This window comes from Malaclemys terrapin, chromosome 8 (genome assembly GCF_027887155.1).
Source record: "Malaclemys terrapin pileata isolate rMalTer1 chromosome 8, rMalTer1.hap1, whole genome shotgun sequence".
In the NCBI taxonomy this organism is placed as follows: domain Eukaryota; kingdom Metazoa; phylum Chordata; order Testudines; family Emydidae; genus Malaclemys; species Malaclemys terrapin.
In genome coordinates, this window is record NC_071512.1 from 40,289,092 (window position 1) to 40,433,270 (window position 144,179).

General features: G+C 47.1%; 2 long non-coding RNA genes across 2 annotated transcripts; both read right to left on the reverse strand.

Annotated features, from left to right (window-relative positions):
- Positions 1–25,580: 25,580 nt before the first annotated feature.
- LOC128842449 (uncharacterized) lies at positions 25,581–76,696 on the reverse strand. The gene is made up of 3 exons (XR_008446006.1): positions 76,559–76,696; positions 28,058–28,181; positions 25,581–25,803 (listed from the first exon to the last, which is right to left on the reverse strand). It is a non-coding gene; the product is annotated as an uncharacterized LOC128842449 (long non-coding RNA).
- A 17,698-nt stretch (positions 76,697–94,394) lies between these two features.
- On the reverse strand, positions 94,395–101,834 carry LOC128842448 (uncharacterized). The gene is made up of 2 exons (XR_008446005.1): positions 101,531–101,834; positions 94,395–98,409 (listed from the first exon to the last, which is right to left on the reverse strand). It is a non-coding gene; the product is annotated as an uncharacterized LOC128842448 (long non-coding RNA).
- Positions 101,835–144,179: the final 42,345 nt, after the last annotated feature.

Below are 144,179 nucleotides of genomic sequence, written 5' to 3' on the forward strand. Positions count from 1 at the left end.
GTGGATAATCAGCTGAACTTGTGTGACACTGTGGCCAAAACAGCTAATGTGATCACAGGATGCATTAAGAGTTAGCTTAAGTAGGAGTAGAAAGGTTATTTTACCTCTATATTTGGCACTGGTGCAACCACTGCTAGACTTCTGTGTCTAGTTCTGGTGTCCACAATTCAAGAAGGATGTAGATAAATTGGAGAGGGTTTATAGAAAAGCAACGAGCATGATTAAAGGATTAGAAAATATGCCTTATAGTGATATACTCAAAGAGCTCAATCTATTTAGTTTAACAAAGAGAAGGTTCAGGGGTGACTTGATTAAAGTCTGTAAGTACCTACATGGGGAACAAATATTTAATAATGGGCTCTTCAGTCAATCAGAGGAAGGTATAACATGATCCAATGGCTTGTAGTTGAAGCTAGAGAAATTCAGACTGGAAATAAGACATACATTTTTATCAGCATAATCAACCACTGGAACAATTTACCAAGGGTTGTAGTGGATTCTCCATCACTGACAATTTTAAAATCCAGATCAGATGTTTTTCTAAAATATATGCTCTAGGAATTAGTTTGGGGACATTCTCTGGCCTGTGTTATATAGGCGATCACACAACTCACCAGATGATCACAATGGTCCCTTCTGGACTTGGAATCCATGAATTTATGCTGAAATTTCCCATACTCACCTGCCTCATGTTGGAGATTTCTCAAAATTTCAGTGAAAATAGTTCTGCTATTTCTGAGAATGTGGCTAGGAAAAATAGGTAATTTTGCCAACATTAACACCTAAAAATTAAGCTCTCTAGTGCTTCCATGCTTTGAAGAAGGGACCTGACGTTTGGCAAGAGGGATAGCACTGGAATCCATGTGAAAATCCACCCAGATTTGCCTGCATCATAAACCTCTGGAAATTGCCATTGTCACATGCTTAGCAGAGTTTTTTAGAGGCTGGTTGGTCAAATGTTCAAACATTCCATTTAAACTCTGAACATACTTGAACCCCACAGAGATCTCTAAATGGCAACTACACTGAACATATACCTAGTCTCCAGTGGGTCTCCTACAGGGAAGGCGCACAGCTATGCTCCAGACAATGGAATGTTGCAACTACCACCCTCCTTGGTCTTAGGAAGATGTGCTGGGCTGGGAGCCTGGAATATAGGAATTGCCAGACTGGATCAGATCCTGTGTCCATTTAGTCAAGGAGGCTGATCCGTGAGTCATCAGACAGCAGAACTGAAAGGCTACAAAAGAGCAGGAGCTGATCTGCTGTATGGGTCAGCAGCCATTTTCAGCAGCTTAAGCAGAGGGAAGCTGCTACAGGAGCCTGGGAGTGGGTGGGGGACCTTGCCTACCTGAACATAGACAGCCAAGGACTGGGGAGTCCAGTAAGGCATTTCATACAGTTCCACATGGGAAATTATTAGTGGAATTGGAAAGGATGGAGATTAATCCAAGAATTGAAAGATGGGTAAGGAACTGGTTAAAGGGGAGACTATAACAGGTCAGGCTGAAAGGTGAACTGTCAGGCATCAGAGAGGTTATTAGTGGAGTTCCTCAGGAATTGATCTTTGGACCAATCTTAATTAACATTTTCATTAATGTTAATGAAACAAAAAGTAGGAATGCTAATAAAAATTTTCAGATGACACAAAGTTGGGAGGTATTGCCAATACAGAGGAGGACCAGAATATTATATAAGAAGATTTGGATGACCTTAAAAACTGGAACAATAGAAATGGGATGAAAATTAATAGTGCAAAGTGCAAGGTCATGCATTTAGAGACAAAAATAATTTTTGCTATATGATGAGGACATATCAGAAGCAACAGAAGAGGAGAAAGACCTGGATGTATTGGTCGATCACAGGGTGACTATAAGCCACCAATGTGGTGTGGCCGTGAAAAAGGCTAATGCAATCCTAGGATGCATCAAGAAAGATATTTCCAATAGAGAAAGGGAAATGTTAATACCATTATACAAGGCACTGGTGAGACCTCATCTGGAATATTGTGTGCTGTTCTGGTCTCCCATGTTTAAGAAAGATGAGTTCAAACTGGGACAGGTGCAGAGAAGGGCTACTAGGATGATAAGAGGAATGGAAAACCTACCTTATGAGAGAAGACACAAAGAGCTTTGCTTGTTTAACCTATCCAAATGAAGGCTGAGGGGAGATATGACTGTTCTCTATAAATACATCAGAGGGATAAACACCAGGATGGGAGAGGAGTTATTTAAGTTAAGCTCCAATGTTGGCACAAGAACAAATGGATATAAACTGGCCCCTAACAAGTTTAGGCTTGAAATTAAACAAAGATTTCAAACCATCAGAGGACTGAAATTCTGGAACAGTCTTCCAAGCGGGGGCAAAATCCTAACTGGTTTCCAGACTGACTTCACTAAGTTTATGGAGGGGTTGGTATGATGAGGTTGCCTACAATAGCATGTGGCCACCCACCATTGCTATTAGCAAATATCTCCAATGGCCAGAGATGGGACACTAGATAGGGAGGGCTCTGAGTTACTACAAACAATTCGTTCCCTGGTGTCTGGCTGGTGGGTCTCGCCCATATGGTCAGGGTCTTACTTATAACCATATTTGGGGTCAGGAAGGAATTTTCCCCCAGGTCAGATTGGCAGAGACCCCGTTTTGGGGGGAGGAGGGTTGCCTTCCTCTTCATCATGGGGCACGGATCACTTGCTCATTTAAACTAGTGTAAATGGTGGATTCTCTGTAACCTGAAATCTTTAAAACGTGATTTGAGGACTCAGCAACTCAGGCAGATGTTAGGGATCTATTACAGGAGTGGGGTTGGTGAGGTTTGTGGTCTGTGACGTGCAGGAGGTCAGATTAGCTGATCAAGATGCTCCTTTATGGCCTTAAAGTCCATGAGTATATGACCACAGGGAAGGATGAGCTAGAGTGAGGGGCATTGTGTTCAGGCATTTGTTGTTTTCTATATGTTCTGTACTCTGTGTATTTCTCATTGCTATTAAGTAAAGAGCAACGGCATTAGAATTCTGTGCAAAGTGTTTTTACACCTACCACATGGGCCCTCAAAGAGGTGTACTGAATCCCAGCAGATTCACACCTTAAGTGGGATTCTTGGAGGGTTTTTTTAAACTACAGGTGAGTCTAAGGGGTCAATACTAATTCCAGAGCCTGGGAAGTGTTGCTACTTTCAAGAGGGGGTGCTAAACAGAGGGTCTACACCTGAGATTGTGCCTAGGGACCCTAAGACAGGGCAGTGTCTGGGTTCTGTTCAGACTCTGAAGGCTGAAAGCACCCAGGGATTGAGCAGCTGGATCCCCTCACAGCAGTGTGGTGAGTGGCCACGAGGGGATGCTAAGCTGGATTTCCTCCCCCAACGCCTCCTACTGCAGCCCAGTCAGCTGGCCAGGTAAGACAGCAAGCATATGCATAGCTCAGTGAGTATATGGATGGGCGAATCATTGAGCAAGCATTCTGAAGAGGTCAATAGGCACATGTATGGGTGAGTGTGCTCAAATCGCGACACACACACAAAGGCCATGTCTACACTACAAAGTTAAGTCAACTTTATGTAAGTTGACATCGAGCTTCTGATTTAAGCAAGTTGATCTTGCATGTCCACACTATGCTCATTGTGTCAGCAGAGTGCATCCTCACTAGCAGGGTTTGCATCAACGCACGGAGCACGGATAGCTACCCACAGTAGCTATCCCACAGTGCATGTAGCCGAGTGGAATTTTGGGTTGGGCTTGCAATGCCTTATGGAACCAAAACATTTGCATGGGTGATTATGGGAACATGGCATTAACCTCCCATGATGCACTTACCTCCCTTCCTGAAATCAACAGCAAAGAAACCTTGCCTTTTTCGCACCTTTTTTTGTAAGCCTGGGTTACCCGTGCACACACCATAGCATGATAAGCATGGACCCCACTCAGCTGTACACTGTTGTGAGCATTACAAACACCTCGTGCCTTATCCTGCAGTATTTACACAGCCGATACAGGAGCTGCTGTGTGGAACAATGTGATGCCACACAAACAGCCCTGCTGGAAGACATAGAGTGGAGCAATTCGCAGTTGCTGGCGACAGTCGCGCATCACCTTGACACAGTTGAGCGCCGCTTCTGGATCCGAGAAACAAGCATTGACTGATGGGACCACATCATTATGCAGCTATGGGATGATGAGCAGTGGCTGCAGAACTTTCGAATGTGTAAGTCCACTTTCCAGGAACTGTGTGAAGAGCTTTCCCTAGCCTTGAAGTGCAGCAATATTAAAATGAGGGCTATTCTGACAGCGGAGAAGCAAGTGGCGATAGCTCTACGGAAGCTTGCAATACCAGACTGCTTCCAGTCAGTGGAGAATCAATTCAGAGTAAGTAAATCTACCGTGGGATCTGTTGTGATCCAAGTTTGCAGGGCCATTAAAGACTTTTGCTAAGAAGGGTAGTGACTCTGTGCAACATGCAGGACATAGTGGATGGTTTTGCCGCGATGGTGTTTCCTGACTGCTGTGGAGCTATAGATGGAATGCATATCCCTATCTTGGCACCAGGCCACCTTGCCAAAGAGTAACATAAACCCAAAGGGGTACTCCTCAATGGTGTTGCAAGCGCTGGTGGATCACAGGGGCCATTTCACCAATATCAACGTGGGAGGGTCGGGAAATATGCATGACGTGCGCATCTTTAGGAACTGCAAGCGGGGACTTTCTTTCCAGACTGCAAAATAACCATTGGTGATGTTGAAATGCCAATAATGATTCTGGGAGACCCAGCCTACCCCTAGCTCCCGTGTCTCATGAAGCAGTACACAGGCAGCTTGGACAGCGGTAAGGAGCAATTCAAACACAGACTGAGCAAGTGAAGAATGGTGGTGGAATGTGCCTTTGCATATTTAAAAAGTCACTGGCATTGTTTGCTTACTAGGTTGGACCTCAGTGAAAGCAATATACCCATTGTTATTGCTGCCTGCTGTGTGCGCCATAATATCTGTAAAATGAAGGGAGAAAAGTTTACGGTGGGTTGGGGGGTTGAGGGGAGATCACCTGGCAGCCAATTTTCAGCAGCCAGACACCAAGGAAATGAGAAGAGCATCTCTGTGAGGCTTTGAAAACCAGTTTCAGCAATGATCCAGAGTAATGTGACACTTATCTGTGTTGTTCCTTAACAAACTATCCCCTTCATTGCATTTTCTTCCCTGCAAACTCCACCCCCCAACCGCTGTGTGTTGAATGAATAGAGCCTTTTCTCCTCAATCCATTCAGTTTTATTATGCACACAAACACACAGAGACAGCAAAGAAAAGTAAAACCGGGAGCAAAAGGGCTGATAAGACTGTGGGGGGAGAAACAAGGACAGCTTGCTTACAGATGCACTGCAACAATAACAATCAATAACAATCAAAGGTGGGCAAGGGTGCAAGGGATACCGAACTTCCTCCCCTGCCCCCACTGCTTCATAGGATGTTTGGGGGAGGAGGATGTGGAACTTGGAGATGATAGCAGCAGGTTCAGCATAGGCTGCAGAGGGACTCTAGCATCCAACTGCCTTTCTTGAACCTCAACCAGACGCCTCAACATGTCTGATTGCTCTTTCATAATCTGCAGTATCTCTTCCTGCATGGCACGCGCTTGTTCCCTGCATGCAGTCTTTGTTTAATCCTGAGCTGATGGTGTCACATTTGCAAATGAACTGAAGCTCAGCAGTTTCTCTTTGAAGTCTGGTCCTGAAGTTTTTTAGCTGCAGGATGGCTACCTTTAAATGTGTGAATGGCTAGCCAACTACAAAAGCAGTTTCTCCTCCCTTGGTGTTCACACCTCAACTGCTAGAAGAGGGCCTCATCCTCCCTGATTGAACTAACCTCATTATCTCTAGACTGATTCTTGCCTGCATATTTATACCTGCTTCTGGAAATTTCTACTACATGCATCTGATGAAGTGGGTATTCACCCAATGCGTCTGTTAGTCTATAAGGTGCCACAGAACTCTTTGTTGTTTTTTGGAGGTGTGCATTAACTCATTAAACATGTCCTCCCGAGTATTCTTTTTCTACCTTCTAATCTGGGAAAGTCTCTGTACCAGTGTGGAGGATGCGCCAACAGACAAGGTTTCAGATGCAAGGAATACAAAGCACAAGGGTAGCATTGACAGTGCATATGTTGTTTCTGGTGCAAGGTTAATTCTTTTTATAAAAAAAACACCCTTCAATACACTTTCCTACAAGCCACAATGTAATCACAGCCGCTGGCTACTGCAAAAGTCAGTTTGCTGCTCCAGCCATGATGAGTAAGGCCATGAGGCGTGGGCGAGAGGTCTTGTGCTGCAGCTTTTGTGAAGACATCCTTGGGATCACTGGCTGGAACTTCAGAAAAGCCCCCTTTACCATAGAAACCTGGATGGTGCTTGAGGACAGGCAACAGTGTAAAGCCCCCCAGATAGTTTGTTTTTTACAAAAGTAGCACCAGGTTGGGGGGGAAGGGAGACAAACAGGAAGCCGCCCCCATTTTTAAAAATTCTGGTTGCAATACACAGTGATCCCTTCCAACCACAACCACGGCACGTTTGGGAAAGTATGGTTGTCTGACCCATATTTTACCAGACAAGGGCGGATTACTTGTTGAATTATTTGCAATTTAAGGACTAGCATTGAAAACTTCCTGTGTTCCCTAGGTGACCATATGCGATATCACTCTTCTGAGGGTAAAAGAGGTGGCAAGGGAGCAGATGCTTCAAGCATCTAGGTACAGACCTGGGCCTTATGCTACAGTGTTGTGTGCTGCAATGATGCCAGCATAGTTAATACTGGAGTGGCACAGAAAAGTGTCCTACCACGGTGGATGAAATAAGGCAGCCCTTCCCAGAAATCTTCTGCAAAGGATTGCAGAGTACCTCCATGAAAGCTTACTAGAGCTCTCCAGGGAGGATTCCCGTGCCATTCCCGTGCACATAAACAGTCTTTTTCAGAGAGCACTCTCTGCATAGCTGGAGTGGCCACCGGTACACACCACACCTACTTTTTTGTTTAGATTAAACATAAAAAAATAATAGCATGTAACCCCTACAGTTTGACTGGAAATCTGTACTCACCAGAGGTGCCTTCCCCAGCATCATGGTGCACCGCTAACTGGTCCTGTAAAGGGATGGGCTCTAGGATTAAAAACAGTTCTTGACTGTCAGGGAGAATGGATCCTCCACCCGCCTGCCTCACATTCTTCTCCTCTTCCTCCTCTTCCTTGCCAACAATGTCCTCCTCGTTGTTGCTGGAGGTTGCCCAAGGCTCCTGGGAGGTATCCATGGAGCGTTTTGGGGTAGTGGTGGGGTCGCTGCCCAGAATCACATGCAGCTCCTCATAAAAGTGACATGTCTGTGGGGCAGAACCAAAATGATTGTTCACCTCCCTTGTCTTTTGGTACGTTTGCCAAAGCTCATATTTTCATATGCTGCATGTCCCTGGTGTAGCCCTTCTTCCCCATGCCCCAACAATCTTGACATAGATGTCAGCGTTTCTTTTGCTCAGTCAGAGCTCTGCCTGCACAGACTCTTCTCTCCACACAGCAATAAGATCCACCATCTCCTGTGTACTCCATGCTGGAGCACGTTTGCAGCCTTGAGCTGTGCTGGCAAGCTCTCCACGCTAATCAAACAGGAAATGAAAATTCAAAAGTTCCCAAGGCTTTAACAGGGGAGCAGCTGTTTTCTGTATTCCTGGCTGACGTGCAGTGGAGTTGAAAGTGCTCTGCAGAACAGTTACAGCAGAGCACTGTGGGAAACCTCCTGGAGGCCAATTAATTCGAATTACAGAATGCAGCATCTACACTATACCCATGTTGATCCGTGAATGTAGAACAAGAGCTACATCTTTCACGGAGATGGAGTACAGAAGTCAACTTTACAAGCCACTGAGGTCGGCGGAAGGGACTCAGTAGTGTCGACCCATGCATTATTAAATCGACCTAACACGGCTTATGTTGACCTAGCTTTGTAGTGTAGACCAGAGGTAAGACGAGTGGACACGGTGCTCAGGTCCACAGCCTGTGTGCAGGGGGTGGCATCTAGAAGCCTGATTGGGTGCTGACTTGCATTATGAGTACAGCACCATGTGCAATGATTAATATGCCTTACTGCCTAGTTAGATCACATTGGGAGTAATGTCCTGTTTTTGTCAATTAATTTGAAGAAAGATGTTTTTGCATTGGAGAGAGCACAGAGTCGGGCCATGCAGAAGATAAAGGAATGAGAGGATTTCCATGTGAGGAGAGATTAATCAAACTGGGATTATTTTGTTCTGAGAGTGGGTGATTAAGAGGCAACATGACTGAAGTATTTAAACTAGCTCAGGGTTATTATCAAATTAAACTCTGTTGGAGATTGCTGGGCAGCCATTACTCAGAGCAGAGCTGAGGGCTTCTCTCTGGGAGGGCTATGCATCAGCTTCTCCCAGAGCACAAATCAGGATCCCGATGCTCTGCCAAGGGCACAGCATCATTGCTGGAGAAGGCAAATGTGCCTTGATGCACTCAGCTTTAGTAAGTAAGATTCTGGATGGGCTGGAGAGATGCAGGCAATGTGACCCTCTTCCATGCCCCTGATGGCTGCTGAAAGTCAGGGGAAGGACTGAGCCCATATATGCCTGACTAACCTAATTACCTTCTATGATGAGATAACTGGCTCTGTGGATGAGGGGAAAGCAGTGGCTGTGTTATTCCTTGACTTTAGCAAAGCTTTTGATACGGTCTCCCACAGTATTCTTGCCAGCAAGTTAAAGAAGTATGGGCTGAATGGACTATAAGGTGGTGTGATGGGGGCAAGGCCAGATGGCTACAGTAAAGTAGTGAGGAATAGGTATGTTAGCCCCAAGATAAACAAATCCCTGGTACCATGGTAACCAAATGGCAGTTGCTTCAGATTAATCAAGACACCTGGGGCCAATTAAGATCTTTCTAGAAGGCAGTAGAGATAGCTAGATTGATTGTGACACCTGAAGTCAATCAAGGACTGGCTGGAAATAGTTAAAAGCCTCCCAGTTAGTCAGTGACGTGTGGGTGTCAGGAACTATAGGAGGGATGAAGCAGTACAAATCTATATCAGGTGCAAGGAAGGAGCCCTGAGGTAATTGTGAAGGAGATATTGAGTGGGAGCTGCTGGGGGGAAGTGCCCCAGGGAACTGTACGTGTCCTATTTCCAAAAAGTCAGTTTCCATAGCTGCTATTTTAGGGTCCCTGGGCTGGAGCCCAGAATAGAGGGCGGGTCCGGGCTCCCCCTTCCCCTCCCTGATTAATCACTGATCCTGGGAAACAACAGAGACTGTGTGAGGGAGGGTTGCTTCTCCTCACCTCCCTTGCTGGCTTATGATGAAAATGGCTCAGTAGACTGCAACCCTTACCTCCAGAGAGAGAAGGGCTACGTGGAGGGTCACAGTGAGCCTCTGAGGCTAGGAAAATCCATCAGGAAACACTGGACCCAGGAGTCAAGGACAGAACTTTGTCACAGTGGATAGAAAACTGGCTAGATCATTGGGTAGTGATCAATGGCTCCATGTCTAGTTGGCAGCTGGTATAAAGCGGAGTGCCCAAAGGGTCGGTTCTGGGGCTGGTTTTGTTCAATATCTTCATTAATGATCTGGAGAATGGCGTGGATTGCACCCTCAGCAAGTTTGCAGATGACACTAAACTGGGAGGAGTGGTAGATATGCTGGAGGGTAGGGATAGGATACAGAGGGACCTAGACAAATTAGAGAATTGGGCCAAAAGATATTTGATGATGTTCAACAAGGACAAGTGCAGACTCCTGCACTTAGGATGGAAGAATCACATACACTGCTACAGACTAGGGACTGAATGGCTAGGCAGCAGTTCTGCAGAAAAGGACCTAGGGGTTACAGTGGATGAGAAGCTGGATATGAGTCAACAGTGTGCTCTTGTTGCCAAGAAGGCTAATGGCATTTTGGGCTGTATAAGTAGGGGCATTGCCAGCAGATTGAGGGACATGATCGTTCCCCTCTATTCGGCATTGTTGAGGCCTCATCTGGAGTACTGTGTCCAGTTTTGGGCTCCACACTACAAGAAGGAAGTGGAAAAATTGGAAAGAGTCCAGCGGAGGGCAACAAAAATGATTAGGGGTCTGGAGCACATGACTTATGAGGAGAGGCTGAGGGAACTGGGATTATTTAGTCTGCAGAAGAGAAGAATAAGGGGGGATTTGATAGCTGCTTTCAACTACCTTAAAGAGGGTTCCAAAGAGGATGGATCTAGACTGTTCTCAGTGGTACCAGATGACAGAACAAGGAGTAATGGTCTCAAGTTGCAGTAGGGGAGGTTTAGGTTGGATATTAGGAAAAACCTTTTCACTCGGAGGGTGATGAAGCCCTGGAATGGGTTACCTAGGGAGGTGGTGGAATCTCCTTCCTTATAGGTTTTTAAGGTCAGGCTTGACAAAGCTCTGGCTGGGATGATTTAGTTGGTGATTGGTCCTGCTTTGAGCAGGGGGTTGGACTAGATGATCTACTGAGGTCCCTCCAACCCTGATATTCTACGATTCTATGACTAGTGCCCCACTGGTGGATGGCACCAGCCACCCTTAAGTGAGGGGTGATAAGGTCCATGCTGAAGGAGACATCACTTCGCATTGAGAGCCTTGCTAGTGACTGTCTGCATTAGTTCTGGACTCCCTGGGCTTCCTGAATACTGGATGTGGGTTCTAGCCTTGGACACAGTGTGTCATGGATGGTGATCTCCTCTAGTGATAAGCCAGCAGGAGAGTTAAGAACAAGGGCCAAGTGGGCATGAGAACTAGATGTGTCCACATGGTAGGGCCCAGGCAGACACTGGGGGGAATGCTATGGCTGCCCAGAAAATGATGGGCCAATTTCCCCTGGGTGCAATTCTCACGGAACTCCTGCAGTTCTGACTGGGATGACTTTGTTCCATTATTTGTACATAAAATCAAACTCATTTATTTGTTTCTATTAGAACAACATATTAAAGTGCATTAAACTGCATCAAATGGTCTTTGAAATCACCCACACCATGCTCCCCGCACTCTGCTCTTCTGCCCTCCTCCATCTCCCTCCCCCCTGCCACAATATCTCCTGCCCACTGCTCTCCCCCGTGCTACAAGTTTGGAGAATATTGCCCCTCCATTTTTAGTGTTTGTTTCCTTTTGCTTTAGTTTCTCCTCCTCAGGCTTCTCTCCCAAAGCTGCCTTCTCCCCCAGAGTTCTCCCCCCACCATGTATTCCCCCACTATGCTGTTTTCTCCCCTCTCAATTCTACTATTCAGATTCTGATCCCACCCTCATCACCATACTATATGAGGTCATTCCAATGACTGTCACCTGCCCTGTGTCGTTCATTCTCTCTCTCCTCCTGTCCCGTGGGGGAGAATTGGGTGGGCAATGGAATGATTTGTTTTGTTTTTAAATGTCCATGGTGCTCTGTGTTTATATTGGAAAAGGCCAGTTGGAGAAGTGCACCTGGCACTGAGAGTGGAAGGTGCTGAGGTGTGGGATGGTCTTTTACTCCTGGGGAAGTTCATTCCATTGTCTAGGATGGCCCCCGGGAAAACTTTGTGTCCTGCACAGTTGAGCTTTTGCCTTGCAGTGGACAGCTCTTTGTGCCCAAGGGGCAGAGCTGTCGAAGGGGTCCTCATCCTGGAGCTTGAGGCTCTTTTTGATATCCTGGGCCCAGGCCATTGAGAGTCTTGAAGATAAGGACCGAGACTCTGACTGTAAGTCACTGTTCTAGGGGAAGCCACAGAAGCCAGTGGCCAGGTTTGATATGCTCGCAGGAGATGGGTTGCAGTGTTCTGTACCAGCTGGAGTTTCCTAAGCACTTATGGTTTCATGCCCCAGTCTATCACATTGAGCAGTGATGGAGACAGGGATAACTGAGGCCACATCTTTGTCCACCATGAGTCTCCTCACCGGCCAAAGGTGGTAGAGAGTGTTACTCGCAAAAGCTGCTGTGTGAGTGTCAAGGCTGCTTCCCCACTTTGAACTTTAGGGTACAAATGTGGGGGCCTGCATGAAGACTTCTAAGCTTAACTACCAGCTTAGATCTGGTCCGCTGCCACCATTCCCAAATGGATTCCCTTCCCTGGGAAGCCTTGAGAAACCTTTCACCAATTCCCTGGTGAATACAGATCCAAACCTCTTGGATCTAAAAACAAGGAGAAATTAACCATCCCCCCTTCTTCCTTTCACCAACTCCTGGTGAATATAGATCCACCCCCCTTGGATCTAAAAACAAGGAAAAATCAATCAGGTTCTTAAAAAGAAGGCTTTTAATTAAAGAAAAAGGTAAAAATCATCTCTGTAAAATCAGTATGGAAAATAACTTTACAGGGTAATCAAACTTAAAGAGCTCAGAGGACCTCCCTCTAGCCTCAGGTTCAAAGTATAGCAAACAAAGATAAACACTCTAATAAAAGGTACATTTACAAGTTGAGAAAACAAAGGAAAACTAACACGCCTTGCCTGGCTATTTACTTACAAGTTTGAAATAGGAGAGACTTGTTTAGAAAGATGTGGAGAACCTGGACTGATGTCTGATCCCTCTCAGTCCCAAGAGCAAACGAATTTCCAAACAAAGAGCACAAATAAAAGGCTTTCCCCCACCAAGATTTGAAAGTATTTTGTCCCCTTATTGGTCCTTTGGGTCAGATGCCAGCCAGGTTACCTGAGCTTCTTAACCCTTTACAGGGAAAAGGATTTTGGAGTCTCTGGCCAGGAGAGATTTTATAGCACTGTACACAGGACAGCTGTTACCCTTCCCTTTATAGTTATGACAGTGAGAGTTCAGCATCAGTGAGGAATCCAGGAGCCTCTGAAGCTACAGACTGAACTGACCAATTGTGGTGTGAATCTTTGACCAAATGAGACAGTGCAGATGATGAAAACTCCTCCAAGGGCTTTCCTTTGCCCACCAACATCACTTCTGTATGGCCTGGGTTCACCTGCAGCCAGCCATTCTTCATCCAGGAGCTGATCGTGTCCAGGCACCGGGCCACCTTGGTGGTGGGGTGTGGTTGTATGTGGTGAAGGATAAATAGAGCTGTGTGCAACTTTCCCTCTAATTTTTTATATCCATGTTTGGAATAAATGTTATTATGTGCACCAATATGGAGGTGATGAGTGGCAGAAGTGGGGCTGAGGGGTTTGGAGTGTAGGAAGGGGCTCAGGGCTGGGGCAGAGGGTTGGGGTGTGGGCTCTGGCTGGGGGTGCAAACTCTGTGGTTGGCTGGGATGAGGGGTTTGGGGTACTGGAGGGGGCTCAGGGCTGGGGCAGAGGGTTGGGGTGCAGGGGTGAAGACTCCGGGGTGGGGCTGGGGATGAGTGGTTCAGGGGGAGGGATAGCTCAGTGGTTTGAGCATTGGCCTGCTAAACCCAGGGTTGTGAGTTCAATCCTTGAGGGGGCCATTTAGGGATCTGGGGCAAAAATCTGTCTGGGGATTGGTCCTGCTTTGAGCAGGGGGTTGGACTAGATGACCTCCTGAGGTCCCTTCCAACCCTGATAGTCTACGATTCTATGTGGGAGGGGGCTCAAGACCTGGGGAAGAGCGTTGGAGAGCGGGGGGCGAGGGCTCCAGCTGGGGGTGCGGTCTCTGGGGTAGGACCGAGGATGAGGAGTTTGGAGTGCAGGCAGGCTGCCCCGGGGCTAGGGCCAAAGGACTCTCCCCAGCCCTGTCCCTGGCAGCATCAGCAAGCTCTGGGGGAGAGGCTCGCAGCAGCCCTGCACGCCCCAACTTGCTCCCTTCCCCAATCCATGCCCACTCTCTACCTCTCTCCTTTCCAGGTCCCAGTGGCTGCATGGCCCTTTATAGCCTGTTGTGCGACCACGCAGCTTAGAGGGTACTTAGTCTGTGTGTCATCTTCATATTGTTGGCAAAGTGTCCTCCCCCTGTAGTGTGCTGGCCCCCTTCCTTCCCACACCCCCTTGTCCCCCCACCCATGCCATCTTCTTTCCCTCCCCCAGCACCACCCCACACTATTCCACTCAGTGCCATCACAACACACACCCATACGCTCACTACAACACAGCTAGTGCCTCCCAAAAAGACATGTTCCTTCCCCACACAAAGCACCCTTCCACCCAACATGTGTGCACTGGGCCCAGCCACACACCCTGCTACAGCCTTGCACTGGCCTTTCTGGACTGCCCATACCTAGAGACCACCACATTCACTGCCCCATCCCCAAACACAGACATCATGCACCCACCATGCCATGCCCACCAGCACACTCATAGCCCCACACATGACAACTCACATCCTCCTCATGTACCACTGGACAGGAAAATATTTCTTCATCCTCATGTGAGACGAGTATGTCATATTTTTCTTTGCAGATACGGAACACTTCTGCCTTATCTCAGCATTATTAACAATTTTGTAATTGGACCTATAACTGTCCTCTGTTTGCCCAGATTGAATGTCCTGAGGCCATTGTCCCCAGGCAACCACCAGCATCCTGGGCTGGGCTGGGCTCCTTTGCTGGGAGCTACAAGGACCAGTGGCTCCCTTTGTCTCCAGAGCAGGCCAGTGTTCCCTCTAATTTTTTACATCCATGTACGGAATGAATTTTGTTACGTGCACCAATATGAAGGTGATGTGTCACACATCACCTTCATATTGGTGCACGTAACAAAATTCATGTGGTAGGGGTGGGGTCGAGGGGTTCGAAGTGTGGGAGAGGACTCAGGGCTGGGGCAGAGGGTTCAGGTGTGGGGGGATGAAGGCTCTGGCTGGGGGTGTGGGCTCTGGGGTGGGTCTGCGGATGAGGGGTTCGTGAGGGGGTTCAGGGCTGAGGTAGAGTGTTGGGGTGTGGGGGATGAGGGCTCCGGCTGGGAGTGTGGGCTCTGGAAAGGGGCCAGAGATGAGGGGTTCAGGAGGGGGCTCAGGGCTGGGAACGAGGGCTGGGGTACGGGAGTGTGTGGGCTGTAGGTTGGGGCTGGGGTTGAGGGGCTTGGGGTGCAGGTTGCTCCCAGGCTGCGGTGGGGATAGAGGACTCCCCCCAGCCCTCTCTAGCCACAGCAGCTCGGGGTCGGGGCAGAGGCGCCTCTCCTTGGCTGTGGCAGCTCCAGTGGGGATGGGCTTGGCCGAGGGAGGGGCTCCTCTCTCCCTGCCGTGGCAAGTCTGGGACAGGTCGGCGCTGGGGCTGGCTGGGAGGGGTGCCTCTCCCCATCACGGCAGGTCTGTGCTTGGGCCAGCGGTGAGGAGTGCCTCTTCCTGCCACTGCAGGTCTGTGCTTTGGCCGGCGGGAGGGGCGCCTCTCCTCGCCACAGCCCTGAACACCTGCCCAGGGCTTAATAGGCATCTGTGCCGCTGTGCGACCGTGCAGCTTAGCAGGAACTTACCAGCAGGTAGGGGGCTTGGCTGTGCTGCTGAATTTCCCCTGCAGCACCTAATGCAGATCTCTACTGGCCCAGGATGCTGTTGTGTGGCCTCTAGGCCACTCCCAGCAGGGGCAGGTTAGCTTGGCCCTCAGCAGTCTGGCCCCTTCCATTCAGGGGTATCTCACAGGGAAGGTTATCTCTGCTTAGACGGATAGCACAGGATTCCACCTTCCCAGCCTTCCTGGTCAGTGTATGTGGTGGCTCAGACACTGATGTGTCACAGTGCTGTGGGGCTGGGGTGTGTGGGGCTGTCGTGCTGGTACTCTGCTGAGAACACTGCTCTCTGTGACTCCTTTCCATGTTGCCAAGCACTCTCTGTCCTACCAAACTTTCCCTAACTGTGAGGTCAGCTGTGAAAAGTGAGTGTTATCATAACCTAGAACAACAGGTGGTGATCAGAAAAGTTCCAAAAGTGAGACTGCAGGGGGTCAGACCAGATTGCAGGGGGTCAGACCAGATGATCATAATGGTCCCTTCTGACCTTAATGTCTATGAGTCTATGAGACAGAGAGACACGACAGACAGACTGAATTAGTCCAAACAGAACAGAGGCCTGAAATAACGCAAGGACTGTGCTAGGATCATGCTGGGTGAACAAGCAAAGTATGGAACGAGAAATCAGTGAACCAAAATTGGTGTGTTGGAAAGTAGGCCTAATTGGTGAACAAAATAATGAGGGAACGCACTGTGCCAGCCGCCATTCCCTTTGCAGGTCTCTCCCTTTGGTGAGAAAAGCTGGCTTCTGGAGTGAGCTTCACCACCATATGAGTGTTTTCCCCAGGAATTGAAATTAGGGGGGTGTTCGAATTTATGGGGGGGGTGGTGTTGATGAGGGGTGAGACCATGAGGGCAAAGGTGGGGGGCTGTATGGCATCACAGTAAAAACTGAAAAATGTTTTACAACCATTTTATTAGATTTCACTCATGTTTTAAAATCATCACACATTAAAGTTGACTACACAACCCTTCTATGAAGCACTACATCTACATCCCTCTTGGTTTCTTGTAATTTTGCACAACTCTGTTAATTAACTTCTCGAATACAGGGCGTTCATCTTTGGTGGCTTCTCATGTATTCTGTACTTCCAGTCCTTCATGTATATACTCATGATCAGGCAGATGGTGACTTCTCAGAACACAAAATTCTATTCAATGAAGAAAAAGAATACTCAACTGTAGCTGTTGTGACTGGGAGTAGCAAGAGAGGAATTCCTACTTCGTTCATCCCAGGAAACATAGCACAAAAATTGTGTTGAACCACTAGTGAAGATAAAGAAGAAGTTGAAGTCAAATCTTCGTTCATTCACCATATGACTTTCCACTCTGTGTTCAAATTCTCCAGTCTGTCCTGATCACATGTCAGCCCCATTGCTAGTAGTGCCTCATTCCACTCAATGGTCAGTGTTTTATAAGACAGGCATCTGTTAAAGTTACATAGAGGTTGAATAGAATTCAGAAGTTGCTATTGTAGATTTGTAAGAATCAAGTCTTTGTATTTTTTCAGATGGCTGAACACTTCTTGTACTCTTCACTTAAGGATTCAATGTAAGTGTCTTCATTTGTCAACTTTTGGATGGAAGTCTTTGCTTCTTCCAGTATGTTTTCAATGGATATCTCTCTAACTGATTCAAGTGTAGCTTCTATTGCTGGACAAAGATCTACTACTGTTGTAGCAGATGCCTTGATGCATTGTTTAATGATCCAAGTGGTTTTATCAGTAGACTTACAAGAGAGAATGGCAATAGTCTTCTTTGAACTTAGTAGCAAAAGTAGTCAACCAGCCTCACTAAGATCCATCTCATCTCAGTTATTTTCCAAAGCCAGTAATAACAATTGCAGTAATTTTAAGACAACTGTAATTTAAGGATTGCTTATGAGAAAGCCAGTGGGTTTTCCCAGGTTGGACTTCAGTCTCAATGTATCTTCTGTTTTTTCCCAAGACATTCAGTCCTTTTGGACTCTTGCTGAAAAAAAGAGTATAATGAAGACATTAAATGTATGTTTTTTAAATGTCTTTTGAAGATTTTGCAACTCACACTAGTGCTAGTTGGAGTAGATGGCCTCTGCAGTGTGTATAGGAGAGATTAGCATTACACTTTTCTCTGAGCAAAGCTTGTACTCCACTGTCTTCCAGAGAAGATTGCAGCTCCATCAAATGCACAAGCAGCCATCTGTTCAATTTACAAGCATTTAACTCTTCTAAGATGTGGCCAATGTGTCTTCTAGAAATGCATCTATTGGCCTACCACTGAAATGAAGATAACAGCAATGATCTAACACTTGATGCCCATTTGCATCAATGCATTCATCAGTCATATATGCACATTTTTTGAATGTGGTGAGAGAGTTCTTCACTTTTTTAACTTCTGAGTCTTTCACTGTTGCACTGCATGCTTCTAGCCAGTCAGTTGAGTTCCTTTCGAAAAGATAGTGAGCATTTGCTGGTCTTTTTGAGAGTCAGTGTCCAGCTTCAGGATTAACAAGTGACAATGGACCCTCTCACTCCCTTTTGTCTAATAAGAGCCAGAAGACTGCATATTTCGCAACACTGCTGTGAGCCTGCGACCAGAGAGACAGCTCAAAGCGATGCCCTAAACAGCCCCATGCTGGTCCAAGTTTGCCAGGTATTGGAGGGGCAGTTTGCACAACTCCCCTGGGCTCGGATTGGCATCTCCCACTAGAGACAATCCTTGTGCCAGTGACCATGTCACCTCCCCATTACACAGGGGGTCTTCGACAGCACATGTGCAGCTGTCCACAGCCTGAGAGCCACAGGAAGCCATGACAGGTGGATTCTGCTGCCCTCTCCCCCAGACCTGCCTTCCTGCCCTCTGAGACACCAATGCTAGCCCTTCTGCACCTTGGGCTCACCTCTCCACCAGGAGATCCAGGATTGGAGATGCATTTCAGAGGGCAGAAAGGCAGGTCTGTGGGAGAGGGCAACAGAACCCACCTGTCTCCTGCTTCCCCATTGTTGGTGGCACAGGCAGCCGCTGAGCCCCCTGTGCTCTCCCCCCTGCCCATCACACCTGCACTGGGCACAGGAAGAGCTTAACGAGCTACAGGTCCCACACACTGCACAGGCTCAGTGAGGCAGCTCAGCTCCCTTGCACCCATTACATGAGGGCACTGGCTTGGAGGGGCACGTTCTCATCCAGGCGATGGCTGAATACATGAATGCCATTAGCTGTGCGTAGTCCCCTCCTCCGCAGCCTGAAATGGCTCTAATAGTGCAGGCAGCAGCCAGGGTCAGGCTAGCGGCTCCTAATGGATGTGCTTGGGAACCATCTTAATGAAGGCCACTGATAACTCGTCATTAGAGCTCTCCTGTCACTTACCGCATTGTCACTGACGTGCACGCAAGGAGCCAGCCAGACCTGCATTCTGGCCTGTCTGTGCACTCTGGGGCACAAGCAAACAGGCTGCCAGGGTGGGCAGAGAAGCTGGCACAAACCTGTCAGCTAAGCCATAGGAGCTGTGGGGAGCTCTGCTAACAGACATGATCCAAACCTGTCTGCACCTCGGCAGGCCTGAGCTGGCAGATGGACAGAGAGGGCGGGGTGCTGACAGACAGACAGCATGGGGGTGGGCTGTCTGACAGGTGGACAGCAGAGAGGCACGGTGCTGACATACAGACAGAGATGGCAGGGTTTGCTTACAGACAGACAGTGTGGGGATGGGCTGTGCTGACCCAGGGACAAAGGGGCCCGGCTGCTGACAGAAGATGGCATGGGGGTGGGGTGTGCTGACAGACAGACAGAGAAGGTGGAGTGTGCTGATGTAACTCCGACAGACCCCGGTTGTCGGTGGGCAGGATTGAACCTGGGACCTCTGGAGCTTAGTGCATGAGCCTCAAGCCATGTGGCTCTTAGAATCATAGAATATTAGGGTTGGAACAGACCTCATGAGGTCATCTAGTCCAATCCCTTGCTCAAAGCAGGACCAACACCAACTAAATCATCCCAGCCAGGGCTTTGTCAAGCCGGGCCTTAAAAGCCTCTAGGGATGGCGATTCCACCACCTCCCTAGGTAACCCATTCCAGTGCTTCACCACCCTCCTAATGAAAAAGTTTTTCCTAATAGCCACCCTAAACCTCCCCCACTGCAACTTGAGACCATTACTCCTTGTTCTGTCATCTGCTACCACTGAGAACAGCCTAGCTCCATCCTCTTTGGAACCCTCTTCAGGTAGTTAAAGGCTGCTATCAAATCCCCCCTCACTCTTCTCTTCTGCAGAATTAATAAGCCTCTCCTCATAAATCATGTGCCCCAACCCCCTAATCATTTTTGTTGCCCTCTGTTGGACTGTCTCCAATTTATCCACATCTTTTCTGTAGCGGGGGGCCCAAAACTGGACGCAATACTCTGATGTGGCCTCACCAGTGCTGAATAGAGGAGAATAATCTGCTTTCCTCGATCTGCTGGCAATGCTCCTACTAATACAGCCCAATATGCTGTTAGCCTTCTTGGCAACAAGTGCACACTGTTGACTCATATCCAGCTTCTTGTCCACTGTAATCCCCAGGTCCTTTTCTGCAAAACTGCCGCTTAGCCAGTTGGTCCCCAGCCTGTAGCAGTGCATGGGATTCTTCCATCCTAAGTGCAGGACTCTGCACTTGTCCTTGTTGAACCTCATCAAATTTCTTTTGGCCCAATCCTCCAATTTGTCTAAGTTATTCTGGACCCTATCCCTACCCTCCAGCTCATCTACCTTTCCCCCCAGATTAGTGTCATCCATGTAATTAATGAAGATGCTGAGCAAAACCAACCCCAGGATAGACCCCCGGGGCACTCCACTTGATACCGGCTGCCAACTAGACATGGAGCCATTGATCACCATCCATTGAGCCCAACGATCTATCCAGCTTTCTATCGACTTTATAGTTCAATCATCCAATCCATACTTTTTGAACTGGCTGGCAAGAATACTGTGGGAGACCCAATCAAAAACTTTCCTAAAGTCAAAATATATTACATTCACCACTTTCCCCATATCCACGGAGCCAGTTATGTCATCATAGAAGGCAATCAGGTTGGCCAGGCATGACTTGCCCTTGCTGAATCCATGTTGACTGTTCCTGATCACCTTCCTCTCCTCCAAGTGCTTCAAAATGGATTTCTTGAGAACCTGCTCCATGATTTTTCCAGGGACTGAAGTAAGGCTGGAGTAAGTCTGTAGTTCCCTGGATTCTCCTTCCCTTTTTTGAAGATGGGCACTATATTTGTCTTTTTCCAGTTTTCCAGGACCTCCCCCGATCGCTAGAGTTTTCAAAGATAATGGCCAATGGCTCTGCAATCACATCAGCCAACTCCCTCAGCACCCTCGGATGCATAAGATCTGGACCCACGGACTTATGCATGTCCAGCTTTTCTAAATAGTCCTTAATTTGTTCTTTCAGCACTGAGGGCTGCTCCTCCCCATACTGTGCTGCCCAGTGCAGCAGTCTGGGAGCTGACCTTGTCTGTGAAGACCAAGGCAAAAAAAGCATTGAGTACTTCAGCTTTTTCCACATCATCTGTCACTAGATTGCCTCCCCCATTCAGTAAGGGTCCCACACTTTCCCTGACCTTTTTCTTGTTGCTTACATACCTTCTTGTTACCCTTCACATCCCTTATTAGTTGTAATTCCAATTGTGCTTTGGCCTTCCTGATTATACGCCTGCATGCTCGAGCAATATTTTTATACTCCTCCCTGGTCATCTGTCCAAGTTTCCACTTCTTGTAAGCTTCCTTCTTGTGTTTAAGTTCACCAAAGATTTCTCTGTTAAGCCAAGCTGGTCGCCTGGCATATTTGCTATTCTTTCTGCACATTGGGATGGGTTTGTTCCTGCACCCTCAACAAGGCTTCTTTAAAATACAACCAGCTCTCTTGGACGCCTTTCCCCCTCCAAGATCCCTTTGTAGCTCTTCGCAGTCTGCTTTTGACTTAACTATCTTGAGTAGTTTTGTATAATCTGCAAATTTTGCCACCTCACTGTTTACCTCCTTTTTCCAGATCATTTATGAATATGTTGAATAGTACTGGTCCCAGTACAGACCCCTGGGAGACACCACTATTTACCTCTCTCCATTCTTAAAACTGATCACTTATTCCTACCCTTTGTTTCCTATCTTTTAACCAGTTACTGATCCATGAGAGGACCTTCCCTCTTATCCCATGACAGGTCACTTTCTCCCAGGTACTTAGATGCCTCACTTCCATTGAGGCTCTGGTCCTAGGGGCCCAAGTTTCCACCAGTGTCATGTGCAAAGCCACCTCCACTCTGATGCTGCCAAGCTACTTACTGCATCATTTATATTAAGCCCTGGTGGAATCCTCAAACTGCATGCCCCTGCCCTGCCTATGTCACCCAATCTATCCTGGACAAAAATGCGCTGAGGGGAGAAAGCATGTGTGAACCCATCCCCACCCCCCTTGCCTAGCAGATAAGGCACTCACCTGAGATGCAGGAAACATCCACCCACATGCTGAATAATCAGCTGAACAGGAGCTCCCAGCGCAATACTGTGGCCAAAAGAGCTAATGGGATCCTGGGATGCATAACAGGGGAATATTGAGTAGTAGCAGAGAGGTTATTTTACCTCTGGATTTGTCAGTGGTGTGACCGATGCTGAATCCTGTGTCCAGTTCTGCGGCTCACAACTCAAGAAGGATGTTGATAGATTGGAGAGGGGTCAGAGAAAAGCCATGACTATGATTAAAGGTTTAGAAAACCTGCCTTACAGTGATAAACTCAAGAAGCTCAATCTATTTATCTTAACAAAGAAAGTTAAGGGCAGACTTGATCACAGTCTGTAAGGACCTACATGGGAAACAGATATTTAACAATGGGCTCTTCAGTCTCACAGAGAAAGATCTAACATGATCCTATGGTCTGAAGCTGAAGCTAGACAAATTGAGACTGGAAATAGGGTAAATTTTTGACCGTGAGGGTAATTAACCACTGGAACAATTTACCAAGGGTCGTGATAGGTTCTCCACCACTGATAACACTGCTCTACAGCCAAAATGCTTCTGAAATAAATGTAGTCAAACTTTACTAATTCTGGGTCACTGAGAACGAAAATGATGCTTAAAATTGTTGATTGTCTCTAGTTTTCAAGATATGCTATTGGGTCAGTATATATGACCCTTGACTTGGGAATGGCGGAGGTTAAGTGAGTTATAAAGGGAGGGGATCTCAATTTAAACCAGAAATGACTAAAATACATCTTTGACTGGATCTATGAATAAATCTATGACTGGGTTTGGACAGTACTTGCTTTTTAGGCAAAACAATGAATGATGCAATCTGAAGCTGGTATTGCCTCATTCATACATGATATGAATTGCATCATGTTATTCCTAGAAGTCATGGATGATGCAATCATAACGAAGCTTACATCACTCTGCTGAACAAATTGCCCTACATCAGCTCTAGAAATCATACAGTGTCGTGCTCTCTTATTTGTCAATGTTTGATTTTGCAAAGGGACACATTTCTGTTTAGCCAAAGTGAGCAGAGATGCCTCGTACTTGTGTGAACAGTGCAGATAACTTCCATTATGTTTGTGGTGAAGTGACTTTTGCATCACAAAAGTGCAGTATAACCACTATGATTAAGAAAGCCTATCACCTTTATTTTGGCTGCAAAATTGGAGATCAGGACAAGAAGTGGGCCCCACACATATGCTGCAACACTTGTGCAACAAATCTTGACCAGTGGTTGAACAGGAAAAGGAAATCTATGCCTTTTGCAGTGCCAATGATTTGGAGAGAGCCAACAGATCATACCAGCAATTGTTACTTCTGCATGGTGCCTCCAGTTGGGAAAGGTGTGTCAAAGAAGAAAAAGTGGATTGTGTATTATCCAAACATTCCATCAGCTATACGCCCAGTACCCCACGGAGAAGAACTGCCGGTTCCTGATGCACCAAAATCATTCTCACTTGAGTCAGACGAGTAAGAGGAAGAGGATGAAACTTCTGGTCCTGAACCATCAATGTCACAGGACCCACATTTTCTCCCATCCTCCTCCTCTGAACCACACCTCATAACACAAGGTGAACTGAATGACCTTGTCAGGGATTTGGAACTACCCAAGAGTAAGGCAGAGCTGTTGGGCTCCAGACTACAGCAGTGGAAGCTCCTGGCAGGTGATGTTAGGGTTTCCATGTTCCGTGACCATCAAAAGGATCTTGTCCCATTCTTCTTCATGGAAGGTGATCTTGTAGCCTGCAACAACATTGATGGTGTGATGGCAGCCCTCAACATCATTAACGATCCAGATGAATGGAGACTGTTCATTGATTCATCGAAGACGAGTCTTAAAACTGTTTTACTCCATAATGGCAATGTTTTGCCATCAATTCCAGTTGGTCATGCAGTCCATATGAAGGAAACCTATGACAACATGAAACAACTTTTGAGGTGCATAAACTATGACCAACATCAGTGCCAGTGTTGTGGCGATTTGAAGGTTGTTGTTCTCTTGCTTGGTCTGCAGACTGGATACACAAAGTACTGCTGTTTTCTCTGCGAATGGGATAGTCGTGCAAGAGATTCCCACTACATCAAGAAAGATTGGCCACTCCGACAGTCATTGGAGCCTGGGAGGAAAAGTGTTCAGCATCCACCACTTGTTGAATCAAGGAAGATTTTGTTACCACCCTTACACATCAAGCTGGGTCTGATGAAGAACTTTGTCAAGGCCATTGACAAAACACAAGCAGCTTTCAAGTACCTCCGTGGAAAATTTCCAAGGTTAAGTGAAGCTAAGATAAAGGAAGGTGTCTTTGTTGGTCCTCAGATTCGTGAACTTCTTCGAGATGATGCATTTGACCATGCACTGCATGGCAAGGAAAAGACAGCATGGAAAGCCTTCCAGTAAGTGGCAATAAATTTTCTCGGAAACAACAAGGCAGACAACTACAGGTTGTTGGTGGAAAACCTCCTCAAGGCATACAAAAGCCTTGGTTGCAATATGTCACTAAATATACATTTTTTGCACTCTCATCTAGATTTTTTTCCACCGAACTGCGGAGCAGTGAGCGACAAGCACGGCGAGCAATTTCACCAGGACATTGCAACAATGGAGAAACGGAGCCCATCAATGCTTGCAGACTATTGCTGGACAGTGACAAGAGATGCTCCATTTAATGAATACAAGAGACAAGCCAAGAAGCGCCGAGTAGACACTGAATAGGACTAAACTATGTACATAATAGTTTGTTGCCTTTTGTTTCATGATACATTTTATTTATATAACCCTTTTGCTGATTTTTAAAGAGTTACATAAACAGGACAGGTGAAATATTTATCATGTAAAGCAACCATAAACACATGAAAAGACCTAGGTTTACAATTTATGATTAAAACTCTACTATCTACACAATATACATAGACATAAAATGTAAAAACTTAAATATCTTAGAAACAGTAGCCAATCAGTTGTTTTAATTGTCATATTTGAATTCAGCACATCAAAATACATAATAAATAGCACATTTTATCTGTGAAGCAGACGACTTCTCAAAAATTGTAGACCAGTGTAATTTTTAAATCAAGATTGGATCGTTTTCAAAAGAGATGCTTTCATGCAAAAAGGAATTGCTATAGGGAAGTCCTCTGGCCTCTGTCACATAGGAGGTCAGTCTCTCAGTCTCTGCTGTTGGAGCTGTTCCACCTGGGCCTGTGAAAGAGAAAGGTGTGAGAGAGAGGATAAGGTCTCTATGGCAGGGGACAAGGGATGGGGGAGAGTCAGGCTCAAGTCCCTGCTATAAATCATACTGAATGTGGGTTGAAAGCAGGTCTCTCAGAGCCCAGGGCCGGGCCCTCCCCACCTGACTCCGGGAGAGGGCCACACTTAAGAATCCTGGGCAGGGGATTGCTATCTGGGAGGGTGGGGCTCAGGTCTCGACATTCCTAGAGGCCCACTTGGCATGCTGGCATCTGTGATTCCCTTCTAGGCTCCTTAGAGCTTCCCACGCACTGTGCAGGAGCCTGTCACCCAACACACGGCTGCGAATTCCACTGGCTGGTAATGCGGCTGGGCCAGGTGTTGCAATGCCCACATCACCTCTGTGAGGCCAGCCAGGGGCACACTGGGATTCTGTATAGGCTGACCAGACAGCAAGTATGAAAAATCAGGACAGAGGGTGGGGGGTAATAGACGCCTATATATGACAAAGCCCCAAAAATCGGGACATCTGGTCACCCTAACTCTGTAGCAGAGCAGAGCAGTGATCCCAGGCAGCCCAAATCCCAAACCACTGTCTTTCCCATGGCCTGTCTCCTTCCTGGACATGTCCACTCTGCTCCTGGGTCCCAGTGCCTTCCACGTGGGCAGCAGCCCCTGGTGCATCTCATAACTGCTACAGGGAAGTCCTCTGGCCTCTGTCACACAGGAGGTCAGTCTCTGCTGTTGGAGCTGTTCCACCTGAGCCTGTGAAAGAGACAGGGTGAAAGACAGAGGACAAGGTATCTATGGCAGGGGACAAGGGATGGGGGAGAGTCAGGCTCCTCTGGACCCTGTCCCTTGGTTTCCCACTGCCAGGAACCAGCTGTCACATAGCCTGGAGGGCCTGTGCAGAGAGCAAGCGATAGAGGCTGCTGCTGCTGCACTGTCCCTGATGGCCCCATCTGGGACACCTATAGGAACAGGGCAGGCTGGGGGCAAGACCAGTGTTATTTCAACTGTCCCTGAACTGCGGCCAAAGAATCAGGAATGGTATATGCACGGTGGTGTGTGTGTGAAGAGAGTTTGCCGGGTGTGCGCCCACAGGTACACCCAGTGCATGTGCGGTGATCAGGAGTGGGCACAGGAGCAGTGTGTGAACCCATCCATACAGTGAACACGTGCAGTGTGTGCCTGCAGTGCCTGGCTGATGTAAGCAGGGCCTGAATGAGTTTTCCCCTGACAACTAGCTGGGAGGGGGAGAGACTTCAGGAGCAAACTGTATTTACATGAACACACCTGCTCTGCCCAGATATCCAGCAGATAAAGGGGTGTTGCTCAAAGCGATAAACTTTGGCTGGTGTAGTAATGTTGTTGTCTTTATTGTATGAATAAAGGGAAGCAGAATTGTGCTTAACCTGTCCCAAATGAAGGGACTCAAGTGCCAAACCCCTTGAAGGGAAGAGTGGTGGGGACAGATATCCTAGCTAGGAGGACTGGACTCTCCCTAAGGGTTTCTCCTCTGGTTTAATTTGTTCTTCCACACTGTTCAAAGATAGAGCTAAATGGGCTCCAGTAGGAGCCTTTTGTTGTTTTAAGTGCTCTAAAGAGCTGGCAATCACTTGTGGTGGGACAGTGTCTGCCCAGTCTCAGAGCTAACAATCACAAAGCGCTGAGTGCAACCTCAAGAGACTGACCTGCAGAGGTCACAGCAGAGAGGCAGGTGGCAGAAGTTACTGGTAAGTGGAACAAGCTGCTGGCAGGGTGGCCAGCCAGAGCAAATGCTCAGATGGAGGAGCACACAAGGTGCCTTTTCCCCAGGTGGGGGATGAACTCACATAGATGCACCTCTGAACCCTGGGTCCTCACTAACCAGGGACAACCAGAGTGAGTGGGGTATGGTGAGGGAGCATAGAGGGGCACAGAAAAGGAACTGTTGGTTGTAGAACTCAAGAACATGAGGCAGAAGACTCTGCCCCATGCACACTGGAGTGGGTGTCCTGCTCACAGTTTTATGATTATGAATCTTGCTTGTGGCATTTTCCCTAATTAATGTCAGTTGACTTTCTTTTTCTACACTCAGACTCTGTGCTTGCAAGCAGGGACGTATTCCCTCTCAGAGGCACCCAGGTGTGATGTGTAACTTTCCCAGGTTACTGGGTGGGGGCTCAAGCCAGTTCTGTGTTGTATTGTTTAAAAGGAACCCCTAGATATTGAACCTGGCCCTGGTTGCTGCCGGCTCCACCTGGCAGAAGGGTTACACACCCCAGCTTATGTGCTCCCTGCTCACTTATCTTTACCCCCCTGTCCTTGCCCCACTAACGGGAGCAGCTCTGATGAGCATGCCACTCCATACATCCTGGTCCCTGGGGCCCAAGCCTGCAAGGGGAGTCCAGACAACCCTGGCAAAGGGAATGGGTTGCTGCACCAGCTCATACTGCTAGTCCTTAAAATGTGCTCTGCAGAGGCTCACAGTGCTTTACAAGGGCAGAGCAGGGCTCTGAGCTCTTACAGGTGGGAATATGGCACTGAGCTGAGAGACTTGCCCAAGGTCAACCAGAGACCCTCAGCCCATGCCCTACGTCCTGCTTGTCAATTGCTACATCCCCACAGGACCTAATTCCACAGCTCTGTGACTGCAGGGGGCCCCAAAGGGGAGCTGTGGGGTCCCAATAGGGCTGGTGTTAACAGCTGTGCGTGGCCATGGGGAAAGGGGCACTTTGGGATTCCAACAGGGCTGGTGCTAACAGCTGTGTGTGGCCCCGGGGAAAGGGATGCTGTGAAGTGTGCAGTTACACACTGCAGTGCTCTAGTGCCTGGGTCTGTGCTGCACCAGGACAGTCCTGTGCCGTATGCCAGGCAGGGAAGAGCTGTGGGCCCTGCTTTGACCCAAGCGCCAAGAGTATGGTAAAGTGAGAGCCCTTGCCTGCAAGGGCATGTGAGCGGGAAGTTGGGGGCATGGCCCCCATTAACCTGCACAGGCACATCCTGCTGGGAACCCAGACAGTACTGTCTACTGTACCTCAGAGCGCCGCTTCTGGGGCTGTGTAGCTCTGCTGTGCAACGGGCAGTGGCTGCAGAATATTTCTCACAGTGGGGGCCCGTTGTTTGTGTTCAAACCTGCAATCAGTGGCTGAAGCCAGCACCTGGAGATGGAGTCAAAGAGGAGAATGCTGTCCCCCAAAGAGGAGCAATGGAAGCGTCTCCACCCCAGATTTCTGGCAGGACAGAGGGGCAGGGGGCGATGAAAGGCTGAGCTGATGTGGCTTCCTGCCTCCTCTCCACGAACACTGTCTCCTTTCCACCAACCCCGTCTCCTCCGTGCCACCAATCCTATCTCTCCTATGCCACCAACCCCACCTCCACTATCCCATCAACCCCTCCTCCTCTGTGCCACCAACCCTGCCATCTCTGTGCCACAAACCCCCCTCCTCTGTTTCATCAACCCCATCTCCTCTACATCAACCTTGCCTCCTCTATGCTACCAGCCCTGTCTCTGCCACGAACCCTGCCTCTTCTATGCCACCAATCTTGCCTCCTCTCCATCAACCCTGCCTTCTCTCCACCAACCCTGCCGCCTGCATGCCACTATCCCTGTCTCCTTTCCACCAGCCCTGCATCTCTCCAACCCTGTCTCCTCTCCCTGAACACTGCCTCCTTTCCCCCAACCCCGTCTTCTCTCCACCAACCCAACCTCCAGTGTGCCATCAACCCTGCCTCCTCTATTCCATCAACTCTGCCTCCTCTGTGACACCAACCCCGCCTCCTCTGTTCCACCAACCTTGCTTCCTCTGTACTACCAACCCCCTCCTCTGTGCCACCAACCATACAACCTCAGTGCCACCAACCCCTCTTCCTCTTTGCTGCCAATCCCAACTCCTCTATGCCACCAACCCCACATTCTCTGACACCATCCCCACCTCCTCTGTTCTACCAGCCCCACCTCCTTTGTGTCGACAACCCTCCCTCCTCTCCATCTATCCCGCTTCCTTTATCGTATCATAGAATCATAGAATATCAGGGTTGGAAGGGACCTCAGGAGGTCATCTAGTCCAACCCCCTACTCAAAGCAGGTCCAATCACCAACTAAATCATCCCAGCCAGGGCTTTGTCAAGCCTGACCTTAAAAACCTCTAAGGAAGGAGATTCCAACACCTCCCTAGGTAACCCATTCCAGTGCTTCTCCACCTCCTAGTGAAAAAGTTTTTCCTAATATCCAACCTAAACCTCCCCCACTGCAACTTGAGACCATTACTCCTTGTTCTGTCATCTGGTACCACTGAGAACAGTGAAAAGATCCATCCTCTTTGGAACCCCCTTTCAGTTAGTTGAAAGCAGCTAAAGCAGCTATCAAATCCCCTCCCTCATTCTTCTTTTCCACAGACTAAATAATCCCAGTTCCCTCTATGCCACTAACCCTGCCTTCTCTATGCTACCATCCCTGCCTCCTCTGTTCTACCAGCCCCACCTCCTCTCTTCACAAGCCCCACTGCCACCAACCCCGACTCCTCTGCACCAACCCAACCTCCTCTGTGCCATGAACCCAGCCTCCTCTATGACACCAACCCTGCTTCATCTGTTCCACCAACCCTGTCTCCTCTTTCCCGTGAACCCTGCCTCCTCTGTGCCACCAGACCCACCTCCTCTAAGCCACCAACCTTGCCCCCTCTCCCCCTCTCCCACCTCCTCTGTTCCACCAAACCCATCTCCTCTCCACCAACCCTGCCTCCTCGACACCAACCCTGCCTCCTCTATGCCATCAATCCCCCGTCCTCTCCACCAACTCTGCCTCCTCCGTGCTAACAAACCTGCCTACTCTTCACCAACCCCACCTCCTCTGTGCAATCAACCTCACCTCCTGTATTCCATCAACGCCACCTCCTCTGTTCCACCAACTCCATCTCCTCTCCACTAACTCTGCTTCCTCTCCACCAACCATACCTCCTCTACAGCAGGCTTGCACAACATGCGGCCCGGGGGCCGCATGCGGCCTGCCTGGGCTCACTGTACGGCCCCCGGGGGGTGAGTAGGTGGGCTCACTGTGTGGCCGGCGGGGGAGGGAGTAGGCAAGCAGCGGGTGAGGGAGGGGGGCTGAGGAGGCGAGCGGGCGGGCAGTGGCGGGGGGTGAGTAGGCGAGCTGGAGGGGTGGGGGCTGAGGAGGCAAGCGGGCGGGCAGTGGCGGGGGGACAGGTGAGCCGGCGGCGGGGGAGGAAGCAGCTGAGGAGGTGAGCAGGTGGGCAGTGGCAGGAGGTGAGTAGGCGAGCTGGGAGGGGTGGAGTGCTGAGGAGGTGAGCAGGTGGGCAGTGGCAGGGGGCAGGTGAGCCGGTGGCAGTGGCGGGGAGCTGAGTAGGTGAGCCAGGGTGGTGGGGAGCTGAGGAGGCGAGCGGCGAGTCGGTGGCTGACCTGTTCTACTGATCTGGTCTGGCTCCCATCCCTTCTCCAAGGGTTGCAGCTGTCTGGAGGTGCCTGCCTTCCACGCCTTCCTCATTCACACCTCATTCATTCAACAAGGCAATTGATTACAAAGTTGGGGGAAGATCTTATTCTACTTCTAGCCAGAGGTGAAAGTAAGCCAGTAAGGTCGGGTATGGTGTACCGGTAAGAGCCAGTACGCCGTGCCGGACCACACCGGCTTCCGCGGTGGGGATTTAAAGGCGGGGAGCCCAGAGCCCTTTAAATCCCGCCCGCAGCTTGGCGCCCAGGCTGGGGCTGAGATTTAAAGGGCTCGGAGCTCCCTGCCGCTGCGGGGAGCCCAGAGCCCTTTAAATCTCGCCCACAGCCCAGCAGCCGGGCTCAGGCAGGGATTCAAAAGTCCCGGAGCTCCCATGGCTGCGGGGAGCCCCGAGCCCTTTAATTTGCCCCTGAGCCCCAGGGGCTCCCAGCCACCTCTGCAGCTGGAGCCCCGGGTTGATTTAAAGGCCCTGGGGCTCCCAGCCAGTGCCCCAGGGCCTTTAAATCTTGAGGCCCCGCCTCTTCTGGTTGAGAACACACCTCTTCCGGATGAGGCCACGCCCCCCTCAGGACTCCAGCAGTACCGGTAAGTCCTGTAAGTTATTTTCACCCCTGCTTCTAGCAAAAAGACATTTTTCTTTTACCTTAATTATACTACCTTAGGAGCCAGCTATAACATATTATCAAGGTTCAATACTGCTGTTTCAGCAGGACGGTGCTGGGGAAGGAGAATTTTTTTCCACGGGGCAGGCGGCGCTGGGGGGGGGGTTGTTTCAGGGGGCTGGGCGGCGCTTGGGGGGGGGGTTCAGCGGGGCCGGAGGGGTTTGACCCTCAGCTGTTTTCTTTGGAGTAATATGGCCCTCGCCGCTTTACGAGTTGTGCAGACCTGCTCTACAGCAAAGCTGCCTCCTCTATGTTACCAACCCCGCCTCCTCTGTGTACAACCTGTCTCCTCTGTGCCACCAACGCTGCCCTGTCTCCAGCAACCTCACCTCCTCTATTCCACCAATCCTGCCTTCTCAATTCCAGCAGCCCCGCCACCTCTGTGCCACCAACCCCACCTCCTTGCCACCAACTTCGCCTCCTCCCCACTAGTCCCACCTCTTCTGTGCCACCAACCCAACCCTGCCTCTTCTCCACCAACCATGCAGCCTTACTGCACATCTGTTACATTTTCCTCCATGCGTCTTCATGCTTTCTTGCACACCGTCCTTTTGGAGAATTGCCCCATGCACACCCACAACCTCCCTCTTTGTCCCTTTCAAGCCCCTCCCCTCTGCCATGAAGCATAGCAGAGTCTGAACAGTGGCTCAGGAACTGGTGTGTTGTGAGCACTACTCATCATGCTGTCTGTGTTTGTGTTCCCCATGTGCTCATCTGCTTTCACAGGGGCTGGTGTCAGTGGAGCTGGGATAGTTCCCTTCTGTTATCAGTTTGGTCTATTTAAGATACAGGCCTGGTCTGACAGTGTATGGGCATGCTTCTGTGTTTACCCTGTAGAAATGCAATCAGTTCCATCCTTGGGTGGCAGTGTATGTACCTGCCCAGCCACTGCTCCTCTCCATAACCTGGCAATTGCTGGGCAGGAGCTTGAGGAGCCTGGCAAGAAAAGTGTGTCTTCTCCATTTGTGTTGTGTTAGCACTGTGTACTGTTTTGTCTGATTATGAGGGTATAATCTGCAGGCAGCAGCTACACCCAAGAGATGATTCTTAGACAAGTTTAGGAAGAACAGATGTTACCAGTGATAAGCTCAAAGTCTAAAAAAGAACTGCATCACAGCTGAAAATAAGCATTGCTTGGAAGCTAACGTCCTGTACTTTGTTATAAATAGAATGTGTGACTGTGCAATAATGCTCTCTAGTGATCTTGAACACTGGGACCTAAGACAGAGCTCACAAAACACCCCATATAGCTAATGGAGAGGAAGTAGAGAGGAAGAGCATTTACCACAGAGGCCATGGGCAGGAGGCACCGAGAGAAAGCCTGCTCAAGAAAACTCCAGTAGGCCTAGGGGGAAACAAGGTGCAGATGTGGCTGGTTTCACCTCTGCTCAGGAGACCAAGAACAGTTGATAACGTTGGTGGGGAACAGAGACAAAGGGACACAGTGAATTTAATAAAACACAGTAAATGAGTAAACAATAGGGGTTTCTATTTTTTTAAAGGATTTATTCATAAAGCTGCAGCAGTAGCAAACCCCAATCCCTGTCCTGTCAGCCTTGAAATGTGTTTTTAAAAGAAATTAGAACATGGTCTGAATTTGAACACTACAAACTAAACAGTAGCAACGAAAGGAGAGAGAAAGATGGAGCCCTTTTAAAATTTGCCATCCCTGAAATAAAAATAAGACTAAAGTAATGTTTGGGAGATGAACAGAAAGTGCATCCCAAGTGAATACTTGCCAATCTGACAAAAAAGCTTGCAATTTTTTAAATAATGGCAACTGTTTATTTTTTTTTCATTTTCTTCCTACTTTGAAACAGCTGAATTGTTTTTGCTCAAGCTTTCCAAAATAATTCACCCCCAGGCTAATACCAGAGCTGGAAATTTCAGCCCAAAAAATAAAAGTTGGCGAAAGTGATGAACAACTGGCTCCAAGTGCGTAGAATGGAAACGCTTCCCAACAGCCCCTGCAACGATGGATCCTGTGGTGCTGTGTATCACACTTTACCAGAGAGGCACCTTTTGCATTATGAGGCACATTATTGAAACTGTTGTTTCTCTGCTTTGCCTCTTGGGCCTCAGAAGTCACTTCCAGTCCTGCTTCAGAAGCTTCTTCCCCCTGCACTCCGTGATCTGATGTAGCCTCCCTATTAATACCCACCATATTCCTTCAGGAAACAGCTAATAGCAACCTATCCATGGCTCATCCAAGCAACGCTGGCCACACCGCACTCTGGGGACATTCGGTCTGTTCTAGATCTGGTTGACTTTGTTTGTATCTTTACACCTTACCTGCACTGAATGGCACAGGCTAAAACCACCTGAGCTTTATTGACAACTTCCTCCACTGCTAGCGCCAAATAGCTGCACCATTAGTGAATTAAGGCTGCAAGGTCTGCCAGTATAGACATGGCTTTGGGCCCCAATCCTGCATGGTGCACTGTGCAGGCAGCTCCCTGTTTCCGCATGGAGCTCACTGACCTCAAAGGGGCAGAGATCTGCCTGTGTGTGCCCTTTGGGGCAGGGATCTGTGGGAGCCCAGAGCTGCACAGCATTGTGTACATTTCTGGTGACAATGCCTCGTAAATGGAGCTGCTTCTCTGGTCAATGTCTAGTCTGTAATGTTATGTGGTGCTGTGACAAGATGGACTAGGTCCAGAGGCCCCCTGCTGGAGGCCTCATGGCCCTGCATCACCCTGCTCCAGAATAAAGTAGTAGAGATGTCCTTCAGACAGCCTAGAGTGGCTGCAAAGAAGCAACCAATAGGGGCTGCTGGACTGACCAATCTGGGGCCAGAAGGACCATATAAAAGGCAAGCAGCAGAGCAGGGAGTTTAGTTCCTGCCTGGAGCTTGAAGAGGGAGGACCAATTGCCTGGCTGGCTGGCTGGCTGAGCAGCAGGACCATGGACAGATCAGTGCAGGCTGGCTGAGCCTGGGGGGATTGAGCCCCAGAACCTGGTCTGACCAGGTGAGGGCACTGAAATGAGCACAGCTGGTCTGGTCACAGACTGAGCCTAGGGAGGACTGCTGAAAGGACACCAGCTGTGGGTACCGAGATGGGTCCAGTTGGGTTGTTGAAGAAGACAGGGCCCCTGGGAAGAAACCTTAGAGCTATTGCCTCATATCAGGGCTGGGGGAAGAACCCAAGAGGGGGGGGACAGTGAATATGGCTCAGCCAGAGGGCTGAGTCGCTGAAGACCCACTCAAAAGAACTGTGATTGCAGGCACTATCAGCCACGGAAGAGGGTGCTCGTGAGAGGCGGGTCTGACCCCCTTACAGGTGCATATAAACAATTAAAACTAATGTTAGTTACTTGTTCCTTAGAAAACACAGCATGGTCCATGGTGGAATGGATCGTTTCTTCGGCCCACAATGAAAAGTGCAGTAACAATTCTATTCATAGCGAAATGTGAGTTAGCTTAGCATTAAGGGGACCAGAGAAAGTACCATTTGCTGTATGTATGCAAAAAGATGTATGAATTTGAAAAAAATATCCTACATAGATAAAAATGACCAAATTATGACTTCCAGTTTCCTCCATATGTTCCTGTCTATCTCCCTCCAGTCATCCCACATGACCTTAACTCTGACCTGTGCTTTTTGAGTATGGTAAAGCTATCTCTGGGCTGGAATGCATGGAAAGAGGTCCTGGAGTAATTTATGAGTGCCATATTGGATTGCATCTGTGATTCATTTAGGCCATGGTCTTGCCTTGTGTATGTTGAATGGCAGTGGCCAGGTCCAGGGGAAGGTGCAAAACCACCAGGAATGGACCATTGTAGAGTATAAACCCACCGGGGATGTTCTACTGAACCTGGGTAGTAAGAAGTTGTCATGCCCTGACTCCTGAGGATTTATATTCTCGCTCTCTAATAATAATAATAAATGACGTTAAAAGAACATTATTAAGATTACAAAGTGAAGAACTTGAGAGTTAGGATTCAACAGAATTGAGGCTTCCAGTGAAAACTGGGCTCAGCCCCCTGTGCATATATAGTTCATAGAATATCAGGGTTGGAAGGGACCTCAGGAGGTCATCTAGTCCAACCCCCTGCTCAAAGCAGGACCAATTCCCAACTAAATCATCCCAGCCAGGACTTTGTCAAGCCTGACCTTAAAAACCGCTAAGGAAAGAGATTCCACCACCTCCCTAGGTAACCCATTCCAGTGCTTCACCACCCTCCTAGTGGAAAAAGTTTTTCCTAATATCCAACCTAAACGTCCCCAACTGCAACTTGAGACCATTACTCCTTGTTCTGTCATCTGCTACCACTGAGAAGAGTCTAGATCCATCCTCTTTGGAACCCCCTTTCAGGTAGCTGAAAGCAGCTATCAAATCCCCCCTCATTCTTGTCTTCTGCAGACTAAACAATCCCAGTTCCCTCAGCCTCTCCTCATAAGTCATGTGCTCCAGACCCCTAATCAGTTTTGTTGCCCTCCGCTGGACTCTTTCCAATTTTTCCACATCCTTCTTGTAGTGTGGGGCCCAAAACAGAAACAGTACTCCAGATGAGGCCTCACCAATGTCGAATAGAGGGGAACGATCATGTCCCTCGATCTGCTGGCAATGCCCCTACTTATACAGCCCAGAATGCCGTTAGCCTTCTTGGCAACAAGGGCACACTGTTGACTCATATCCAGCTTCTCGTCCACTGTAACCCCTAGGTCCTTTTCTACAGAACTGCTTCCTAGCCATTCGGTCCCTAGTCTGTAACAGTGCATGGGATTCTTCCGTCCTAAGTGCAAGACTCTGCACTTGTCCTTGTTGAACCTCATCAGGTTTCTTTTGGCCCAATCCTCTAATTTGTCTAGTTATGATACAGTCTTTAATTACATGATCCCAGACTATTTTTCAACAGGACCCTGCCTTGTTTAGTAGCACAGGAAGGACCTGCTCTGTGAGTAAATCGAGGTAGTGTAGGGAAGGAAGCTGTGGAATGGATGGGTGTGGCTATTAGTATCATTACCTGGAAGAGGGAACTGTGAATTAAGTGAGTATTTTCAATAATTGTGTCTAAATTCCTACATTCTAATTTTGAAATTATGTGGTTGACTTGACATGTCCAAGTCCCATAGCTGGGAACTGGCATATCAAACTTGATTGGCAAATTAATGAAAGCCTATGAATTAAACTAATGAAAGATTAAGGACTCATCGTTTACATTAAGCTAGAAATGACCTCTCCAAAAAGAGTTATAGAGTAATTTGAATAACTTTCCACTGTGTTAAGATCTATTATAAAACATTGGCTGATTTGATGTATTGATTATTGGTACAGTTCTAGTATTGATATTAATTATTTGAAACACTGGAGCCATTGTTCACCATCTTTATTCTCCATTTTATAATTTCTAATTTTACCATAAAATTATTTTCATTAATGAATGGAACACATGCAGTAAAATTCTTGAATTTGTCTTTTAGTTCAGCCATATGCGAGCTAAAGGCCTGTCCTTGCGGTGGGTTGGGCTGGACAGTCATGGTGGTCCCATCTCCCCTTGGAATCTGTGGATCTCTGAGTGCTCTTGTTCATCCCCTTCTTTTGTGGGCCTTGAGGAGAACAGGATTTCCTGCATTGCCTCAGCATGCTCCTAACACTTGTAGCTCTGCATGGGATAATGAATGACTGTAATTCAATCTCCGGCTTCAGGGCTGGTTGCCTCCAGGGGTCAGGAAGATTCCCCCCCCTCCCCCCGATGCACAATTGCAATTTATTTTGTTTTTCCCATCTTCCTATGACACATCAGAGGTCTGCCACAGCTGAAGACAGGTCACCGACTTGGATGGACCAGTGAGCAGAGGTAGGCAGAGAATCCTCTCTCTAGCTGGCTGGCTGGCGGGTCTTACTCACATGCCCAGGGTCTAAGTCAGTGGTTGGCAACCTGCGGGCCGCACGCAGCCCATCAGGGTAATCTGCTGGCAGGCCGCGAGACTGTTTGTTTACATTGACCGTCCGCAGGCACGGCCACCTGCAGCTCCCAGTGGGTTCGCTGTTCCCAGCCAATGGGAGCTGTGGGAAGCAGTGGCCAGCATGGCCCTGCAACCCACGCCACTTCCCGCAGCTCCCACTGGCCGGAAACAGCGAACCCACTGGGAGCTGTGGGTGGCCCTGCCTGCAGACAGTCAGTGTAAACAAACTGTCTCACGGCCCGCCAGCAGATTTCCTTGATGGGCCACAGGTTGCCCACCACTGGTGTAAATGATCAACAGATTTGGGGTCAGGAAGAAATTTCCCCCCTGTCAGATTAGCAGGAATCTTGGGTATTTTTTGTCTTCCTCTGTAGCATGGGGTGTAGTTCATCTGTTCATTATCTCAACATGTTTTCACTTAATCAGTTCCCTGCCGTCACAGGGACCTTAGTCTCTCCTGTTCTCTGCCTGTGGTTTACAACAGTTTAATCTTCTGAGGACTCAAATGCTTTGGTTTAACTGAAGTCACTGGGCTCCATAGGGGGTATCTGAGTGCAACGCAACAGCCCGTGATGTGCAGGAGGTCAGGCTACATGACTTAATGGTCTCTCTGGCCTGCAACTCCATGAAAGTGTGAAAGCATTAGAACCATGACATGGGTAGTTGGTAACTAACATTACTTTCCCAATATGCACTTAATCCCTGCTGTCACATCAGGCCTCAACAGTTTGCAGTTAGGAGGAAGCGTCATAAAGAGGTTAACAGGAGAGCACCTGGGTTTGATTGATTGGTGGTTTTTTTTTTTTTTTTTTAGTAGCCTGTAGAACTTGAATTTAGAGTTTGATCTTTGATAGCTGTAAATGTCTGTTCAGGGGATAGTTTGTGTAGGTGTGGGGCCTGTACAAGAAGGATGGCAAAGTATTTCTTGCATGTGTTCTGTAAGTGTTTTTGGACTCCTTGTATTATATGCACGTTTAATTTTGGCTGGTATTAACTTTGTTTTTAGCTGGTGGGTTTTTTTTAAGGTCAAAACAAAGATTGTTTAAGGCATGGTCCATGTAAAGTCTATGGGATAGCCTCTGTCATGTTGATAGGAACACACAGAAGGAAAACCTTAAATTATAATCACATTTTTGACTTGGTAGGATATTTTTCCCAATTAGTAACTGTTTTTATTTACTTGTGAATGTTACTTTATCTAGCAAACTTAACTGTAAATTAGCAATGTTTTTTCAGCTGAGAATTTCTCACTATCTTAAAGGCCTTTTTAATAACCATGGTCATGCTTCATTATTATCAGTTGTTTGCACTGCAGTAGTGTTAATATGCTGGACTCCCATATGACATATTATGGAGTATGTTTCTTAAGCAATGTTTCTGTCTTCTTTTATGTTTTAGGCAGCTGCTGACTGTATTCCTTTGTTCCTGATCACTCATTCTTGCTTTACAATATAATAAATATAAACATCCTGGCAATATTGTCCAAGAAAAATGTATGCAGTTGCATATACATATTTGTGCATGCTGCCTGAATGCATGCAGACACCACCGTGTCCTCATCCCCAAATGGTGCATCTCAGCTTTCTAGGAGTCCATGTGCTGGAAAGCTCCCAAAGGCTGCAGCAGTTGCAATTTAAGACTAGATTCTCCACAGAGACAGAGCGTCAAAGAAGCTGCTTGCTGCTCCCTGACTCTGGAGCTGGTTCTACACCAGCCCTGCCACAGATTAAAGCAGCCGCAAGCCTTGGCTGACTGTGAGCTGCAATGATCTGTCTGTCCTCTGGAGTCCACTAGAGCACAGCCCACTTTGGCCATGCACACTCCCCTTGTCCAGCCATCAGACACACCCTGCATAGGGGGTCGGACACAGAGTGGGAGGTGCAGGAGCTGGTTAGAGTAGTTCTACAACAGCAGGTAGTCCCTTCCTGACTGGTGGGATCCCTACTTGAGAAAAACCAGCTGCTGTCCAATTGTTTTGTCTGGACCTTGGTCTTGGGGCACTCCTAAGCTTGAAAGCCGAGGGTTCCCCAGGAGTGTTTTGGAGGGGTAGGGATCCAAACCCCAAGGCAGAGCTGAATGACACAGCTGGCCCTTGTTTCTATAGTGTGCCAAGACAAATGTCATCTCTGAATCCCCATGCACATAGGCATGAAATAGAGAGCAGGGTCTAAAGTGCAGCATATTTAGACTCATGGAAGAAAAGTGGAATTCCTTTTGTATTACAATCTATTGCGTTATTGTGGCGAGACCAATCATCCCCCCAGAGCAAACAGCGGGTCACTAGAAAGCTGATTTTCACCTCCATTAAGCAACAGAGGGTCCTGTGGCACCTTTGAGACTAACAGAAGTATTGGGAGCATAAGCTTTCGTGGGTAAGAACCTCACTTCTTCAGATGCAAGTAATGGAAATCTCCAGAGGCAGGTATAAATCAGTATGGAGATAACAAGGTTAGTTCAATCAGGGAGGGTGAGGTGCTCTGCTAGCAGTTGAGGTGTGAACACCAAGGGAGGAGAAACTGCTTCTGTAGTTGGATAGCCATTCACAGTCTTTGTTTAATCCTGATCTGATGGTGTCAAATTTGCAAATGAACTGGAGCTCAGCAGTTTCTCTTTGGAGTCTGGTCCTGAAGTTTTTTTGCTGTAAGATGGCTACCTTTACATCTGCTATTGTGTGGCCAGGGAGGTTGAAGTGTTCTCCTACAGGTTTTTGTATATTGCCATTCCTGATATCTGACTTGTGTCCATTTATCCTCTTGCGTAGTGACTGTCCAGTTTGGCCAATGTACATAGGAGAGGGGCATTGCTGGCATATGATGGCATATATAACATTGGTGGATGTGCAGGTGAATGAGTCGGTGATGTTGTAGCTGATCTGGTTAGGTCCTGTGATGGTGTTGCTGGTGTAGATATGTGGGCAGAGTTTGCATCGAGGTTTGTTGCATGGGTTGGTTCCTGAGTTAGAGTTGTTATGGTGCGGTGCGTGGTTGCTGGTGAGAATATGCTTAAGGTTGGCAGGTTGTCTGTGGGCGAGGACTGGCCTGCCTCCCAAGGTCTGTGAAAGTGAGGGATCATTGTCCAGGATGGGTTGTAGATCACTGATGATGCGTTGGAGAGGTTTAAGCTGAGGACTGTAGGTGATGGCCAGTGGAGTTCTGTTGGTTTCTCTTCTGGGCCTGTCTTGTAGCAGGAGGCTTCTGGGTACACGTCTGGCTCTGTTGATTTGTTTCTTTATTTCCTTGTGTGGGTATTGTAGTTTTGAGAATGCTTGGTGAAGATCTTGTAGGTGTTGGTCTCTGTCTGAGGGGTTGGAGCAGATGCGATTGTACCTCAGTGCTTGGCTGTAGACGATGGATCGTGTGGTGTGACTGGGGTGGAAGCTGGAGGCATGAAGGTAGGCATAGCGGTCGGTGGGTTTTCGGTATAGGGTGGTGTTAATGTGGCCATCGCTTATTTGTACGGTGGTGTCTAGGAAGTGGACCTCCCGTGTAGATTGGTCCAGGCTGAGGTTGATGGTGGGGTGGAAGCTGTTGAAATCATGGTGGAATTCTTCCAGGGTCTCCTTCCCATGGGTCCAGATGATGAAGATGTCATCAATATAGCGTAAGTAGAGAAGGGGCATGAGTGGACGAGAGCTGAGGAAGCGTTGTTCCAGGTCAGAGCCGAAGAGTCGGGGAGGAGCAGAGCCGCTATTTTCCCGGACATGTTCGGCTTTTTGGCAATTCCCCCTGGATGGGGGTTTGACTGCCGAAAAGCCAGACATGTCCAGGAAAAAGAGGACGTATGGTAACCCTAAATTTTAATTAACTTTACACTTCACATGCTGTTTTCCTCCCTTCTCTTTAGATCTGTGTCAAGCTGGCTCAAACCCTGTTAGGATACTTGTTTGCAATGGACATGAGCCAGCTCTAATTTAGGCAAACATGGTGCCACAATTAATTGTTTAATGTCAAACCAGGATTCTAAAACACCTTAACCCCTTCAAGACCAAAATCTCTTCCCTGCCCCCAGCCAGCTCTGGACTGATAAATGCCCAGTATCATTGGCACAGCTATTCTTCAGCGTTACAGAGCAACCATCACTTAAATGCTGCTTTGGACTGGAAATTTCCCATCACCCGTATGAGCCTGGCAGGGCGAAGCAATGAGCACAGGAAAGAGCTGAGTGGACAGCACAGAGGCCAGAGCTCAGTTTTATGCAACTTCCTGACTTTATGCAACTTGACTTCTGTGCTGAAGGAACCAAAACCAACACTCTCCTTCTGGAAAACTTCTCTGCAGCTTTCTGGGCTTCAGTGAATATTGTATAACATACATCAAAGGAATCAGGAAAATGCTGAGATGAACCAACAAGGCAAACTGTCTCCTCAGGCCTGTATCCAAACATCTCTATCAGCTGTACTGAGCCCCACCCCCCCACAACACTCCCTGCCATAGATGACCCATGCCTGCTGACATTGGCGGGAGCACAACTGTGGAACAGCTCGAGTCATGTACCCCCCTGGCAGTCCTCCCCCTTCCGGAAAGCAGGAGCCCCCCAGAAAGCAGCAGTTCCACTGTTCCTCAACTCCTGCCTCTGCCTCTCCCTGCCCGAGGAGTTCCCTGGCTTAGCTGCTCCACATGCAGCGAGCCCAGCCACCCTATGTGACTGAGCAACCGGGGAGGGCATGTGACCCTGCATACCCTTCCCACAGTTGTCCTCTGCTCTTTGCCTCTGAGGATCCAGCCCAAGGCCAGCACCACCCTCGGCTGCCTGAGAAACCAGCATGCCCCATATTCAAAGCACAAGGCCTGCCCACCCACCATGTATGGCTGCAGGGCCTCTGCCTTCCTTCCTCTCCAGCTCTGACCCCGTGTGTCTCACTCCTCTGTCCTAATTCCTTCTAGCTGCTCTCTGCTCACTTGTCCCTCCCCTCCCATTGTACCAAGCACCTCTCCCCAGATCCCAGGTGCTTTCCCCTCCTGTGAGCAGGGCAGGGAGACCTGACTCTTCCCCCTCCCCCCTGCCCCTTTCACAGGAGCTGACATGCTGCAACTCCCTGCCCTGCCAGGTCTCTCACTGCCCCTCCCCCTGCAGCACTGCAGGATGGCCCCTTGCTCTGGGACAAGGAGCCCTGGTGAGTTGTCTGGTAAGGGCATTAGAAAGCAAGGCCCGGCAGGCAGGCTGCAGGAGAGAGAAGCAGTTATGCCCCTCATTAACACAGTGATTTGTGCTGTCTATAAAGTACATTTATAGTGACATACTTAGTAACCCAATTAATACTCCACCACTGAGATTTCCATGTAACTGATCCCAGGCTGCACACACTTGCTGCAGTGTTGTAAATGCCTTTGCATTGGGCTATTGATCTGTGTGGCCATGGCCTGTCCCTGTACACAGCTCCACCCCGTCAAGCCCTCTTCAGGAGTACCCCCTCCCCCAAATCACATGCCACCATCCTCTTCCCACACGGCAGCTGGTAGCTTCCCCAGGCTGTTCTGCATTTCATCGAATCCCCTTGGACGTCATTAGCCACTGTTGTGTACATGGTGCGGCAAGAAAGCAGCCGTGGTATCAAAGAGAAATAAAGGTTGAAAGGAACGAGGCTGCGATGCCTTTCATCCCCGGAAATGTGTCACATTAATGATGTGGAGGGTGTGGGGTCAGCTGGAGGGAACTGAAATAGCTTGGCTGCATCATGGCTGGAGGGCCACTGGGAGCCACATGCTGTTCCCCAGTCTGTCACCTCCTGCTGCCGCCTCTGGCCACACTGGAGAGCTGAGGAAACACCCCCCTGACTGCACAAAGCTGAGTGCCAGTTGAGGGCTCCAGGCCCCTGCAACCCAGCACACACTTGCTCAACCCTAAAGTGAAGCCACCCAAAGCAGCACCTAGGGCATGAGGGCTAGAGGCTGACTGGATGTTCCAGTGCTCAGGAGGTTGGATGCCACCTGGATGTGCCAGAATGTGGGGACTGGGCATTTCCTGTTAGGGTTGCCAACTTTCTAATCGCACAAAACCGAACACCCTTGCCCCTCCCCCTTCCCTGCCGCTTTCCCAAGGCCTCCCCCCTGCCCCACCCCTTCTCCAAGGCCACACACTCCACTCAGTCCAGCCCCCTCCCTCTGTCACTCACTCTCCCCCACCCTCACTCACTTTCACTGGGCTGGGGCAGGGGTTTGGGGTGCAGGAGGGGGCTCCAGGCTGAAGCCAAGGGTTCGGAGTCAGAGCACGGGCTCAGGGCTGGGGCATGGGAGGAGGTGCGGGATGTGGACTTTGGAAAGGGGCTCAAGGTTGGGGCAGGGGGTTGGGGAGTGAGCTCTGGGAGGGAGTTAGGGTGCAGGAGGGGGTTCCAACCTGAGGCCAGGGGTTGGGCTCCAGCCACAGGCGGCTTCCAGTCGGTGGTGTAGTGGAGCCAAGGCAGGCTCCCTGCCTGCCCTGTCTCCGCACTGCTCCTGGAAGTAGCTGGCACATTTGGCTCCTAAGCACAGGTGCAGCCCCTGAAGCTCCCATTGGCTGTGGTTCCAAGAAGGAGTGCTAGGCAGAGATGGGCTCCACTTAACGAAGAGAGGGAAGAGCATCTTCGCAAGCAGGCTTGCTAACCTAGTGAAGAGGGCTTTAAACTAGGTTCACCGGGGGAAGGAGACCAAAGCCCTGAAGTAAGTGAGGAAGTGGAATGCCGGGAGGAAGCATGAGCAGGAGACCTCAAGACTCCCGCCTCATACTGAGAAAGCAGGATGATCAGCGAGTTATCTTAAGTGCCTATACACAAATGCAAGAAGCCTGGAAAATGAGCAGGGAGAACTGGAAGTGCTGGCACAGTCAAGGAATTATGATGTGATTGGAATTACGGAGACTTGGTGGGATAACTCACAGGACTGGAGTACATGGATGGATATTAACTCTTCAGGAAGGACAGGCAGGACAGAAAAGGTGGGGGAGTTGCATTGTATGTAAGAGCAGTATAACTGCTCAGAGCTCCTGTATGAAACTGCAGAAAAACCTGAGAGTCTCTGGATTAAGTTTAGAAGTGGGAGCAACAAGGGTGATGTCATGGTGGGAGTCTGCTGTAGACCACCAGACCAGGGGGATGAGGTGGATGAGGCTCTCTTCTGGCATCTAACAGAAGTTACTAGATCACAGGCCCTGGTTCTCATGGGGGACTTCAATCACCCCGATATCTGCTGGGAGAGAAATACAGCGGTGCATGGACAATCCAGGAAGTTTTTGGAAAGTGTAGGGGACAATTTCCTGCTGCAAGTGCTGAAGAAAGCAACTAGGGGCAGAGCGCTTCTTGACCTGCTGCTCACAAACAGGGAAGAATTAGTAGAGGGAGCAAAAGTGGATGGGAACCTGGGAGGCAGTGACCAGGAGATGGTTGAGTTCAGGATCCTGACATAAGGAAGAAAGGAGAGCAGCAAAATACAGACCCTGAACTTCAGAAAAGCAGACTTTGACTCCCTCAGGGAACTGATTCCCTGGGAGAATAAAATGAGGGAGAAAAGGAGTCCCAGAGAGCTGGCTGTATTTTAAAGAATCCTTATTGAGGTTGCAGGAACAAACCATCCCGATGTGTAGAAAGAATAGTAAATATGGCAAGTGACCAGCTTGGCTTAACAGTGAAATCCTTGCTGATCTTAAATGCAAAAAAGAAGCTTACAGGAAGTGGAAGATGGGACAAATGACCAGGGAGAGGTATAAAAATATTGCTCAGGCATGCAAGAATGAATTCAGGAAGGCCAAATCACATTTGGAGTTGCAGCTAGCAAGAGATGTTAAGAGTAACAAGAAGAGTTTCTTCAGGTATGTTAGCAACAAGAAGAAAGTCAAGGAAATTGTGGGCCCCTTACTGAATGAGGGAAGAAACCTAGTGACAGAGGATGTGGAAAAAGCTAATATGCTCAATGCTTTTTTTGCCTCTGTCTTCACAAACAAGGTCAGCTCCCAGACTACTGCACTGAGCAGCACAGAATGGGGAGGAGATGACCAGCCCTCTGTGGAGAAAGAAGTGGTTCAGAACTATTTAGAAAAGCTGGATGAGCACAGGAGCATGGGGCTGGATGCACTGCATCTGAGGGTGCTAAAGGAGTTGGCAGATGTAATTGCAGAGCCATTGGCCATTATTTTTGAAAACTCATGGTGATCGGGGGAGGTCCCGGATGACTGGAAAAAGGCTAATATAGTGCCCATCTTTAAAAAAGGGAAGAAGGAGGATCCGTGGAACTACAGGCCAGCCAGCCTCACTTCAGTCCCTGGAAAAATCATGGAGCAGGTCCTCAAGGAATCAATTCTGATGCACTTAGAGGAGAGGAAAGTGATCCGGAACAGTCAGCATGGATTCACCAAGGGCAAGTCATACCTGACTAACCTAATTGCCTTCTATGAGGAGATAACTGGCTCTGTGGCTATGGGGAAAGCAGCGGACATGATATCTTGACTTTAGCAAAGCTTTTGATACGGTCTCCCACAGTATTCTTGCCAGCAAGTTTAAAAAGTATGGATTGGATGGATAGAAAGCTGGCTAGATTGTCGGGCTCAATGGCTAGTGATCAACGGCTCGATGTCTAGGTGGCAGCTGGTATCAAGTGGAGTACCCCAGGGGTTGGTTCTGGGGGCCATTTTCTTCAACATCTTCATTAATGATCTGGATGATGGGATGGATTGCACCCTCAGCAAGTTTGCAGATGACACTAAGCTTGGGGGAAAGGTAGACATGCTGGAGGGTAGGGATAAGGTACAGAGTGACCTAGACAAATTGGAGGATTGGGCTAAAAGAAATCTGATGAGATTCAGCAAGGACAAGTGCAGATCCCTGCACTTAAGACAGAAGAATCCCATGCACCACTACAAGCTGGGGACTGGCTGGCTAAGCGGCAGTTCTTCAGAAAAGGACCTGGGGATTACAGTGGATGAGAAGCTAGATATGAGTCAGCAGTGTGCCTTTGTTGCCAAGAAGGCTAACAGCATAGTGGGCTGCATTAGAAGGAACATTGCCAGCAGATCGAGGGACGTGATTATTTCCCTGTATTCGGCACTCGTGAGGCCACATCTGGAGTATTACGTTCAGTTTTGGGGCCCCTGTAACGTTGCCGCCTATGGCAGGTGTGACAAGATGGCCGATGTAGTCTGGTGGGTCCTGCGCTTTTCTTGGCAGGGGGCTAAGATGCCACCCCTTGCCCCTGCTCTTGGGGCACCAAGGGCCCCACTAGTCACCTGGGAAGTTGGTAAAGGAGGGAAGTGGGGGAGGGATCTGGGTTTGCTCCTCACTCTGAGTCCCAGCCCCTCTGAACCCCTGCAGGTTCTTACCCTCTTCCCCCTTGGGTGGGGTACCTTCAGTCCTTAAATGCTGGGGGAGGGAATCTCCCTTTCCTGCTGGGGCAGGGTCTCCTTTACTTTGGTTTTCTGATCTTCCAAGTCTCACAGCACACCTCTAATCTCCAGTCTTCTCTCCTTCCTCCCTCTCCCCTCACTGCCTGAAGCAGGGGGGTTTATTAGGTTGCTAACAGGGCCTTAATTGACTACAGGTGCTCCAATTAATCTGTAGCAACCCTCCCTAGTCTACAGATAACCATTCCTTAATTAGCCTAGGGCTTATATACTTCCCTTCTACCACTCTCCCACTGCTCCCTGGCCCTCCTGTATCACACAGGACACTACTGAGAGTATCAATTCAGGATAAATTGCTTAGAGCAAGGCAGTCATAGCCAAAGGCTGGGGTTCCTTTACTACTAAGGCACACCAAACTATCCAAACAGAGAGGACTTCAGTTTTACCCCACTGGCTAACCAGAAATCATACAAGCAATTCCCTCAGACACTCCAATTTCCCAGTATCACCACCAGCGCCACTCCTTATGGGGAGGAATGGTTATGAAAACCAATACCCCATTTAAAGAAAAAAGGTTCTCCCGATCCCAAAGGACCAAGCCCCAGACCCAGATCAATATACAAGTCAGACCTTACCCACAAATCACTCTGTTGCCAATCCTTTAGAATCTAAAATCTAAAGGTTTATTCATAAAAAGAAAGAAATATACATGAGAGTTAAAATTGGTCAAAATAATCAATTACATACAGCAATGGCAAAGTTCTTGGTTCAGGCTTGTAGCAGTGATGTAATAAGCTGCAGGCTCAAGTTAAGTTTCTGGAATACATCCACAGCTTGGATGGATCATTCAGTCCTTTGTTCAGAGCTTCAGTGTAGCAAAGTTCCTCCAGAGGTAAGAAGCAGGATTGAAGACAAAATGGAGAAGATGCATCTGCCTTTTATAGTCTCTTGCCATGCGGCCTGTGCTTCCTTTGTTCCAAACACAAGCTGCCCAGCACGTGGCTTGAAAGCCTTAGAGTCCTCTCCAAAGGCATGTCCCTGCATGCCTTGCTGAGTCATAAAGTCTATCTGCCTTCTCTCAATGGGTCAGTTGTATAGCTGATGGACCTTAATGGGCCATCAAGCAGGCTAGGCAGTGCTGATGCCAACCTGTCTGGGGTGTCACCCAGAAGCATAGCACAAGTTCGAAATACAGACAGTATAGAGCCAATACTTATAACTTTAAATACAAAAATAATACTTGCATACACATACCCTGTTTCCCCGAAAATAAGACAGTGTCTTATATTAATTTTTGCTCCCAAAGATGCGCTAGGTCTTATTTTCAGGGGATGTCTTATTTTTCAGAAATGAAAAATGCCTTATTATCGGTGGATGCCTTATTATCGGGGAGGTCTTATTATCGGGGGGATGCCTTATATTACAACGAGAGGCAAAACTGTAAGTAGGCCTTATTTTCGGAGGATGTCTTATTTTCGGGGAAACAGGGTAGTATAATCATAACCAGCAAATCATAACCTTGTCATAGACACCTTACTTAACCTCCTTTGTACAAGATTTGATGCAACTATAAGACCTTGGTTGCAACAATGATTTATACGATCACAGTTCATGTCAATAATTAACTTCTCCCACTACAGAAAGGATGTGGACAAATTGGAGAGAGTCCAACAGAGGGCAATGAAAATGATCAGGGGGCTGGGGCACATGATTTACGAGGAGAGGCTGAGGGAACTGGGTTTGTTTAGTCTGCAGAAGAGAAGAGTGAGAGGGGATTGACAGCAGCCTTCAACTACCTGAAAGGGGGGGGGGGGTCTAAAGAGGAAGGAGCTAGGCTGTGGGGGCTGCGTATTACCTGGATGTGCTGCAGCATGAAGGCTGGGGCTGCCTGCTCTGTGGCTCATTGGCTCTAACTACCCCACTCCAAACTCTCTTTGAGCCTATATTGCAATGCAAGTTCATGTGGAATTTGCTGAGCCCTGTGCCCTCCGCATGATAGTCCAGAGGACCTGTCACAGACAGAACATATGCAGTCCCAGCCCCTGGGACAATCCTGTTATGTGCTGAGAACCTGACAGTGGCATTCAGCTTGGATAATGCAAGTTCATGGTTCTAGTGTAAATAATCTAAATCTCTGAGACTCCATGGGAGGCAGAAACCTGGGGTCAGGAATGTGAGTCGTGGGCTTTGGTGTGAGCGGGCTGTAAATGCTTAGCACAACCCTGCTGCACACAGAGCAATGTTTCCAGTTTCCAAAGGCAGCAGGATAGTAGCGAATCATAGAACCAGAAAGTTAGCAGGGACCAAAAGGGTCTAATCTAATCCTCTGCCAAAATGCAGGATGTGTTGTGTTTAACCATCCAAGATGGATGGCAATCCAGCCTCCTTTTGAAAACCTTCAGCAAAGGAACTTCCATGACCTCCTTAGGCAGTCTGTTCCATTGTTCTGCTGTTCTTACAGCTAGGAAATTTTTCCTGCTATTTAATCTAAATCTGCTATGCTGTAGTTTGAACCCACTGTCTCTCTTGTCCTGCCCTCTGTGGTAAGAGAAAGCAACTTTTCCTCATCTCTTTTAGGTCAACCTTTCAAGTATTTAAAGACTGCTATCATATCCCCCCTTAATCTCTTTTCCAAACTATACATAACTAGTTCCTTCAGCCTTTGCTCATATGGCTTGCATTCCATCCCCTTTGTCATCTTTGTTGCTCACCTCTGGATCCTTCCCAGTTTCTCCATATCCTTTCTATACACTGGTGACCAAAATTGGTCACAGTACTCCAGCTGAAGTCTAACCAGCGCCAAATACAGTGGTACTATCACCTCCCCTGACTTGTCTGCTATGCCTCTACTAATGCGACCTAAAATTGCATTTGCTTTTTTGCAAAAGGATTGCATTGCTGACCGTGTTGAGGCTGTGATCCACCACAACTCCCAGACCCTTCTCAGCAGTGCTGCTGCCGAGCCAGTTATCCCCCATTCTGTATTTTGTGCATTTGGTTTTTCTTTCCTAAATGTACCATCTTCCATTTGTCTTTGTTGAATATCATTTTATTGTCTATAGCCCAGTTCTCCAATTTATCAAGATCCTTCTGAATTTTAGCAGTATCCTACGACGTGTTGGCAACCCCCCACTCAGCTTTGTGTCGCCTGCAAATTTGATCAGTCTGCTCTCTATTCCAACATCCAGGTCATTGATAAAGATGTTAAACAACACTGGGCCAGAACAGATCCCTGTGGAACCCCACTCGAGACTTCCCTACAATCTGATGTCATTCCATTAACAGCTACTCATTACACTGGTCTACAATTTTTGAGAAGTCGTCTGCTTCACAGATAAAATGTGCTATTGATTATGTATTTTGATGTGCTGAATTCAAATATGACACTTAAAACGACTGGCTACTGTTTCGAAGATATTTAAGTTTTTACATTTTATGTCTATGTATATTGTGTAGATAGTAGAGTTTTAATCATAAATTGTAAACCTAGGTTTTTTCATGTGTTTATGGTTGCTTTACATGATAATATTTCACCTGTCCTGTTTATGTAACATTTTAAAAATCAGCCAAAGTGTTATATAAATAAAATGTATTATGAAACAAAAGGCAACAAACTATTATGTACATAGTTTAGTCCTATTCAGTGTCTACTCGGCGCTTCTTGGCTTGTCTCTTGTATTCATTAAATGGAGCATCTCTTGTCACTGTCCAGCAATAGTCTGCAAGCATTGATGGGCTCCATTTGCCCTGATAGCGTTTCTCCATTGTTGCAATGTCCTGGTGAAATCGCTCGCCGTGCTCGTCGCTCACTGCTCCGCAGTTCGGTGGAAAAAAATCTAGATGAGAGTGCAAAAAATGTATCTTTAGTGACATGTTGCAACCAAGGCTTTTGTATGCCTTGAGGAGGTTTTCCACCAACAACCTGTAGTTGTCTGCCTTGTTGTTTCTGAGAAAATTTATTGCCACTAACTGGAAGGCTTTCCATGCCATCTTTTCCTTGCCACGCAGTGCATGGTCAAATGCATCATCTCGAAGAAGTTCACGAATCTGAGGACCAACAAAGACACCTTCCTTTATCTTAGCTTCACTTAACCTTGGAAATTTTCCACGGAGGTACTTGAAAGCTGCTTGTGTTTTGTCAATGGCCTTGACAAAGTTCTTCATCAGACCCAGCTTGATGTGTAAGGGTGGTAACAAAATCTTCCTTGATTCAACAAGTGGTGGATGCTGAACACTTTTCCTCCCAGGCTCCAATGACTGTCGGAGTGGCCAATCTTTCTTGATGTAGTGGGAATCTCTTGCACGACTATCCCATTCGCAGAGAAAACAGCAGTACTGTGTTATCCAGTCTGCAGACCAAGCAAGAGAGCAACAACCTTCAAATTGCCACAAAGCTGGCACTGATGTTGGTCATAGTTTATACACCTCAAAAGTTGTTTCATGTTGTCATAGGTTTCCTTCATACGGACTGCATGACCAACTGGAATTGATGGCAAAACATTGCCATTATGCAGTAAAACAGCTTTAAGACTCGTCTTCGATGAATCAATGAACAGTCTCCACTCATCTGGATTGTGAACGATGTTGAGGGCTGCCATCACACCATCGATGTTGTTGCAGGCTACAGGATCACCTTCCATGAAGAAGAATGGGACAAGATCCTTTTGATGGTCACGGAACATGGAAACCCTAACATCACCTGCCAGGAGATTCCACTGTTGTAGTCTGGAGCCCAACAGCTCTGCCTTACTCTTGGGTAGTTCCAAATCCCTGACAAGGTCACTCAGTTCACCTTGGTTTATGAGGTGTGGTTCAGAGGAGGAGGATGGGAGAAAATGTGGGTCCTGTGACATTGATGGTTCAGGACCAGAAGTTTCATCCTCCTCCTCTTCCTCATCTGACTCAAGTGAGAATGATTCTGGTGCATCAGGAACCGGCAGTCCTTCTCCGTGGGGTACTGGGTGTATAGCTGATGGAATGTTTGGATAATGCACAATCCACTTTTTCTTCTTTGACACACCTTTCCCAACTGGAGGCACCATGCAGAAGTAACAATTGCTGGTATGATGTTGGCTCTCTCCAAATCATTGGCACTGCAAAAGGCATAGATTTCCTTTTCCTGTTCAACCACTGGCGAAGATTTGTTGCACAAGTGTTGCAGCATATGTGTGGGGCCCACCTCTTGTCCTGATCTCCAATTTTGAAGCCAAAATAAAGGTGATAGGCTTTCTTAACCATAGTGGTTATACTGCACTTTTGTGATGCAAAAGTCACTTCACCACAAACATAGCGGAAGTTATCTGCACTGTTCACACAAGTACAAGGCATCTCTGCTCACTTTGACTAAACAGAAATGTGTCCCTTTGCAAAATCAAACACTGACAAATAAGAGAGCACGACACTGTATGATTTCTAGAGCTGATGTAGGGCAATTTGTTCAGCAGAGTGATGTAAGCTTCGTTATGATTGCATCATCCATGACTTCTAGGAATAACATGATGCAATTCATATCATGTAGGACGCAATACCAGCTTCAGATTGCATCATTCATTGTTTTGCCTAAAAAGCAAGTACTGTCCAAACCCAGTCATAGATTTATTCATAGATCCAGTCAAAGATGTATTTTAGTCATTTCTGGTTTAAATTGAGATCCCTTCCCTTTATAACTCACTTATCCTCCACCATTCCCAAGTCAAGGGTTGTATATACTGACCCAATAGCATATCTTGAAAACTAGAGCCAATCAACAATTTTATGCATCATTTTCATTCTCAGTGACCCAGAATTAGTAAAGTTTGACTACATTTATTTGCAACCTCATGGATGATGGGGGAGGTCCCAGAAGACTGGCGAAGGCTAACATAGTGCCCATATTTAAAAAGGAGGAAAAGGAGGAGCTGGGGAACTATAGATCAGTCAGCCTGACCTTGATACCTGGGGAGCTACTAGAGCACTGTATAAAACATTCAGTTTTCAAAATCCTGGATTATGAAGGGTGATCACTAGCAGCCAGCATGGATTTACCAAGAACAATCCTGCCAAACCAGTTTGATTTCCTTCTTTGACAGGGTAACTGGTTTGGTGGATGGGGGAAGTGTTTGGACATAATAGACTTGGACTTCAGCAAGGCTCTTGACACAGTCCCATGTGACACCCCTATAAGTAAGCTGGAGAAATGGCAGAGCTATCATTAAGTGGATACAGAATTGGTTAAACAATGGCAAATAACACTGCTCTACAGCCAAAATGCTTCTGAAATAAATGTAGTGAAACTTTACTAATTCTGGGTCACTGAGAATGAAAATGAAGCTTAAAATTGTTTAGCCAAAGTGAGCAGAGATGCCTCGTACTTGTGTGAACAGTGCAGAACCATCAATGTCATAGGACCCACATTTTCTCCCATCCTCCTCCTCTGAACCACACCTCATAACACAAGGTGAACTGAATGACCTTGTCAGGGATTTGGAACTACCCAAGAGTAAGGCAGAGCTGTTGGACTCCAGACTACAGCAGTGGAATCTCCTGGCAGGTGATGTTAGGGTTTCCATGTTCCGTGACCGTCAAAAGGATCTTGTCCCATTCTTCTTCATGGAAGGTGATCTTGTAGCCTGCAACAACATCGATGGTGTGATGGCAGCCCTCAACATCGTTCACGATCCAGATGAGTGGAGACTGTTCATTGATTCATCGAAGACAAGTCTTAAAGCTGTTTTACTGCATAATGGCAATGTTTTGCCATCAATTCCAGTTGGTCATGCAGTCCGTATGAAGGAAACCTATGACAACATGAAACAACTTTTGAGGTGCATAAACTATGACCAACATCAGTGCCAGCTTTGTGGCAATTTGAAGGTTGTTGCTCTCTTGCTTGGTCTGCAGACTGGATACACAAAGTACTGCTGTTTTCTCTGCAAATGGGATAGTCGTGCAAGAGATTCCCACTACATCAAGAAAGATTGGCCACTCCGACAGTCATTGGAGCCTGGGAGGAAAAGTGTTCAGCATCCACCACTTGTTGAATCAAGGAAGATTTTGTTACCACCCTTACACATCAAGCTGGGTCTGATGAAGAACTTTGTCAAGGCCATTGACAAAACACAAGCAGCTTTCAAGTACCTCCGTGGAAAATTTCCAAGGTTAAGTGAAGCTAAGGTAAAGGAAGGTGTCTTTGTTGGTCCTCAGATTCGTGAACTTCTTCGAGATGATGCATTTGACCATGCACTGCGTGGCAAGGAAAAGATGGCATGGAAAGCCTTCCAGTTAGTGGCAATACATTTTCTCGGAAACAACAAGGCAGACAACTACAGGTTGTTGGTGGAAAACCTCCTCAAGGCATACAAAAGCCTTGGTTGCAACATGTCACTAAAGATACATTTTTTGCACTCTCATCTAGATTTTTTTCCACCGAACTGCGGAGCAGTGAGCGAAGAGCACGGCGAGCGATTTCACCAGGACATTGTAACAATGGAGAAACGCTATCAGGGCAAATGGAGCCCATCAATGCTTGCAGACTATTGCTGGACAGTGACAAGAGATGCTCCATTTAATGAATACAGGAGACAAGCCAAGAAGCGCCGAGTAGACACTGAATAGAACTAAACTATGTACATAATAGTTTGTTGCCTTTTGTTTCATAATACATTTTATTTATATAACCCTTTTGCTGATTTTTAAAGAGTTACATAAACAGGACAGGTGAAATATTATCATGTAAAGCAACCATAAACATTTGAAAAGACCTAGGTTTACAATTTATGATTAAAACTCTACTATCTACACAATATACATAGACATAAAATGTAAAAACTTAAATATCTTGGAAACAGTAGTCAATCAGTTGTTTTAATTGTCATATTTGAATTCAGCACATCAAAATACATAATAAATAGCAGATTTTATCTCTGAAGCAGACGACTTCTCAAAAATTGTAGACCAGTGTATATCATTGCCAGTGGCTCCTAGATTTCTTCAGCTAATTTCTTCAGTACCCTGGGGTGAATAGCATCAAGCCCCACTGACTTGAATTCAGTGAAATTGGTCAGAAAATCTGACTTCTTCTTTACTTATCCTGATCTGCATCCCTTGCCCTTTATTGTCTGTGGTAACTTGGCTAGTCGTCCAGTCACGTTATTTTTTTGTGAGAAGACTGAAGCAAAATAGGCACTTAGCAGCTCTGCCTTCTTATCATCTTCTGTTCCCAGTTCATCTTCTCCATTGAGTAGCGGACCCATGCTATCCTTGATCTTTCTTTTTTATCCCAAATAAACTAATGGGATTTGGAGTTCCCCATGCAGGGGCCTCTCAGAGCCCCAAGAGGTGCAAAGACAGGATGTGTATATGGCAGGGGCTTGTAAAGCTGCTAGTAGGAGGAAGAGGAGTGCCAAGACAGGGGTGTGCTGGGGAGCAGAGAGTTTCCTAGGGAGGTGATATCAGGGAGAAGGGCTTGTGGGCAGGGAGGGAGAGGAGGACAGGGCTGCTGGTGGTGTGCAAGAGGGAGGGCAGTCCTGGGAATATGTGGCAGGAGGTTCCAAGAACTCGGGCAGGAGGACCCAGAGCCTCGGGATGGGGCAGTGGGGTGTTAGTGCAACAAGGCTCTAGGCAGAACATTTACACTTTGCTTCCATATTTACTGTACATGCAAAAGCTGCATTTTCATTATTCATCCCCCTTTAGGGGAACTATCTCGTAATAATAAAAACGTCAAAAGGAATACACAGATACATACATACCCTGAACGAGGAGGTGCTGCTAATATGCAACAGGAGACAGTGATTTATGGCCCAGGAGAGCCAGCGGCTGCTATGCCAACTTCCTTCCTCATTAAGGGGACTGCCATTCCTGGATGGGCTGCAGGGCTGCCCTTGCCAACCCCATGCTACAACCAGACCAGGGCAGGGCCTCAGCCGGGGGCTCAGCTTGCTGCTGAGATACCACATTGGTGATGATAGACAGATAGATAGACAGACATGTATGGGGATAGATAGATAGATAGATAGATAGATAGATAGATGTGTATGGGGACAGACAGACAGACGGATGTGTATGGGGATAGATAGATCCTCCAATGCTCTGCATGATACTTTGCCACCTCTAGCTCCATGCTCTGCCATCTCGTGCAGCATCACCAAACCTTTTGTGCCCTTTACCCACCTGTGCCTCTGTGCCATCTGCACTTCACTCCCCATTCCTGGGACACCCTCCCTGGATAAGGTGCTCAATCCTCCCTGTCCTCTTCCTTCCAGTGGATCCTAACCTCCCCTGTGTGATGGGTGATCACCCCACACAAGGCCTGAGGGGTTAAGCCGGAGAGGCAGGCCAATTAACTGCCCAGGCTGCCTGTGGAGGAGAAGCCAGGGAGCAAGATTAATAAGATGAGGCTCTGATGGCTGGGAACAGGAGGCGCCTGTGTAAAGCCCAGGAGCTGAGACTAGCTGGGGGCAGCAGGGATGCAATCTGCAGTCACTCCCCAGAAGGAGGGAGTTTGGGCTGACAAACGCAGAGTCAGAAGGTAAGGACAGGCTCAGGGAAAAGCAGCAAGAGTTGGGATAGGGCAGATCTTGACTGCTGACCAGAGGGTCCCTAGACTGGAACCTGGGGAAGTGGCACAGACCAGGCAGTGGGGAGCGGCCTGCCTTGGACAGTTTGCCCTGAAAGACTTGGATACCCCAGAAGGGGAGGACCCTAATGACCTGGCTGGAGAGCTAAGTCACAAAGAGGAAGCTGCAGCACCTCGAGTGAGAGGGGCTGCAGGGTAAGAGAGGATGAAGGGTGCAGAGACTTCCAGAGGAGCGTGCAGCACCTGGAAGGAGCTAAGCCCCAAAGTGACCAGGAGGAGGTGCCCCACTGTCTCATGGCTCCTTCAGCCCAGTAATGCCATGCTTCCCCATGCTAGAAGATCACACTTAGTATCAAACCAAAGCAGGGTGGGTTTTGTAACATATTTTTCTTAGACACAGAGGGTGAGTTATTCTCAGGTGCCCACGGGAGCTGATATCCAGTCCCACTGCCATTCACTGTTCACTCACTGTGGCACTTTGGAAAATCCCACCCAGGTGTTTTTACATTTCATCCATAGCTGTTTCCTAACAAAATATTTGCCTGTCAGTTAAATTTAAAAACCTACTGCCACCATGTGCTGCCTTTCACCCCTACGGCCTCTGCCCAGCCACTTCCTCTGGTCCTATCACTTAGCTGGGATTGTCAGCACTTCAGGACAGGGATCTCAGCTCCTGATGCATTTAGAAAGCAGCTTGCTAATCTAAATCATGGCACCAGCAGAAGTGGAGCTGTAGACAAGGTGGCTGACTCTTTCCATTATAACCCCCTGCTTTCAGTTGCTGATAACTTTGACAAACTACAGTTGTTTAGGATCAAATGTTCTCTTCTGAAATTTTATTTGGAAGATTAAGTGAGCACAGTTCAGCTATTCATCTCCCAGAATTAGACTAGTGAGAAACAGGGATCTTTGCCAATGTTAAATTATTTTCTCACTGTTTTTTGAACAATTCTAGCAACTCATGGATTTGGAGCAGGAAAATGAAATTTGGCAGCAGGATGGTCTGGGGGCTGTGATGTGCCTTGCACTGTCCCCGTGAAAATACTCCAAGACCTGTACAGGTAACAATGCTCGGACAACCACCATTGCGCATGCAGTACATAACTTGGAGGTGGCATGGGCTGGAGGAACAATGATGGGAATCAGAAAGCTCTCACTGCTACCCCTGGCTCAGTGGCTTAACTAATCCTATAGATATAGAAATCACAGAGTGAGTTATGAGGAAAATCAGTGGCCTGGGCTCTGCAGGGGGTGAGAGGCCCAAATTCTGCAAGGGGTCAGAGGGCTGATATGTGCAAGGGGTTAGTGGTCAGGCTATGCTCAATGATTTCCCAGGTCACTGACCTAGAGAACATCACAGGTCACTGACCTTCTGCATGGCCCAGGCCTCTGATTCCTTCATAAGTCATTGGTCCTGGCTATGGTGGTCAGTGGCCTGGGGCTGCGCAGAGCATCAGACTAGATGTTCATAATGGGTCCTTCTGGCTATAACATCAACTAAACTTGCTCTACTCATGCTCCTTAATTCTGAATTCCAAGATGCGCCCACTGAGCCAGCTGCTTGCTCCTGCCACTGAAATACCTTGTAACCCAAGGGAATGAGTCAGGACACCACGAGCTGCTCATCCACTGACTGGCCTGAGCCATTCTGTTCAACTCACAGTCCATCTGAGTGGGCAAGGCCCCATCCCTGCCCCTTGCAGCAAGCAAGAACCACGCCCACCTCTTACAGAACTGAGGGCAGTCTTGGCAGTGGCTGGCAGCCCCAAGTTACATTCACTTAGCCCCGTCTTCGACAGTGCCTGCTCTACAGCGAGCATCGCAAACCCCGAGAGCAGGTCAGGACCCACTGTGGGCACCTCCCACAGCTCCTGAGGAGTGCAAGTGGAACCACTGCTGCACTCAGGATTGCTAGTGGTGCGGTGGGTAGCATCGCAGCTGTGCTGGTATTTCCTTCGGCATGTCATGCCCAGGGCTGTGTGGTTTGTCTGCCCGCATTTCTTGGAGAGCCCACCCCACAGTCAGCATTAGCCTCTAATTAGGTCTGGGCAGTGCCCAGCCCAGTGTGATGCCCCTGTAGGACAAACACATTATTAATCATCATTATTGTTATTTGCGTAAACCATGGCCATTTAGGCTGTTCCTCCCTCCCTCGCCTGGTCTCCTGCTGCAGTGCTCTGTGTGCAGATGCCAACATCTGTCGAAGTTCTGCAAGGAGCCAATCTGGATGCTGGGGCAGGTGGTTTTCCAGATAGCAGGCATCCTGTGGAGTGCATGGCTCTGCTACCAACCATGGGAAGTGGGTTGGTATTGGTCTCCCTGCTGCCCAGACATGGGCACTAAGGCACAGAGAGGATGTTGAGCCCAGGTTCAAACATAGGTGCATAAGTTAGGTAGCTGAATCCATAGCGAGGCACCTGACTGTCAGAGGTGCTGAGCCCTCATAGCCTTTACTGAAGTCAGTGGGAGCTTTTGGCACTTTGCATTTAGTCAGGGAGGGGATCTGAGTCAGACTGGGATTAGTCCCATAGCTAGTCAAGTGGACTCTCATTCTCCAGAGCTGGTACGACTTGTGGCCAGAGGGAGGCAGCTCTTCAGAAGAGCAGCTGGCTCAGCCTCAGCCATTTAGGGCAGCCCGAGCTGCCTAAAAAGAACACCCTGGTTGCCACAGCCTCTACAGCTTCAGTGGGTGTCATGGCCCCCAACGCCCAGCCCAGGGGCCGTGAAGGGACAGAAACCCCAGAGAGCGTTCTGCCAGCCACCTCCTCCAGAGTGCATGTGTGGCGGTTTCCCCGGGGTCACTGCATAGATCACTGTTAGGGTCAGATATAGCCTTGGTGTAGCCATGTGGGTCCTAAGGTGAGGGAGTAGTTCTGTTTGAGTTTATACTCCTGGGTTACCGGAGGGCATAGATGCACATGAGCTTTGTGTGTATATGTTTGTGTATGCACAGGCATATGCATAGATGCTTAGCGTGCCATTCAGCAGACACATTTCCAAGTCAGTTCCTGTGTTTGCAAGTGTGAGGATGTGTATGTGGGTGTGAGAAAGGTGTAATTAATGGGTGTCTTGGGTAGCCGTGCTGGGATGCTGCAGTGCATTGTCAGAGGACTTCCCACTCGCTAGCCAGTTTGTTTGCTGAATAGGAATCTCCTCTCCGAGCTGGGTGCCTGCAGAGTTAATGCTGAGCACACGTGTTTATGATAAAACAGTTGATTTATCAGAACTGTCACCCACTAATTGCTGGGGGGATTGGAGCCAGCTCCCTCCTCACAGCACTGCAGTGCTAATGCCAGGTTCCTAATTCAGATTTGCTATGCAGCTCCATGCCGAGACAACACAGGGATGGATGGGAGCAGAGCAGCACCACAGGGTTGCAGAAGCCAACTGAAGCCCCTCACCCACTGCCTGTAAAGGGAAAGCCCCTTGGATAGGGGAGGAGGGTGTAGGGTGAAAGACTCCTGTGGAGTGGGAGGGGAGCAGGACATGGCAGAGGAGGGGTGCAGGGGGAAGGCTTCCATGAGGGGCGGAGTGCAGGGCTCAGGAGATGTTGACCGGGGAAGAGAGTGCTGTGACTGGCTGGGTTCTGAGCCCTCTCCCAGCGTGGCTCTCCGGGCCATCCTAGGCCAGTGAGCTGACTCAGACACTGGGCGCTGGCTGGGAAGAGACTGTGAGTAGTGTTGGGATGTAGGAGGGTCCTGTGAAGCTGACCTCAGGTGACTCCAATGCAGGCTCCTTTGGCTTCTGCCGCAGGCTTGATATGGGCCCTTCCCTATCCAGAGGCTGCCTGGACAATGGACATGCCCCACATCCTTGGAGAGCTGCACAGCCCCCACGTAGGGTGAAGCCTCTCCAAAGGCATGTTATGATTGGGCTTTTGGGGTGACACCATGGCTGCGCATCTACTGCCCACAGGGCAGCAGGGAGACCAGTCACCTGGGTGTTACCATGGGAACCAGTCACCAGGGTGTTACCAAGGAGACCTGTCACTGGGATGTTCAATGGGTTTAGAAAAGGCAAATTTTCTTACCTTTGCCCCATTTTACACTGGGTCTGGCTGTGGTCCAGGCACTCGCCACTCTGCATGGAGTGCATTTCTCTTTGATGTGCCAGGGAACAGACTCATGTTCCTGGATATGCTGGGCCGTGACACTACAATGCAGCAGGGAGCCTATCTCCCAGTAGGTCTGTACAGCACCTAGCTCGATAGGGCCAGATCCCAGCTGATAAGAATGAGCAATGGATTAATTGACATAATGGAATTGCACAGGGACAATCAGGTAGCAGGCTATTGGGGCAGACTCTGGGGAAAGCAGGAACTTTCCTTTCAGCAGCTTTCTCCTGCTTGGGGTACTGTTATGCCAAAGAATATTGGCATATGGCAGAAGAGTCTGGCACTGGTCTCAGTGGATCTGTGGCTGGCAGCAGGTGCCCACCCAGTTCACACTGCCTAGGGCCATTACTCTGTCAGGAATCGTGGTGTTTCAGGGATGCCAGTGCACTGCAGGGCCAATAAAAAGCCAAGGATGGCCTGGCCCTTGCCTGTCCAGAAGAGCTGCCCTTCCCCCAACCTCGCTTTCTTTGCTGAGCCCATATGATGCTGCTGCCCCCTGCCCCTCACCCCCATTCTGTCTCCCTTTCTCCTGGTTTCTGAGCCTCCTCATTCGCCTGCCAGCTGTTTGATCCCATTGCCAGCTCAGGATCCCCCTCCTCCTCCTAGCCTGTGCTCAGTTCCCTACCTTGCACAGGAGTAGAGGTTACCCCAGTCTCCTCACAAAACTCCAACCAAGCAGGGCCGGCTCCAGGCACCAGCCGAGCAAGCTCGTGCTTGGGGCAGCAGATTCTACGGGGCGGCATTCCGCCCAATCCTAGGGCGGCACGGCCGCTTTTTTTTGTTTGTTTGGTTCGCCGATCCGGCTGCCCTGTAGGAGGCAGTGGCGCGGAGGAAGGGAGTGCCCTGCTGGGAGTGGACTGTGCACTCCGTCTGCCCCAGCCAGTGCCAGGTCTGTAGCAAGCCCAGCAGGGCAGCCCGCATCTTTCCCTCCCTGCCGACCGGAGCGGTGCGGAGCCCTCCTGGCAGGCAGCGCGGCGGTCAGGGCCGCAGCGCCCCACTGAAGCCCTGGCCGCCCCCCTTCTCTCTCTCCCCCCGCTCCCTCCCCCCCACTAGCCAGGGCACATCTGCAGCGCAGGGAGTCCCCCTGGACTCTGGCTCCGGCCGCCCTGCAGGTTTTTTTTTTTTTTCCTGCTTTGCCGCTCCGGCCGCGCTACAGGTTTTTTGTTTCTTTTTTGCTTGAGGCGGCAAAAAAGCCAGAGCCGGCCCTGCAACCAAGCTAGCCCTACTCACATTGTTGTCACAGGCCTGGACAGCCTCCCCCGCTGGCTGCTGTGAAGGGACCCAAACCTGGGCTCCCAGGGGCTTCAAGCCTCCCAGAACCTGCTCGGGACCCAAGCATTGTTCCTTTATTAGGGGCCGTGAGCACACCCTCAGGGCGCAGGCATCTGTGACATTCTGGGGACCCCCTAGACCAGTAAAGGGTATGTGACCACCTGCCTTGTAACTCTGTGCTGCTGTCGTTCAATTCCCTGACATCAGTAGTCAGCCCACAAGCACAAGCTCTGGCTCTCACCAGCCTAATTACTCCTTGCAGGGTGACCCCCAATGGCCCTCCAAGTCCTGGGTCTCCCCAAATCCATCCACCTTGAGTTCTTAATTACCAGACCTTCGACCATTCCCCTCCAGATTGTCACCCCGCAAGGGGTGAAACCAGCCCTCGAGACACCAATTTAGTGCAGTGCACACACTTCACACCATTTGCACACCACAGGTGGGCTTGGGATGGAAATAAACAAAAAGTTAATTTAATAGAACGAGTGCAGATTCAGAGATCAACTAGCTAGTGAACACAAACACAGATAAATTACCCAGCAAATGAACATAAAGACACAACATCAGGCTTTTCACTTGCAGGGTTAAAGTGAAGAAGCTGCGGAATGCCTATTGCGAAGCCTGCGAGACAAACCGCCACTCCAGTTCTGCCCCTGTGACCTGCCATTTCTACAAAGAGATGGACACGATACTGAGGGTCAACCCCACCTCCACTCTGGGGACCACCATGGACACTTCAGAGCCCAGTGCAACAAGGCAGGAGGAGGAGGAGCAAAGCAGGAGCGAGGGTGCTGAGGCGGAGGAAGACACCCTGGAATCCCTAGATGCATGCAGCCAGGAGCTGTTCTCAAGCCAGGAGGAAGGTAGCCAGTTGTGGCAGCCGGTGCTTGGGGAAGGACAGACACCAGAGGAGGTTCCCGGTAAGTGGCTTTTATTTTGGGAAGGAAGTTATTCGCTGCGGGCTCTTGGGGCGAGGAGGGTTAGGGCTGCATGCATGCCTAGCTGCGAAATTGGGCATTGATGTGCTCTCTCACATTGCGGTAATCGGCCTCAGTGATCTCTTCAAAGGTCTCATCCAGAACTTGGGCAATGCACTCGCGCAGGTTTCTCGGGAGAGCCACTGTGGTCCTTGTCCCAGTCACGCTAACTGAGGAGCGGGGGGACCATTGCTGCGCACAGGCAAGCTGCATATGGGCCAGGGCAGAAGCCGCATTGCAGTAGAAGACCCTCTCTTGTTTCCCAGGTCACCCTCAGCAGCAAGATATCTTCTAGGACAAACTCCTGTGGAAAATGTGGGGACAGTGTTCAGTATAGGGGCCCCCTGCCACTGTTGGCTCTACCCAAGGCATAGAAACCCAGAGGACATTACAGCCATGAAACAACCAGTCACGCTTGACCCTGTGCTTACTCACCATTTTGGGGCTCCCATGGGCAGGGCCAGTGCAATCACTAGGCGAACTAGGCGGCTACCTAGGGCGCCTAGTGGTTGAGGGTGCCTAAAAGCCCGCTCAGGCGAGGAGGTGGAGTGGAGGTGAGCTGGGGCAGGGAGGGGGCGCGGGGAGGGTCTCCCGCAGTAATGGTGGAGGGGCGCACAGGGGAACCGCTCCCCGCCCCAGATCACCTCCACTCTGCCTCCTCCGCTGAGGACACAGCCCCCACTCTAATTCTCCTCCAATCGGCGCCACAAGCCTGGGAGGGGAGGAGAATTAGAGCGGTGCCGGCGTGCTCAGCAGAGGAGGCAGAGCGGAGGTGAGCTGGGGCGGGCTCAGCTTCCGTGGGGGGGCTCCCCGGGCGGGGTTAGCTGCGGGGGGGGGTAGCTGCTGTGGGGGGGGTTCCCTGGGTGTGGGGGGGTTGCGGGCTCCCTGGGTGGCGGGCGGGGTTAGCTGCTGCGGGGGGGGGGGTCCTCTGGTGGGGGGGCTGGTAGACGTGGTTAGTTGCCGCGGGGGGTGGGGTTAGCTGGGTGCGGGGGGTGGCGCAAGGTGGAAGTTTCACCTAGGGTGCGAAACTTCCTTGCACCGGCTCTGCCCATGGGTTATGTGCGCTCACTTTGGGACGGGCAAATTATGCTATTGTGTAGATTGTGTTTGCCCTTAAGTACAGGGGAATCATTGCTCTGTCTGGTGTGAACAATGCTGCCTCTGTTAAGTGTTGCATTTTGCCTTTACAGGTGCAACCTTGAGATCTCAGCCATCTGTGTTATCACCGGCTGAAAGACTCCAAAGAATCAGAAAGAGGCCACATAGAAGCAAGGAAGACACGTTGCATGAAGTAATGCAGCATTCAAGCAATGAAAATCAAAAAGTGCAGGAGTGGCGGGAGAGTGAAAGGAGGGTCCACCAGCAAAATGCAGATCACCGTCACGAAAGCACGGAGCGGCTGCTAAGCATCATGGAGTGCCAAGCAGACTCGATACAGGCGCTCGTAACGATGCAGGCAGAGCACTACCACCCCCATCTTTCCCCCCCCCCCCGCAGCCCTTGTCCCAAAACTCTTTCCCATGTGGCCCCATGTCACCTCCAACCCACTTTCCCCAACATCCAGGTTCTTACCGCCACCAGCTGCTTCCAACACCTGTAGCTTCACCACCCAGCCCTGAAAACTATGACCCTTAACCATTGCACTCAATCCCCATCACCATGCAGTATAACCATCCTGAAGTGCAGCACTCATTGCACAGCACTCCAGACAGGAAGGCTGAGTATGATAACAGGACATACGCAAATCTGTGATTGTACCATTCCCCACCCCCTTGCCCTTTCTGTTTCCCAAGCAGTTGTGTCTCTTTTCAATAAATGAATTTTCTTTTCAATAAATGGATTTTTTGGCTTTGAAAACATTCTTTATATTTGCATAAAGTAAAAGATACCTTAGCCCAGGAAAGAAACAGGCGCTGCAAGTCAGTGTACTAACGTTGGAACCACTGCACTTCACTCCCGTGCAGGGCACCAGACATTACTGGTGGCTTTAAGCCTCAAATTGCTCCCTCAAGGCATCCCTAATCATTGCAGCCCCGCGCTGGGCCCCTCTACTAGCCCTGCTCTCTGACTGTTCAAATTCAGCCTCCAGGTATTGAACCTCCGAGTTCCATGCCTGAGTGAATCTTTCACCCTTCCCTTCACAAATGTTATGGAGGATACAGCACACGGATATAACCGTGGGGATGCTGTCATTGGCCAGGTCCAGCTTCCCATACAGAGAGCGCCAGCAGCCCTTTAAACGGCTAAAAGCACACTCCACAGTCATTCTGCATCGGCTCAGCCTGTTGTTGAACCGCTCCTTGTCAAGGCTCCCTGTGTAGGGTTTCATAAGCCACAGCATTAAAGGGTAAGCAGGGGCTCCAAGGATCACCATGGGCATTTTGACTTCCCCTACGGTGACCTTCTGGTCTGGGGAAAAATTCCTGGCTTGCAGCTTCCTGAACAGGCCAGTGTTCCAAAAGATGCATGTGTCATGCACCTTTCTGGGACAGCCTGTGTTAATGTCAATGAAACGCCCCTGGTGATCTACTAGCGCCTGGAGAACCATCGAGAAATACCCCTTCCGATTAATGTACTCGGAGGCTAGGTGAGCTAGTGCCAGAATTGGAATATGCATGCCATCTATCGCCCCTCCGCAGTTAGGGAAACCCATTTGTGCAAAGCCAGTCACAATGTCATGCACGTTACACAGAGTCACAGTTCTTCTGAGCAGGATGCGATTAATGGCCCTGCAAACTTGCATCAACACGATTCCAATGGTCAACTTTCCCACTCCAAACTGGTTAGCAACCGATCGGTAGCTGTCTGGAGTTGCCAGCTTCCAGATTGCAATAACCACCCACTTCTCCACCATCAGGGCAGCTCTCAATCTCGTGTCCTTGCACCGCAGGATGGGGGGAGCTCCTCACACAGTCCCATGAAAGTGGCTTTTCTCATTCGAAAGTTCTGCAGCCACTGATCGTCATCCCAGACTTGCATGACGATGTGATCCCACCACTCAGTGCTTGTTTCCCAAGCCCAAAAGCTCCAAGGTGGTGAGCATGTCCGTGAATGCCACAAGCAAACTCGTGTCATATGTTTTACTCGAGTCGATATCATCGTCGGAGCTCTCACTTTGGATCATAAGGAATAACTCGACTGCCAAACGTGACGTGCTGGCGAGACTTGTCAGCATACTCCTCAGCAGTTTGGGCTCCATTCCCGCAGACCAGAAGGGAAGACAGAGCGCATAGTACAAAAAACATTGAAAGATGGTGCCAAATGTGGACAGAAGCAAAGGGAATGCTGGGATGTGAACTGATGCATCATGGGGTGTTGGGACAGGACCCAGAATGCCCTGCACTCCACGCCCCCTTCCCACAAGCCACAGCACCAGAATGGGAAGAGGTGCTCTGTGGGATAGCTGCCCATAATGCACCGCTCCCAATGCCGCTGCAAGTGCCGCAAATGTGGCCATGCCAGTGCACTTGCAGCTGTCAGTGTGAATGGACTGCAGCACTTTCCCTACTGTGTTCTCTGAATGCGGATTTAACTCACAGCGCTCTACATCTGCAAGTGTAGCCATGCCTCTAGGCAGAGCCCTGTGCTGGGCAGTGCAGAGCCCCTTTCCCAGAAGCAGCAGCAGAGATGTTCTATGAGCCATGTGGTGCTACAGCTGGGGCAGACCCAGGGCTGACTCTGTCCCTGGGAGGCATTAGGGAGCTGTCCCTGTGCTCCATTCTGCTTTGCCTGTGTTGGGGGCTGGGGCACCTGCAAACTGTCTAGGCAGAATGTAGCCTGTCATGATCAAGGGCCATATTCTGCCACTCTAAGGCCAGTGTCAGTAAGTCATTCAGCCCTGAAGCCCTGGGATGAGGTGCAAGATAAGGTGCTACCCCACGCACAGCACCAGGATGGTCCCAGATAAATAGCAACATTCAACATTCACACTGTCTCTTCCAGCCTGTGGGACAAACACCCGGCAGGCCTGCTGTGCCCCAACCCAACCACAAGCAGGGCTCATCCCTGACCACCACTGGGTGGAAGGAGGCAGATATTCACTGCAACACTACATGGTCTAGGGAGAGAAGAATAGAAACAGAGCATCCTCTGGCAAGCTCAGAGAGATGTCCCCTGGGCAGCTCCTGATGAGCTCAGATGGTGGGCAGGGTGCCATTCCAGAGCACCACCCCCATGGGGCACAGCCAGGCTCTCCAGGCACCCTCAGCTGTGGTTCACAAGTAAATCACCTCCAGAGTCTTTAAACAACACTCCTCATCTCTGGGGGTCTGAGTTATTTAACTTATGCAGCTTCCCCCAGAGAAGGTCTCTTCCAGCCCTCCTCCTTGGGGCTGGGGCATTTCAGTACTGGCCACCCTGCCCCAGAGTTTGGGGCTGGGGATTGCCTCTCAAGCTGCTCCCTCCTTTGCACAGACAGATGGTGCCCATTGTTGGGTTGTGCTTGTTACCTCAGGCCAGCCCCTCCCAGCTGCCTCTTCTCACCTTCGTCCATTTTCTCCCTGGGCTGGGAGAACCCTGAAGGCATCCCCCTTCCATGCCAGTGTCTCCTGCTCTGAGGAAAGAGGCACAATAGATTCAGCCCTCTCTGTCCCAGCACTGGTTCTGGTCAGAGACATGGCAGCCTTGCCTGCCCTCTTTTCAGGGTGCCTGGTCCCCGGCCTTTGTAGGAGTTGTGATGAATGCTAAATTGTATTGTGCTGCTCATCCACTTGGTGGCACCACGTGCAACACACCTTATGTAAAGGAACTTCAGCCATACCGGGCACAGGCACAAACCTTAGAGGAGCTAAAGATCTGGGCTGCACCTCACTCAGGGAGAAGTTCTGTAGCTGAGCCATCTCTGGCACAGAAACATGATGGGCAGAATGGCACAGGTTTCCCCCAAACCCACAGACTGTTCCCCTGGGCCACTTCCTCTCTCCCCATATCTGCCTTCATCATTTTCCTAGGCTCTCGGGTACCTAACCTTAAATGGGCCATGCCACAGAATGGGATAGGATGACTCCTAAGCCCTGGTACCCTTAAGGGTACAGGACACCCAATTGCAGCTGGATTTGCTAGATACCAGGCACAAACTACTATTTGCGCTGACAGCCCTCTCATCACCTCATGGACAATAGCTCCTGCTACCTCCGAGCACACAAACTCTGCTTCCACCAGTGAGCAGGGAACGCTGGTGCAGTACCCCGCTGTGCAGTGGCATGGCTGGTATTTTACTATGCACTTCATCAAACAGGGAAAAGTAAGAATTGTCCCATTTCCCCAGCTCTGGTCAAATGCCCCAGGAATAACTGAGGAGTGTTTGTGACGGCTCCCTCAGTATCGCAGTCTTGCCTGAGGCTAGTGTTCCACCAGGTGTGGCCAGCGAGATAAAGTTAGTACTGGGCTGGATTCTCAGCAGATGTAAATCAGAATCACCTCCTCAAAGTCAATGGAACTGTGTTGACCTACGCCAGCTGAGGACTGGCCCAAAGGCCTCACAATTTACATGCAGCTCACTTCTTCCTCTTACATGTCTTTTACAACTCAAGTCTGGTGAGCATCTGTATTCACATCATGGCCAAAGGTCTCTGCCAGCAAGGATGTTTGGCATTTGCTCTTCCTCTTGAAGATTCACCTTTTGTAGTGATATTTTCACCTACTTGATTTTCAGGCCAGTAAAAAGCAGTCTCTTGCCTGCCCAGAAATGACATGGCAATCAGGTTCAATTTCAGGATCATTTTTCCTTGCTGAAATGTTGCCATGTGCCAAGTAGTGGTGCAGACCTAAATGATTACAGAAAACTTGCAGCCCAATGTTTCAGGCTTAAAGCTCTCTTCATTTTTCTCTAATGCTCCCTGCTATGTGCACCATGGCGCAGTGGGCAACATTCAGCTAATCTAGAGTGCTTCACTGAAAGACTCCCAAGGAATATTTGAAATTTCATGGCTACAACATGAGAACCATCATCTGAAATGATCTTTTCAGGAAAACCATGTGTGGCAACTAGGGTTCTCGATTAATCACAGTTAACTCAAGCGATTAATTAAAAAATAATAATTACGATTAAAAAATGTATTATTTGTATTACAAAGATTTGCACTGTGAAAATGTTAAATGAAATAAACAGTATTTTTCAATTCATCTCATACAAGTACTGTAGTGCACTATCTTTAGCTTTTTAGTGGGGAGGGATAGCTCAGTGGTTTGAGCATTAGCCTACTAAACCCCAGGTTAAGAGTTCAATCCTTGAGGGGACCCTTTGGGGCAAAAATCTGTCTGGGGATTGGCCCTGCTTTGAGCAGGGGGTTGGACTAGATGACCTCTTGAGGTCCCTTCCAACCCTGATATTCTATGAAAGAGCAACTTATAAATGTATTTTTTTTGTTACATAACTGAACTCAAAAACAAAACAATGTAAAACTTTAGAGCCTACAAGTCCACTCAGTCCTACTTCTTGTTCAGCCAATCACTAAGAGAAACAAGTTTGTTTACATTTACAGGAGATAATGCTGCCCGCTTCTTATTTACAATGTCACCTGAAAATGAGAACAGGCATTCGCATGGCAATTTTGGAGCCGGCATTACAAGGTATTTATATGCCAGATATGCTAAACATTCGTATGCCCCTTCATGCTTCAGACACCATTCCAGAGGACAGCATCCATGCTGATGATGCTTATTAAAAAATAATGTGTTAATTACTTATGACTGAACTCCTTGAGGGAGAATTTTCTGTTTCCTACTCTGTTTTTCTTGCATTCTGCCATATATTTCATGTTATAGCAGTCTCATATGATGACCCAGCACATGCTCATTTTAAGAACACTTTCATTGCAGATCTGACAAAATGCAAAGAAGGTACCAATATGAGATTTCTAAAGATAGCTACAGAACTCGAACCAAGGTTTAAGAATCTGAAGTGCCTTCCAAAAGCTGAGAGGGACAAGGTGTGGAGCATGCTTTCAAAAGTCTTGAAAGATCAACACTCTGATGTGGAAACTACACAACCCAAACCACCAAAAAAAGAAAATCAGCCTTCTGCAGATGGTATCTGACTCAGATGATGAAAATGAACATGCATCAGTCTGCACTGCTTTGGATCTTTATCAAGCAGAACCCGTCATCAGCATGGATGCATGTCCTCTAGAATGGTGGTTGAAGCATGAAGAGACATATGAATCTTTAGTGCATCAGGCACATAAATATCTTGTGATGATGGCTACAACAGTGCCATGCAAACGCCAGCTCTCACTTTCAGGTGACATTGTAAACAAGAAGAGGGCAGCATTATCTCCTGCAAATATAAACAACCTTATTTGTCTGAGTGATTGGCTGAACAAGAAGTACTACTGAGTGGACTTGTAGGCTTTACATTATTTTGTTTTACATTATTTTGTTTTTGAATGCATTTTTTGTACATAATTCTATGTTTGTAAGTTCAACTTTCATGATAAAGAGATTGCACTACAGTATTAGGTACAGTATTAGGTGAATTGAAAAAAGTATTTCTTTTGTTTTTTACAGTGCAAATATTTGTAATAAAAATAAATATAAAGTGAGCACTGTACACTTTGTACTCTGTGTTGTAATTGAAATCAATATATTTGAAAATGTAGAAAACACCCAAAAATATTTTAAAAAATGGCATTTTATTGTTGTTTAATAGTGCAATTAATCATGATTATTTTTTTAATTGTGCGATTCATTGCAATTAATTTTTTTAATTGCTTGACAGCCCTAGAGGCAAGATATCCTGCACTGTCTCACTAACCTGAGCAGCAGCCATGTTCATGTTCACTCCCACAATAAATCTCAACCATGACAAAGTACATTTGCTTTTTCAGAACAGTCTTTGGAAGGATTTAGTGGCTCATTTCTATAGGTGACATGGAGCAGTTTTTGGCATGTTTTGGTAGACTCTCCAGAGGTCTCTATCCTGGTCTAGACCTGTCCACCAAACACAACCATTAGCCAAACTCTGCATTTTCAAGATGCCTTGGTGGTGGCTGTTCGGATAATTCCTCCTTTGTCCTAGGTCTTTGGTATCACTACCCTCATATTCCAGAATGTGCAAACATTCTCCATTGATCAGACCATTTTTTGAGAAGGGTGAGGGCAGTGTCTGTGAATGGACCATTGGTAGATGGTAGATTGCATCACTTTATCCAAAGTAGAGTTGTTTGTGGACTCTGTCTTTGGCTTTAATGGGAAGGGCTCTAGGAAAGAGTCTGTATGCAGCTAATTTTACTTCTGGTTGTCCCTCCGCTTTTAGCAATATAAATAAAATAGCTATGTGTAAGTAAAAGCAGCGGGTGGCAAATGCTGAAACCCAATTGAAACAATAACAAATGTCATTTCATATGACCTCTGAGTGACAATGCATTACTCATTACTGCTTCAGGGAGACTTCACTAAGGCATGTCTTCCCCAGTGCTCGGACTTTCAGTGCTTGGCCTGGGAAGGATGCTTCTGGAAACTCACTGTGTATATGAGCACACACATGAGTGCAAGTGAGTACACATGAAAGAATGTGTGGGTAAAGGAATACATGGGGATAAGTCCTTGTCTACACTAGTGAGCATAGGGACTGACTTCATGGGTGCTCTGGGGCTGGATCACCCATGGGAAAAAACTGGTGGGTGCTCTGCACCCACCAGCAGCTCCCTGCCCTGCCTCCCCCCCAGCTCACCTCCGCCTCTGCTTTGCCTCCTCCCCTGAGTGTGCCGCTTGCTTGCTTTTTCCCCCTAGCTCCCAGAGCTTGCGCTGCGAAACAGCTGTTTCACGCGGCAAGCGCTGGGAGGGAGGGGGAAGAGGGGGAATGCGGAACACTCTGGGAAGAGGCGGGGCCAGGGCAGGGATTTGGGGAAGGGGTCCAATAGGGGCAGGGAGGGAGTGGAGTTGGGGCGGGGACTTTGGAGAAGGGGTTGGAATGGGGGTGGGGCGGGGAAAGGGTGGAGTCGGGGCAGGGCGAGGAGTGGGAGAGCGGCCCAAGTACCCATTGGCGCCAGGGAAAGTTGGCGCCTATGTTAGTGAGGGTTTGCTTGGAGATCTGTACCAGTATAGCTATGCCAGCAAACCTCCCTTCCAACCCTGATATTCTATGATTCTATGATTCTATGATTCTCCCTAGTGGAGGTTCATAGTGGAGTGTATATAGGCAAAAGAGTACTTTTGGCACTATAGATTATACCAGTTCCCTGAACAAAACAAGTTATATCACCAAAAACACCTTGCTACCAGTATAACCGTGTCTATATTAGGGTTTCGGCTGGCACAGCTATGCCTGCCATTGTGTATGGGGGGAGATTTTGCACACTCTTAGGGTATGTCTAAACTGTGAAGTTGTTGACAAAACTTTTGTCTTTCATGGGTACTTAAAAAAGCCCCCCCACAAAAGACAAAAGTTTTGCCGATGCAAGTGACAGTCTCCTGCCAACAAAGCTAACCCCACTTGTGGGGCAAGAAGTATTTTGTCAGCAAAAGTGCTGACAAAGAGCGATTACACACACTGACTATTAGTAACAAGGCTGTGTCGACACGATGTAGGCAAGCCCTTAACAGGATTTGCTATTTTGGCAAAATTTTGAAGCATGTCCCAGGCCTAAGGGCTGGTCTACACCAAAGAAAATGGGAATCTTCACTTTGGCAGTTGGAACATTTAGTGCCTACAGTACTTGCAAAACACCTTGTTTCCACACATGCAAATACTCCAAGCCTTGCATAGGAGCTGCCAAAACCATTCTATTGCACCACTTCCAAGCCTGTCCAAATAACCCCTCTGCTGAGAATAATAGCAATATCGGGTTGGCAGGGACCTCAAGAGGTCATCAAATCCAGCCCCCTGCGCTGAGACAGGACCGAGGAAACCTAGACCAACCCAAACGGCTTTGTCCAACCTGTTGTTAAAAACCTCCAGTGACGGGGTTTCCACGGCCTCCCTTGGAAGCCTGTTCCAGAGCTTAACTCCCCTGAAAGTTAGAAAGTTTTCCCTAGTATTGAACCTAAATCTCCCTTGCTATAGATTAAGCCCATTGCTTCTTGTCCTACCTTCAGTAGGGGACTCTTGATTTTAGCAAAGCTTTTGATACTGTCTCCCACAGTATTCTTGCCAGCAAGTTAAAGAAGTATGGGCTGAATGAATAGACTATAAGGTGGATAGAAAGCTGGCTAGAACGTCGGGCTCAATGGGTTGTGATCAATGGCTCCATGTCTAGTTGGCAGCTGGTATAAAGCGGAGTGCCCCAAGGGTCGGTCCTGGGGCCGGTTTTGTTCAATATCTTCATTAATGATCTGGAGGATGGCATGGACTGCACTCTCACCAAGTTTGCAGATTACACTAAACTGGGAGGAGTGGTAGATACGCTGGAGGGTAGGGATAGGATACAGAGGGACCTAGACAAATTAGAGGATTGGGCCAAAAGAAACCTGATGAGGTTCAACAAGGACAAGTGCAGAGTCCTGCACTTAGGACAGAAGAATCCCATTCACTGTTACAGACTTGGGACCGAATGGCTAGGAAGCAGTTCTGCAGAAAAGGACCTAGGGGTTACAGTGGATGAGAAGCTGGATATGAGTCAACAGTGTGCCCTTGTTGCCAAGAAGGATAATGGCATTTTGGACTGTATAAGCAGTGGCATTGCCAGCAGATCGAGGGACGTGATTGTTCCCCTCTATTCGACATTGGTGAGGCCTCATCTGGAGTACTGTGTCCAGTTTTGGGCCCCACACTACAAGAAGGATGTGGAAAAATTGGAAAGAGTCCAGCGGAGGGCAACAAAAATGATTAGGGGGCTGGAGCACATGACTTATGAGGAGAGGCTGAGGGAACTTGGATTGTTTAGTCTGCAGAAGACAAGAATGAGGGGGGATTTGATAGCTGCTTTCAACTACCTGAAAGGGGGTTCCAAAGAGGATGGATCTAGACTGTTCTCAGTGGTAGCAGATGACAGAACAGGGGGTAATGGTCTCAAGTTGCAGTGGGGGAGGTTTAGGTTGGATATTAGGAAAAACTTTTTCACTAGGAGGGTGGTGAAGCACTGGAATGGGTTACCTAGGGAGGTGGTGGAATCTCCTTCCTTAGAGGTTTTTAAGGTCAGGCTTGACAAAGCCCTGGCTGGGAAGATTTAGTTGGGAATTGATCCTGCTTTGAGCAGGGGGTTGGACTTGATGACCTCCTGAGGTTCCTTCCAACCCTGATATTCTATGATTCTATGATTCTGTGACATGGAGAACAGTTGATTCTAGTCCTCTTTATAACAGTACATAATATATATGGACTGCCCAATTTTTTAACCTTTCCTCATAGGTCAGGTTTTCTAAGCCTTTTTTTTCATTTTTGTTACTCTCCTCTGGACTCTCTCCAGTTTGCCCACATCTTTCCTAAAGAGTAGTCCCCAGAATTGGACACCGTACTCCAGCTGAAACCTGTCCAGTGCCAAGTAGAATGGGACAGTTACCTCCCATGTCTTACATAGGGCATCCTGTTAATACACCCCAGAATTATATTTTTTTGCAACTGCTTCACATTGTTGGTTCATATTCATATTCATGCTATACCACGATATTACCGCTCTTTTTACCTCTTTTATTTTTACCCAGAGCCTTTCAACTGGTCTGCCTCTCTCCTCCTTCTGTACCCCAGAACAAGTGTATATATTCTTGATGGATAATGCAACACCTCATCCCTCTTTATCCTACTTCTCCTTCCTGAACAGCTATCTCCTCTATCCCAATATTCCAGTCATGAGAATTATCCCACTGTGATGCCAATTAAGTTACAATTTAGCTTATGTACTAATACCCCCAGTTCTTCCTGTTTATTTTCCTTACATTTGGGTACAGACATTGGAGATGTTGAGCCCATTGGTAACCCATTGGTTTCCCCCTTGTTGTTCCTATGATCCTACAGTAATTTCCATGCCCCCCCCCAACACCTAGCCCTAAGTTAAGGTTGTCTTTTTTTCTACTACCTGTGGTCTTTTGTCACCTGCCCCCTTTGAACCTAGTTTAAAGCCCTTCTCACTAGGCTGATGAGTCATGCATGAAGATGCTCTTCCCCTTCTTGGTCAGGTGGACCCCATCTCTTCCCAGCATCCTAGAACAGTATCTCATGGCCAAGAAGGCCAAAACCCTCCCATTAGTACCAGAACAAGGAGTAATGATCTCAAGTTGCAGTGGGGGAGGTGTAGGTTGGATATTAGGAAAAACTTATTCACTAGGAGAGTGGTGAAACACTGGAATAGGTTACCTAGGGAGGTGGTGGAATCTCCTTCCTTAGAGGTTTTTAAGGTCAGGCTTGACAAAGCCCTGGCTGGGATAATTTAGTTGGGAATTGGTCCTGCTTTGAGCAGGGGGTTGGACTGGATGACCTTCTGAGGTCCCGTCCAACCTTGATATTCTATGATTCTATAATTTGTGCAGCCAAACACTCATCTCCAGGATGCGCGTATCCCTGCCTTGGCCCTTAACTTCAACCACTCACTGCTGCAATGCCCATGTGAAAGGGCACCACACAGGGGACAGCTGCTCTTACCAAGACAGATGTCTTTTGGCTTCTTTGCTTTTTGGATCTTTTGGTCACACTTGTACCAAATGACTGGAAGATAGCTAATGTGATGACAATTTTTTAAAAGGGTTCCAGAGGCAATCCCAGCAATTACAGGCTAGTAAACCTGACTTCAGTACCAGATAAACTGGTTGAATCTATGGTAAAGGACAAAATTGTCAGACACATAGATGAACATAATTTGTTGGGGAAGAGTCATGCCTCACCAATCTACTAGAATTTTTTGAGGCGGTCAAGAAGCATGTGGAGAAGGGGGATCCAGTGGATTTAGTGTATTTAGATTTTCGGAAAGCCTTTGAAAAGGTCCCTCATCAAAGGCTCTTAAGCAAAGTAAGCTGTCATGGGATAAGAGGGAAGGTCCTCTTATGGATTAGCAACTGGTTAAAAGATAGGAAACAAAGGGTAGGACTAAATGGTCAGTTTTCTGAATGGAAAGTTAAATAGTGGTGTCTCCCAGGGGTCTGTTCTGGGCCCAGTCCTATTCAACATATTCATAAGTGATCTGGAAAAAGGGGTAAACAGTGAGGTGGCAAAATTTTCAGATGATACAAAGCTACTCAAGATAGTTAAGTTACAAGCAGACTGTGAAAAGCTACTTAAAACTGGGTGACTGGGCAACAAAATGGCTGATGAAATTCAATGTTGATAAATGCAAAGTAATGCACATTGGAAAACATAATCCCAACTATACATATAAAATTATGGGGTCTAAATTAACTGTTGCCACTCAAGAAAGACATCTTAGAGTCATTGTGGATAGTTCTCTGAAAACATCCATTCAATGTGCAGCATCAGCCAAAAAAAGCAATCAATGCTGGGAATCATTAAGAAAGGGATAGATGATAAGACAGAAAATATCATATTGGCTCTATATAAATCCATGGTATGCCCACATCTTGAATACTGCATGCAGATGTGGTCACCCCATCTCAAAAAAGATATATTGCAATTGGAAAAGGTTCAGAAAAGAGCAACAGAAATTATTAGGGTATGGAATGTCTGCCATATGAGCAGAGATTAAAAAAACTGGGACTTTTCAGTTTGGAAAAGAGAAGACTAAAGGGGGAATATGATAGAGGTCTATAAAATCATGACTGATGTGGAGAAAGTAAAGAAGGAAATGTTATTTACTCCTTCTCATAACACAAGAGCTAGTGGTCACCAAATGAAATTAATAGGCAGCAGATTTAAAACAAACAAAAGGAAGTATTTTTTCACACAACGCACAGTCTGTGGCACTCTTGCCAGAGGATGTTGGGAAGGCCAAGACAATAACAGGGATACGTTTTTGGATAGGTCCATCAATGGCTATTAACCAGCATGGGCAGGGATGGTGTTCTAGTCTCTGTTTGCCAGAGCTGGGAATGGGCGACAGGAGATGGGTCACTTGATGATTATCTGTTCTGTTCATTCCCTCTGGGGCACCTGGCATTGGCCACTGTTCAAAGACAGGATAGATGGACCTTTGGTCTGACCCAGTATTCTTATATTCTTATATTTATATTAAGGCTCCTTTTATAAATATATGGGTTAATAAGTGATTAATAGATGTTTTGAAAATAGTTAATCAATTGTTTTAGATTGTTAGAGCCTAACAGGTTGCTTACTACCATGGCTTACAACAACTTTTACTGAAAACTTATAAGTGTATATAACAGCGGCTATGCATGTCTGTAATGCGCTTATAACACCTATTCACGCTTTCATTACCTCACTGTAAAAACCCACCTTTTGTGTCAGTAGTGGAGCCGTCTGGTCTCCCAAGCCCTGGGCTAACGCCCCAGGCATAGGACCATTCTCCTCAGAGAGAAAAAGAAGCTGGTCGACTTAATGATGGCTGGAAAATTGAATCCATATTCCTTAGTAGCTTGGACATCACTGAGGAAAGAATCAGCTCTGTAAAGCGTGGCATCGTGCTGTGGATTTGGCCTGGCTGTTGAAAGAATTTACCAAAGACAGAAGTCATTGCAGATTATATTTTCCATCAGTGTTTTATTTTCTGCATTAGCTTCAGTGGTGGAGAATCTTGTCTGTTTGTTAAATAATAGCAATTTCATAAATGTCTGACTATCCCTGCCCTGCATGAACCAATATAAAACTCTATCTAATCTCTCAATTAGCATTTTTAAAGCCTTATCACCATTGAATCAAAGCACCATGGAATCAAAGTAAGTGGATTATAAACCAGACAGGCTGCCTGGGGGGAGCCAGGAAAAGCTTCTGTTTTGAATTTCGTGATGCAATGTGATTTCATTGGGCCCGACAAAGGGACACGCAACATTCTAGACACTTCACAAACTGTCCAGAAGGAGCCATGTTAATATATTTTAATTTCAAGAAGTACTCAGTTTACTCAAACCGTTCAGAGCACTTCCAAATTGCCAGTGAGTGAATCCCCAAAATGTAAACGTGGGAGGTGTTGCAAGGGGTCTCAAAATCAGTGGACCCCTGGCTGCTGCCTTAACCATGGTGAGGTCATTGACACTCTACTTGAAACCATGCTCACCTGCGGGTCAAAGAGTGCGTTCCTGGCCCTGCAGTGAAACAGACACAGGTCTCTGGCTCTTGAATTAAAGGAAGAGATCTGTGAGCTTTCCCCAGAAATGCAAAGATCCTCATAGTGGCTGCCCCAAAGAGTTTACCATCTGAGGCTTTGTCTCCAAGGGGAAATTGTCCAGAATAGCTATTCTGGCATGGGCCTCTGTGTGGACACTTTTCCCGAATAAAAGTCACTACTCAGAGTATTATAGGGAATAAAGTGACTTTTAGATTGGATTAGAGTGTCCATACAGGGAGCTATTCAGGATAGTTTATTTTGCAGTAGCTATCTTGGTCAACTGCCTCTCTCTCTCTCTCTCACACACACACACACATACACACACACACCTCTGTCGCAATTTACTGTTGCTATGTGGAGTCATTTACACTAATGCAGCATTTTGCAGCCACTGTGCATTGGTGTGATAAATACATTCCTGCGGGAAATTCTAATGCACCCCCATAGCTATGCAGTATCTTCCCCTCATTAAGTATTCAGCCAATTAGTCCAGTTCCATGTTCTTAGATTATTGCACAGCATCTCCACATCCGTCACACTGGCTATTTGGCTTCAGTGTCCAAAGCACGTAGCAGAGAACATGGGTACTAATGGCTGAGTTGCAGGTCTGCTCAAGAGTGGACCACAGACTAATGTCAGAGACATTGCCGTAAGGCAGCCCTTGGGGAAAGCGAGGACTTAGAAAAGGGCAAGAATAGGCAGATTTAGTTTGTAGGTAACACTAAGTGGGTAGGTATCACAAACATAATGCCAAAGAATGGGGAGAGGACGGGGGAGAGGGACTGAGTAGGGAGCCAGACAGGAGAGCTAGAAATGTATATCCAGCTAGGAACATGCTAATTAATACAGCTGGAGAAATTAATCTGAAAAACCAATTCTCTGGGGAGGGCTGGAAAAGGAGTTTTATCAGCGACTGGACAGTCTTCATGTTGTTCATGTGGTTCTTGGTTGCAATGTACGGGGAATAACCCTGCATCACGGACTTACAGGTTGTGCCCACTCTTGGCCCATACAGTCCCTGGGGGGGAACCTCTTCAGTGTGACAGCCCTTCTTGGGGGTCCACTCTCTCTTGGGGGTTAATACCCTCCGCCTCCTGGAACCACACCTCTCTGAGCCTTAGCATGCCTGTATCTCACTGTCACTCACTCTGGACCCCTGGGGCCTCCACTCCCAGAGGGAATAATGCAACCCTGTTCTCTAGACCGGAGTGACTCTCAGCCAGCATAAAACAGGAGGATTTATTGAGCATCTGAACCAGCATAGGAAACTTTCAGGGCCCTCAGGCCTGACCTCCCCCAGCACAGCACATCTAAGTCTCTCCTGCATCCAGGTGGGCTCTGCCTGCTCTCTCCAGTCCCGAGCCTCCGTGCTTTTCCAGCTGGGCATCTGATATCACCGGCTCCAAGTCCTGCCTCTGTCCATTGTCTTCTATCCAGGTAAACAGGGTTGCCTGGGCCTCCTCTCCTCTCAGCCATTCTCTGTCCCCCTCTGGCTGGAACTGGCTGGTCAGGTTACCGTGGTTCTCTCTTCGCAGATCATTGTCCTCCCACTGGCCAGAACCAGCTGTGACTTCCGAGCTGGGCCTCCCAGTCACCAGGTCACCAGTCTCTGGGGTATCCATTCTCCAGGCCATTGGCTGGGGTACCAAGTTCTGTTGCTGGTCCTCTGTAACAACAAACTCCCTCTCCCATCACTTCATTAAACCAGTAATACCCAGGGAAACTGAATCCCACCCCCTCTGCATGCAAACCATTGAAAAAAACAAGAGAACCCCCCACTTTGTCACACCCTGTACTTCAGCGGCCACACATTCACCCTCTCTATAGTAAACACCACCCTTCATCTCTAATCCTGTCCTTGGAAGATTAACTGCAAACCCTGCTGCCCCCACACACACCCTGCCCCTGTGCTGGGGCTGTGAGGGGAGCAGTTAGGGCCACGCACACTCATCCCATTCTGTTTCTGCTCTGGGGAAAGTCTGCTGGATGTTTGTATGCTGCCAAGAATATCATCCATGGAGCCAAGTACACCTCAGAGGCTAGCAGCGCCAGGCAAGGGGCTCCATCTGCCCTCTCAAGCCTTAGAGAACTCTGGGGACTGAGTTCAGTCAGGATTTCACCTTCAAAAAAGTTGTACATATTCTCAGTGAGGATGAAAACAACCACAGTTTAAAACAACAATGCTGTTCCCATATGGATAAATATCTGAATAAAGACTGGGAGTGGATGGGTCATTACAAAAACTAATTTTACCATACTAATTTCCCCCTACTGTTACACACACCTTCTTGTCAACTGTTTGAAATGGGCCATCCTCATTACCACTACAAAAGTGATTTTTCCTCCCTTAGTATTCTACTGTTAATTGAATTATCTTGTTAGACTAACCCCGCACTTGGTAAGGCAACTCCTATCTTTTCATGTACTATGTATATATACCTGCTACTGTATTTTCCACTCCATGCATCTGATGAAGTGGGCTGTAGCCCATGAAAGTTTATGCCCAAATAAATTTGTTAGTCTCTAAGGTGCCACAAGGACTCCTCGTTGTTTTTGCTGATAGACTAACACAGCTACCCTTCTGAAACCTGTTCCCATATGGCTGGCTCAGTATCCCAGATCAGCCCTTTGGTGCCCCACAACCTCTCACGACTGCTGGACTTTGCAGTCCCAGCCTGGTGCCTGGTACTGGTTACAGCACCAGCAACTGACTGGGCAGTCTGTTCTTCTGTTAATAAAGTGCCAGCATCAGTCCCATGAGATTTCATGCAGTGAAGCCATTTGGAGGGGTTGAGGCTCAGAATTTTGGTTCCAGTATTGCACCCATCCTGGCACCCAAAGGGACAGCACAATCCCCTTCTTACTGAAAAATGTAGGGTTCTCTTGTCCTGCCAGGGCAGAGCCTAATCAATGGGAAAAGACCATCAGTCACTGCAGAAGGGGTCTGTGCCCCAAAAAATGCTCAGTGCCATCTGGCAAGGGGGTAACAAGAATGGCCTCAATAATGCCATCCTTCGGTGTACTGGAACACAGTCTGGTATGTTCATTCCGGTGCACCAAAGGATCTCATGTGAGGTCTTAAATGAAAGCCAGAGTCACACAGGTCATTAATATAATTGGGAAATGCATGTACAGACACTATGTAAGTGTTACATGCTGTGTCTACTGAAACCAGGCTTTAAAGTCAGCAAGCTGACAACAGCTCCCTCTCTCTGTCAGCATGTGAATTAAGCCCTGTGAACCAACACAGTGGAGAGACATTTACATACACAGTCACTGGGGAGATATGAAATCAACAGGGAGGCCGCACACTGGGGTTACCCTGACACTGGGGACAGACAGTGAACTTTGGGGGACAGCAGGAGAAAGCAAGGACAACACCCCTTTATCTGGCACTGGGGAAGGAAATGGGCAGTGCGTTTACATCCCTGAAAACGAGATCTCAATCAGCCCTGGCTGAAATACTGCAGAGGACATTGGGACTGAGATAAATGTCTTTAGAGAGGAGGGTAACTGCTGAGTCTCTGGAAAGTATGTTCTGAGTTTGGTTTATATGTAACCGTTTGCTGCCATTCTCCTTACTCATTACCTCTTGTATCCTGGATAGTAAACGTATCCGTTTCACTATGCAGATATCCCAATGCTCTGGCAGTAAGCAGCGAGCTGATCCTCATTGACTCATACAAGCTGTTGTGTGCACTGTTCCCTGGGGGATCGCAGCCCTGTTATTTCTGAGAGTATTCAGTGGAGAAGGAGGGGAGAGACACTCCAGAAGAATGCTCCAAAGGGACTTGGGGACTGGGGTGCTCCAACAATTAACCTGTGTGCAAAGTAAGGGCTGCCATAGCCCAAGGGAGAGTGCTGGGGTGGCTAACAGACTGATGTTGTCAGCACAAGCAAGTCTTCCTCATACCGGCGATGTGGGGTTGCAAGATGATTCTCATTCCTGGGTCCCCTGAACTGTCACAGGGTCCCTCTCACTGTGTGAATAGTCCCACTCCAGGCTGGCCCCAGTTTAAGAGCTTATAGCCATGCACAACATGAATCCATTAATGGTTGAATTTAGTAAGATCCCTCAAGGGCCCAGCATCTGCTTGAGGGGCAATAGGGTGGACATAATGTACCTGGACTTCAGCAAGACTCTTGACACAGTCCCACGTGACATTAGAATCATAGAATATCAGGGTTGGAAGGGAACCTCAGGAGGTCATATAGTCCAACCCCCTGCTCAGAGCAGGACCAACCCCCAGACAGATTATTGCCCCAAATTCCTAAATGGCCCCCTCAAGGAGTGAACTCACAACCCTGGGTTTAGCTGGCCCTTGCTCAAACCACTGAGCTATCCCTCCCATTCTGATAAGTAGGCTGGAGAAATGCAGGTTTGCCAGAGCTACCATTAAGTGGATACAGAATTGGTTAAACAACCACAAACAACAAGTAACTATTAATGGAATTATCTCAGATTGGAGGGAGATCTCAAGTGGGGTTACACAGGATCTGTTCTGGGGCTGGTTTTGTTTAACACCTTTATCAATGATCTGGATGTAGGAATAGAGAGCATACCGATCAAATTTGCAGATGACACAGAGCTGAATGGGAGGTTGCCAACACTTTGGAGGATAAAGCTAAAATTCAGAGGGATCTTTATAAATTGAAGAACTGGGCTATAGAGAACAAAATTAAATTCAACAAGACAAATGTAAGGTGCTACACAAGGGGAGAAAAAACAAAAGCACGAATACAGAATGATGGATAACTGGCTTGGCAGCAGCACTGCTAAGAAGGATTTGGGAGTTGTGGTGGGTCACAGCCTCAACATGAGTAAAAAATGTGTGTATTTGCTGCTGTAAAAAAAAAGCAAATACAATTTTAGGTTGCATTAGCAGAGGCATAACATGCAAGTCATGGGAGATGATAGTACCACTCTATTCAGTGCTGGTTAGGCCTCAGCTGGAGTAGTGTGTCTACTCTTGGTCACCAATGTATAGAAAGGATGGAGAGAAACTGGAAGGGAGCCAGAGGTGAGTGAAGAAGATGATCAAAGGGATGGACCCATTTCTGATGTGCTGCCTTTAGTGACTCATAGAAGGAGGTCATCTAATCCAACCCCCTGCTCAAAGCAGGACCAACCCCAACTAAATCATTCCAGCCAGGGTTTTGTCAAACTGGGCATTAAAAATCTCTAAGGATGGAGATTCCACCACCTCCCTAAATAACCCATTCCAGTGCTTCACCACCCTCCTAGTGAAATAGTTTTTCCTAATATCCAACCTAGACCTCCCCCACTGCAATTTGAGATCATTGCTTCTTGTTCTGTCATCTGCCACTACTGAGAATGGCCTAGCTTCATCCTCTTTGGAACCCCCCTTCAGGTAGTTGAAGGTTGCTATCAAATTCCCCCCCCACACACACACTCTTCTCTTCTGCAGACTAAATAAGCCTAGTTCCCTCAGCCGCTCCTCATAAGTCATATGCCCCATCCCCCTAATCATTTTTGTTGTCCTCCGCTGGACTTGCTCCAGTTTGTCCACATCCCTTCAGTAGTGGGAGGCGAAACACTGGAGGCAATACTCCAGATGTGGCCTCACCAGTGCCAAATAGAGGGGAATAATCACTTCCATCAATCTGCTGGCAATGCTCTTACTAATGCAGCCCAATATGCCGTTAGCCTTCTTGGCAACAAGGGCACACTGTTGACTCATATCCAGCTTCTTGTCCACTGTAATCCCCAGGTCCTTTTCTGCAGAACTGCTGGTTAGCCAGTCGGTTCCAAGCCTGTAGCAGTCTTCCGTTCTAAGTGCAGGACTCTGCATTTGTCCTTGTTGAACCTCATCAAAAATGGGGTGGAGATGTATGTAAATTGCTTGTTGGAGTTTCTTCTTCCCTTAAACTCTGCCTACTTGCCTGTCTGTCCTTCCATCGTGAGCTCTGGGAATGTTCTTCTCTCTCCTCTTTCATGAGTGTTTGGAAGGGGCCTAGAATGTAGTGGGTGGTACTGTAAATAAATACATGCATCAAAATATGACTACCATCACCAGTAATAAAATAGATATACTGCCAGTCACCATTACACTGTCAGCCTGAAGGCTGGCTCCATGTTTGTTTAATACCGAGCGTTTCACCAGATGAATATAGCAGTCTGGTTGTTTCTGCAATTAGTTTGGGAGAAAGCATAGGCTAACATATCAGAGATTCACTTTCCATGGCAGCAAGTCTTCTGAGAGCTGAACCGGGAGCTTTGCCTAGCTTGCAAGCACTGGACTAGGCCCTGTCTTAGACATCATTTGCTGTTTAAGATATTCTTTCCAAGCTTATGTTCAAAGCAGCTTCCCAGGCTGAATTCAGGGGAGTTTCTTTGCTGGAGTTTTGCTCTGTGGTTTCTCCGAGTTTGTGCACATCTTCCTGCTGCTCACTCCAGAAATTAGTGTTTCAAAGATTCCCCATGACCAATATGAGAGGTTGTAATTCATAATATACAGCATTACATTTGTAGGTGTCATTCATTTTCACAGGCATAGAGTTTGTAAAAGCTAAAATGAAGCTTCATCTTTAAATTGTCATTTAATGCAGCTACCACAAATTTAAAAGAAAAGGTTAAATATTTTAAATGAAAGCCATTGGGCTACCTGGAATAATCTTAGTCATATTTCAGGGTACAATTCCCAGGGTAATTTATGACATCTGCTTGGAACATTTTGGACAGGTTGATACAGCAGCATTTTTCATTTCCATTAGGAAAATCAATGCAATTAAAACCCACAGTTTAGAGTCTAGGTTTGAAAGGAAACATGTTATTTCCACAGTGTGAGCATCCTACCAGTTTTTTATAGACAGCCACATCCTTGCGGGGCCTCTGGAAGTTCAGCACTGAAGCAGCCTAGTTGTTGGTGAAAGTTGCTGGCTTTAAAGACAGGGAGACCAAGGGGAAGGGACTTACTAATGGAGCTGCCCAGTCTCCCAAATCATCACCTCCACCCACAGTGGGAGGCAGGGATAAACCCAGAGCTTGCAGCAGGGGAGTGTCATAGATGCAGAATTACTCTTTCTTTCCCATACCCAGTGGAGTCCCCTCCCTGTGAATCTAGATCCAGGCCTAAGGGGGGGCGGGGGGAAATGTGGGAGAGGGGGCATGGGCACTCTCTCTGCATTGCAGCTCAGAAACCTGCAGGGATTTTTCACCACAGTGGGGAGGACTGGAGTCAGTGTTACAGTCCCTTTGCACTCTGAAGCCCCCTCCTACTGGGATAGTGCCTGGAGTCATGGCACCAATGCTGCAATGGAGGGCACGGGGCACTAATGCACAGGGGTGCACTGGCACCCTTGTGTGACTGCTCAGTGGGCCGGTGCCTAGCAGAGTCCAATTCAGAGATTATGTGGTGTAGAGGCAGGATGCCAGCTCTCTGCACCACAGCTGGATTGGGCACAACATGAGGAAACTCCAGCAGAAGCATTGCTTGCACAGCCTGCTTGACTATCAAATTATCCTCCTACTTGGGTATCATGTCCACACAGCAATGCTCCCCAGACAGGCTCACGCACATGCAGCACAGGGCAGGTAGCCCAATGCCTGAGTGAACATAGTGCTGGGAAGTAGAAGAGGGAGCCATGGCATCGGCTAACTCTGGGGGCTTGTCTGTGCTGTCCCTGGCCTCAAGGTCAGTCAGAAGGCATCTACCAGCTTAAACTATACCCCAAGGGACCCTCTGCCGGCTGAGGATCAGCATAGCAGAGTGGGATTTAGCCACACCTTCTCCCTGCCCCTCCCCTCACACCTGGCTTTATGCTCTCCCTGTGAGTGTTTTCAGCTGGCACCTCCACCAGGCACCCACCCCAATGCTCTGCCTGGGTAGTGCTGGGATGTAGAAGAGAATCTGTCCTGTACCTGCAGTGTGTTCAGAGGCTCCTGAAACACCCATCTGCCCTGTCCCACTAGGGGCTGCTGGGAGCAGGAGCTTTTCAGCAATGCCCAAACAGGAGACATCACATTGTGGTGTGGTCTAGCCCTTCTCTCTAGTGTCTGGTTTGTCTGCTCCGATTGTGAGCTCTTTGAGACAGGCACTGTCTGCTGCTCTGTGTGTGTGCAGCACCTGGCACCGTACAACAAGGCCTTGTTCTTAGTTAGTCCCTAGGCACGACTGTAGTAAACAGGACTGGTTGAGTGAAGTGAGGTTTAACACTCAATTCAATGACATTTCTCTGTGACAGGAGATGGATCACTTGATGATTGCCTGTTCTATTCATTCCCTCTGAAGCACTGGCATTGGTTACTGTCGGAAGACAGGATACTGGGCTAGATGGTCCTTTGGTCTGACCCAGTATGGCCATTCTTATGTTCTTATGTCTGTAACCTGATAACTTTTCACCACCATAGCTAAACAATGCCAGAATGCCAGGCAATGTTCTAAGCATCAGTGGGCAGAGCCGTATGGATTTTGGTGAAAATTAGAAAAACCAAAAGGGGGAAATAGGGGACACACGGAGCCCTTGGTTATCTGGTTAACAGAGCCAGCAGCTGCAGCCATCTCTGTGGCAGCATTTCTCAAACTGGGGGTCCCGACCCAAAAAGGGGTTGCAAAATTATTGTAGCACGGACCATGAGAGCTACAATACATCATATCATGCCACGTAACTTCTGTGCTGCTGCTGGCAGCGGCACTGCCTTCAGAGCCGGGTGGCCTGACAGCAAATGTGGAGAACAATTTAAGTGTCTGCCTCAGTTCCCTGGAGCTGTGATTTTAAAAAAGTTGTGTGCTTCAAAACAACAGCACCCCTCGCATTAAGGGTCAAGATATTTGTTTGTACATAGTTGTGTATAAAGCCACAATCCTTGGACAATGTTATGATCACTGAAAAAGGCTTCCAACTCCCCAGACTGTGTCCTGTTGTCAAATTTTTTTTTCAGAAAACATGTTTCTTAAATGTCCACCTATTTATTCCTGAAAACTGTTGCTTTACACTTTTTGAAAGCCTTCAGCATCTCTGACTGCAGGGATAGTGATTACATGCTTCATTTAGTGCTTCTATCAGTATGTACAGTAATTTGCTATCACTTTTGGGCAGGAATGGCATCACAGCCTGAAATATTTGCAAAGGGGGGCCCATCAAAAAATGTTTGAGAACCCCTGATCGATAGCTCAGAGAACTGGTTGAGGCAGCTAATAACAGCAACCCCATCTCAGCTCTGCCCACCAACCCAATAGAATTTAAAATGTTGAGAGGCTGAAAGACTCCTCCGAGACAGAGAATGGGGCAGAGGGGGATCCTGGCATGGGGGGAAGGGGCGTTGGGGACAGGAAGAACCCCAGGCCTGAGGGGAGAACTGGGGACAATGGTATGGGAGAAAGGTGGGGATGGAGGACCTGGGTGGCATGGGAACATGGGGACACTCAGGAGGCAACCGCGCAGTGAGCAGAAGCATGCAGCAGCAAGATTCAGCCTGGGGAGGGGAATGAGCCTCAGACTCCCAGCTCTGGCCTGAGCCCAAACACCCACACAGCTGTGTTTGGTGTCATAGCACAAACTGCACCAGCCCGAGTCTGTTGACCTGGGCTCTGAGACTCACTGGTCTGGTGTGCTGCTCGCTGTGCACATGCCCCACAGAGCTCCTGGCATGTGACAGTGGAGTGAATGGGAAAAGATAGAGCCCCTGGCATGGTAGGGAGGGGGAAGGTGTGATGTTATTGATATAATCAAGGACCATATAGAACATGGTTGCAACCAAGGTCCTGTAGTGGCACCAAATCTTGTATAAAGGGGGTCAAATGAGGTGTCTTATACAAGGGTATGGTTCACTGGTTATGATTATGCTGTCTATATGTGTGTAACAATTTTGTAGTTGAAGTTATGAATATTGGCTCCAGACTATCTGTATTTCAAACTTATGCTATGCTTCTGGAAGACATCCCAGACAAGTTGGTGTTAGCTCTGCCTAGCTTACTTGATGGCCCATTAAGGACCATCAGCTATACACATTGAGAGAAGACAGATTACGCCTTGCAACTCAGCAAAGTATGCAGGGACTGGCCCATGTGACTCCAGACTCCATTTTGCTGTAATTTTCCACAGTAAGGACAAAGAGGTGTTTGTACACCTAGAAAAGACTATAAAAGGCTGATGCCTCTCCTCCATCTTGTCTTCAGTCCTGCTTCTTACATCTGGAGGGACTTTGCTACAAACTGAAGCTCTAAACAAAGGACTGAATGACCCATCCCAGCTGGGGATGTTCCAGAGACTTGATTTTGAACCTGCAGTTTATTTCATCACTGCTACAAGCCTGAACCAAGAACTTTGCCATTACTGTATGTAATTGATTCCATTTAACCAATTCTAACTCTCATCTATATCTTTTTCCTTTTATAAATAAACCTTTAGATTTTAGATTCTAAAGGATTAGCAACAGCGTGATTTATGGGTAAGATCTGATTTGTATATTGACCTGGATCTGGGGCTTGGTCCTTTGGGATCAAGAGAACCTTTTTTCTTTCATTGGGGATTTGGTTTTCATAACCATTTGTTCCCATAACAAGTGGCACTGGTGGTGATACTGGGAAACTGGAGTATCTTAGGGAATTGCTTGTGTGACTTGTGGTTAACCAGTGGGGTGAGACCAAAGTCTTCACTGTCTGGCTGGTTTGGTTTGCCTTAGAGGTGGAAAAACCCCAGCCTAGGGTTGTAACTGCCCAGTTTGAGCAATTTGTCCTGAATTGGCACTCTCAGTTGGGTCCCGCCAGAATCGCATTGTTACAGAAGGGGACACACAGAGCCATGGCATGGTGCGGGGAAGGCACTGCAGGGAACTTGTGAGGGGGAGCGGAGGGATTCAAGGAGCCCCAGTGTGTGCAATGTGCTCAGCCAGCAGAAGCAACAAAATGTGCAACCTTGTAGTTAAAAATACTAGTGAGGCATGGTATGATGGGGGGCTTATCCCACACTTGCCCTGAAGGTTTAATGTAGGCAAAGAAGTGGGCCAATTAACTAGACAGGCCACAGCTGGGAGGAACTCCCAATGGTTGAAGTAACTCCCTGATTGAATAACATGGGAGCCCAGCTGAGGAGGACGAGCTGAGCTGGGTTCATAAGGACAAGAAGCTGGCAGAAAGGGGGTACAGGAAAGCAGTCTACAGTCACTCCCTGGGAGAAGGGAGCTGTGTTGGGGGGGCTGCACAGCCAAACAGCCTACAATCACACCTGGGGAGGAGGGAGTTTTGGGGCTGGCAAACCCAAAGAAGGGGGGAGCCAGAAGGTACGGAAAGGCTCAGGGAAGAGGCAGCAAGGTGCAGAATGGAGCAGACCTGGGCTGCTGATTAGAGAGTCCTTGAGCTGGAATCGGGAGTAGAGAGTGGGCCTGGGTTCCCCTGTCAGCCCCTGGGGTGTGTGGCACGGGTTGGGCAGTGAAGGCACAGACTGCCTGAGCCTATTCGTAGGAAGAGACTTTGATGCCCCAGAAGGGGAGGACACATGTGACTAGGTCAGAGGGCTGAGCCAAGAACACAGAGCATCTTGTCTCACTGAGAGCCAGAAAGAGAAGGCAGGACATGCAGCAAGACATGGAGCAGAACTCATGACATATGGTGTGAGGTGGGGGGCCTGGCTGAATTCCCACTGGCAGAGTTCAGAGGGGAGGAAGGGCTGCTACTTAATAAATCACAAGCCACACTTTGTGGGCTAAACACTCAGCTTGATGGCATTGCTCAGTCTATCTGTCTGAGATGCAAAAGCTTTTGAAGACTATGTACGATCAATTCCAAAATGTCCAGGAACATTCTAAGCCTGCATCAGAAGAACCCTGTTGGTTTTGGTGACAGTCAGAAAACTAGCACCCTGACAAAGCTGATTTCCACACAGCACCCACCTAGTGGATGCAGAGGCCGGCATGAAAAGTAACTGTGCCAATCATTCCACTGCCAGTTAATTTGCATACTTCAATCCCATTGGTTAAACTGAGTCAGCAAATGAAAGTGCAAGTCAGGACTGGGAAGCTTTGACAGAGTTGGGGGTGGAGGGTTCAAGACAGGAAGAGTGGGGGATGCTTCAGATCAGGAGCTGAATAGCAGCAAGGGTGAAGATTTGCCCTGCGGATCCCTCCACACTATGCCTGGCTCAGGCCAAATCATTTACCTTTGTCCAGTCAAAACTGTTTGACTTCATCTAGACAGTGCCCTTTATCATATTTGTTGCTTTTCTCTGGATTTTCTCCAATTTGTCCACGTCTTTCCTGAAAAGTGACACCCAGAACTGGACACAAAACTTCAGTTGAGGCCTAATCAGCATGGAGTAGAGTGGAAGAATTGTTTCTTGTGTCTTGCTTACAACACTCAATATGTCTTTCCAGCTTGACTGTGAACAATTGCTATCTACTCTCTGGGAACAGTTTTCAAACCAATTATGCACCCACCTTATAGTAACTCCATCTAGGTTGTATTTGCCTAGTTTGTTTATGAGAAGGTCATGCGAGACAGTATCAAAAGCCTTACTAAAGTCAAGATGTACCACATCTACTGCTTCCCCCCATCCACAAAACTTGTTAACATGTCAAAGCTATTATGTTGGTTTGACGTGATTTGTTCTTGACAAATCCATGCTGACTTTTATTTATCACTTTATTATCTTTTAGGTATTTGCAAATTGATTGCTTAATTATTTGCTCCATTATCGTTCCAGGTGCTGAAGTTAAGCAGACTGGTCTGTAATTCCCTGGGTTGTCCTTATTTTCCTTTTTAAGATTGGCACTATATTTTCCATTTTCCAGTCCTCTGGAATCTCTCCCATCTTCCATGACTTTTCTAATATGGGTCAGCAGTATCATGAATGCCCCTATATGGAGTGTGAGTATGGACAAGTGTGGATGGCAGAAAGCATGCCTGTAAGCACACTCCAGTGAAAGTAGCAATACCTATGCTGATAAATGCTGATAAATGGAACTGCGGTAACATGCCTAGTGGATTCTGGGAATGGGTAGATGTAATCTGGGCTGACTTGGTCCCAAACCCTGAAATCCCCAGGGAGGCTATATTCCTGCAATGTATTCATGGAGACATTAAACCCTATACCACTTAATGTGTGCAGTTGACCATATAGGAGAACACAAAGTCCCTTGAAGAGCCCTGGCCTCAACACTAGCCTACCACATTATCTTGGGTCAGGATTGAGAGCATTTCTCTGAGGTATTGAGGGGCTAAATCAACTCCAGAGACACCAGAGAAAGTAGCAGAGAAAACCTGGGACCCCATGGCCTAAAATGGTGACAGGTATAGGTGAGAAGCTGAACACTGGAGATGGGGGATTTGGCCAAAAGGAAGCTCTGCTGGAAGGGCCTCCTAACAATGGGGAAATATTGATTCCCTACCATATGGGGAGATACTGACCACAGAGATGGACTTTTTAAAGGACCAGAGGGAGGACAAAATCTTAAATCAGGTGTGTGACCAACTGCTGGCATGTAACGTGGAACTAGGGTGACCAGACAGCAAGTGTGAAAAATCGGGACAGGGGATGGGGGGTAATAGGAGCCTATGTAAGAAAAAGACCCAAAAATTGGGACTGTCCCTATAAAATCGGGACATCTGGTCACCCTACGTGGAACTGACAGACCCTCAATGAGTGGCACACTATCCCTGGTTTGAGCTCCAGGGGGAGCAACTGTACTGACTGAAGAAAGACTGACTAACAAGGGAAGTTTGATAGGAACTCCTAATCCCCTGGCATCACCAGTGCGAAGTCATGTGCCTAGCACATGCTATCCCCTCTGCAGATCACCTCGGACAAGAGAAGAATATGGCCCAGATTTTAGATGGCTTCCTTTTGGCCTGGAGTACACCAGAAAGTTAAAAAAATTCTCCATCTCCTGCCCTGAATGCCAACTAGTAGGATCAAGAGGGGGGACAAAAGCCCCTCTGGTCCCCCTCCCCATTGTCGACAAATCCATATTAGTAACAGTCAATTATGCTACCTGCTATCCTGAGACAATCCAACTGCACAACACCAGTGCAAAGACTATTGCTGCAGAACTGCTGTAAGTCTTTGCTTGAAAAGGGTTACCTAAGGATATCCTCATAGATCAAGGTACTAACTTTGTCTCAGCTGCTAAAGGAGTTCTGTGGTTTTCTAAACATAAAGACTTTATGCACATTGGTCTATCACCCACAGACAGATGGTCTAGTTGAATGATTCAACCAGACCCAGAAGTGGATGTTAAAAAAGTTTATGCCTGAGGACCTCCAACACTGAGATCAGCTGATTCCCCTGTTATTTGCTATTCATGAGGCACCTCAATCACCTGCTGGGTTCTTCCCATTTTAACTCTTGTATGGGAGATGACACTGGAGAATTCTCAACTTGATCTGAGACATGTGGGAAGGGCAGGCTCCTAGGACAGAAAATATCCTACAAAATTTGCTGAAGCTCGAGGATAGGCTTGAGATCCTTGAGACCTTTTGCTAAAACAAAATATATATATCATCAATATTCAACGTACCCAGAAGTGAGCCTACAACTATGGGGTGCATGTGCACTTATTTAAGCCTGGTGATTGAGTACTCCTCCTGCTCCCAAGTTACTTGCCAACTGAAAAGGACTCTATGAAGTGGTATGCTAAGTCAGGCCAGTTAACTTTGAAATTAGGAAGACCAACAAGGACAGATCTAAAGCTGTGGAAGGAATGAAAAGGCTTATTTATTTCCCCTTATGTTTATGACCCAGAACTGGGGGCCCATGTGCTCACCTCATTGCCCTCAGACTCTATACAGATGGGGGGAACACCTCTGCCTGGAACAAAGGGCCCAGCTGAGAAGCCTCATAAAAGCCTTCTAGTTGGTGTTCTCCTCCTGGCTGGGGCAGACCCATTTCATGCACCACCATATCCAAATGGAACCAGGGTGGCTAGTCAAGGAGAACCTCCAGCCATACAGTCTGTGATGGGTTGGGTCACAGAGAACTCCTTGGGACTGCCATCTGATGTGCTGAGACTATCTCTGAGCCCATTTTCCCTAGCAGGTTGGGACTTCAGTACCCTGTCTTGTTGAGCCAGATGCTAGCCTGCTGCAAACACAGACCCAGGTCTGAACCATATCCCCCTGTCAAAGTTAGACTCAGGACGCATAGTTTGTCAGACCACTTTGTTTTATTAGCACAGCGCTCTGCTAATACAGTCAGATAATGTGAGCCCCTATGCAAGATTCAAACAGTCTTATTTATACAGATAAAAGGGTGCAAACTAAACAAAGGGACAGAGAGAGCAAAATTGTAAAATTTGCATAGGGCACAATATGCATATCCTGCTTCCTTATTAACTCTTATCGATCTAAGGCTAATGCTTCACCAATTGCCCTTAAGTGGGGCAATTCATTAAGCAGTTAATGTCTGCTTTCCTGCCCCCTGGCTTGCAGCATTTCTCATTTCTACTTAAAGATACATACAGCATTCTTTAATTCATTCTATTTCTTTAATATAATTCATTTCGCTTTCACAATCCCTCCTTTTGGTCAAGCTTATGCAAAGACCAACAATTACTGGGTTCCACATATTAATCGTTCTTTATCTTTTCATTCATCAGTGATATTTTGAAATCATCATATTAGCACTCTGTTTTGGGGCAGTCACTTGGGTGGCATACCTTACACAATTCTGGATACAACAGGAGATTAGCTGAAAACATACAAAAATTAAGATTTCAAACAGGATAGTCAGGGCTCCCTGAAACAACCAGTTTCCTATGCCAGAGAAATTGAACAGGTTACTTAGCCACTTCCATAAAGAACTCGGCTCTTCATAGGGAAGATATGCAATTTGTTCTAAGTGACTAGCGTGATCTATTACCTCATTGGTGTCGTCAGGTATGAACACACAATATTCTTTTCCAGTGAGAGCACAGGTCCCTCCTTTGGCCGCCAGCACTATGTCCAATGCCTGACGGTTTTGGAGGGTCATCTGTCAGATCGCCCCTGTTTCTTTGGCCAGGGTTTTTTAAACTCTCTCCGATTTCATTTGCCATTATTTCAACTACTGCTTGTAACCTCAGGAGCCTTTTTGCATGGTGTTGAAAGATTGTATTGTTTTCACTAAAGTTACTGTAGGGGGAACATGAAATTGATTTTTCTTCTGTTTGATCCTCAGGTCAAGAAAAAATTCATATCCCCATACCCACCCCGCCACTTTTTAGTTTTATTTGAATAATCCCATACACCATTGGCCGCAATATGCTGAAGGCAACAGCTTTTTCCCAGATCCAGCCCTGTCCATTACACACCCAACACCAATGACCTTTTCTCTCCACCACACTTATCCATTTAGATACATTTATTCCCACTGTTTCTCAAGTGTCATTATTGTTCCATGTTTTGTTAAACGGACAAAGTCCTCCAGTGAGGTCTGGGGAATTGAGTGGGATTGCCAGGACAGGAACACCAGCTTGAGAGTGGGCTGGGATGTGGCTGCAGACCCAGCAATTAGAAATATTAAGGGTCTGAGCTATCCACACTTGCTGCTGGATAAAAGAATTGTCATTGTGGACTCCCCAGACCTTAAGACACCAGCAGCGGAGGAACAGGCACCACCAGAGGCGCATGTTGGAGGCAAGGCCCTTCTGGTTCTGACAACCTCAACTGAGGGAACCGCAGTCATGGTTTTACATCCACCAGGCAGCAGGCGCTAGGCTCACTACTGCTTCTTTTTGGGCCTTGCTTTAGGTCCTTGTCTGCTTCTGGCAACCCTTACAAGAGCGTAGATGGTAAGGTATTGCAGGCTGTTCCTCTAGGTCGTCTTCTGGAGTCAAAATTGACTCTGCGTGGTCCTGAGGTGATGATTGATTTGCTGGGGGTGGTGCCTTCTTACACTGCGAAGCATGTATCCACGCTGTGATGCCAGACAGTTTAACAGCCATCTGGATAGTAAGCAGTACCTGATGATTCTTTGATGTCCTTTAAGTCTCTTTACTTCTTCCTTGACTCTGGCTATAACAATGGCCTTCACACCTTATCTTTTCCTGATGCATACATTCCTTATTCACACAGATTGAGAATACAAACAGTAGTATTTTATATCGAGCAAAAAGGCATTGCAAATTAAACCTTGCTAAGTTTTACAATCAATAACCAAGACAATTTACATTGAGACCCAGGCCTTCAATGTTCCTCTAATCTACTTAACAGACACAATAGAGAATCCTGTTTCTTACTTACTAAACCTTAAAATAAAGAAATGTATATTTAACTAGACTGCCTACTTCGTAATATATATAGGAAACCACAGTAGACATTATAACTTATTCTAAAACAAAAGGGTGACCATAATCAGTCATAAGGATTGTTCTGGTCTGTCATTCCTTTCTGCTATTCAAAAAGGGTGGCTGACAGGATGAAATCAAATCATACATTAATTCTTATGGGACATTATAAAATCCTGCTCCTACATATCCCCCCTTTTGACACTAAGATTATTAATCGCCAGTGTCACTTCTTATTTAGTCCATGTAATAGAAAATACTGGGAGGAGATTTGGGCCTGTGCCTCTAGCTTTGCATACATTTGTTTTATCCAACAGCACATTTCAAACATTCCAATTAAACCCACATACAATTTAAAACCAAAAGCAATTAGGGTTAGTAACATTAGTATGCCGTTAGTTGTGGGAGACCATTCAGAAAATATGTTATATCAATGGAAAGCAGTTATGTCTTTCTGCAGTGGCAATTCTTAACATGTTCACATTTGCGTGTATAATATGAATGGGTCAGTTTCCCACATTGCCTTTTTGTTTGTTTTAGGAACTATGTTATCTTTTTACCTTTTGTAAACACAATACTTACATTACATTTACATTTGTCTATTGGAAGGTTGCTAACACTTCCATTCTTTTAAAACACTTTTCCTCCAAGAATTAACACATACACATAGCCCATTATACAGTACTTTGTTCTCATTATTCATTTTATCCCACATACAGGATCCTAGTGAGATTCTTTACTACAGGGCTTTGGAGCAACAGGCATGGATAATCATACCCACTTTTATTTGTTTCTTATTAGGTTGTCCTGTAGCTGATATTAGCTTTTTCTGAAAGACAAAAATAACATTTTTCTACCCCTTTTGGGGTGGCATTTATTATTGCTTAAAATATTCCTTTCTTTTACAAATACCCTTGCTGATTGCAGGCAAAACAAGAGGAATTACCTCCATATTTTCCTGTGTTTTTGTTCTATAGGCAGGCCAGGTTTCAATGGTTTCTATCTTTTAAGAGTTATGGGGAAATTATCCCACTGTTCAGTCATTAAATCCATGAGGTGGTGTACCTCAGTTTTCCCTTTACAGCAGACCAAGTTTACAATGTCTTTCCTGCTGTGTTAAGCTCTAAGTTTGCTTACAGGTAACAGCTGAAAAGCATCATTACCATAAAGGATTTTTCCAAAAATCATACACACTATACATTGTTACAGGGGTACTTATTAACATTAAATTTATTCTAATTAAAGGTATTTTGTTATACCGTGCCTTTTATTTAGACAATTTGTTTGCTGACCAGGTATGTTCTTTATTTGCAACTTATTTGCGCTGGCAGATCTCTCACTTCCTTTATCAGTTAGGTAATTTGCATCAACACAGGCTTGGCTTTTGGATTCAAAGCCATCAGCAGAGCTCAGAGACTCTGTCTTAAAAGGAACACAATTAACTTTTACCAGAGTTTTGATTACTTTTAACTCTTGCTTCCAAAACACACAGAGAGCTGAAAAAGAAAACACAGTCTATTGTGGCTCCTTTGGAGCCCTAATAGGATTTTAATTAAGTAACATGTTTCCTTTGCATTTCTTTTACCCCCTCTATAATATACACTGCACGTGTCTGCACATTCCTTCTATACTTTAACTTTTAAAACATTAGCCATATTAAGTTTTACATAAGGTGTAACTGTTTCTTTTGTTCTTACAGAGTTTTATGTACCCTTATCAAAGTGACAGTCTGATTACACAGAGCCATTTTAAGGCTCAGTGTTTCTAACATTGCTTCTTTTTGTTTTGTGCACCTCACCCCTGCTGTTGCTTCAGAGGGGCACTGTCTTTATTCTTTTACTACAGCTTTCATCTGCTATTTTGTTACAAAAACAAACAAACAAACAAACAAAAAAGAATCCAGAATCCCTCCCTATTCTTCTGATTTTGACTGCCCTGCTGCAGTCATGACTTGGTCTTTATTTGAAAACATTTAAATTTTGTAAAGAATCAAGTTACCCCTTAAGGGTTAAATACCAAATCTCAAAGCCAACCACCACTGATTACCTGTGTCTGGCAAAAAGGTCTGTCAGTTTTGCAACTTTGAATTAAAGAGTCAAATGGATTTTTAGTGGCATTATAAACAAAACAAAACCAATTTATCTTAAACCTACAAAACAGGAGTTTTACAAACCTCACATATTCCCACAGACAGATGGATACATACACATTTTCGTTTACTTAACATCCCTTTTACACTGCTTTGTTTTTACATAGCTGTACATAAATTACATTACCTTTATACATTTGGAGCAGTTAAGTTCCAATAGAACCCCCCCTATGTTCTTTTAACAAATTTGACTCAATTGTCCATAGTCAAATGATTTTAATTAGATAGTCTCTTTATCTGGATTATTTACAGACACTCTTTTGGAAAAGGGCCCATTTTTCCTTCAGAATGGCTGCAAAGAAACCAAGAATTCTTTTAACAAGGTCCTTTTTAACATTTTTACAAGGTTTAACTGCTTAATTCTTTTCAGCCTCTGTAGAGTTAACTTTTCACTCTCTTTCCTTAAATCATTTGTTTATTTCCCAAGACGACACCTTTATCAACTCAGATTTCACCATTTTAAGTATTGTTCCAGGGGTTCATGCTTGCACTTACTCCTGACACTATGTCCTTAGGGCTTCCAACCTGTTTTTCAGTTTCTTTATCTGTTGCTTGCCTGCTTGTCTGGGCCCGATCCTGCTTTTTCCAATGAACCGTTTTTGTGAGTGATATTGTGGTCATTTCACAATTTTGAAAGAAATGTTTAAGGAAAGGGACCAGGAAGGGGAGTTGAGGAGCCCACCCTCCTTGCTGAATTGGTAGTGGAACACTAAAGAATCAGTTTCTGAGGCATTCAATGAACGGGAACAGAACAAGGGGCTTTTTGTCCTTTTTACAATGAGATGGGAGTATGGACAGGGTTGGGATCGATCCGGGGTTGTTGGGGTTTTTTTCGGAGAACGGGGTAAAGGGGAGCGCTCGGTCTGGCGGTGGGAGAGGAGGCTTTTAATAAAGCTTTTAACTTATTATTTGAATATTTGAGAGAGGCGAGCTTTGATTTTGTCCACCTACGATTTGCCTCTTCCCACCACTTCATGAAACAATTAACCTCTCCTTTTCCAATTTAGTTTTAGATTGGCTGAGTTTGTCTTTTAAGATGTCCTCTCGGTCCTTGTTCCAAGATTTTAACAGTGGCCACTGAGTTTTGGGATCTCCCTGAGTTAGCCTAGACCATTTTTCCAGAAATTTACAGGAGTCCGGACCCTTCCTAAAACTGAGCCGGCATTCCTTTGGGGAACTGTCCCAACTTAGACATCTGGTTATCAATACAGGAGGACTTTACCACACCAATCACACAAGAAGGAAATTCGGGTTCGTCAGAGCGATGCCCAGTGCAACACACAAAAGGAGCCCACAGGCTACTGTCTCAATCGCCCTTGCTTTCACACCAAGGGTTTTACCCAAGGTGCGGTGCGGCTGCGATTGTGCAGATTTCACTCACTCAGACCACGAGGACAGGAACCCCTTGGTCGGCCGATCCCCGGATGGAGATGGCACCCAGACTCAAACACTCCAGGAGGACGAATAGACACAGAGACAGGACAGTCCTCAGTCCGGACAAAACACAGAAATAATTACCTGACCAGATTTCTGATGTCAAATCCCGGGATCCCTACCAGAATAGAGTGGGAACCAACAGGTTCAATGGCATAGACCTCACTGTGGTCGTTCAGGAGGAGGACCGCTTGGGCCAGGTGCCAGCTGCCACAGTCATCCTACAAAAATGGTCAGGAATCACACGGCCCCAGTGAAGACGGTTGCCATCTCGGTGGGACCTCCAAATTGTCAAAGTTAGACTCAGGACTCATAGTTTGTCAGACCACTCTGTTTTATTAGCACAGTGCTCTGCTAATACATTCAGATAATGTGAGCCCCCATGCAAAATTCAAACAGTCTTATTTATACAGATAAAAGGGTGCGAACTAAACAAAGGGACAGAGAGAGCAAAATTGTAAAATTTGCATAGGGCACAATATGCATATCCTGCTTCCTTATTAACTCTTATCAATCTAAGGCTAATGCTTCACCAATTGCCCTTAAGTGGGGCAATTCATTAAGCAGTTAATGTCTGCTTTCCTGCCCCCTGGCTTGCAGCATTTCTCATTTCTACTTAAAGGTACATACAGCATTCTTTAATTCATTCTATTTCTTTAATATAATTCATTTCACTTTCACACCCCAAAAGCTGCAAGCTTAACTGAAAATAGCTTAAGAAGTGCTCCTGTCTCCAGCAACCAGATATCCAGTTCCCAATGGGGTCCAAACCCCAAATAAATCTGTTTTACTCTGTATAAAGCTTATATAGGGTAAACTCATAAATTGTCTGCCCTCTATAACACTGAGAGAGATATATACAGCTATTTGCTCACCCAGGAATTATTAATTGACCCAGAGTAAGTAATTAAGCAAAAAGTGATTTTATTAAGTATAAAAAGTAGGATTTAAGTGGTTCCAAGTAATAACAGACAGAACAAAGTAAATTACCAAGCAAAATAAAACAAAAACACGCAAGTCTAAGCCTAATACAGTAAGAAACCGATTACAGATGAAACCTCACCCTCAGAGATGTTCCAATCAGCTTCTTTCATAGACGAGACTCCTCTCTAGTCTGGGCCCAATCCTTTCCCCTGATACAGTCCTTGTTCCAGCTCATGTGGTAGCTAGGGGATTTCTCATGACTGCAGCCCCCTTTGTTCTGTTCCACTCACTTATATATTTTTTGCACAAGGCAGGAATCCTTTGTCTCTCTGGATCCCCACCCAAGGCCGGATTAACTTTTTGTGGGCCCGGCACCAAACATATTTGTGGACCCTCCAGGGGAATGATGGTAAAAGACAGGAGATCAACACAGAAATTGTCTTTGACACAGCACATAGCTACACAGGTTTTATTAACAATAGAATGGTGTGAGGGGTGGAGGAGCCCCCATTTGATGCTCAGGGTGGGGGTGGGGATGTGGGGAGGTGCAGGAGTCAGGCCATGGGGGTGCTGGATATGCATGGGGGTGCAGGAGTCAGGGCAGGGGGCTCTGTGTGAGTGAGGGGGTGCAGGGCCTAGGGGCGTATGGGGGGGTGCAGGGGTCAAGGCAAATGGCTGGGTGTGTGGGCTCAGGTCATGGGGTACTCACAACCGGGGGCTGGAGGCATAGGTGCTGATGTTTGGTTTTGTTGGTGGGTGCCCTCCCTAGGCCCCACTCCCACTCTGCTCCTCCCCCTCCCCGCCCACCCTTGCTCCTCTGTGCCCCCTCCTCCGAGCACCTCTACCAGTTTGGGGGGAGGCTATTTTCAGCATATTTATACACATTAGAGAAAAAAGGTGGGTGAGGTAATATATTTTATTGGACCAGCTTCTGGTGGTGAGAGAGACAAGCTTTTGAGCTTTCACAGAACTCTTCTTCAGGAAGAAGAACTCTGTGAAAGCTCCAAAGCTCGTCTCTCTCTCTCACCAACATAAGTTGCTCCAATAAAAGATATTACCTCACCACCTTGTTGCTCTAATTTCCTGGGAACAACAGGGCTACAACAACCTAGCATACAAAAATGCAAGATTCACATGAACAGCACAGAGTGACCACCATCACACCAGGACACTATTTTCAGGATTCATCTTAGCATAATGTCATCATCACACCAAGGAAGTAGCACTACCAGCACAATGAGATAAATATAGCCACATGTGCATGCCAAAAATTCACAGTACAAGCACACTGGGATCCACACAGCAGGATAGTAGTGTCAGTTTAGCTCTCAGTTTAGTGGGGATACACTCAGGGACTGAGTCCAAAGGTTCAGCTAAACACAAGGGCACCTGCAAATAGTTGTACTAACAGCAGGATCTACACTGGCACAATAGGAGGAGTTGCATGTCAGGGCACTAATCCCCAATCCCAGTGCAAGGTAATATGGGCTCCAGGCACCAGGTCTTTAGTACCAGAATTTGTACTCCCAGGAGAGTGGGATGGAATTATAGAAGTTACAGGGGGAAAAGCCCTCTGTGATCATCCTGGCTCAGTCTATCTCCCTGCCAATGCAGGGCTGATCCTTACTGATGTTTTGTTCAGTCTCCTTTTAAAAGTCCCAAGCCTTGGGGTTTCTAGCTGTGACACTCTATACCAGGGGTTCTCAGACTGGGGGTCGGGACCCCTCAGGAGGTTGCGAGGTTATTACTTGGGAGGTCACAAGCTGTCAACCTCCACCCCAAACCCCGCTTTGCCTCCAGCATTTATAATGGTGTTAAATATATAAAAACAGGAGATAGTTCCATCCTTCCCTTGGGAGACAATTCCATCCACACCCCAAGGCAGAGCTTGCACTGCTAGGAATGTTTCCCCTGATAACCTCAGTTTCCCTCTCCTACCCCCCCACCCCAATCCCTTCCCCACTGCCTCTTCCCTTTCACCTACCACCCTCCTAAGAGGCAATCACCCAGGTGCCAGGGACGGGGACCAAGCGCACTACATGGACATGGCCACTGTCTCTGAGAGGCAGGAGTCTCTGCCTGGGCAGGGAGGGCAAGCAGGGGGGCACCACACCCCGCAGGAGATCAGGCGATCCCCCCCACACACACACACACCATGCCCATCCTGGTCCAGCTGCCTGGCAGGGGCTGGTACTCTCAGTCTCTCTGTGCTACGGGGGTGCAGAGGATGCTTTTGGAGATGCCTCTGACTGAGCCCCCTGCTAGATGCAGAGAGCTGGGTGGCAGCTGGTGCCCACCACCATACAGATGGCCACCGCGCCAGCAGCCAGGTGCCGGCTCTCAGCACAGGCAGCTGGGAAGGGGTTTCAGTCCCCCCCAGCCACCCTCACCCCAAGACCCCCTTTGAAATACACTTACCAGCTGCTGCTACTGGCTGCCTTTAGTTGGGTGAGAGGTTGAAGGGAGGCTGAGAGCTGCTCAGCTGCAGAGCCAGAGAAAGCACGCCTGCTGCCTACAAGAAGCAGGTAGGAGAAGGAGGCGGGGCTGCACCAGTGGGGTCGCTCAGCCCCTGCTCCAGGAGCAGAGTTCCCCTCGCTGATTGGCTGGTGGCCAAAAAAAACAGCTAAACAGCACTGCTAGTGTAGTGTATTACACTACACCGGCCACGCAGATCAGCAACTCAGAGCTGGAAAAAGACGTCTTTGATCGGTGGCGGCTCCTGCTGCTGGCTCTGCAAAAAAACTGCTGATCATCTCTCCCCCCACCCCCACCGCCCTGGCCAAACAGCTGATGGCTTGCTGGCCACCACAGGCCCCATAAACAGTTGACTTCTGGGTGCCCCCTATGGCTGGAGGGGCATGCACCGATTCCACCCCCTTCCCCAAGGCCCCACCCCCACCTCTCCTCCTCCCAGGAGCGGCGAGCTTGCTGGAGCTCAGCTCTTCCCCCTTCCTCCTGCTGGTAGATAGCTGATCGGCAGCAGGGAGGGGTGGGTACGCAGCAGGCTGGGGGAAGAGGTGGGGGAGGAACTTGGCTGCTGCTGGCAGAGCCTGCCTTGCTGCAGCAGGAGCCCAGCACCAGCAGCGCCAAGCTTCAGAGAGAGCAGGTAGCAGAGAAGAGCGGCCGGCCTGGGCCCCTTCAGAGTGTGGGCCTGGTGCAATGGCACCACCGGCACTATGGTAAATCCGCAATTGTCCCCACCTCTCCTTCTAAATGGAAAAGCACAAGGTTTAAGATGGATTCCAGTTCAGGTGACATGATCACATGTCACTGTAAGACTTCATTACCCACTTGCCAGCACACACGTATACAGGAAGACTTACAAATAAAGAGCCATTTACAACCAATTGTCCTGGTTAATGAGAGCCATCAAGATTCCAAGCCACCATTAATGGCCCACACTTTGCATAATTAGAATAGGACCTCAGAGTTATATTTCATATTTCTAGTTTTAGATACAAGAATGATACATTTATACAAATAGGATAACCACACTCAGTAGATTATAAGCTTTGTAAAGATACCTTACAAGAGACCTTTTGCATAAAGCATATTCCAGTTACATCATATCCACATTTATAAACATATTTTTATAAGAATATATGGAGTGCAACGTCACCACCACACACACACACACAAAAAAGTGAGATGCCACAAAGCAAGAAGTCCAGGCGATGTTAGAGCTGAGGGGTCACTGAAGAATCTCACAGTGAGTGGTGAAGCCCAGTCATATGGTCCCAAAGCCAGATAGCACTCTCCTGTTTTGCATAGACTTCAGAAAGATCAATGCGATCTCCAAATTGGATGTTTACCCACTGCCCCAAGTAGACAAACTATTAGACCGGCCTGGCAAGGCCCAGTGTATCACACCAGAATCACAGGGGAAAACTGCATTTTCTATGCTATTTGGCTGCTAGCATTTTTGGACTATGCCCTTTGGCCACCCTAGTACCCCAGCAACATTTCAATTGGTCATGGATTGAGATCTGCAACCACATGCCTATTCCACAATAAAAAAGGGGGAGTTCGCTGTGAAAGGGGACTCTCTACAATATTACCTCCTGAGAAATCCATTCAAGCTTGTCACCTACCATGCTCTCTTGAGGTGGTTAAATACCAGAAAAGACACAAATCCTTGGTTTATGTGCTGGCACCTGGCTCTCCAGCACTATGCCTTCCAAACATAGGCACCGACTCCGTGAGTGCTTCAAGGCTGGAGCACCTATGGAAAAAAATTAGCTTGTGCTCAGCACCGACCAGCAATAGCGCTGCAGCCCCAGCCAGGGATCAGTAGTTCCTGGGCATCCCCACCCCCATTGATCAGCTGATAGATGGCTGTGTTAATCACCTATCAGCTGTTCAACTGCTCCATTGCTCCAGCCAGGGTTGGGGTGGGCAAGGGAGGGAGCACAGGGCTCTCTCTGCTCTGCAGAAGTCCAGCCTGATCAGCAACGGTGAGACCCTCCTCACCTGGGTTGCCCCACCTCCTACCTAGCTCTCCTGGGCAAGCTCCAATTCCCAGATGCTGCGACTGCAGGCAGCACTAGGTGAGTCCTGTTTCAGGCAGAGGGAGCCTGACTGGGGTGGGGGGCACTGCAGTGTCAGGAGAGGGTGAGGGGAGTCCACCATGGGCACAATTTGGGGGTGGGGAGTGTGACGGGTTCGGTCACAGAGACCCCCTTGGGACTGTCACCTGATGTGCTGAAACGACCTCTGAGCCCATTTTCTTTGATAGCTTGGGACTCCAGAATCATGTCTTGCTGAGCCAGACACGCTAGCCTGCTGCAACACAGACGCAGTGTCTGAACCACACCCCCAAAGCTGCAGACTAACTGAAAACAGCTCAGCAAGTACTCCTGTCTCCAGCACCCAGACACCCAGTTCCCAATGGGATCCAAACCCCAAATAAATTCGTTTTACTCTGTATAAAGCTTATACAGGGTAAACTCAAAAATTGTCTGCCATCTATAACACTGATAGAGAGATATGCACATCTATTTGCTGCCCCAGGTATTAATCACTTACTCTGGGTTAATTAATAAACAAACGTGATTTAATTAAGTATAAAAAGTAGGATTTAAGTGGTTTCAAGTAATAACAGACAGAACAAAATAAGTTAGCAAGAAAAATAAAACAAAACACGCAAGTCTAAGCCTAATACATTAAGAAAGTGAATACAGGTAAATCTCACCTTTAGAGATGTTCCAATCAGCTTCTTTCACAGACTAGACTTCTTCCTAGCCTGGGCCCAAGCCTTTCCCCGGGTACAGTCCTTGTCAGTTCCAGCTCAGGTGATAATTAGGGGATTTCTCATGACTGGCAGCCCCCTTTGTTCTGTTCCATCCCTTTTTATAGCTTTGGCACAAGGCGGGAATCTTTTGTCTCTCTGGATCCCCACCTCTCCTTCTAAATGGAAAAGCACCAGGATTAAGATAAAAAGAAGAACAGGAGTACTTGTGGCACCTTAGAGACTAACAAATTTATTAGAGCATAAGCTTTCGTGGACTACAGCCCACTTCTTCGGATGCATATAGAATGGAACATATATTGAGGAGATATATATACACACATACAGAGAGCATAAACAGGTGGGAGTTGTCTTACCAACTCTGAGAGGCCAATTAAGTAAGAGGAAAAAAAACTTTTGAAGTGATAATCAAGCTAGCCCAGTACAGACAGTTTGATAAGAAGTGTGAGAATACTTACAAGGGGAGATAGAATCAATGTTTGTAATGGCTCAGCCATTCCCAGTCCTTATTCAAACCGGAGTTGATTGTGTCTAGTTTGCATATCAATTCTAGCTCAGCAGTCTCTCGTTGGAGTCTGTTTTTGAAGTTTTTCTGTTGTAATATAGCCACCCGCAGGTCTGTCACTGAATGACCAGACAGGTTAAAGTGTTCAGTTCAGGTGACATGATCACATGTCACTGTAAGACCTTCTTCATTACCAGGTAGCTGGAAGACAAGTACATAGGAAGGCTTGCAGGTAAACAAACCCATTCACAGTTCATTGATTCTGAAGCACCCTTAATGGCTTCCATTTAACATGTTTACTTCAGTAATACAAGTTTATTTCTTATTCTTCTAACTCCAGACATAGAAATAATACATGCAAACAAATAGGATGAACACACTCGGTAGATCATACGCTTTGTAATGATACTTTACAAGAGACCTTTTGCATGAAGCATATTTCAGTTACATCATATTCACACTTTAAAACATATGGAGTGCAACGTCATAGGGGGCATACAGAGTCACTGCCACTGCTTTCCCCCATTTCTCCCAGTGCCAAGTTGATCTGCTTTGCCTAGGTGGGGAAGTGTCTGTCCTTAGGGGTGCCATTAGGGAGGGAAGGGGGGACTGTCCTGGCCCCCTCGGATAGTAAAAATCTGGGGGCAAATTTGTCTCTCATCCCTCCCTTGCACCCATGCATCCTTTTTGCCAAATACTCATTTGGCACTGAAGTTAAATAGCTGTTAACAAAATCAGACAAAACAGAGTTTTTCAAGGTGTGATTTAAAATCCCTTCCCCCAGGGCCATCGTTAGGATTTATGGGGCCTTACACAGTATTATTAAAATGGTGCCCCTATGCTCCACTGATGGCAGACCCCAGCCGGCACTGCTGACCCCAGTGTGTCAAGGTGGCACAGCCACCACCCCTGCCCGCGGACCCCCAGAATCTCCCCCCCATTGCTGACACACACTGTGCTTCATACGCAGCAGACGCTGCGGCAGTGGCTCAAGGCAGGCTTCGCGCTGTCACATGGGGGCTGCATCTTGCCAGAATCCACGGTCCTTCTGCAGCCCCTAGCCACTCCTGGCTCACCATGAGCCTTTTGACAGGAAGTACTAAGCAGTAATAACAACAACAATAATATGTGTGTGTGTGACAGTGTGCGTGTGTGTATGTGTGTGTGAGAGAGAGCCAGTGCGTGTGTGACTGTGTGTTGGGGGGGCTGTGTGACAGAGTGTGTGTTGGGGAGTGTGAGCCTGTGTGTGTGTGAGAGAGAGACAATCTATATTGGGGGGCTGTGACTCATGAGAGGCAGAGTGTATGTGGGTGTGAGAGCCAGTCTGTGTGTGAGAGAGATTGTGTGTGTGTTAGGGAAGTGTGAGAGACAGTGAGCATCACTTTAAGTCCCCCCTTTCACTTCCCCCCTCCACACGACTCACATGGAAGTTTCGCTCCTCCTTTTCTGGCCCTGGCCTGAGACCGAGCGGCACAGGCAGGCAGGATCCAGGGAGGGACTCCATTCTGGGTGACTGTGGGCCGGGCCATCACGCCGCTCTGGGCTCCCCAGGGCTGGGGTGGCAGAGCCGGAGGCTGGAGCCCTCAGTCGGACAGCTGAGGCGCAAGGGAGAGGGTGGGGCCAGGGAGAAGCCTGCCGGCCCAGCACGGGGGAGAGGCCAGAGAAGAGAGGATTCCAGCCACAACCAGCGAGGGGAATGGTGCCCCAAATTTTCTGGTGCCCTACGCAGCTGTGTATGCTGTGTATGCCTAGGGATGGCCCTACCTTCCCCTCTCCATTCTTCAATTTTCTGTCTCTTGATTCTTGTGATGTTGTCATTTCACTAGTTCTGTTATCATAGATTTTCTCTGGACTGTCCTACTGTTGTAATTAATTGCCAATTGCTTGTTAAATGACTGTAAATGCTAATCTAGACACAAACATTTACAGAGTATCAGGACATGGTGGCTCAGCCTCAGGCAAACCACAAAACTTTTTGCTCCAGAACAAACATTTGTGGAGAGCCTCAGTTATCAACACAATTAGCATTTATGATCAATTTGCTCAAATTATAACAGGATCACCAACTCTAGTTTAGACAAAGCCAAAGCATGAGTCCCCCAGGCTAGACAGGACTTGGATTTTTAATATAAAAGGAGGCAACATAAATGTACCTTCCCTCCCCAAAACAAACAAAACAAACATACACATAAACAAACAAATACCTAGGCCTCCAAATCTTCTTTACACATCAGAAGAAAATCAAACAAAGACACAGTCTCAGTTACTGCTCTTTACAGATCACCTTTAAAAATAAAATTATCCTTTACATTCCTAATTCCCCAAAATCAGGGCAACTGCTGACTTTGTGAGGCTGAAAGACTGGATCTGGGTGTGAAAATTTGTCCCTTTCCATGTAGAATCATAGAATAGGAGAGTTGGACGGGACCTCTGGAGATCATCTTGTCCAATCTGCTGCTCAAAGCAGGACCAATCCCCCGACAGATTTTTGCCCCAGATCCCTAAATGGATCCCTCAAGGATTGAGCTCACAATGCTGGGTTTAGCAGGCCAATGCGCAAACCACTGAGCTACTCCCCTAGATACGTATAGAACAGAGTGCTGGGAGCACAACAGAATAGGTTAGGATAAGAGAAAGCTGATTAGGGAAAGAGGCCCTCAAAAAAATCTTGTCTTGAAAATAGCTACAGGGTTAGTTTAGTAGCCAAGGTTTTTGAGGTTGTTTAAGTGAGGTACAGTCCCACTAAAACAATCATGTAACATCCAAATTTTACACTTCTTATAAAAATTTTTTTACACATAGTTGGGGCTCAAACTATGGCTCTGATCCTTATATTAGTCTCTTGGGATCAACTGTGGATAATTTCCACCACCCACTTCCCTTTTGGGGAAACAATAATTAAAAAGCTATTCAGGAACTGGGGTAGAATTTATGGTGCAAATTTAGGTAATTTGATCAAGAGGTTCCCAATATATGTCCTCCCCCTGCGTTATGATCCTCTCTTAATTTTCAAAGTACTCTAAATTCCACATGCATAATGAGATTATCTAGGATTATCAACAGACGCAAGTTTGGAATAATTTGGTTCAGGCACTCCTCAGATTCCCCCCCACCCCAAAGAAAATTTTAATATTCCAGTTGCTCTAAAACTGACATGCATAGTGAGAGTACCTTGAACAATGGTATTCCACAACTGAAACTGAGGTAGAGGGGAACTTCCATTGAAATGAATGGGTCATTTCACACCACCCAGAGCTATTGTGTTAGACTATTCATCTCTTTGGAGCATCCTAATTCATCTGAGCACACCCCACTGAGGTGAATGGTCCATTCTACATATCAACAGTACTCCTGTACTGCAGAGGACTGTGCAGAGCCCCTTCCTTTACACTAACTCCCTGGAGTAGATACAAAGGGTATGTCTACACTACGAAATTAGGTCGATTTTATAGAAGTTGATTTTTAGAAATCGATTTTATACAGTCGATTGCGTATGTCCACACTAAGCGCATTAAGTCGGCGGAGTGCGTCCTCACTACCATGGTTAGCATTGACTTATGGAGCGGTGTACTGTGGGTAGCTATCCCACAGTTCCCGCAGTCTCCGCCGCCCATTGGAATTCTGGGTTAAGCTCCCAATGCCTGATGGGGCAAAAACATTGTTGCTGGTGGTTTTGGGTACATGTCGTCAGTCTCTCCTCCCTCCATGAAAGCAACAGCAGACAATTGTTTCGCGCCTTTTTTCCCATGCAGATGCCATACCACGGCAAGCATGCAGCCCGCTCACCTCAGTTCACCGACACTGCTTCTATTGTGTCCTGGGTGCTGCTGGCAGCAGACAGTGCAGTAGGACTGCTAACCATCATCCTCCACTGCTTCCACTGTAACTCTGTTCTGCTGCTATTGCCTTGATAGCAAATTTCTCCATGTTGTCTGTCATGGGCTCCCGGATACATGTGTTCTTCCTCGGGAAATATGCGCGGTGCTAAAAGTCATCTTCCACCGCTTCTGCTGAAACTCTTCTCTCCTGCTCTTGCCTTGATAATGAATTTCTCCATGTTGTCTGTCATGGGCTCCCGGGTACGTGTGTTCTTCCTCAGGAAATGAGCGCAGTACTAACCATTGTCCTCCATCACTTCCACTGCAACTCTGCTCTCCTGCTCTCCTGGTGCCATGAATCCACCTTGCAGGTCCTCTCGTCTTTCTGTATAAATATCTATTCTCGTGGCATCCATCATCATCCACCGATTCCGCTGCAACTCTGCTTTCCTGCTCTCCTTCAGATGCCATACCATTTGGAGTGGGTAAATCTACTGTGGGGGCTGCTGTGATCCAAGTAGCCAATGCAATCACTAAGCTGCTGCTATCAAGGGTAGTGACTCTGGGAAAGGTGCAGGTCATAGTGGATGGCTTTGCTGCAATGGGGTTCCCTAACTGTGGTGGGGCAATAGACAGAACACATATCCCTATCTTGGGACCAGACCACCTTGGCAGCTAGTACGTAAACCACAAGGGGTACTTTTCAATGGTGCTGCAAGCACTGGTGGATCACAAGGGATGTTTCACCAACATCAACGTGGGATAGCCGGAAAAGGTGCATGACGCTCGCATCTTCAAGAACTCTGCTCTGTTTGAACAGCTGCAGGAAGGAACTTACTTCCCAGACCAGAAAATTACCATTGGGGATGTTGAAATGTCTATAGTTATCCTTCGGGACCCAGCCTACCCCTTAAAGTCATGGCTTATGAAGCCATACACAGGCACCCTGGACAGTACTAAGGAGCAGTTCAACTATAGGCTGAACAAGTGAAGAATGGTGATAGAATGTGCATTTGGATGTTTAAAAGCTCACTGGCACAGTTTACTGACTAGGTTAGACCTAAGCAAAACCAATATTCCCATTGTTATTGCTGATTGCTGTGTGCTCCACAATATCTGTGAGAATAAGGGGGAGGCGTTTATGGCAGGGTGGGAGGTTCAGGCAAATTGCCTGGCGGCCGATTACATGCAGCCAGACACCAGGGCGATTAGAAGAGCACAGCTGGGCATGCTGCGCATCAGACAGGCTTTAAAAACCAGTTTCATGACTGGCCAGGCTACGGTGTAACAGTTCTCTTTGTTTCTCCTTGATGAAAACCTGCCCCCTTGGTTGACTCTACTTCCCTGTAAGCCAACTGACATCCATGCTTCAATCACCAGTTTCAGAGGCAATAAAGTCATTATTGTTTCCAAATCACGCATTCTGTATTAATTCATCACACAAATAGAGGGAAAACTCGCAAGGTAGCCCAGGAGGGGTGGGTGAGGAGGGAAGGACAAGGCCACACTACAGTTCAAAACTTATTTAATGCCAGCCTTCTGTTGCTTGGGCAATCCTCTAGGGTGGAGTGGCTGGGTGCCTGTAGCCTCTCCCCCAACCCCGCGTTCTTGGGCAGGCAAGGGACAACAAAAGGACAGAAGAATCCCATGCACTGTTACAGAGTAGGGACCGAATGGCTAGGCAGCAGTTCTGCAGAAAAGGACCTAGGGGTTACAGTGGACGAGAAGCTGGATATGAATCAACAGTGTGCCCTTGTTGCCAAGAAGGCTAACGGCATTTTAGGCTGTATAAGTAGGCGCATTGCCAGCAGATCGAGGGATGTGATCGTTCCCCTCTGTTCGACATTGGTGAGGCCTCATCTGGAGTACTGTGTCCAGTGTTGGGCCCCACACTACAAGAAGGATGTGGAAAAATTGGAGAGAGTCCAGCGGAGGGCAACAAAAATGATTAGGGGTCTGGAGCACATGACTTATGAGGAGAGGCTGAGGGAACTGGGATTGTTTAGTCTGCAGAAGAGAAGAATGAGGGGGGATTTGATAGCTGCTTTCAATTACCTGAAAGGGGGTTCCAAAGAGGATGGATCTAGACTCTTCTCAGTGGTAGCAGATGACAGAACAAGGAGTAATGGTCTCAAGTTGCAGTGGGGGAGGTTTAGGTTGGATATTAGGAAAAACTTTTTCACTAGGAGGGTGGTGAAGCCCTGGAATAGGTTACCTAGGGAGATGGTGGAATCTCCTTCCTTAGAGGTTTTTAAGGTTAGTGTTGACAAAGCCCTGGCTGGGATGATTTAGTCGGGGATTGGTCCTGCTTTGAGCGGACGTTGGACTAGATGACCTCCTGAGGTCCCTTCCAACCCTGCTATTCTATGAGTCTATGATTCTACCTTTACCGTACAGCACCTGAGGAAAGGGCTGAAGTAAGGTAAGATCTCTCCATTCAAGAACTGCCTAAAGGTGCCTATAACATTCTGAGGTGAAACCCAGACCAGTGAGGGACTGTGTCATCACCTGCCTTGCAACCTGGGGTGCGGCACCATACTTTGCTGCTGTAGCTCCCAACCTGGGCCCCTCACAAACAGCCAACCAGCATGCAGACCACACCCTAGATATCTGTGGAGACCTGCAGCCTTCCAGCAACACTGTCCACCCCGCTGCCTTGGTTATTACCTGCAGAGTCACCCCAGTCCCGAATTTTCCCCCAAAAGGTGTTTTCTGCACTATTCAGCCCTCTCCTGGACAGTTCAGATATTTTAGATCTGTTGCTCTGGTAAGGGAACAATATCCAACAGTTTTCTACTTTAAATGGAGTTACTATACAGCCTAGTTTAACTGCAACATTGGATTAGTTTTGATGAAAGAATAAAACAAGTTTATTTAACTACAAAGAGAGAGATTTTAAGAGAGTACAAGTTTAAGGCATTAAAGTTAGAAATGGTTACAAGAGAAATAAATATAAAACGATTCCTAGTACTATAACTTAACATACTAGACTTGGTTCAAAGTGAAATCCCTTACCACATGTTCCCAGTAACATCATAGAGCATCACAGAGACTTGTTAGGATAATACGCATGACTGGTATTGGTATAGAAGGGTACACCTTGCTCAGGAAGGACAGGCAGGGGAAAAAAAGGAGGAGCTGTTCCTTATCTATTAAAATATATACACTTGGACTGAGGTTGAGATGGGAATAGGAAATAGACTTGATTAAAGTCTCTGGGTAAGGATAAAAGGGGTAAAAAACAAGGGCGATGTCCTGGTAGGGATCTTCAATAGACCACCTAACCAAAAACAAGAGGTGAATGAGGGTTTTTATAAACAACTAACAAAATCATCCAAAGCACAGGACTTGGTGGTGATGGGGGTCTTCAACTACCCTAGCATCTGTTGGGAAAATAATGCATCAGGGCACAGATTATCCAACAAGTTCTTGGACTGTAAACTCAGGAAGCTGGTAGGTAAGATCGCATGGGTAGCAAGTCTAAGGGGAAAACAGTTCAAGAGAGTTGGCAGTTTTTCAAAGAGACATTATTAAGAGCACAAGAGCAAACTATCCCACTGTGTAGGAAAGGCAGGAAGTCTGGCAAGAGACCACCTTGGCTTACCAGGAGATTTTCAATTATCTGAAACTCAGAAAAGAGTTCTACAAGAAGTGGAACTTAGATCAAATTACCAAGGATGACTATAAACAAATAACACAAGTATGTAGGGACAAAATTAGAAAGGCCAAGACCCAAAATGAGATTAAATTAGCTAGAGACATAAAGGGTAACAGGAAAACATTCTACAAATAAATTAGAAGCAAGAGCAAGAACAAGGACAGGGTAGGCCAATTACTCAATGAGGAGGAAAAAACAATAACAGCAAATGTGGAAAAGGCAGAAGTGCTAAATGCCTTTTTTGTTTCAGTTTTCACCAAAAAGGTCAGTAGCAACTGGACATCTAACCTAGTGAATGCCAGTGAAAATTATGTAGGATCAGAGGCTAAGATAGGGAAAGAACAAGTTAAAAATTATTTAGACAAGTTAGATGTCTTCAAGTCGCCAGGGCCTGATGAAATACATCCTAGAATACTCACGGAGCTGACTGAGAAGATATCTGAGCCATTAGTAATTATATTAGAAAAGTCATGGAAGATGGGAGAAATTCCAGAGGACTAGAAAGGGACAAATATAGTGCCAATCTTAAAAAGGAAAATAAGGACAACCCAGGGAATTACAGACCAGTCTGATTAACTTCAGCACCTGGAACGATAATGGAGCAAATAATTAAGCAATCAATTTGCAACTACCTAGAAGATAATAAGGTGATAAGTAACAGTTAGTTGTGAGCTCAATCCTTAAAGGGGCCATTTAGGGATCTGGTGCAAAATCAGTACTTGGTCCTGCTAGTGAAGGCAGGGGACTGGACTCAATGACCTTCAAAGTCCCTTCCAGTTCTATGAGATAGGTATATCTCCATATATTATATAATATTACTGTAGAAAAGAATCTGGGGGCCATAGTGGATCACAAGCTAAATGTGAGTCAATAGTGTAACAATGTTGCAAATAAAACAAACATCATTCTGGGATGTATTAGCAGGAGTGTTGTAAGTAAGATACAAGAAATAATTCTTCCACTCTACTCCACGCTGATTAGGCCTCAGCTGGAGTATTGTGTCCAGTTTTGGGTGCCCCATTTCCGGAAAGATGTGGACAAATGGGACAAAGTCCAGAGAAGAGCAACAAAAATGAGTAAAGGTCTAGAAAACATGACATCTGAGGGAATATTGAAAAAAATGGGTTTGTTTAATATGGAGAAGAGACGACTGAGAGGGGACATGGTAACAGTTTTCAAGTACATAAAAGGTTGTTACAAGCAGTAGGATACCAAGCTGGGAGGGTTTGCAAGCGCTTTGGAGGATAGGATTAAAATCCAAAATGATCTGGACAATCTGGAGAAATGGTCTGAAGTAAATAGGACAAATAAGGAGAAATGAAAATACTCTTCCCCTCCTAAGATTCTTTGATTGCTGGCCAAATTTCAGGTCAGGATCTCTCCCAAAATCATATGGGTGCTTCCTTTGTCTTCTTAGATAAAAAGAAAGAGAGATTGATGGTGAGAGATACCTGGGTTCTTTTTGCCCCTCACTTTATAATCCAGTCACCCTGTGAAGTGCATTTTCCTGAAGGTTCCCCCTAAGTAAAGTTCATTCCTACTGTGAGATTGGAGTCATGAAGTCTCATGGTGAAAGAGGTTCCATGCTGTTGTTTTCTAAATTGCAGACCTGTTTGTTCCTGTCCCCCTTCCTTGCCAAAGAATGAGCATTTGACAGGTAATTTGCCCATCAACTCTGATGTCAGTTGGCTAGAGGTGTCAGCTTGTTCTTTGCCTTTTGAGAAACAGGTTTATCCACACCCCAGATTTGTCTGGTAATCACATTTCAGTCACAGTTTCAGTTTATGTTCATAATGCTACATATAATGTTGCTACATACATTTCACCATGATATTATTGACCAGTGAGTTATTATTTTCAAGTAATACTTCACAAGGTATATTTTGTACAGAGATTATTACAATAATGTGCAAGTTGTGAATACAAGGGTGCATGCAGTCACAGTCCCTCTCTGAGAGAAGGGAGGACCTGCTTCTGATGGACCCTGAGAGGAAGGCATTTCCCCTTCACACACCCTAACCCAGTCTGTTTGTGTTGATTCCCTGTGTTTGGTTTATGGACTGGCCCTGAATGGGAGCAAGACTGGGAAGTGACCTGGCCAGAGAGCCAAGGAATGGGAGGAGGCAGCCACCACCCCAAGAGGGAGAAAGCTACCACATCACACCCATGAAGGGATGCCCAGTGGTGAGCAGGATGCAGGATGGTGGGAATTGGCCCAGGGAGGGGAGACTTAAGGCACTCCTGGGTGTCAGACCCCTTTGTCACCTCACATGGCACTGGGCTGCAGCCTGGTGGAGTGGGAGGACCCAGATTCCACTACCAAATCCCCTCTGCAAGTCAAAGGGCCTAAGCCCTGACCACTAAGCAATGCTCCCCATGAGTAATGACCATTACAATCCATAACATGTGTCCATGTCTGTGATTTACACATGAATCAATACAAAACGTATCATTCTTTGCCAGCTGAATTGAGTATCTCTCAGCCTCAACATTTGCTCGACTGTTAGTGCTCTGCTTCTCTAGAGCCTCACAACAAAACCCTATGTGCAATGTTGTATGTATGCAATGACTTCAAACAGAGGTTTTAACTCCTCCAAATCCAGCGTTGGCAGCACCAATTCTTCACCATTGCAGTTAATAACCTTGTAGTGTGCCTCAGTTCAACAGTATTTGCTTCAGAAAGATATTTTTCTCCAAGAAGGCACTTGGTCAGATCAGCTAATCAGATTCATGCCTCCAGCATCTGTTCTCCTTCACATTGTCACTATGTTCATCTCTAGTAATCAGGTCCACCAGGTTGGCTTTTCCATGCCAACCTGGCCAGGTTGATGGTTCACTTAAAGAATGAATTTCAGTGTTGGTATATGCCACGCTGTGTTGTAAACCCTGTGCAAGTTAGTCATGGATTCTGTCCACACCTGTGCTTCCTGCTGAAGAGATATGAACAGGAATTCAATTAACAAACCCCAGAGGTTTGGATGCAAACATGGGGATTACTTTGGAATCTTTCCAGTGCATATGACACTGCACCATATGACTGGTCATTGGCATGAGAGAGCACATGCCAGTGTCTGGCTGCATTTGCTTCTCTTTACCCCAATATGCTACTCTCTTGATATGGAGAACTTCAAAAACTGTGGCATAGATGTTAAGGCCAGAAGGGGCCAATCTGGTCATTCAGTCTGACCTGCGCAGCACAGGGCAGAGAATGTTACCCAGGGACTCCTGCATCTAGCCCAGAACTTCTGGTTGAGTTAGTGCACATCTTCCTGAAAAAGACATCCAGTCTCACTTTTCAGACTCCAAGGGATGGAGAATCCACCTCATTACTATGTAAGTTGGTCTCAAGATTCATTAGTCTCCCTGTTAAAAATCTGTGCCTGATTTCCAGTTGAATTTTTCTAGCATCATCTTCCAGCCACAGGATCTTGTTATATCTTTGTTCACTGAATTAAACACCCTCTACTATTAAATTTATTCTCCCTGTGTAGGTATTTATAGACTGTGATCAAGCCACATCTCATGTTTTAACCTTCTTCACATACTATTATTCCACCTGTCAAACAAATCATATGGCAGTAGATGTCCAAGATTTCACTGCTCTCTTGCATTTTTCAAAAGAAGTATTTTATTCTTAGGATAAAAACTGCTTAGAACCCATTAGGATGCAATGGATATTGTTGCTTGCAAAACAATCTTTTACTATGTCTCTGGGTTTTCATAGAATCCAAGGGAGTCTGGAGTTCAAATACTCAGGAACCACTTCCTATGCTTCAAGCCACAGGTGAAACTTGCCAGAGCACCACAGCGTTGTCTTTAGTGTTCTTCAGTGTCTTCCAATTAGTTATTCACTTCGAAATTCACATGCCAACTGCTGGCAGAATTTCTCTGGCCTATGTGGATTAATGGAAGGTTTCCTCCATCATCTCTGGATCCCAGCATATCATCACTCTGCAGAGGTCAACTGTAAAAAGTAAGCATTTACCTCACTGAGTTAAGGCCATCTCCCTAAGCAATCTCATTCCAGCCACAGGAAAATATCCCAGCTTCCTGCTGTAGTATAGTGCAATAAGATATGTGTGCAGGGAGCATTTTCTAAAGCACACAGCTTTGGTCTAACTTGCTCCCATTGAACTCAGTGGAGATTTTACCACTGCCTGCAATGGGAGCAATTAGGCCATCATTGAGTGCTTCTGCAAAACCCACCCTTAATTTTTCATATCAGCCTCTTGAAGATGATTCATTCTAAATCTGACCAATCCAAGGAGGCTGTGACGGGATCACCAGGATACAACCTGGAACTAGGATACCGCTGTGCCCCCTTAACTCTCCAGCCTGGTCTGTCTCTCACAATGCTTTGCTAGTGATAAGCAACAAACCCCTCCAGGCACTGTTATCACTTAGCACAACAGCATGTGGAGCCCCACACCCAGCTAAATTGCCCCTGAGCTACTCACAAATCTCACAGAGAAATCTCGCAAGCCCCTAGCCTTGCACCTCAGAAGTATACTGTCTTGTCCTGTCAGAAGCCGGACTAGTGTAAGTTTATTACCTAGTCCGCCCCATCCCTCGGTGTGGAGAGGACACACACTAGCCTTTGAAACCTGAGCTAAGATTTCCTAAGCACCTCAACCAAAACATACTGTTTTAGGTAAAATATAAAACAGATTTATTAACTACAGAAAGATAGATTTTAATGATTATAAGTAGTAGGCATAAAAGGTCAGAGACAATTACCAAAAGATAATAATAATAATAAAAAGGTAAGCACACAGTCTAAATCTTAAACTTTATTACACTAGGCAATATTTGAATCAAGCTGTTTTTTCACCTCACTGGATGTTGCAGGTAGGTTATAGTTCTTAATACACAGGCTTCTCCTTTAAGCCTGGGACTAGTATCCTCAGTTCAAGTCTTTTCCCAACATTCTTGTTGCTTCCAGCATAGGTGGGGGAGGAGAAAGGTCAAAGCATGATGCCACTGTCCCCTGTTTTTATCCTCAGTCCATGTCCCTGTAATACACTAGCACAGACATGTTCTGGTGGGCTTTGCTGAGTCACAGAGTTGAGCAATCCCCCATTGTGTGGTGCTTGTGCAAATCTCTTACAGCATTGTAAATCCCTTGTTCACAACTCCCCTGCTGACCAATGGTCATTTAACATCTGCCTGGGTGTGGATCACCTCCTTTGTTGTTACTGGAAAAGAAGCAGTGGGAGACTCTCAAATTTACAGCATATTTCAGTAACAACCATACAGCAAAATCTCATAACTTCATACACACTAACGATATGCATATTTGGACAGAACAATGGGTTTCAACAGATCATGACCTTTCATATGATATCTTACATGGCATGCTTTGTATGAAATATATCATAATTATATGACAGGGGTGAATATGGGAGTTCCAGGGTGCTACTTCGAGGTACAGCGTGCCACAGATGCATCTCATGGCATGATTTTAAATTATGTCTCATAGTCACTGGCTGCTACAGAAAAAGGAGTAGGCATGGTGTTCAGAGATCACTGGGAACCGGGGGACTGACTGAGCTCTTTTTTTTTCAGTATCTGATCTCTAACTAGCGCTGCCTAACATGACAATAACTGGTTCCAGCTGGCTCACACCCAAGCCCCCTAAAGGTACATTTCCCCACATCTTCCTTCCCCAGCCAAACAGAGCAACAATAACAATTAACAGTCAACATTAAGATCAAACAGAATTTCAAATACTTATAATTGTTCTACTAACTAAACTAACTACCTGTATTCTTAGTCTCTGGGGTGTCCTGTGCTGTCGTGTGGGCCTGTGGTTCTCCCCTGAGACATCAACATCATGACTTTCAGGCAGCAGGAAGGTTATTAGTTCTGATTATGCCATGTCCTGTGGCTCAGCTGTCTCATCTTGCTGTGGTTTCCTATTTCATCGAAGTCAACAGGTGCTGCCCAACAATGCCTAGAACATTCCCTGAAATTTTGGAATCGATTGACTGCAGGGTTCAAAAGTTATATTGTTATAGACAAACTGATGGACAAACAGAGAAATGTCATTGAATTGTGTGGAAGGCCTTGCCAATTGGCTAATTACTCAGCCAGGCTCCAATTCTCTCAGATACTAATATTTCAGTGTTGCCAGTGCTTGTGATTTTATTGTGACTATCACAATATTTGGTGTTTTTTCATAAAGCCCCAGCTCCTGGAGTCATGTTAGAACCTCAGCTTTCATTTAAAAATAAAAAAGTAAGTTTGTATCCCTCCTAACTGTGGGAAAAATTGGAAAATGTGACCAAAGTGTGATACAAAGGCTCAAAACCAGAGAGCAAAGAAAAGAACCCAAAATGTATTACTTTTAAAAATCTCATGACTTTGGGGGCTTGAGTCATGATTTTAGCCTCTGTGGTACTGGAAATACTGTATGTGCCTAATTTTAAGCACCTGCATAGTATTAGTACACAGAATATCTCCCCAGAGTGAGTAACAGAAACCTGGGGATGTAGTGCTTTTATGTAGGAAAGAACTGATGAATGAGGCATTAGCTGTTCAAGTAGTTCTGTGGAAGGGTCAATGTCCTCCCCTCTCCTGCTCTTGCTAGGGGCCCACTCGATTTTCTGCTGGATGCCTCCACCACGGCATATCCATTCCTCATAGCACCTCAGCTACTTTCTCAAAAGTGTTGTAAGTATTGGTTCTTTCCATTTGTCATTTCCATCCCTTTGACCCCTATGTATAATTGTTACTGGTGATCATTTATCATAAAATAAGGTGCAAAAGCCTTCCGCAGATGGGCAAGAGACAAAATGAAAACAGCATTAAATTAAGCTTGGATTTTGCATATGCTGATCAAATGGAGTAAGGTGAGGTCTTTCTCACTGGAGTTCATGCCCATGTAGACATACACCAGCCAATCTGTGCCTGTCAGAATCATTACCTCCTCCTGCCCCATAAGTGATGGTGGGCCAGTGGCCACCCAGAAATCACACTAGCTGGGGATCTATGCAGATAGGGTGTTTGAGACAATTACATTTGAGACAAAGTCTTAAGATCAGAAGGGACCATCATGATCATCTAGTCTGACCTCCTTCACATTGCAGGTGACAGAACCTCACCCACCCACTCCTGTGATAGACCCCTGACCTCTGGCTGAGTTATTGAAGTCCTCAAATCATGATTTAAAGACTTCAAGTTACAGAGAATCCACCATTTACATTAGTTTAAACCTGTGCATGACCTGTGACCCACGCTGCAGAGGAAGGCAACCCCCCCCAGGGTCTCCGCCAATCTGACCTGGGGAAAAATTCCGTCCTCACCCCAAATATGGCGATCAGTTAGAGCCTGAGCATGTGGGCAAGACTCAGCAGCCAGACACCTGGGAAAGAATTGTCTGTAGTAACTCATTCATGACAAGGTCCCACTGTCTCCTCAGGATGTGGCTCTGGGATCAGAGTGGAAAACGGACTGTACCACTCACCCCTTCTCTGGTGGCCCTGCCCTCACTCATCAGAGGCACTGTCCTGGGAAGTCTGAGCCCGATCCACTCCCACCGCCAGCTTTTCTAAAGAGGGAACCGTGGGCTAAGGTCAGATGAGTGATTTTCAGTACCCAGTTTGAGACACCTCAACACAGCCTGATTGCTGAGAACCTACCTTCTGAACATCAGGTGCCTGGACCGTGTCTCAGGCCAGGCACCCAAGCCCGAAATATTTAAAATCCCTAGTGAACAGCTACACTAGAGAGTTTACAGCAGTGCAACCACACAACCACAAGTGCTCTAGTATAGCCTCTCTAAGCCAACAGAAGAGTGTTCTCCCATCAGCTTAACTACTCCAGCCCGACGAGTGGTGGTAGCTATGTCGTGGGAGAAGCTCTCTTGCCAACATAGCACCGTCCACACTGGCGCTTCTGTCAGTGTAACTTTATGGCAGTCAGGGGGCAGTTTATTTACATCCCTGAGCGACACAAGCTCTGCCGACATAGGCTGTAGTGTTAGACATAGCCTAAGTTACTTCTCAAAAGGTCGTCATCCTAGGGTTCTGTGTTTGTGTCCCTGTGTTTGTGTGCACGTGGGCTTGTGTGCAGCTAGTGTGCAGGTATGTGTCCGTGGGGTGATCGTTGGGTGTCCGTTGGGTGATCCTTGGGTGTCTGTGGGTGTGAGTGTCACAGGGTGTGTCTCTGTTTGAATGGCAGGGAGGGAGGGTGTGTCTGAATGAGTGGGTGTGAACAGGTTTAAGTGCCTGTGGCCAAGTGACCAGAGAGGTTCAGTGAAGCTGCCTGATCTACAAACAAAGGGGACTCGATGCCTGTTTTATTTCGAGTGCCCTTGGAATTGGAAGAGGATTCTTCAAGGGATTCGCATTTAAATCCATTGGAGCCATCTTTCCCTACCCAGCTGTGGGTATGTCTACACTACGGGATTAATCCGAATTTATATAATTCGGATTTTAAAAACAGGTTGTATAAAGTCGAAATGTATGCGGCCACACTAAGCACATTAATTCGGTGGTGTGCGTCCAAGTACCGGGGCTAGCGTTGATTTCTGCACCGTTGCACTGTGGGTAGCTATCCCATAGCTATCCCATAGTTCCCGCAGTCTCCCGCGCCCATTGGGATTGTGGGTTAAGATCCCAGTGCCTGATGGGACAAAAAACATTGTCGCAGGTGGTTCTGGGTACAGCCTCACCTCCTCCCTCCCTCCTCCCTCCCTGCATGAAAGCAACGGACGGCAGACAACTATTTTCGCGCCTTTTTTCCTGGGTGAGTGAACACTGCAGACTCCATACCACGGCAAGCATGGAGCCCGCTGAGCTCAAGACAGCAGTCATGAACATTGTAAACACCTCGCGCGTTCTCGTGGAGTTTATGCTCGGCCAGGACCAGAAAAACGAGGCGAGGAGGCAGCGGCGGCGGCAATGCAGCGACAAGCATGATGAGGACATTGACATGGACATGGACACGGACACGGATACAGAATTCTGTGAAACCACGGGTCCCGGTGCTTTGGAGATCATGTTGTTAATGGGGCAGATTCTATCCATGGAACGCCAATTCTGGGCAAGGGAAACAAGCACAGACTGGTGGGACCGCATAGTGTTGCAGGTCTGGGACGATTCCCAGTGGCTGCGGAACTTTCGCATGCGTAAGGGCACTTTCATGGAACTTTGTGACTTGCTGTCCCCTGCCCTGAAACGCCAGAATACCAAGATGAGAGCAGCCCTCACAGTTGAGAAGCGCGTGGCGATAGCCCTGTGGAAGCTTGCAACGCCAGACAGCTACCGGTCAGTCGGGAATCAATTTGGAGTGGGCAAATCTACGGTGGGGGCTGCTGTGATGCAAGTAGCCAAAGCAATCACTCAGGTGCTGCTACGAAAGTTAGTGACTCTGGGAAATGTGCAGGCTATAGTGGATGGTTTTGCTGCAATGGGATTCCCTAACTGTGGTGGGGCGATAGACGGAACCCATATCCCTATCTTGGCACCGGAGCACCAAGCCACCGAGTACATAAACCGCAAGGGGTACTTTTCAATGGTGCTGCAAGCACTTGTGGATCACAAGGGACGTTTCACTAACATCAACGCGGGCTGGGCGGGAAGGGTTCATGACGCTCGCGTTTTCAGGAACACTACTCTGTTTAAAGGGCTGCAGCAAGGGACTTACTTTCCGTACCAGAAAATAACCGTTGGGGATGTTGAAATGCCAAGTTATTCTTGGGGACCCCGCCTACCCCTTAATGCCATGGCTCATGAAGCCGTACACAGGCAGCCTGGACAGGAGTCAGGAGCTGTTTAACTACAGGCTAAGCAAGTGCAGAATGGTGGTAGAATGTGCATTTGGCCGTTTAAAAGGTCGCTGGTGATCATTATTGACTCGCTCTGACCTCAGCCAAAGAAATCTCCCCATTGTTATTTCTGCTTGCTGTGTGCTCCACAATCTCTGTGAAAGTAAGGGGGAGACCTTTATGGCGGGGTTGGAGGCTGAGGCAAATCGCCTGGCTGCTGATTACGCGCAGCCAGATACCAGGGCGATTAGAAGAGCACACCAGGAAGCGCTGTGCATCAGAGAAGCTTTAAAAACCAGTTTCATGACTGGCCAGGCTACAGTGTGAAATATCTGTTTGTTTCTCCTTCATGAAAACCCGCCCCCTTTATTGACTCATTTTCTGTAAGGAACCCACCCTCCCCCTTCCCCCAGCTTTCTTTCAAACCAAATAAAGTCACTATCATTTAAAAATCATTTATTCTTTATTAATAGATTAGAAAAAGAGGGAGGGAATCCGGGTGGTATTTGGGAGGAGGATTGCTGGGAAGGAAAAAGCCACAAAGAAAAGGTTAAAAAAATGACAGCCTTTTGCTTGGGCTGTCTACTGGGGTGGAATGGGAAGGTGTACGGAGCCCCCCTCCCCCCCCCCCGTGTTCTTACACGTCTGGGTGAGGAGGATACGGAACATGGGGAGGCGGGAGGGTGGAACAGGGGCTGAAGCGGCAGTCTGTTTTCCAGCAGCCGTTCCTGAAGCTCCACCAGACGCCGGAGCATGTCTGTTTGCTCACGCAGCAGCCCCAGCGTTGCATCCTGCCTCCTCTGGTCTTCCTGCCGCCACCTCTCATCTCGAGCGTCTCTCCTCTCCTCACGTTGGTCCCTCCTCTCCTCACGTTGGTCCCTCCTGTCCTCACGTTGGTCCCTCATGTCCTCACGTTGGTCCCTCCTGTCCTCACGTTCACTGGCTTCTTTCCTATACTTTGAAACTGTTTCCTTCCACTCATTCAGATGAGCACTGTCACTGCGGCTGGATTCCATAATTTCAGAAAACATCTCGTCTCGCGTTCTCTTCTTATGATGCCTTATCTGTGATAACCTTCGGGATGGAGGAGGGAGGCTTGAGGAATTTGCAGCTGCTGTAGGGAGGGGAAAAAAGAGAGAATTGTTTAAAAAGCTACATTTTGCAGAACAATGCTTATACTCTTTCACGGTGACCAACACTATTCACATTACATAGCACATGTGATTTCTGTGCAAGGTCGCATTTTGCCTCTTAATGCTGAGTGCCTGTGGCTTTGCTGCTAGAGATCACAGGTCTGGGCAACAGAATTCGGCTTGCATGCGGCCATGGTAAGCCATTGTCTTACAGCTTCTGCGCCCTCCTTTCCCACATACCAAGCATAGCCTGTAGAGTGCTGCGGTTTTTCTGTTAACATTCAGCAGCAGCAGCAGAAAACAAACTAACCACCCCCCCTCTCGCCATGAATTCTCTGGGATGATCGCTGTACCCCTCCCCCCCACCGCGTGGCTGGTATCAGGGAAGATCCCTGCAGGCACCAAACTAACCACCCCCCCCACCGCCACCCCCCTCCCGCCATGAATTCTCTGGGATGATCACGGTACACCCCCCCCACCGCGTGGCTGGTAACAGGGAAGATCCCTGCTAGCCAAACGCGAAAAACTCAGGGCCAATTTCCCATCTGTGCTTGGCTAACTGCAGGGAAGGATTTATTTTCCGCCACAGGCAAACAGCCCAGTAGGAACGGCCACCTCTGTCCCCTTAATTAAGTTCCCGTATTTCAACCAGGTTACCAGGAGTGATATCACTCTCCTGAGGATTACACAACAAGATAAAGAACGGATGTTGCTTGAATGCCAGCAAACACTGGGACCATACGCTGCCAGGCTTTGTCAGGCAATGATACCAGATTACTTGCTGCAAGCATGGCGTGGTCAAGTGTCCTACCATGGAGGAGGGAATAAGGATGCACTGCCCAGAAACCTTCTGGCAAGGCTTTCGGAGTACCTCCAGGAGAGCTTCATGGAGATGTCCCTGGAGGATTTCCGCTCCATCCCCAGACACGTTAACAGACTTTTCCAGTAGCTGAACTGACCGCGAATGCATCCCAAGTCCTCAGGGCAAAGTAATCATTAAAAACCGTTTGCTTTTACAACAAGTTTTATATTTTAAAAGGTAAACTCACCTGAGGTCCCTTCCATGGGGTCAGAGTCTTGGGTACTGGCTTGGGAGGGTACTTCAGTCAGGGTGAGAAAAAGATCCTGGCTGTTGGGGAGAACGGAGTGCTGTGTGCTCTCTGCAAGCTCATCCTCATCCTCCTCCTCCTCCTCCTCCTCTCCCCCATCGGCAGAATCCTCAGGCGTCGCTGATGAGACTATCCCCGACCCAGAATCCACGATCACAGGTGGGGTAGTGTTGGCAGCCCCCCCTAGAATTGCATGCAGCTCAGCGTAGAAGCGGCATGTCCGCGGCTCTGACCCGGAGCGACCGTTTGCCTCCTTTGTTTTTTGATACGCTTGTCTGAGCTCCTTGACTTTCTCGCGGCACTGCTCAGAGTCCCTATTGTGGCCTCTCTCCATCATGCCCTTGGAGATTTTTTCAAAAGTTTTTGCATTTCGTCTTTTAGAACGAAGTTCTGCAAGCACTGAATCCTCTCCCCATACAGCGATCAGATCCAGTACCTCCCTCACGGTCCATGCTGGTGCTCTTTTTCGATTATCAGCCTGCATGGTTACCTGTGCTGATGAGCTATCTGTGGTCACCTGTGCTCTCCACGCTGGGCAAACAGGAAATGAAATTCAAATGTTCGCGGGGCTTTTCCTGTCTACCTGGCCAGTGCATCCGAGTTTAGATTGCTGTCCAGAGTGGTCACAATGATGCACTGTGGGATAGCTCCCGGAGGCCAATACCATCGAATTGCGGCCACACTATCCCTAATTCGAAATGTTAAAATCGATTTTGGCGCTACTCCACTCGTCGGGGTGGAGTACAGAAATCGATTTAAAGGGCCCTTTACATCGAAATAAATAGCGTCGTTGTGTGGACGGTTACAGGGTAAATTCGAATTAAAGCTGATAAATCCGAATTAAAGTCGTAGTGTAGACCAGGCCTGTGAGAGCCCACCCAGCTGACTGTGCATGAGAAGGGGCTCATCTCGAGGTGAGGGGGGCAGAGGCCCTGCCAGGCCTGTGGAGAACATGCACATACTTACTGCTCCTTAGGGAGGCCAGGAGCAGCGCTGAGGGGGCCTGAGGCAGTGGGGTCCTGAATCACATGATCTACCTAATGTTGTCATTTGCCCTTGCTTGCAGAACAGATAAGGTGCTGTCAGTGCCTATGCGCAGGGCAGTGTCGCTTCCTGCCACTAGCTATTCATTTCTATTGGACACAGCCCTCTCCGGGTGCCCTGGACCCTAGACACTCAGGAGGGTGCCCTGTGCCCAGCCGTGGGGGCTGGGAGGCTGAGCTGCAGGCACCCTCCTTCCACCACAGATTTATGTGGTTTACCTTTTTCATTTCTTCTGGAGTGTGACATTTAAAAATGTACACGTTTGTTAATCCCTGGCAAGCTGTGAATGGCTCTCCGCGCTGCCTCCTGCACCACCGTATAAATTACACTGACAACCCCTTATTACAAAGGAAAAATAAGTTAATGGAAAACCAAAGTAGAAATAGAAGCATAAAAATCCCAAGATGCCAAAATCAGCAGAATTGCCCCCAGGTGACAGTAATCTCCAATATTTAATTAAGCAGGTATTGATTGTGTGGTGGGAATGGCATGTTTACACTATATTTGTTTTGTAGTAAATAAATATTGATATGATCTTGAAAATGATCCTGGCATAGACAACTGAGTAGGGCAGTGCTGGGAGGGGAGGGGCAATATTTCCTGTCTGATGGAGCCTCCCCACTCAGTAAGCCCAGGGGGGTGGTACATTTGTTCCTGCTAAGAAGCCTCAGGTCCCCTGGCCTGCTCAACCAGGAGGGGGGAGGAGCAGCTGTGTAGCACAGCTGGCAATTGCAGCCACGGCTGGGAGTTTGGCTTTCTGCGTGTGAGACAGAGTAGTGGCCTTCCCTGGGTGAGAGAACTGATGTAGGTAGCACAAAGTGCCAGAGGAAGAACCCAATAACAGTTTATTATCAACCTTCAGTGGATGCACCCACAGCCTGTCTTAGTATCATGGAGCTGCCCAGAAAGGCTCATTGAAAGCAGGGCCGGCTCCAGCATTTTTGCTGCCCCAAGCGGCAAAGAAGAAAAAAAAAAAAACCGATTGAGCTGCCGCCGAAGTGCCGCTGAAGAGGAGACTGAGTGAAAGACCCGTTGCCGAATTGCCACCGAAGACTAAAGCGGAGTGTTTGAGCTGCCGCCGAAGACCCGGACGTGCCGCCCAATAACGGACAGAGTGCCGCCCCTTTCTATTGGCTGCCCCTAGGCACCTGCTTCCTTCGCTGGTGCCTGGAGCCGGCCCTGATTGAAAGGCAGGGTGCAGTGCAGGAGCTGCTGGTAGTGGGGCCTGCACAGCCTTGAGTTACAAAGGGGGTATGTCTACACAGCAAAAAAAAAAAAACCCAATAGGGCTAGCCCAGTCGGGGCTCAGGCTGGAGCCTGGGCTCTAGGACCATGCAGAGTCCTAGAGCCCGGAAGTCTGCACAGCAATGAAACATCCCCGCAGCCTGAGCCCTGTGAGCTTGAAATAAAATTACACCTTTCAGAGCAAACCTGGCTGCTGGGGAGATGAGAGCATCAGGACTGGAACAGGCACACAGACAGGAGGGAGAGGGAACCCCCAGCATTCCCAAGGAGCCTCCTGCAGGCTGATGGGCAGAAGGGCTGGACATGTAGGGCGCAATCTCTCAGCAAGAGCAGTCCTTGGTCATGAGCCCATTGGGGCAAAGACTAGGCATGCTGGCCAGAGCCCACACGTTGGCTGTGTTAAATGGAACAAACAGTAAATAGCAATGATAACTGTCTGCATCTGGGACGTACTGCAGCAAAGCTGTTTCCCAGCTGTGCTGTGCGCTTGGAGTCTGTCACTGGCAACACACTCAAGCAAACGATACAGCTGCTCCAAGTCATGCTGAGAAATACTACTGGGAGCAGGGCAGGCTCAGACTGCAGTAGGGAGCATTAGCTGATCTAAGCATTGAAACGACCCTCAAACCCAAGATCCCAGCTGGGTATGTGGTTTGGAGGTAGGAGAATGCTGTTCTGGCCTCCATGAGCCCCGTTATTCAGGCAGAATAGAAATTCCTGGCGCTAGAGAGGAGTTTCAGGCAATGGGAAGGGAAGCGTCCTGCTACTCATCACCTAGTTGGGATCTGATTCTGTATGTAGTGAGGGCTGGCAAGGTGCTGAGTGTGCTCAGTACCCATTGTGGTCACAGGTCAATGGCTCTTTCACATAATGCCCAATTAGCCCGTGGGACTCATTGTCACAAGATAGCAGCGAGGCGAAGAATTTAGCAGGATCTGGGCAGGGATTAAACATGTATATGGAGAATAGGACTGTTCAAAGGGCCAATAGTAAATACTAAAACAAAATCATTTGTACGGTTCTATAAACACTCCCACTTCTAGGCATGAGCCAATCTCAAATTGGTAGGTTTGGGAGGAGACTTCCCCTGGGGCAGCTTATCCCCTCCCTGATACCGTAGGATCCCTGCGCCTTCCCTGACCCAAGTGGTGCTGCCACTGTCAAAGACAGGAGCCTGGAGCAGATGGACCCTGGTCTGACGCAGCCAGGCAATTACTGTGTTCCTAAGAGCCAAGGTTCTGGGCACTGCACAGGGTCTGACCTTAGGGATCATCTAGCAGGGTATGTTCAATAGGTTTTCAGATAATAAAGTGCTGTCCAAAGGCCCAATGGTAGATGTATGGAACGGGGACTCCAGCATGGGCACTGATGCCTGCTGGATCTGACCTCAGCCTTCCTGGGAGCAGAGAACAATGTTCTAGTTGTGGCAAATGACAGAGAGCAACCTTCATTGCCATATTTTTTGCTTTATTGGGGTGAGCTGAGCAGTTGGGTTAAAGCTGCAACTTGTGCAGGGAACCTGGATGTGTATCCCGCAGGACAAACATGACTCCCACAAGGCAGAGGATGAGATGGCTTCCTCCCCAGCACCGTGTACCATTACTGGGTGTGATTATTCCTTAGGTGTAGGGAGCAATATGCTAAGGCTGGTGTGACGGGTTGGATCACAGAAACCCCCTTGGGAGCTGCCACCCGATGTGCAAAGACTACCCCTGCTCCTGTTTTCCCTGCCAGCTCAGGACCCCAGCCTGTCTTGCTGAGCCAGACACTCCCGTCTGGCTCCAACACAGACCCAGGGTCTGAATCATTTGTCCCAAAGCTGCAAGTTTACCTGAAAACAGCTCACAGTAGTGTGCTTGTCTTTAGCACTCAGATGCCCAACTCCCAATGGGGTCTAAACCCAGATAAATCTGTTTTACCCTGCATAAAGCTTATGCAGAATAAACTCATAAATTGTTCGCCTTCTATAACACTGATAGAGAGATATGCACAGTTGTTTGCTCCCCCAAGTATTAACACATACCCTGAGTAAATTACTAAATAAAAAGTGATTTTATTAAATACAGACAGTAGGATTTAAGTGGTTCCAAGTAGTAACAGACAGAACAAAGTAAGTCACCAAGCAAAATAAAATAAAATGCGCATATCTGTGCCTAATCAAGCTGAATACAGATAATCTCACCCTCAGAGATGCTTCAGTAAGGTTTTTTCTCAGACTGGACACCTTCCAGGCCTGGGAACAATTCTTTCCCCTGGTACAGCTCTTGTTGCAGCTCAGGTGATAGCTAGGGGATTCTTCATGATGGCTCCTCCTCCCCTTGTTCTCTTCCACACCTTTATATATCTTTTGCATAAGGCGGGAACCCTTTGTCCCTTGGGGTTTCCACCCCCCCCTCACTGGAAAAGCACCAGGTTAAAGATGGATTCCAATTCAGGTGACATGATCACATGTCACTGCAAGACTTCATTACTCACTTGCCAGCACACACATATACAGGAAGACTCACAGGTAAATACAGCCATCTGCAGAAAATGGGAGTCATCAAGATTCCAAACCATCCTTAATGGCCCACCCTTTACATAATTACAATAGACCCTCAGAGTTATGTTTTATATTTCTAGTTTTAGATACAAGAGTGGTACATTTCTACAAATAGGATGATCACACTCAGTAGATTATGAGCTTTGTAATGATACCTTACAAGAGACCTTTTGCCTGAAGCATATCCCAGTTACATTATATTCACTTATATTTTTATAAAACCATATAGACTGCACAACGTCACAGCTGGCATTAGCTGCACACAAGAAGATTAAATGGAATTGGCATATTTGTTTCCCTGCTACCCTGATAAAAACAATGCAAGCTATAGAGCCTTTGTTCTGGTTTTATACGTCTCCCATTCAGCAGCAGTCTGCAGGTTTCACTATCAGTAAATGTTAACTGAGAAATCGATATCAAGAAAATAAAAAGGAAAACAGAACAAGAGAAAATATTTCTATTTTTGATCAGTTTTGACTTCAGTTTCCTGGTCCTGCCGTCTCCCAGATAATGAGTGAAAAACCCTTCTCCCTACAGCCTGGACTCTGATCAATACTCCACAGGCAATTTTCAGGGCTGGCTTGCTTCGTTAAAGACCTAACATTCCTTCTCCACCAGGAGTTTGTGGGACAACTGGGGAAGGCAGCAAGATGCAGAAAACGCCCAAGAGGCCAGACAGAGAGTGGCAGGGCAGGGGCTCACAGTCATAAATGTTTGACAAAATGCTGTTTCCTCTAGTCTCAAAATTGGATATAGATTGGAGACACATGAAGCATCTCATTAGGTGGATGCAGGGCAGGGCTCAGCTGGCATTGTACACTCCCATACCTCTCCTGCTCAAACAGGGGTTGGCAATAGCCCAGCAGCATGGACTGGATCACAGATTATGGGCAGCTCTTCTGTACACAAAGTCATTCAGAAAGTGTCTAGCATGACCTATTTAATGATATGCTAGGGCATAGATTTCACAAATGAAAGGATTGATATTTAATGGGTTTCTTTGTTAGCAGCCATTTTTAATCTGTACAGAATTTGTACAAGGAGGCATCAAAGTGAATCAGTCACCGAAGACTTGAAGAATGAAATCAGAGGTAATCAAGTACCTCCAGAAGAAAGGCTGTACCCTGGGAAGCAGTGACACTGAAATAGATACTCAGCTGAATGTGAGCTCCCAGTGCAGTGTTGTCAAAAGAGCTAATGCAATCCTGGGATGCATAAAGAAGTGAACCTGGAGTAGGAGCAGAGAGGTTATTTAATCTCTGTATTTGGCCCTGGTGCGACCATTGCTGGAATACTGGATCCAGTTCTGATATCCACAATTCAGGAAGGATATTAATAAATTGGATAGGGATCAGAGAAGAGCCACAAGAATGATTAAAAGATTAGAAAACCTGCCTTATAGTGATATATGCAGAGAGCTCAATTTATTTAGCTTAACAAAGAAAAGGTTCAGAGCCACTGGATCACAGTCTATAAGCACCTACATGGGGAACAAATATTTAATAATGGGCTCTTCAGTCTAGCAGAGAAAGATCAAACACAATCCAATGGCTGAAAGTGAAGCTAGACAAATTCACACTGGAAATAAAGTGTAAATTTTTAATGATGCGAGTAAAGAACCATTGGAACAACTTATCAAAGACTGACAATTTTTCAATCAAGATTGGATGTTTTTCTAAAAGATCTACCCTAGGAATTATTTTGGGGAAGTTCTCTGGCCTGTGTTGTACAGTAGGTCAGACTAGATGACCACAGTGAGCATCTCTGTTCTTGGAAGCTATGAAGGTGGGAGGGCAAGAAAGAAGAGAAGAGATGCTAGTCCTATAAGAAGAGGGGAAGAGTCAATAGATACCAAACTTCAAAACCTCATCGGGAGGAGGGATAGCTCAGTGGTTTGAGCATTGGCCTGCTAAACCCACAGTTATGAGTTCAATCCTTGAGGGGGCCATCTAGGGCAAAATCAGTACTTAGTCCTGCTAGTGAAGGCAAGGGGCCCGACTCAATGACCTTTCAAGGTCCCTTCCAGTTCTAGGAGATAGAATATCTTTATTTATATACAGGATGATTCACAAAAGATTACAAGGGAGAAAAAAAAAAGACAAGAGGACTTGCAGCCAGAAAGAACAGGAGGAAGGCCAGAGAATCACACCATCACCAGGAAAAGGCAAATCTATGTGATTGGGGATTCCCTACTAAGAAGAACAGACAGGCCTGTCATCAGAGCTTATCTGGAGAACAAGAGGATGTGCTGTGATACGGAATGTGGATACAAGATACAGGAACAGGGGATATGAGATGTAGATAAGAGAATACGGGATGCAAGAACAAAAGGGGAGCTATAATATGGAATGTGGACCTGAGGCTGAAGAAGATCCTAATGGGACCAGGAAAGAATCCACTGATTGTCCTTCATGTGGGAGCAAATGATACAGTATTCTTGCTGGAATGTATCAAAGGAGACTATGCCAAGCTGGGGAAGACGCTTAAGGAAATGGAGGTTCAGATGATCTTCAGTGGGATTCTACTGTCCCTAGAGGAGGAGAATGAAGGCAAGACAAGATTATGATGATCAACAGATGGCTCAGTTGTGCTATAAGGAGGTTTTTTGGGATATTTGACCACTGGGAGGCATTCATGGACAGAGGACTGTTCACATGGGATGGATTCCACCTGAGTAGGGAGGGAAATAGACTTCTGGGATGGAGGTCCGCACAACTGATTAAAAGAGCTTTAAACTAGGACCTTGGGGGAAACCACTGGGAGATACTCATGTAATGCTATGCAGGGGGCAGGGGTAGGGGGAAGAGGGGTGCTAATGTCAGGGTGTCCCCCTTTATCCCCCTCCTTCCCCCTGCTCCTTTACCCCATCTCCACAGAGCAGGGGGAAGGGGAGGGGACATGACAGGGCTCAGGATGGAGGTAGCTTGCTGGCAGCAGCTGCTGTCTCAATTTGCTGATCTACTTAAAAAGGCAATGTACTTAGAGTGGGGGCAGCGTACTTTAAGGGGCAGTGCGTCTCTCTCTCACACACAAGGTGTGTGTCTCTGCCTCTCTCTGCCACGCTGTCTCCCATCCCTCCATCCAGGCTGCCTTGTACAGTGTGAGGCTACATTAACAACAATGTGTTAACCCTTGAGGGCTCAGCCAAGTGCTAGTTCATCATTTAGCAGTAAGGTATTCCCTGGAAAATATTCCACCCTCTTACTTCACCACCTCAACCAAGCTTCACAGTCATAATTGCTGTGTGCAGTATTAAATTGTTTGTTTAAAACTTATACTGTATACATATATGAAAATAAAAAATATAGTCTTTTGTCTGACAAAAAAGATTTCCCTGGAACCTAACCCCCCTATTTACATTAATTCTTATGGGGAAAGTGGATTCACTTAACATCATTTCGGTTAAAGTTACATTTCTCAGGAACATAACTACAACATCAAGTGAGGAGTTACTGTACCTCTTTCCTCAATCTTAGGGCATTGGGTTATTTCTTGGTCATTGGCTTAAGTCATCCTTTCTTGTCTCCAAGGCCTAAAATAGCTAAGCTAAAGTCTTGCAGGCCTACACCTACAGGTTCTTGCATTTCAGCTTGTCTTACTCAAGTCTAATACTTGGTTCCTCTAAATACTGATCAATCTTATACTTTTATAATCCTACAAATTAACTCTAATTAACATACAATGAATATATGTAATAACATATTGATTAATCATAACACAATAAATGGAAGTCAAGGCTGATTCCCCACTCTGGCACTTCGAGTGCAGAAGGTGGGATCCCCCAAGGATTCTAAAAGTTAATACTGGCCACTCCAGGCTTGTATTAAACTCCCAAGGTTACAGCTTCTGTGACCTTGGTAGCATTTACCCATCCACCACCCAAATTATAAAAAAAAAAATATATATTAAAAACAAAAAGAAAGAAAATACATCTGGAACTTAGCCTACTGCTAGATTTAAAAAGAGCAAATATAATAATTAAGCATCAAGAATGGTTTTCTTGCGGTCCAGCTTCATGGTTACAAGCAAAACAAAAGCATTGGGGGTTAGCACAGAGGAGTCCCCAAGCCATAAAGAAATAAAAGAGATAAACCTAATTGCATCTTCCTAGACATTTCCTGATCTACAATCTGGGGTTCCAAATGAGTTGTTATAGGTATGATCTGGTGATTTTCATACCTGGCCCACAGCTTTTACAACATAGCTCCTACCCTGTCTCTGCTCTGTCCCCTCTCTCCAGAGAACCACCTCAGACAAAGGGAAAGTTTTTTCCCCAATTTTAAAAAGTTCTAGCCCTCCCACTGGCTCTTTTGGTCAGGTGCCATTCATCAGCAGCAAGGGGGTTGGACCTGCTGCCTCTTCCTTCCCTAGCTGCTTCCCCACAGCCCTAGTACCTCCTCCAGCCCTGAAAGCAAGGCCTCTGCCTGAGGATTTGCCAGGCTGGAGCTTCCCCAGCTCTTCCTGCCCTTCCCCAGCACTCTGCTGTCCAAGGTACCCTTTTCTCTATTGGACAGGCAGGTCCATCTCTCTACAAAGCTGGAGAGAGACTGCCAGCCTTCTGGCCCTGCACTCTTTTATACTGGCCTGATTGGCTGCCTCCCTGCCTTCTCTGATTGGCTTTCAGCCCCAGCCCCCTCCAAGGGCTGGCTTTTAACCCTTTCTGAGCCAGAGAGGGGTGACCACCCCACTACAGGGGACTGTACTGAAACATAATTACCAGCTGAACAAAATGATGGGTTTTTTTCTTCGTTTGCATTTCTTTTTCTTTCTCTCTGTCCGAACAGCTTGGGTGATTTCCACAGTGTTAAAACATTGCCCATGAAAATGTCAGCTCACAGGTACACCCAGCAAAGCAAAAAGACTCCCCGACAAGTGTCACCTGCTAAATAGATGTAAAAGTCACCTGTCCCACAGCCCAACATCCAGGAAAAGCCTGTCCGAAAATATACAGATTAACAATTTAGCTCCCCTCTGCAGAAGGCCAGGCCCTGCCCAGTGAGGGCCCAATGCCCACCTCCCTCTTCACATGGCACAGCCCTGCCCAACGAAGGCCCAATGCCAGGCTCCGTCTGCCACAGCCCAGCCCAGCAATGGCCCAATGTCCAGCTCCTTCTGCACACAGCACAGCCCTGCCCAGGGTGGGCCCAGTGCCTAGTTCCCTCTGAAAATGGCACATTCCTGCCCAGCGAAGGCCCAATGCCCAGCTCCTTCTGCAGAGGGCAAGGCCCTACCAAGGGAGGGCCCAATTCCCAGCTCCCTCTGCATATTGCACAGCCCTGCCCAGGAAGGGCCTAATGCCTGGCTCCCTCTGCACACCGCAAGGCCCTGCCTAGCTAGAGTCCAGTGCCCTGCTCCCTTTGCACATGGCAGAGCCCTGCCCTGGGAGAGTCCAGTGCCTGGCACCCTCTGCACATGGCATGGCTTTTCCCAGTGAGTACCCAATGCCCAGCTCCCTCTGGACAGTGTGTGACGTTACTGACATAACCTGTGACCGTATATATCATTGTTGCAACCACTGTTATATATTTGCAGCAAATATTGTACAAAGGTTGTCATGTAAAGTGTTTATGGAAAGGTTATGATTTGCTGGTTATGATTAAGTTATCTGTATGTGTGTATCATTTTTGTAATTGAAGTTATGAATATTGGCTATGTACTTGTATATCAAGGTGTTTTGATTCTAAGTAGCCTCAGTGAAGCATTTGGTCAGCTTCTTGAGAAGGGACTATTCTCAGTAAGTGCCCAATCAAGAAACACTTAACAGACAACAAACTTTGGGAGACGCCAATCCATATCCGAGCTTTCCTGGGAACATTCAAACTAACATGTAAACAATGGCGTCGGCCTGCAAACTGAGTCACGCAGGGATGTGTGACTTGCCCATGTGACTCCAGACTCCACGTTGCTGCTGGGATTTTCCACAGTAAGAACAAAGAGGTGTCCTCCCACGGGCAGAGAATATAAAAAGGCCTTGAAAACTCCTCCATCTTCTCTTCAATCCTGCTTCTAACCTCTGGAGGGACCTTGCTACAAACTGAAGCTCTGAACAAAGACCTGAATGACCCATCCCAGCTGTGGATATACTCCAGAGACTTGATTTGAACCTGCATTTTATTCCACCACTGCTACCAGGTGGGCACTGGGCCCACCCTGGGCAGGGCTGTGCTGTGTGCAGAAGGAGCTGGACATTGGGCCATTGCTGGTAGTGAGGACGCAGTGCCTGGCTCCCTCTACACATGGCAAAGCCCTGCCCAGCAAGGGACCAGCATCCACTGCTCTCTTCCCACTGCACGTCTCTGTCCAGCAAGGCTGCAATGCCCAGCTCCATCTGCACAGGAAAGTGCCCTACCCAGTGAGGACCCAGTGCCTGACTGCATCTGCACACAGCTACAGCTCTACCCAGCAAGGCCCCAGAATACTCTCAGTAGTGTCCCATCAAAAGCCACTTCGTTACAGTGGCGTAGTCATGATAGGAGCCACAGAACCAGGTCAATTAAGCTTTGGATCAGAACCCCACACTATCCAAATTGGAATTTTGGTATTGAGAGTTTGTTGGGTTAAAGATCAGTGACCATGAGCCAGAAAGCAACACCGGAAGCAATGAAACTGTAAGCCCTAAGAGAGAGCCTGCAATTTGAACATAATCAGAAACAGACAGAAATTCAAATGAGAGAGAAGCAAGCCTTGGTACAGCTGGAAAAAGAAGCTGCTAAAAGACAAAAAGGATCTGCTAAAAGAGAGGAAAGGGCTCGTAGGAGGCGTATGGAACAGCTGGCTGCTGAGGAGAGGGTTCGCCAGATGCAACAAGAAACTGCCAGACTTAAGCTCTGTTGTGGAAAAATGACCACGCGTTGTGTTTGAATCAGAATCGCCTGAGGCCTTTTTATTTTCATGCATGCATGGGGGGTACCAGTAAACTAGCAATCCCCCCGATTACAGAATCTTGCACAGCTTATATAGCATAAAACCACAATTACATGATACATACTGTCTTATCAGCATTATTGCCATATTTGGAATACACTCTCCATAAAAGGAATATAGCTTAGCAAGCTTTCCTGTTTTTCACAGTCTGCCTTATTGCGGTTTCTAAGCTTTCCTGTTTTTCACAGTCTGTCCTACTGCGATTTCCAGACTTCTCCAAAACTGTCAATGCAGCACTATGAATCACAGGTCTTATAATTATAGATAGTTCTGCTTTTATACTTTTCCTCTATTCTGCCTCTAAAAACCTTTCACCTACAATAGACTTCACTAATGTTCAGGTCTGAACCAAAGTTCAGGCCCGAGACAACTAAAGTTTAGGCCCTAGCAAACTTTTTCCTCCACAATTCCCCCCTTTGGCGCTTCCAGCGCCACCCTTGGCCTAAACTTCCACATTCATGAGCCCTCTAATTTCTGTCTTTTCCTTTTCTCTTATCTCATCCCAACTTTTATCATAAACCTCATTAACGATCATTAAGGCTACCTGCTCTCTCGCAATAGGCTTAGCAGAAAAATTACAGGCACAGCAATATCTTTTGCAACAACAATAACAAAAACATAATCCTAAACCAAACAATCCTAATACAATAATCAATCCGCTTATAACAACAACATGGTGTGTCTCGTATACAATTTTGGTTACTGCACACAACATGTCTTGACTAGTACACAAAGAAGACAATCGATAGGCGGTCTGAAAGGCACCTTTTTCTGTTTGATACACATTTTCGAGGATATGAATTTGTCCCTATAAATCAGAAATTTTCTGGACCTTGGGTATCAATGAAAGCAGATTTTGGAAACAGTCTGGTACCAGGGGTGTCCAGTTAAAGGGCATCTCGAACCAGAGAGTTGATTGTAAATTTTTATCCAAAGGCCAATAAATAACATGGCTGCCTGCAGTCATAGTGAGGTTAAAATGGGCGTTGTGTACAATATGGGCCTTAACAAATACACAGCTGTTATTAACCTGGAAGATCATGACTTCTGTCAGGTTTCCCAGCCCCTTACCTTCCCAACAAACATTGTTATGGACAGTGACAACTTTCCCTGGTTTGAGTTTACATATACATTGGATCTGTGAGGGTTCCAATGGCCAGAGTGTCCATTGGTTTCCTAATCTAATCCAAATATTGGGCGTTATTTCAGGGGCACCGACTATAAATCGGCTAGGTAAACCAGGTGGTTTTATTTCCCATATATCTCGGTGAATCACCCAGTCCCAGATGCATCCTCCCCATGGACCAGGCAGGATTCGGTAAGTAGGTGCCCATCTCCCTTTAACTGGTCCATACGGCTGGAAGGAGCATTGGGACTGTACACATCTCCACCCTGAAAACCTCCAGGTATGTCTCCATGGCCACAGATCAGATGGTACTCCTGAGGTGTCTGTGAGGGCAGTGGGCCAGGCCTGGTGTTTGAGATCACTTCGAATGGTTGCTAATTGCTCATTCAGAAAATCCTGGATCTCTGAACATGCTGTGGTCCCACTGCAATGCCTCCCCAGCACCAGTGATGTTCCATACCATCTCTGCCAGAAGTCTCTGGGTTAAGGAACCAAGGGCGGAAATGACATGTAATTCACCTACCCCGGCTTGCACCTGGGTTAGTTGTGCCCCTGTAATAAGTCCTGAAGCCTTTTCTAATTGGCCCAATTTTTCTGCATGCTGTTGGTTTTTATAGATATTCCAAATTGTAGCCACACCATTAGCTCCATCCCACAGATGTCCAGTTAAATCTCTTTTTCATTTGGGGAAAGCCCATGCCCGTAGTTGAGCTATTCGGAGAGCAGCCCCCCTTGAATAGTTATAATATTTAAAAGTAATTTGGAAACTAGACAAAGATAACATAAATCTTATGGTTCCCAGGGTGGCATTGATTATGGTCCATCGATTTCCATATATATCCCTTTTAGGGTTAGTCTTATACCACATTTGCTGACTGAACACCTTCACATATTTTTGGAAATCGTTAACTCTAAAAACATAGGGTGGGGCATACTGCAATAGGGTACAGGTTACATCAATGGTCACGGGAATTGTGTGAATACAATTAAAATTTCTTGAGGTTGAACAGAGCTTTTGGGTATATATTTGACCCCCTTTTAACTGGGTGACTAAATAACAAAAGGGACCTTTCCCTGTTGAGGTGTTACAAACCCCGGGGATGGCCATCATGTCTACTTTGCTATAGAACCCATCAATTGCAATTACAAATTCTTGGGGTTCACTGGTAGAGATATCATATACTTTTATCTCCACTGATCCACTTGTTTTCCATTCAATTGTTCACTTATATGGGATATCCTGAACCTTAAAAATAATTTCTTTTTCTAAACAATATTTAAATAAATCACTAAAGTGTGAAGGCCTTGGCCATTGGTTTTATCAAATCTATGGCACTATCTGTATTTGGATGTGTTACAGGGGTAATAGTGTAATGGAGGAGATGGCAGGGGCAGTGGCAACAAGGTGCCTTTGGTACTTGTCATTTAAAATTCAATTAGGGAGGGCAATACATGCTGAAGGACTTATCCAAAACACAGGGCACAGCCTGTAGAATAAACCCCAAAATCCAATCAATACCACATTCCTAAGCATGGGTCCCACAAGTTTCTTCCTGCCAGTGTGTAATTCTTTGTTTCTTTACTAGGGTCAGTTCTTAATATCTTTTGTAGTCAGGAATCCCTGGACTTTGGTGATTTCAATGGAGCGAGTGTTCCTTCTTCTCTTTTCCTGGAACAGTCGTGGTTCAGCATCATACAGGGGAGAGGTTACTAGCACATCACCCTGTAATGGTTTTGCTTCTTCCAGAAAAATCCAAAGGCACAGTAGGTCTGTCAGTGGACAAGGGAGATGTTACCAGCACTTCACCTTGTCCTTTTTCCCTGCTGTTCAGAAGGCACAGCAGAGCTAGAAAGAGAAATAGGCTTATCAGTCAGAGAGCCCTCCCGAGGTCGAGGGGTCTTTTTACAGTGAGAAGCATGGGTCCAGGCAGGCAGTCCTTGGCACTTCACAGCGGTGTTGGTGATTAACAGGACTTGGAAAGGGCCTTTCCAGCATGGAGCCAAAGCAGTCTTTCCTTGATGGACTTTACATAGACTCAGTCTTCTGGTTTCAATGAATGGCAGGGCTGCTAGGGTCTTTGGATAGCACTTCTTTACCTGTGAGAAAAAACCTAACACATTTCATTAATGCCTGGCAGTGTTTTGCAGATATTTTACAGCTGCTTGGGCACATTCAAGCCCCCCCTTTTCTTGGTTGTCAGCCAAGTCTTAGCTGTAGCAGTGTCCTTGAATGGGGCCAGCATCTTATCTTTGGACTGAGCTTGCTAGCTATTTTTTTTTTTCAGTTAATTCGTTTTGTTCTTCTTCCTTCTCCCCTTCTTGGCTTTTTAACCTACAAAGGAAACTTCCACTCCTCCCTCATACACCTTTTCTCAACAATGAACACATACATATTGCCTTTATACAGTACATTAGTTTTATTACTTAATGTATGCCATGTACACCCTTCCAGTAAAATAACTTTATTACAGAGCTTTGGAGCAACAAACCAGGACAAGTACACCCACTTTTGAGGAGTCCACTTGGTACAACCTCTGGTGTCCAAGAGCTTTCCTCCCTCCCCTGCCCTCTGGCTAGAAATCTGAGGTAGCCAGAAGGATCCCATGTGCAATATAGGGAGTGGGTTAACCTTTCATATCCTTGCTTCCAAAGACTGTTGGTAATTTTATTAACAACATTTTTTTTTCAATTAAAAGATCTGGCCAATGAAGTTTCTTTTTCTTACTTAAGCAAATGTATTAGACTTTAGTATATCACATTTTCCTCATTTATCCAAATACTTTGTATTCTAAGTTGAATAAAACAAGTATCTACTTTTTTTTTGATTTAACCGTTCTATTTAATTTTGAACTAGACTGTCCTATAAAAATATTAAACAACAATTCTGGCCACAAGACAAACACCACAAGACAGGACACAGAACACAAAAATAATTCCTATTGTACCAGTAAATGCATGGTACACTGAATGCTATTTAGCTGGCATTTGTTTTTCTCTGATGATCTGAAAGACAAAAGAACAGAAGCCTACCCCTTCTGGGTAGTCAGTCATTGCTTAAAATATTTCCTTTATATATAAATACTCTTGTTGATTTCAGGCAAAACAGAGGAATTATCCCATATTTCCTTGTAATTGTTTCATAGGCAGCCCAGGTTTCAGTGGCTTCTACATTATCAGTTAAGATAATTTGCATTAATACAGATGCTTTCTGGCTTGCTTCTGGATCGAAAGCTATTCACAACTTAAAGACTCTTACTTAAAAAGAGACACAATTAACTTTTAACTTCTATTTTCAAACATACAGTGATCTGAAAAAGACAACACAACCTATTTTGATAGGTTTGCATTTCTTTTACTTCTGCTTCAATATACACTGCACATGTTCTGGGGAAAATGCACATCCTCTTCATTAATTTCTACACAGGGTGTAACTGTTTCTTTTGTGCTTACAAAATCTCCATGCAACCATAGCAAAGTGACAGCTCGACCACACAGAACCAGTGGCACTGTCCTTCTCTCTCTTTACCAGATCTTTTATCTGCTATTTTGTTACCCAGAAACAAATTCAAATCTTTTATTCTCCTGGCTTTGACTACCCTGCTGCAGCCACAACCTTTGGTCTTTATTTAAAACATTTTAAATCTTATAAAGCATTAAGTCACCTTAAGGATTAAATGCTAAATACCTTAAACAACACTAGTTTCCTGTGTCTGGCAAAAGTATTATCAGTTTTGCAACTTTAAACAATACCAATTCATCTCAAACTTATAAAATAAAAATTTTACACAGCAGGAGTGTTCTTCAGCAAATTCGACTAAATTATTCATAGTTGAATAATTCCACTTAAATAACCTCTTGCCTGGATTACTTACAGACCTTCCTACCAAGTTTCACTGCTTGATTCCCTCCAGTAACTATAGAGTTAACTTTTCACTTTCTTTCTTTCAACTTCCTCAAACTGTGATTGCCTGCTTGTTTTGGGCCCGATCCTTTTTTCTTTGCTGCATTATTTCTTTCCATGGGCACAGGCATTGTTTCACTACCAATTTAGCAAGGAGGGTGGGCATTATGACTAACCCCCCTTTTCTTTATTTATATACACCTATTTATATACACACATTACATCTAGATGCATCTTACTTAATAACAACTTTAATTCTTTATGTCTGGACTTAATACAATCTTTTCTTGAGGCGATAATAACCCCTCAGCACTGGTGCATTATAAAAAAGAATAATAACAGGGCTAGGGACAACGGGAGAGGAAAAAAGAACAACAGCATGAACAGCATGATAAAACGGGGGAGTTACACTTACTGACCATAGGAATAATGACTTTTTGTTAAATCAAGGAGGTAACAACAGATTGGATTCTTCCTTGGCCTGTTTTGATATAGGGTACTGCTGCACCTTGGGAAGGGTTCTTGTTGGGTTTAGGCCAATCTTAACGGCTTGGGCAGACCCAATGCACCCAACCTGGTTGGCATGATCGGCTCACAAAGCCCACAGGGAGGGAGAGACCTTAACCAGCAGTTCCTGTTGCAACGAGGAAGGGCTGGGGTCAGTTTTCTCCCATAAACTGCCAGGACTTCATTGTGAGCGGGACCAGGCACGTCCAGATACACACCATCTGGGGTACAGCAGATTATACAATTTAATTTACGCAGCAAGTCTTTTCCCAAAAGGTTAACCGATAAACAAGGACTAAAAGAAAAATTGACAATAACAGGTCTTTTTTTTTTAAGCTTTTCTTGGGAGTCCTTGGGACTCCCTACTTGAGATTTATGGCGCCGTTTTACTGTTTCCTTACACCAATAAAAATATACATCAAACTGATCTTGTCCGACTTTGTTGGCAAGAAGTGCGCCTCTGAGGTGCACAATCCTGTCAAGGTCAAAGCTTTCTTCTAATGGAAATTACAAATTTTTATCATCTCTGGTATACCAATTACATTTACATTCCTGGAGTCTACCTGATTGTAGGGTTTTGGTCAGCTATCCCGAGGTTACCGACTGTGAGATCCAATCTCTCAATTCCTAGGTTTCCGATAGCGTCTTCCTAAACCTATAATCCCTTTTTCCCTGATTCCTGGAGTCTACCTGATTGTAGGGTTTTGGTCAGCTATCCCGAGGTTACCGACTGTGAGATCCAATCTCTCAATCCCTAGGTTTCCGATAGCGTCTTCCTAAACCTATAATCCCTTTTTCCCTGATTCCTGGAGTCTACCTGATTGTAGGGTTTTGGTCAGCTATCCCGAGGTTACCGACTGTGAGATCCAATCTCTCAATCCCTAGGTTTCCGATAGCATCTTCCTAAACCTATAATCCCTTTTTCCCATGATCCTCAGCTCCCCCCATTTTCCTGGAGTCTACCTGATTATAGGGTTTTGGTCAGCTATCCCGAGGTTACCGACTGTGAGATCCAATCTCTCAATCCCTAGGTTTCCGATAGCATCTTCCTAAACCTATAATCCCTTTTTCCCTGAACAATATCAGGCCACTCACACGGGTCATAGGGCTTGCTTTAGAGACATTCCTGGTCGTAAGCCTCAAGGCCTCGCAGAAAGCTCTGGGCGTCTTCCTACGACCCTCATTCGTTTTCAGTCATTCACACTTGCACACAAACACTGAGGTAAGGCCTAAAACCAAGGCCTATCCTTGTGGGAACCCCGACTCCCCGCCACTTACCCGTGGCTCCTCCCAGGAAACCAAAAGGTTGTCAGGCGAGTCTGGCAGCAAAAGGTCCGTATCCAGCTTGCTACTCACCCGACCCAGGGCCTACAGACAGTCCTCCACCGATAACCCAAATAGAGATTTAAAAGGTCTCTCACCTATCAAGTGCCGGCTGGGTTCGGAGGGGAATGGTCCGCGGTCTCCTGGTCCGGTGGACAGTCTGTGGATCCAAGTCACGGCACCAAGATTGTTGTGGAAAAATGACCACGCGTTGTGTTTGAATCAGAATCGCCTGAGGCCTTTTTATTTTCATGCATGCATGGGGGGTACCAGTAAACTAGCAATCCCCCCGATTACAGAATCTTGCACAGCTTATATAGCATAAAACCACAATTACATGATACATACTGTCTTATCAGCATTATTGCCATATTTGGAATACACTCTCCATAAAAGGAATATAGCTTAGCAAGCTTTCCTGTTTTTCACAGTCTGCCTTATTGCGGTTTCTAAGCTTTCCTGTTTTTCACAGTCTGTCCTACTGCGATTTCCAGACTTCTCCAAAACTGTCAATGCAGCACTATGAATCACAGGTCTTATAATTATAGATAGTTCTGCTTTTATACTTTTCCTCTATTCTGCCTCTAAAAACCTTTCACCTACAATAGACTTCACTAATGTTCAGGTCTGAACCAAAGTTCAGGCCCGAGACAACTAAAGTTTAGGCCCTAGCAAACTTTTTCCTCCACAGCTCCAAGTCAAAAAAGCAATGGAAGAACAGCAGAAACTGTATCATCTTGAAAGTCCAGTTTATAACAATGTTGGTATGTTGTATTACTCTGAGCAGTTTTCTGTGTTTAACCCATTATGCTATGACCAAGGGGAGGGGGACTCTACCTGGTAGGAAATAGCTGTTTGTGTGTGCAAAAAAGCAGTTTGTCTGTGAATGAAGTTTCTGCACAGCAAGTGCCAAGTGCACTCAGTTTGCACATGGTACAGCCCTGCCCAGTGAAGGCCCAATGCCTGTCTAATTCTGCACAATGGATGGCCCTGCTAAAAGTAAAGGCCCAATAACCCTCTCCCTCTACACATGGCACAGCCTTGCCCAGGGTGGGCCCAGTGCCCAGCTCCCCCTGCACACAGCATGGCCCTACTGAGGGATGGTCCGGTGCCTGGCAACCTCTGTATATGGCATGGACCTGCCCACCAAGGGCCCAATGCCTGGATCCCTTTGCACATGGCAGGGCCCTACCCAGCAAAGACCCAGTGCCTGGC